The 103,753-nt window shown below is 55.4% G+C and overlaps 1 protein-coding gene across 3 annotated transcripts; it reads right to left on the bottom strand.

Annotated features, from left to right (window-relative positions):
• Positions 1–9,005: 9,005 nt before the first annotated feature.
• Positions 9,006–99,948, bottom strand: PHF21B (PHD finger protein 21B). 3 transcript variants are annotated; one of them, XM_064590496.1, is made up of 13 exons: positions 98,680–99,948; positions 97,707–97,772; positions 32,923–33,015; positions 29,949–30,299; positions 27,406–27,546; positions 19,772–19,823; positions 18,497–18,573; positions 17,984–18,038; positions 17,232–17,254; positions 14,993–15,151; positions 13,498–13,573; positions 13,060–13,163; positions 9,006–11,039 (listed from the first exon to the last, which is right to left on the bottom strand). In XM_064590496.1, the coding sequence occupies exons 1-13, from the start codon at positions 98,731–98,733 to the stop codon at positions 10,821–10,823; spliced, it is 1,470 nt and encodes a 489-aa protein (XP_064446566.1). In that variant the 5' UTR covers positions 98,734–99,948; the 3' UTR covers positions 9,006–10,820. The 3 variants fall into 3 exon arrangements, with proteins under 3 accessions (XP_064446566.1, XP_064446567.1, XP_064446568.1); XM_064590497.1 differs by lacking the exon at positions 98,680–99,948 and adding an exon at positions 97,959–98,383; XM_064590498.1 differs by lacking the exons at positions 17,232–17,254; positions 17,984–18,038.
• Between the last annotated feature and the right edge of the window lie 3,805 nt (positions 99,949–103,753).

Raw genomic sequence — 103,753 nt, 5'->3', positions numbered from 1 at the left:
AAAACTTTTTTTAGGTCAAAGAAAACTAAAGGATTCTTTTCGTTGGCAGACCTGCACTACAGAAGAAATACCAAAGGAAATTCTTCAAGGTGATAGGAAATGAGAACAGATTGGAACCTGGATATTTTGGAAATGATCGAGATCATTGGAAATGGTAAATATCTGGATTATATAAAGGAATACTTTTCCCTCTTAATTTTAAAGAGATAAGCAGGGCTTTTTAAGGCAAAAGTTATAAAATCGTCTTACAGGTTTTATGATATATGTAGATATAAAACATACCACAGCTGTAGCATTGGGTCCAACAGAGCGGGGATGCGTGGGTTCAGGGTTTCTACCTTTTACATGGAGTAGGACAGAAGTCATCCCAAGTAAACTAAAAAGGTATGGTTGTATGTTATGATCCCGAGAACAGCTACTAAAAAATGATGCAAAAAGATTTAAAAATAGGTAAGTTGCAAGTGAATTCCAAAAACATTCAAAAATCCAAAAGAAGGCAAGAAAGGATAAACATGAGAACAAAAAGACAAACAGGAAAAAAATAATAAAGTGGGAAACCTAAATCCAACCCTATCAGTAATTATCTTCTAATGTTAATGTACTAAACTCCACAGTTAAGAGGCAGGGCAAATATTGTCAAAATGAATATGAAAGCAAGACATAACCGTGTGCACTTTATCAAAATAGGTTGAAAGCAAACAGAAGCAAAGACCTACCATGCACACAGTGATCATCGGAAGTCCAAGGTATCTATATTAATAATATATAAAATAGAATTTGTTTTTATTTTTTAAGGAACTTGCGTTGGTTTACTTTTTTGTTCATTTTTCCATTAAGTTTTTATTTTAATTACAGTATAGTTAACATATAGTGTTGTATTAGTTTCAGGTGTACAATATAGTGATTACCCAGTGCCCTCATGGTAAGTGTATGCTTTAATCCCCATCCCCTATTTCACCCAACCCCCCACCCACCTAAAACAGACTTTAAAACAGAGTATTACTAGATCTAGATGGCCTTTTTATAATGACAAAATGATCAGTTTATTTAGAAGACATGGCTGTCATAAGTGGGAATGCATCTAATAATAGAACTTTAGATACATGGAGGAAGAAATCCCACAATAGATTTAAGGGATAAACAGGCATTTCCATATTCATAGCTGGAGATTTTGGCATCCTATCTCAGCAGCTGAAAGACCAGCTCAATAAAAAGTTGGTAAAGTGATAGATAATCTGAGCAGCACTACCTGTCACCTTGACCTGCATGATACTTACACAGTACTGCACCCAACAACAGAATACACACTCCTCTCACGTGCACACGTTATGATCACCAATATAGACCAGAGTCTGGGGCATAAAATAAGTTCCAGTAAATTCAAAAGAATTGAAATCATGTGAATACGACAATGGGATCAAGGTAGTAATAAAAATCCTAAGTAAGTATCATATGATCTCACTGATAGGAGGAATTTGAGAAACAATACAGAGGATCATAGGGAAAGGGAGGGAAAAATGAAACAAGGCGAAGCCAGAGAGGGAGACAAACCATAAGAGACTCTTAATCTCAGGAAAGAAACTGAGGGTTGCTGGAGTGGAGGGGGGTGGGAGGGATGGGGTGGCTGGGTGATAGACATTGGGGGTGGGGTATGTGCTATGGTGAGCACTGTGAATTATGTAAGACTGATGAATCACAGACCTGTACCTCTGAAACAAATAATACATTATATGTTAAAAAAAAAAATTTTTTTTTAAATCCTATCTAGGGAAAACCTAGATATATGAAAAAAATGTTTAAAAGAAAGGGAGCCACACTTCTAAATAGTTCTTGTGTCAAAACATCATGATGGAAGTGAGAAGATAATTTGAACTGAAGACTGATGCAAAATATCAACATTTGGGAAACGAAATAGTAGTTGGAGGAAAATCTAAATGCTTATATTAAAAATAAAAAGTCTAAAATCAACACCTAATGTTCTAACTTAAACTATATATAAATATATACACTGTGTGTATATATTATATATATTGTGTGTGTATATATGTGTGTGTATGTGTATGTGTGTGTATGTGTATTTGACCCCAACCATGGTCACAGTTGATTGTCCAGGGGGTGCTTCTCACTGTAATGAGCCAATCTGATATACATGTATATCAAAGTAACCCATTCAGTAAAAGGAATAAAATAATAACAGAAATAAAAAAAAACAAAATTTAAAAAGAAAATTAAAGCCAAAAAAGTTAACTTTTTTGAAAAGAGAAATTCAAGAACTTTGAAAAGAGAAATTCAAGAACCCCTTGCTAGGCACATTAAAATAAAAGAAACTCCAAATTAAGAATGAAAAGGCAATTATCACTTTGGAGTCTACAGATAGTAAAATAAGTAAAAATGCTATGAACAGTTTTATGCCAAAAATTCAATGTAGATGAGATGACAGATTCCTTGAATAATTCAACTTAACTGAACCTGACCAAAAAAAAAAAAAAAATGGAATATAAGATTCTAGTAGCCTTGTATAATATTTACATGGAAACCAAAAATACCTCCCCACAAATAAAACTCCTGGCCCTGATGTCTTAACTGGTGAATTCTAACAAATATAAAGATGCTCTTTCAAAAAATAGAGAATACTTTCCAACTTGTTTAATACCATAATCTGACAAAGACATTGCAAAGAAAAATATCTATAGATCCATATCCCTCATAAACAAATACAAAAATACTTAGCAAATATTAGTGAATCCAGTAAAGCAATATGAAAGGATACTACACAATGACCCAGTAGAGTCTATTTAAGGAATTCAAAGTTGGCTTAACATTTAAAGATTACTATAACTCACTGTATTTACTGAATAAAGGAGAAAGCTCACATGGTTTTAAAGAAATGTAGTTATAAGCATTTGATAGAATTTAATCTTCCAGGATTTTTAAAAAGATTTATTTATTTTAGTGGGGGTAGGGAGCAGAGGGAGAGAGAAACTCTGCAGAATCCACATTGAGTGTAGAGCCCTACAAAAGGCTTGATCCTATGACTCTGAGATCAGTATCTGCACCAAAACCAAGAGCTGGATGCTTAACTGACTGCACCACCCACACACTCCTATCTTTCAGGATTTTATTTTTATTATATGCAAACTAAGAACTACTTTTATCTACTAAATAATATACTTCATGGTCAAACTATTGACACTTCCTCTCTGGAATCAGAAACACAGGGATTCTTAGTCTCACTACTTTCGTTCAAATTCTCTTGGAGGTCCTGGCTATTGAAATAAGGCAAGAAAAAATAACAGGCACGAAGATTGGAAACCGGAATAAGACCGTCTCTGCAGGGGACATAATTGTTTATGCAGAAAGCCAAATAGAATCTACAAAACAGCTGCTGTAACTAATGGATTTAGCAAGGTTTCAGAATATAAGACATATCAGGGTTCGATCAGGGAAACAAACCACACAATAATTTGACAAGTTAGCATAAACATCACTAAGTATAAGAGGGCAGGGCTGCATGAGAGTAGCCAAGGAAGGTACAGCTTGGGAGGACTCCCCCTCCCTGTGGCTGAGATTCGAACTCCTTTGGAGAAAGTGTGGTCATAGCCCTGTGGTTGGTAACATGAGCTGGCTTGCCTGGACAGAGCCGGCCCACAGTCACTCGGCACGCAGGGAACACCCCTGTGGGTTGCAGGTGAGCCGAGGCTGGTGGAGAATCATACAGAGGGAATTGGAGCTTCAGTTACAAGTTTAAAGAAAAAGAAAGAAGGCTCCGAGGTATTCCAGGCTCACATGGACTTTGAGAGCCAGATGCTTCTTTCCTGACGTGCCAGTGAGGTTCCTGGGGAGCTCTCTGACTGCACGGTCTGCCTTGTGTGGCCCCTCCTTTCACGAATCCATGGAGCTGGGGTGCGCCCAGCAATCTTGAGTTTCAGCCAGTTCCCCAGGTGATTCCAATGCTCACTCGAGTTGGAGAAATGCTCCTCTAGAATGACATTAAAGACATACCTTCTGTCCAAATTTTGGGTAATTTTTTGGTCCCCCCAAAAGGCTGGTCTAATTGTGGTTTTGTGTTATTTGGCCAGATTCAACTGCATCCATGCAGGAAGAGGTGTTGATTATCACATGTAAGCCTCCTTGTGAAATCGGTGCAATTTAGAGCCATCCGCTCCCGGTCAACGGCTAAATGCAGACAGCTTGTGTCTGGAGATTAGGTAAGGAATCTAGTGCTGCATTTGCAAACACAGCACCTTTGGCCAGTCCTGGGCACGAGCGTACTTCGGCACCACACTCCCGTATCTCTGTCATAAGCACCCACGTGCACACACGCCTTTGCACGCAAACACACGCACACACAGCAGTGTGCTGGTGGGTGGGTTTTTTTTTTTTTTTTTTTTTTTAGATTTTATTTATTTATCTGAGACAGAGAGAATGAGAGAGACAGAGAGCACATGAGAGGGGGGAGGGTCAGAGGGAGAAGCAGACTCCCCGCTGAGCAGGGAGCCCGATGCGGGACTCGATCCAGGGACTCCAGGATCATGACCCGAGCCGAAGGCAGTCGCTCAACCAACTGAGCCACCCAGGCGCCGGTGCTGGTGGGTGTTTAACTACTGGCTCTCTAGGAATGTCAGGCCCTGGTGTGTAGCGTTTGCCCATTTCCGCGGTGTCAGTGTTCCCGCCGCGGACGGTTTCAAGCTACCGACACGAAGTCACCGGACACGGATTCGGGAGGAGATGCGTACTGGTGGTGACCCTTCCTGGCCAGGCTTCCCTTCCAGTTCTGGGCAGGGCCCCACCTGGGGAGACGGTGAGGACCGCTCGGGCTGACCTAACCCTGGGTGAGGGAGGAAGCTGGGAGTAGAAGCGGAGCCGCCCGCGCCCTCCTGCCGCCGCCTTCCCTTCCACGGCCCCATTTTCTTACAGCGCAGGGAACCGCCTGCTGCCACTGGAACAAACTGATCTCTGTCCCCTGACCTCAAAATGGACCTGCTTGGAGCTGCACTGTCCTATAAGTGGGTGGGAGTCCCTCTGCTCTGTCTGCAGCCCAGGGATCCTCGGGGGTGGGTGTCGGGGCCTCACCATATGGAAGGTGGCCAGTGCAGGTAACCGCGGCCAGCCCCCTCCGTGGCCTGGTGTGGGATCCTCCCGGCGGTCCTGTACCGGGGGAGAGACCCCTTTCCAGCCAGCTGCCCGAGGTTTGGCTCTGCGGGTGGTCTCACTCTCTCTGGTCTCAGACTTCTCCCCGGGATGAGCCCCAGCCCCGTGCAGACACGCTGTCACCAGAACCCACCCGGCAACACCACCCAGAAACTGTAGCATTGTTTGGGGAGCCTCGGGGGATTCTGAGAGCTGGGGTCGGGGGCAAAGCCGAGCTTAGTTTAAGAAGCGCCCTTCCCGGGCGCCTGGGTGGCTCAGATGGTTAAGCGTCTGCCTTCGGCTCAGGTCATGATCCCGGGGTCCTGGGATCGAGTCCCGCGTCGGGCTCCCTGCTCGGCGGGGAGCCTGCTTCTCCCTCTGCTTCTCTCTCTCTCTCTCATGAATAATAAATAAATAAATCTTAAAAAAAAAAAAGAAAAAGAAGAAGCGCCCTTCCCGCACTGGGGGACACACAGGGTGGGCAGGGGCTGGGTTCCGTGCCGGCCTGTGTGCTCAGCAGTGCTTAGTTGGCTTTATCTGTCCCCTTGCAGCTGTGCATAGCGTCACCTGGGTCGCCATCCGCGGCCCCAGACTGGCGAGGTGGCTGGGTCAGGAGCGTGCGTGCGTGCGGCTGGGCAGGGCGGCCTGCAGCGGTCCACCTGTGCCCCGAGAGGTGCCCGGGCTGCAGCGGGCGGAGTAGCAGAAGTGCTGGGAGCGCAGGCACAGGGCCACAGCCCAGGCGGAAGCCGCCTGCTGGCTGCGTGACCTTCTCGAACAGGCAGAGAATTCATCCTGTTGTTTAAACCGCGTGGTCTGTGGTGCTTTGTTATGGCAGCTTCTGGAAACAAAGTGCCCCCGGGGGAGCCCTCTGGGAAGTGGTGAATCCTCATCACCATAGCTGATGACCAGCCCCGGGGAGTCTCCCACCCCTGAGCTTGCTTGGGGGGTACCGCAGAGCTAGGATGGGCCCTGTTCCCCGGGGCCAGGTCAGATGGAGCCGGGGAATCGGAAGGCGCTGGGGACCCCTGTTGAACCCCAAGTTTTCCAGCATGTGGGCACAGGGCCACCTGGGCGCCAGGAGGGACTATAGGTGTCCACACGCTTTGGGGCCCCCCTTTTTTTTTAAGATTTTATTTTACTTTTTTATTTGACAGAGAGAGGGAACACAAGCAGGGGGAGCAGCAGAGGGAGAGGGCGAAGCAGGCTTCCCGCTGAGCAGGGAGCCCGATGCGGGGCTCGATCCCAGGACCCTGGGATCACGACCTGAGCCGAAGGCAGACGCTTAACGACTGAGCCACCCAGGCGCCCTGGGGCCCCATTTCTAATGGCAGAGCTAATCCATGGAGGGGCTTCCCCAGGAGGGAGGGAGTTCTCATCGCAGGGGGCGGGGGCGCATCCAGATTTGCAAGGAACTCCTGCTCTGTGTTGGGGCGCTGGAGCTCCCCAGGCCCCTGCCTCTCTTGATGGGAGCCGGGCAGGCTGTCCTGGAACCCCCTGGGGATTAGAGGACAAGGATATGGTAGAGTCTGGGTTCAACCCCTCTGTAGCAGCAGGGTCCCTGGAGATCCCACCCCTCCCCAGGCTCAGCTTCCTCACCCCCCTGCCCCCACCCTCACTGGGCAAGTGGACCTGGCAGCTGCACTGGGAACAGGGAAGCCGTGGGCTAGGACCCCGAGCTGGGATGCAGGCAGCCGCAAGGCCCGGCAGCTCCGTCTCTCAAAGCCTCCTTCCTGTATTCCATGAGTCTTTACTGAGCACCTACTTCCTGTGTGCCAGGTGTTCTTCTAGATGCTGGGAATTGGTGAGTAAAACTGACCAAGTTCCCTGCCTTCGTGAAGCAGGCAAAACCAAAAAGGTAAGTCACAGAAAGTTGTTAGTCTGAGGAATCAGGGGCGCCTGCGTGGCTCAGTCGTTAATCATCTGCCTTTGGCTCAGGTCATGATCCCAGGGTCCCGGGATCGAGCCCCGCATCGGGCTCCCTGCTCCGCGGGAAGCCTGCTTCTCCCTCCCCCACTCCCCCTGCTTGTGTTCCCTCTCTCTGCTGTGTCTCTCTCTCTGTCAAAGAAACAAAATCTTTAAAAAAAAGAAAAAGTCTGAGGAATCAAACAACAAGGAAGGAGAGGAGATGCTAAGTCTTAAGGAGGGTGGCTGGGGACAGCTGCACCTTGAGGGGACTGTGGTCAAATTCCCAAGCAAGTGGGGAAGCCAGTGCAAGAGACAGCAGGGCATGCCTGGTACAGACATAGCCGTGCAAAGGCCCTGTGGCAGGAGCATGCCAAGTGGGTTCCAGGTAGAGCAGGGAGGCCGTGCGGCTGGAACAGAGTGAGGAAAGTGAAGAGAGGCAGGAAGGGAAGTCAAAGGGCCAGAGAATGCAGTGACTGCAGCCTTGGAGGACTTGTTGCTGGCAAGACGGGCAGTGACAGCAGGGGTTTAGCAGAGGCATTGTCATGCTGGCGGCAGAGGGATGGGGGAGGAGCACGTGTTAAGGCCACAGCTGCAGTCATCCAGGTGAGGTGGCGGGCTGAGACCAAGGTGATGCTGGTGTGGGTGGTGACACATGGCCACCCTCTGCTTATATTCTGAGCGCGCTGCCGATGAGCAGGTGTGGAGGGTGAGATCGCTGGGCTGCTGGCCCATGTATTAAGAAGATGGAATCTCCCAGAGATGGGACAGGTGCAGGAGGGCTGGCCTGGCGGAGACAGACGCTTTCTGATGCCCAACGGGCAGAGGCCCAGCCCTGGAGAGAACAGCTAGGGAACAGTCAGCATAGAGACAGAGAACCAGGAGGCTGGACAAGGTCAGCCTAGGAATTCAGGAGGAGAGGAGAGGTCAGAGCACAGACCCAGGGAAGAGACAAACTGGAACAACCAGGTGAATGGGGGTCCTGGGAGTGTCCTTCAGCTGGAGGGCATGATCAGCGTGTCCCCCACTAGATCTGGCCACAGGGAGGTCACTACTGACCTTGAATTGGGCAGCTCCAGGGGAATCATGGGGAGAGGGGCAGCCTGGCTGGAGAGGGACCCGAAAGGGTGGGAGGAAATTAGGAGACTGAGAACGACGGGAATCCGAAGGGAATCTTGAGTCCTCTGAGGCAGGGTGGGGGCGGGGGGGGCTCCTCATGTGTCCCCGGGGCTGAGACTGGGCCGGCTCTCAAGGAGGCAGAGGGGCGCTGGAGGAGTCAGCCGGGGGTCAGGCAGAGGCGCCTTGAACTCTAGGCCCCACCCAAACTATGTGATTCTGGGCCCACTTGGAAATAGGACAGGACTGTCAGAGACCCCGCCGGCTGGGCCATGCAGCCCTGCCCACCCCGCCCGTCTCTGGGTGCATCCCTCAGTCCCCGAGCTCCAGTGGGCCATCCCTTCGTATTTGACCCCACCGTTGGCCACATCTGGTGGTCCAGAGGTGTGCTCGCCACCTGACTGGGCCGACTGGAGGCCTCTGAAGTGTCTGGAGCCAGGACGCAGGGGGTCTGGCTCCCCAGTTTGGCTGCTCTCTTGAAAGGCCAAGGACGAAGACCCAGGTGGGTAGGTTGTGGGAGCTCATGTGCAACAGAAAAAGCAGGTGCTGTTGATGGGCTGAGCGAAGCAGGAATAAGTGAGGGAGCAGTGGCCACACCGCAGAGCGCCTGGCCGGGTGGGTTCCTGTTGCTCCTGATCATCCACTGGGTCCCAACAGTTGCATCTGCCACCGCGGGGTGGGGGTGGGGGGATCAGCACGTCGGGGCGCCCATGAGCTCTCTCCTCCCTCCCTCCCTCCCATCAGGGGCAGGACCCTGATTTTCCACCTCTCCAATTTCCGCCTCCCTGCCCCTCGTGCTCCCAGAGGCCTCTCTGCTGAAGGCAAAGCAAACCACACGGCTTTGAAATCATCAATCGAGTTTAATACATCATACAGAAGGAAAACTACATTGGCATATTTAAGACAAACACTTTTTCTCTATCCTCACTATCCACTGGACGGTCCTCCTTGGTCCAAAACACTAAGTCTTCAAGACACGTCGGCAGCTACCCCTCCCGGGTCCAACCTTCCATATCCTCCCATTACATTTTTTTTTTAAATTTAATTCAATTCAATCCATCCAAGAAGAAAAACAAACAAGAAGGAACCTGAAGACATTTACATCGCAAGCCACGCGGTAATGCATAATTGGCATCTAGAGTAACCAATATAGAAGACGTGTGTCTCACAGTTCACTTTGTTCATCAATAAAAGAATATAAAAATCTTGTTCAACCCAGTGTTAAGTGTATTAAAATAGATCTGTATCGTACAGCACAGTTTCTCCCGGAGTCGAGAAAATGACAGGAGGGACCATGGCAGTCTGTGGGATCCTGGCCAGCCTCCCTGCTCTGCACCTGTCTGCGTGCGTGTGTGTCTGGGGCACCATGTGATATGCTGGGTGGGAGCCCGGTGGCTTCCGGATGCTTATCCTGTTGTGCTACGTCCCTCAGGACTGGAGAAGCTGGTGGGTGGACATCCCGCCCCGGGGCGCGGGAGCCCTTGTGTGACGCGTGCGCGCCCTCAGCTCTCACGAACGCAAGGAGACAGCAAGAAGAGGGACTCTTGCATCTCCCAAGGCCAAACCCTCCCGAGGCCACTGCCCCCTCTCCCTCCCCACCCTCGCCCCCCCTTCTGAAAGAACCCTCTGGATCTCTCCAGTTTGGCAGTCCCCCAGGAGGGGTTTTCGCATTCGTACCTTGCAGCAGAGACCACTGTAAGCAGGAAAAGAAGTCAGCAAGCATCCCTGCTTCACATTAAATATCTTACAATAAAAACGCCATACAAAAATGTAAAGTTATTTTTGGCATAAGTGTCTGTACTGGCAAGAAAAGAGGAATGGAATACTTTATCGGCTCTTCGAAAGGAGAAAAGAAAAGGCTTCAGTCATAAGTTGAATGATTCAACCCCGAAGAGAAAACCCGCCAAAGGCCTCCCCTGCATGCTTGCAGCTCCATCTTGCCCAAAAACTCCATGAGAAAAATACATCGATGGCAAAATGAGTCCAGAAGGTCGGCAAAGGGCAGGAGGCGTACAGAGCGGGCGCTCCGAAGACTCGGGGGGCACGGGGAGGCCCTGGCAGGTGGAGACTGCAGAGTCCCTCCCCGAGGGACCCACCTCGTAGTTTCTTTCAAGTTCAACGGCTGTGACTCTTAATGCTAATAATACTGACAGACAGGGGCCCGTGTTCTGGGAAGGGGCTGGAGCATCCCGGCCTCGAGCCCCGGGGCCCCTGAGCGGGAGGGGCGTGGAGTCCTACCTAGATTCGCTACCCACTGCTCGTCCCAACTACCGCTACTACTCAGCTAGGTCTTCGGGTTCTTGGCTCCCCTCCCAACCTCTGCCCTTCTCTCTCCCGGGAGCAGCACGAGGCCGAGGAGACAGCTGTGCCTGGAAGCCGGAGGCTGGGCAGCCCCCCAACAGCCAGGGGCTGACTGTGCGCCCGGCCGTCAGGCGCCCCCCTGCTTTTCTTGGTGTCCCATCTAAATGTGGAGGGAGAGGACTCCATCCCCACCCGTCCTGGCTCTAGGACTTCCACCCAGTTCCTTCTCCCTTCTTTCCTCTGTCTCTCTCGGTCAGGTTTTATTTTCATCTGAAATTCATAGTGTTTATGAATTAAGGCGGACAGAACCCTCAGGTCTGCTGAGCAGGGTCCCAGGAACCTTCCGTGGGTGTGAAGCGGCTCCCGCAGGGTCAGTTGTGCCCCTGGGGGTGCTGGAGGGCGGAGCGCATGGCTGCCGCTGGGGGCTTGGTCCAGGGCCCGGCCAGCAGTGGGGTGGGGCTGGTGGTCGTCATGGTGACCTGCAGCATCTGCTCGCCCTGTATCAGTCTCAGGAGGGCCCGCAGGCGGTCCAAGGATGACTGGGTGCCCCTCTGCCGGGCCAGCAGGCTCGTCTTAAGCTCTAGGCATTTCTGTCGGGGGGAGAGAGGGGCGAGGTCTCAGAATCCCACCGCGGGCATCCTGGGGCTGCCACCCGCTCAGCCCTCCCACAGCTCCTCCCCTCTTTCGGGCAGAGGCCTGAAAGCAACCAGCGCAAGGGCCTTCCAAACACCAGGCAGCCGCAAAAAATGGAATTGCAGCCAGACACACAGGAGAAGTTTGTTTTAGAGTTCAGGGCCAGAAATGGCGTGCCTGGGTGGGAGTGTGGAACATTCTTCCTCCCGGCCATGACGCTACCTCGATGATCAGGTCATTTCTCCTCCTGCTGAGGAAGCTGGGAGCCAGTTCTGGCTCAACCACTGCAGCTGCTGAAGACCTGCAGATGGCCAGCCAGCTCTCCACTCTGTCTGCTGCCTGCCATGCTCCTGTCTTCCGGTTGGCTTTACCCGTGTCATGGCAGGGCAGGCAGCAGTCGGGATGGGGCCCAAGCTGGAGTGTAAGCTACTTGCCGCTCAGGGAACTGATCACTTATCCTCCCTGACGCTGCACCCAAACCCTGACACAGGAATAATCACAGAGCCTCCTCTTGGGTTATTCTGAGGATTGAATGAGATACTATGTGTAAAGAGTTTCACTAGGGCCTGGCATTGCCCTTACCATCATCATCACCACCACCATCATCACCATCACCACCATCACCATCAGCACCATCAGCACCACCACCATCATGACCATCACCACCATTGTCATCACCGCCATCATGACCACCACCACCATCATCACCATTATCATGATCATCACCACCAACATTGTCATCACTATCATCATGACCATCACCACCACCATCATCACCACCACCATCATCACCACCACCATCATCACCATCACCATCACCACCATTGTCATCACCACCATCATGACCACCACCACCATCATCACCATTATCATCATGATCATCACCACCATCAACATTGTCATCACCACCATCATCACCATCATCACCATTGTCATCACTACCATCATGACCATCACCACCATCACCACCATCATCACAACCATCATGACCATCACCACCATCACCATCATGACCATCATCACCACCATCACCACTATCATCATGACCATCACCACCATCATGACCATTATCATCACAACCATCATGACCATCACCACCATCACCACTATCATCATGACCATCACCACCATCAACATTGCCACCACCACCATCATGACTCATCACCACCATCACCATTATCATCACAACCATCATGACCATCACCACCACCACCATCATCACCACCATCACCACTATCATCATGACCATCACCACCATCATCACCATCACCACCACCATTGTCATCACCACCATCATGACCATCACCACCATCACCGCTGTCATCACTACCATCATGACCATCACCACCATCATGACCATCACCACCATCATGACCATCACCACCACCACCACCATCACCATTATCATCACAACCATCATGACCATCACCACCACCACCATCATCACCATCACCACCACCACCATTGTCATCACTACCATCATGACCATCACCACCACCACCATTGTCTTCACCACCATCATGACCATCACCACCATCACCACCACCATCATCACCATCACCACCATTATCATCACAACCATCATGACCATCACCATCAGCACCATCATCACCATCACCGCCATCATCACCATCATCACCACCATCACTACAACCACCACCATCACCACCAGTCTTGTTTACCACCACATTACAGAAGAGAAATCATTATGTTCACTTTACACAAGAAGAAACTGAAGTTCAGAGATAGGGCTTTGCCAAAGACGAAGAGCTAGGTAGGGGCAGAGCTAGAGGCTCAATTGCTTGATAACTATTTGTTGAATAGATCACAGAGCTGCATTCTCTACCTCCTGGCTCACTGAGTGATGTTGGTGAGTCTGTCTTCTCCTGTAGCCTCAGTAACAGGACAGTGAAGCTTTAGACTTACATCTTGGGGCTCTAAGGTCCCGCATTCTCCTGCCCCCCACTGCCAGCGCACCTTCACTGCCGAGGCCAGGCGCCGGTCCCGCTCCTCCAGCTGCTGGTGCTCACTCTGTAGCTCGCTGCCTCTCTGTAGCAGCTTCTGCTTCTCTTCTTCCTTGACTAGCAAAGAGAAGGTCAGGTAAGCAAGCAAGGTGAGCAAAAAGCCTGGGCCGTGCACGGGCGGGAAAAGCAGAAAGAACCCGAGGTCTATGCCTCTAGGCCATTCGGGCCACATCCTCCTGCAGAAGCCATTGGCCCTGGCCGCATACACAGGGGCTAGAAATGCCATCCCCCCACAGTAACTGCCTTGTGCACAGGACCAGTCCCAGTGTCCCTCTTTGCAGAGCTCTGGCTGGGAACAGCTTCAGGTGGGCCCAGAGTGAGTCCCGAGGACGGGGGTGGGGATGGAGAGAAGGGAGGAGGTGCCCTCCTCCACTCCCCGAGGCTGTCTTACCCGTCTTGTGGGTGACGTAGGAGTGCACAATGGCCAGCATCCCGGTCCAGGGCACGCCATCGTCTTTCTTTAAGGCCTAGAGGGCAGATGGGTTGATGAGCAAGCGGGCAGGCCAGAACATGCCATGGCCTGGCCGTGCAACCCTGGACGGGGCGGGGGGCGGCGGACACAAGCTCTCTGAGCGGGAGGTCCCTCAACCGTGATGGGATGGGGGCTGCCCCTGGCTCACGGTCTGGCTCAGAGTTCCTTGAGAGCAGGAACTGCTTCTTGCCAGGGCCCCACTCGGTGCTGGTGTGGAGGAGGCCCCAATTCTTGACTGAATGCATCCATGAATGACCACCTGCCTTCTTCCCTTGTCCTGGGGACCCGAGAGCAGCTCCACCGAGGGCCCAGGGAGTCCCCACCATCATGCTGAACACAATCCTGTGCCCTCTCTGTCTTCCCTCGAAGAGCTGTGAGCCTCAGGCAGTCACAGCTGGTGGCCCCCACAGGAGACCGTGACATAGGGCCCCCTGTATCCACCCTCTCCCTAGGTCCCCGGGATGACGCGAACCCATGAGAATCAGTGTTTTCTGAAATAAAGATGATTCCCCTATGATTTTACAAGTAACACATATGCATTATATAGAAAAACATCCTTCACAAAAAAGGACTGTTACTTCCCACGTGATTCTAACACTTGGAAGTATGTCCTCCACGGTTTTTATTCTACCTGCAGCTTTTCTCAGGGGCTGATGATTAAACCATACAGCCACTATAAAGCCTGGTGTTTTCTTTTTTAAAAACTTAATTCCACATAGAGAACAAGCCCTAAAGAATCACAAACTCTTTGTAAAGATCATTTTCAATGACCACATAACATCACCTTGCGTGCACATGCCGGAATTTATTTCACTGCCTCCTACTGCTGCAAGGTAGCTCTATCTCTTCCTTTATAAATACGGGGCGAGGGGCTTCTTCGTGCACAGAACTTTATCGGTATTTGGATTCTTTCTTGAGACCACATTCCCCAAAGCTAGATTCTGCATTAAAAAGATATATACATTTTTTAAGGCTCTTGATAAGATTCTGCAATGCGGAGAGTGTCTGCCTCCCCGCATCATCACCAGAAGGGAGTGTTACTGTTTTTTCGAACCTGCTAGGTTTTCATTTGTGTGGCGGCAAGGAGAAGGAACACGTTAGCTAGCACTGTTTTTGCGGTTTGCATTGCTAGTCCTGGTCTCCCCAGGCGGAATCTGGAGTTCAGAGGGGGAGTCACTGGGTCAGGTGCTGCACGGGGACACCTCTGCTCAGTCGTCACCAGTGGGCCTCCACGGGCAGTGTCTGAGATCTCAGGCCACTATGGGGGTGCTCCTGGCATCTAGTGGGCAGAGGCTGGGGCGCTGCCGAGACCCTACAGTGCACGGGCCCAGCCCAGCAGATTATCCAGCCTCAGGTGCCATGCCGGGGGAGGGTCCTTCGGTGCAGGGAGAGTGGGCAGCACAGCCTCCCATACCTTCTGCTGGCACTTGGGGCACCGCCACATGCCCTTGGGCGCCGTCTTGAGGGGCGGGTCCAGGCAGCTGAGGTGGTAGGCCCCCGGGCAGGTGCCGCAAGGCTGCAGGTTGGCCCCTCGCTTGCAGGCAGTACAGTGCTCAGCGTGGGTGATCTCACTCTGGAAGAGAAGGGAGGGCGGGAGGCGGGTCAGTGGGGCTGGGAGGGGGCTGGGGGCCCCCCGGGCAGCTGCCGTCCTGAACTGCTTGTGACCCACTGTTTCTCAGCAGCTCCAAGAGAGAGAGGGACAAGCCTTGAACCGGGAGGACGAGCAGCTGCCTGTCACGTGGACTCTAGGGCACCACCTGGGCCATGTTGACTAGGGACACGGCCACTGAGTCGGAGTCAGGCGGGGTGTGGCCCTGGCACCCTGATTCATCCCGGCTGAGACCTGGACACCAGGTGTGGGTAGCGGGGCAGGCGGTCCTGCTGTGGCTTAGGAGACCGTCCCCCTGGGCCCCCAATGTCCCACAGACCAATATCCTGGGGGGGGGGGCAGGCAAGTCCTCACAAAGCCTCTCCCCAGTGCGTTTTTCGCGCATGGCCTTGGGAGGTACGCGGCCACGGTCCTCCCCAGTGCTCTTGACAACACCTCGGTCTAACCTGGCCTCTCCCAACGTCCCGGGTGGGTTACTGTGCTCTTCTGTTTCCACATCTGTAATGTGGGCTAGTGACGCCTGCCCCACAGGATGCTGGGAGGACTCAACAGGACACGGCGCACAAAACACAATCCATGTAGGAGCCTGGTAAGGGGCGGCTTCCTCTTTCCCTGGGATAAAGGAACTTCAAACGTCCCTTCCAGAGTCACCCACATTTGGTGGTTCAGCCTCTGCTTACACGGCTGTGGGGACAGGGAGCTCACTACCTCCCCGGCCAGCCTGCTGCACTGTGGACAGCCCTGACAGAGAGAGGAGCCTTTCATAACGCCACGCCTCCCGTGACCTGCAAAGTCGGAACGGTTTTCCACCACCCGCTAGAAAATCTTCTCCACCCACGTGGCAGCGGTGCCTTCTGACTTCATGGCTGTGAAGGACCGGAGGACTCTCATCTGGAATGGCCCACGCCACGAGGACCCTGGACCCCAGGCTGCCCCTGACGGAGGGGGCAGCAGACAGAGATGAGGCCTCAGAGACTCGCTGTCACCTCTCGTTTCAGTGCAGGAGCTCAGGGAAGGCGAGCCACGCGCCCGGGGTGGCTCAGTAAGCTGCAGGGGGACGCGGGACCAGCAGCGGGGTCTCCCGCCTCGAAGCCACGGCCCCCCAGGACTGGGGCCTGCGGGAGCGGAGCTCAGGCTCCAGGCACGTCCTGTGTCCACGCTGGTTGGGCACAGGCGTCTGTGGACAAGCCACCAGCACCAGTCTGTGACACTACACGGTTCTGGCGGCAAAAAGCCCGGTATCACCAGAGTGCAGACCTGTCACCTGCTGCTGCTTAGTGGCCCGACTGTTACAGGCATGTAGGGGCTACAAATTCTCCTAGCATTAGATCCAAAACTTAGTTAAAAAAGGAGGTCACAGGGCGCCTGGGTGGCTCAGTCGGTTGAACATCTGCCTTCAGCTCAGGTCATGATCTCAGGGTCCTGGGATCAAGCCCCGCATCGGGCTCCCCGTTCAGTGCTGAGTCTGCTTCTCCCTCTCCCTCTACCACTCCCCCTGCTTGTGCTCTCTCTCTCTGTCAAATAAATAAAATCTTAAAAAAAACCATAAGGTCATGACCAGCTTGTGTCCTGGGAAGCAGGGACGCACTGTGTGCTCGGGGAATCGGGGTCTCAGAAGATCACAGAAAGGGGAGTCCTGAGGGGTGAGACCCTGGGGATTACCGGGTCTAGACCCTCGCAAGGCGGGCAACGGGGACCTGAGAGAGGCAGCTCCCCCTGGGGTCACACAGCAGGGCCGAGGAGAGCCCCGTAGAGCCCGGCCGGCAGCCAGCATCAGCTGCCTGCACCTGGGCCTTCTTGGGTCCCAGGGTCCCTGCGTCCTCAGCCGTGGGTGGAGAGAGCTCGTGTTTGAGCAGCCTGTGGGCTGACCCTGTGGGGACGCCCGACTCTGCCAGGCAGGCTGGACAACGGCCTGGCTGGGGTTGCAAAGCTCTCGGTATCGAGCACGGAGCCCGAAGGCCCTCCGCTCGCTCCGCTTGCCCCTGCCTGGAGCGCCCACGCCTGCACCCGCCCCGCCCAGGTGTGCCGGCGAGGGGACACCTACCTTCCAGCAGGGGTCCTCATTGGCTAGCACGGGGAAGAAGGGTGGAGAACATGTTAGTGGGCGTTGAGGAACACCAATCAGGACCGGAGGCCACGAGGCCCGGTGGGGCAGGGGTTCCCACCCCAGGGCAGGACAGGAGCATCACAGGCCCCTGGACACCGTGTTCTCACCGGGGCACGGCGGAAGCAAGGGTCTCTGCCCTGGTCGGGGCCGGGACCCACCATGGGGCGGGCAGTGGGCTGCCCTGCGGGGGAGCCATCATTCCAGGGACCTCTCAGAGTGACTTATTTTCAACTGTGGTTTTTGGGGTTTTTTGTTTTTTTGTTTGTCCATAACCCACTCTCCTTCCAGTAAGTGATGCCAAACCACACATTTAATGATCACAAAACATGGTTTTCCTTTTAGTCGCTGGCTCAGAGCAGTCCGCAGATGATACCGGCCAGAGGGAAGACGCGAGCATTTACCACGTGCCGTCACATCCAGGCCTCGCGTCATCGTCCCGGCTCGGAGGCCCGGTTCTGACACCTGTCAGAGGGCAGCAGGCTCCGCCAGCCCACCTCCTCCTCAGAGAGGGTATCGGGGCGAAGGAGGCCGTGGTGTGGAGGGCCCGGGAGCCGGAGTGCACCATCCACCAGAAAGCAACTCTGCCCCGCTGTGGACGGGCCGGCCAGCCCCACGCAGGCCAAGAGCGGAGGGCCACCCACGCCGCCTCGGCCTCAGGCCCCAGGGCAGCCACGGCCGCGGACACCTACCTCTCGCTGTGAGGAACAGGGGGGTGTTGAGATAGTTGGACGCCAGCCGTTTCCTCTGCAGGGGACCGAAAACAAAACAAAAGCAGCTCACGTGGAGCCCTCCTCGCTGACACTGCTCCTGCCCGGGACGCAGCCGGGACAGGCTCCCCACCCAGGGCTCCGGAGGTCGCAACGGGACGGACGCGCAGGGCAGGGGAGCGGCCGGTGAGTCAGCAAAGGCTCTGCCCTGAGGGAAGCACGGCCTCCACCCCTGAGCGAGCTCAGGAAATCAAGGAGGAAGTGAGGGGTATAAAGATGGACCCTTCGGGAGAGTTCTCCGAGCAGGGGCTGGGGGTATAAGCAGAGGGCAGGGGCGGCCAATGACATTCTGATCTCCCGCGTCTGTTTCCCAACTGACTCTGAACTCAGGAGGGGAAGCAGGACATCATTTATTGTCGTGCCCTGAACTCCAGTGCCCAGAGGGGCAGGGGAGGGAGGCAGCCGCAGGGCAGGTGCGCGAGGGCGGGGCCTCACCTCCGTCTCCAGGAGGCCACTATACGCAGGATTAGCTGTGCTTCTTCTCTTCCGCTCTTGGCGTTTGCTCTGGATTTCTGGAAAGGCACAGACACAGCCGCTACTGGATCCTTCCTGGCCTGGGAACCCCGAACTCTTCCTCTGCAAGCCCCGGGCGTCCCTGTCCCCTCCTGCCCTACGGCTTCTGTCTGCCCAGCATCCCCGCCCCAGAGTGGCCCCCCGAATTGCTCCCTCCGAGGCAGATGGATGGGCTGGCTTCGGGCTGGAGGGTGGCAGGTACCCGCTCTCAGCACGGGGTCCCCCCTGTGCCATGATCCACCCCAGGGACGTGTCTCGTGGGATGTCCGCCGGCCAGGCACTGGCCCGGCCCAGCTGCACGGTGAGGCTCAGGGCTCCCACAGGAACCCATCCACCTGCCGCTCAGGTAGGCTCTGCCCACATGAAGCCTCCAGCACGAACCCTTCTGGGGCCCCCAGTGTGGTGTGCTTCACGTAGTAACAGTGACCACCCCATAGGAATGGTCCCCGCCTTTCCTTCCTTCTGTTTTGCCTGCCAGGTGGAACCTGGGACCTGTTTCTCTGAATACAGCTGTTTCGACATTTTTTCCTAACTTGTCTTTTGGACCCCCAATTTTTCCTTTTAAATCTTTGCAGTATCATTCATGTGTTTCCCATAAGGCACCCCAGACCCTCTGTGGAAGACAGGGTCCAAATACATAAATATTTAGGGTATCAGGGTTAGAGAATTTTTACAAGGAGGGCTATTTATAAAAATCCTAACAGTCACGACAGCATCAGGAAAGCTTTTTCATCCCAGTCCTCATGACAACGCTGCAAAATTTCAAGGTGCAGTCTTCCTCGTGTTACAGAAGAGGAGACTGAGGTTCAGAGTGGAGGGAGCTTGCCCAAGGTCACCCAGCTCGAAGAAGCATGACCAGGACTCCAATGCAGACCTTCGGACATGACCAGGAGGGCCCAAGCCTGAGTGGTTAGCAAGTGGCAGGACTGGGCAGTCTGGCTCCAGCATCCACTCCCCTGGGCTGCGTGCAACGTGGGAGCAGGGGACCCACACGATTCCTTTGCCGAAACGAGAAAGTGGGTCTGTGCAGACAGCCATGGAGCCAGGGAGAGCAGTGGGGCTTTCTTGGTCTTTGTGCTGACAAGCCTTGGCACTTGGGACAGACCTCCCAGAAGGCGGTTCACTCATGTGTGCGGCCCTCCCACCAGCCAGCACCCCACGGCCACCACCCCAGCCTGCCACCATGCAGGTCCTTACCTTCCAAGTGTTCCGTTGTGACCAGGCCTAGAGCTACCATGAAGGCGATTTTCTGAGGGAAGGAAACAGAGAAGCGTTAACACAGCCTTCCCCATTCGCTGATTCAGTAAACATTGGCTGAGCACCGCCGTGATGGGGCTGGCTTCTCTGTTTCGGGTTTCCCTCGTTTTTACCTACTGTCCGTTCTCTGTCCCAGGACCCCATCCAGGATCCCACACTGCATCTAGTTGCTGTGTCTCCTTAGCTCCTCTGGGCTGTGCCAGATTCTCAGGCTTTCCTTGTTGATGGTGACCTTGACCATTTATTTGGAGTTTGGGCTGGTCAGGCAGGACGCCCTTCAGTTGGGACTGGTCTGATGGTTTTCTCATGATTAGACTGGGTTATGGGCTTGGGGGCGGGAGACTACAGAGGTGAGGTGCCCTTCCTGTATCCGGGGTACGTGTTATCAGCGCGACTTCTCACTCGGCCGCTGCCCTCGATCACCTGGCTGGGGCGCCGCCAGGCTCAGCCTTCTCCACGGCAAAACCCTTCTCTTTCTGCCATCCACACTGTCCTCGTCGGGAGGAAGTGGCTGTGCACCACTCACACTTCAGGAGGTGGGAATGATGCTTTTTTTGGCCATTTAAACGAAAAAAACTTGTATGTAGTAGAAATTACCAGTGTTTTCTTTTTCATTGTTCGGGTTTTTGAATCTTAGCTACAGACTCAAGTTATAAAGCAAATTGCTTATGTTCGATTGTAGTACCTATAATTTCACTCTTTACATTTATTTTCTTCTTATTATTATTTTTAAGTAGACTCCCCGCCCAACGTGGGGCTCAGACTCACGACTCTGAGACCTGGAGTCCCATGCACCACCGACTGAGCCCCTCACTGTTCACATTCAAATTTTGGGTCCATTTGGAATTTACCCTGGTGTAGATGGTGTGAAGGATGGATTCCTTTTATTTCGTATGGCTTCTACTCGTTTGTTCTAATCCCACCTATTGAAAATTCCATCGTTCCACTTTTCACTGGTTTAAGGAGCCCCTTTAATCATATACTGAATGATCAGGGGTCTACATGGTCTCTTTCTGTGCCTCCTATCCCGTTCCTCCAGCGTTTCCTTGGCTCTTCTTGCTTATGTTTTCACGTGAAACTTAGAAGCCATGAAGGAGACTGAGGTCTATTTACTGGGATGTAAAAGTTTCCTTTCCAGAACCATGGTGCACCTCTCTGTTCTTCTGCCTTTAGGGGTTTCAAACTTCCCCTCCAGTGGGTATCGACTGTTAGTGTGCTTATCCTAGATTTTTATTTTTCTTTGAATTTTTTTTATAGTTTTTTAAAAAGATTTTATTTATTTATTTGACACAGAGAGACACAGCGAGAGAGGGAACATAAGCCCGGGGGAGTGGGAGAGGGAGAAGCAGGCTTCCCGCGGAGCAGGGAGCCCGACATGGGGCTCGATCCCAGGAGTCATGACCTGAGCTGAAGGCAGATGTGCAACCAGCTGAGCCACCCGGGTGCCGCTAGGTTTTTCTTTTCTTTTTTTTTTTTTTAAAGAAAGAGAGAGAGAGATACCTCTAGAGAGAGAGGCAGAGGGAGAGAGAACCTCAAGCAGACTCCCTGCTGAGCATGGATATGACACAGGGCTCGATCTCTTGACCCCAAGATCATGACCTGATGAAATCAAGAGTCTGGACGCTCAACTGACTGAGCCACCCCAGTGCCCCTATTCCTAAATATTTAATCTGTTTGTTGCTACTGTAAGTAGGGGTATCAGTAAGGCTTCTAGCAGGATGTTCTGCGTTTCTGTGACGATTATCAATGGCTTGCACTCATATTAACCCTGCCGTGCCAGATTCTGTCTGCAGTAGTTTTGTTTTATTTTTTAATTGATTCTCTTGGGTTTTCTACACCATTTCAAATAGTGACTGCCCACTGTTTCTTTGCTTTTTTTTTTTTTTTTTTTACTTCTACGCTGTTAAAAATAGTTCTCCTCCTCAATCTGTCAGCTTTCTGTGATCTTCTTTGAGTCACTGAAAACCTCAGCTACTACAGAGGAGACTGGCCGAGAGCTCACGCTGCCTCCCACCTTCTCCCGCACTCTCCCTGCGGAGTTAGAGGTGAAGCCTTTGGATGTTGTTGGAGAACTTAGTATCTACGTTCTCAGCCGACGCGGCGGGGAGCCAGGCCCACGGAGCCGCATTTCCAGAGTTCTTGGGCAGATTTAAACCCTCCTATGTGCAGCCTTTCAGTTTGAAGGCCAGCTGGGCTGGACATAAAATCCTCGGCTCCTCCCTTCTTTCCTCAGGATGGTGTGGATAATGCTCTACTGTATTCTGGGCTTGAATCCTGCATGGAAAAGCCAGAAGCCGGCTGTTTTCCCTGCAGAGTGACGTGATCGCTTCTGCCTGGATGACTTCTGGATGCTTCTGTGCTGGGTTATGTGTCAGTATTGATCCTTCTCCCCTGGTGCACACGTTCATTTTCCCTGGTGCCCAGTACCGGGGACACAGCCCATTAACATGCACACAGTCTCCTTTGGTTTCAGTAAACATTTCTCGAATCATATTAAAAAAATCAGGAAGTACAACCACACTATGAAAAGCGGGGCCCATTAATTCTATCCTGGAAGGTGCGTGCTCACATGAATGCAAGACTAACAAAATGGTTAACGTGCCCACAGAGGGGATTCTGGGGCCCGGCAGATTCGGCCGATAGCTGTCCAGGCTGCAGTTTGGGGTCACCTGGCTTCAGCATTGTTTCTGAGCCCCGGGGCTGACTGCATGGTGGCAGGGACTCTCGGGGCCCCCCCCAGTACTGGCATCTGCCTCGCTGACCCCACCTGGAAAGACTAGGCTGAGCAAATACCAGCAACGTGGAGACCAAGCTCCCCCTTCCTGCCACCCCTTCTTCCACAGGAGATAACCTGAGCCCACATTCACTTGAGGAAAAGAAATGGGACCCAACTGCCTACACAGTAGAGTCAAACCCACATCACCGCGGGCAATGCGAAGCATCACCTCTTCTACTTGGCTCCGTAATTCTGGGATCCGTTCCAGAAGCCTCAGCTTACACATCGGCTGTGTCCTCTTTGCTGGTCTTTGTCGGGATCACTCTTGACTATTTAAAAACTCATTCTTCCTTTTTTATTGTGTGTACTTTGCTCGCTTGCTCCCGCCTCCTCTGTGCCTGTGTCCCCTGTCCTCGGCTGTGTCTAGGGCCCCCTGAGCTCATCCACTTACAGATTTATTTCTGGGAATGATTCCAGCTCACGCTTTGTTCTCTCTGGTATGGTGGCCACTCAGCCATCTCCTCCCCTAAGCCTTGTAACTTATTCCTTGGTGGTGACTATTTTACTGTTCTCTCTCTTTGAATTCATAGTAAGGTGTTGATTTTTTTTTTAATCTAATGAATATTATCTTCTGGTAAAAAAATTCTTCTCTTTTCCCTATTTTTCCTTAGGGTGGCTTTGCAATGATGTTATGCCCCATGCCTCCTTTTATTAAAGGTCATTGAAGGAGCTGAACGTCCCTGGACCAGCTCTGTGCAGAGGATGGTGGGAAGCAGTTCAAAAGCATCTGCCCAGTGAACTGACTTCATTCCACATATATTATAAATTATTGCTTCTTTGTATCTCTGTGCTATATCCGTGGGTGTATTCTTTTTTTTTTTTTTTTTTTTGGTGGCATGGGTAGAACAGAGGAAGAGGGAAAGAGAAAACCTTAAGCAGACTCCACGCCCAACGCACAGACTGATGTGGGACTCGATCTCATGACCCTCAGATCATGACCTGAGCTGTAATCAAGAGCTGGATGCTTAACCTAATGAGCCACCCAGGCGCCCCTGTGGTGGTGTATTCTAAAGCACTAATAATGCCTGTTCATTCTGTCTAGTACCTTTTTAAATTTCAACCAATTACCATGTTTTTCATTCCCAGATTTTCAATTATTATGTTCACCTGATCTTACTTTATTTTTCATATTTTTTGCTTCCTTATTCCTTATTGAATTCAAGTGGATGTTACTCCTTTCTGAAAAAAACTTGCCTGATATCCTAAACGTACTTATGTGTCAGTCGTTGCTAGAGTATGCCACAAAATTAACTTCCTCTTGAATCAACTCAAGTTCCAGATGCTGACTCTGACTGCCATCCTTAGGGGTTGCTGCATGGATTCCGGAATTCTGTCCACAGGGTCATTTTGGGTATAACTCCTTTTTCTCTTCATTCTGCATTTTTATTTTCTCTGCCTCCTGCTCACACCTCCCTTTGGGCAGGACTGCCATCACCCTGGCCTTGCCCCTCACCCTGGGGGCAGCTGTGGCCCCAAGCTCAGATTGGCGCCTTTCTTTCTCGGAGAACTTCTGGGACCTCTGGCCACGTGTGAGCCATGCCCTTCCTGGTCACCCTCACTCGACTCTGTCTCTGGAGCCCGGTGGCCTGGGCATCGGTCCTGCTCACTGCTTGTGTTTCTGGGACACAGCAATGCATAGCTGCATCTCTGTGGTCTCTTCCTGTCGCCAGCTAGACCCCAGCACTTGACTTTGACTCCGCCTCCGTCTTTTTTTTTTTTAAAGATTTTATTTATTTGACAGAGAGAGACTCAGCAAGAGAGGGAACACAAGCAGGGGGAGTGGGAGAGGGAGAAGCAGGCTTCCCGCGGAGCAGGGAGCCCGATGCGGGGCTCGATCCCAGGACCCTGGGATCATGACCTGAGCCAAAGGCAGACGCTTAACTGACTGAGCACCCAGGCGCCCCAACTCCGCCTCCGTCTTACATTCTTCCTGAAGCTCTTCTTTCAGACTTACCTCTTAACTCAGGCAAATGAAACCCGAAACCACCCCTCGGGGGATGGCCCCTGCCCAGACCCCTCGGACCATCTGAACTAAACCCGGCTTGTGCTTGCACAGATGGGCCATGGAGCAACAGGACTCCACTACAGAACTAAAATCATTACAGTGCTAAAATCTCTGCTCACGGAGGGACCTCGCCTGCGTTTACATAACACACAATGTAGGTACAGGTGTGTGTCCCTAACGCGCGTGCGCGACCTTATGCCCACCTCTACGAAGGATGACAAGGCTTCCTCATCTAAATATTCATCCTAACCCTAATCAAAAGGTACCCATTCACCCCATCTTGGGGAGTCACAGCGTTGGAAGCGATTCCCTGCGGTCTCCTTATTTGCTGCAAATAACGTTTACGTTGTGCGATCACTCCGCGTGGCGTATCTGACTCGCCAAGAAGCGAACTCACGTTCGTTCGGTTACGTTCCTACATTTTATCTGCTGTTCTTGTGCGTTTGCAGTGGAGCGCTACATCAGAAGCCCGCCCGGGCCGCTCTTGATGGGTTTCAAGAAGGGGGGCGACTCGGTTATTTCTGAATTTTAGAAAGATCCTTCTAGCTGCCGGGAGAATACAGAGGGGGGAGCCCATCCAGGGGCAGGGAGGGATGGGGCAGGAATGGGGGCCACGGTAACAGGGGTGGCGTGGAGGGAAGGAGCATCTGTGCACACAAGTCTTGCCCAGAGAGGTGGCTGGGCCTGGGGTTGCAGTCAGCGCTCATATGGGGCTGGGACCCTTGCTCTGGATACCCCCCTGCAAGGCACATGCTGGTCTCAGCGTGGCCAGTCTCAGTCAGATGCTGCCCGAGGCCAGGATAATGGGTGGCACAGAAAGGGCCACAGTTCTGTCCTAAAGAAGGCCACGAGCCTTCAAACAGGGAAGAGCGGGCAGAGCCTTGGAGTGGTCCTGGGGTGCTGGTAAACCGGAGGTTCCTTTCCACCACCAGGCTGGCCCGCCACGGGCAGCTTGAGCTGCCAGCTGCAGGCGCTCAGGGCTTGCTCACGCAGCCCCGGGAGCCACCGATTGTCACCAGCCACCCCAGCGCTCCAACGGGCTCATCTGATGAAGTTTCTGGGGCAGCTGCCGCTCTGGCCTCAAGTGCTCCTAACCTGGGCTCTTCGTGAACACGTTCCAAAGGGCGCCACAAAGCCCCGCGTCTGCACCACACAATGCTCCCAGACCTCTTTAAAAAGAAAGTTTAATAAGGATTTTTACACCAGGACATGTTGTAATTACAAGTTCTATTTAAGTCATTACACGTATTTACACTAATTATGTAGTTAAACGTAATTATACTAATTGTATAAACGCACAATAACTGGCTCTGATATACTTCGAGAGAACACAGAGAATCCACCCAGAAAACCTGCGAGGACGCAATGGGTGCAACGCAACCCCACGGGAGGACAGAGGGGTGCGTGTGGGAGCCTCAGGCTGCGAGCCGGCCCGGGGCTCACCATGCATACAGCAGGTGCTCCCACGGCACCAAGGAATGGAACTGAGTGCCTCTTGAAACAAACAGGGCCCGGGGCTACAGACCAGACTTGGTTCCATCTCAGCCTCAGCGAGTAGTGGACTCTGACTCTCTGCAGGCTTTTTGGACACCTCAAAGGACAATAATCAAGTCACTCTCCTGCTCAAAGATATTCTGTGGTTCCCCACTGCCCAGGGAATAAAGTTCCACCTTGGCGGCCTGCATGCAATGCAGGTCCTCCAGGATGAGGCTCCAGCGTCCCTCTAACCCTGTGCTCAGAATTTCTCAGGCATCCATGATGCCTGCGATCCAAGTAGACCAGCCGACTCTCCTGGCCTGCCAAGTGCCTTCCCACCTTCCATGCGTCGGCCTAGGCAGCGCCCTCTGCACCACACGCCATCCCACCCCACCCCCCTGCCTCTGCCCCTCTGTTGAAGTCCCACCTGCTCCCCCAGGCCCTGCTGATCCCACCCCTCCTCTGCCAAGCCTTCCCCAGTCCTTCTGGGTGCAAACATGCTCTCTCCTTCTCCCTGCACCTCCCACAGCTCTGGATTTGTAATTCTCTGCTGACGCTTGAGATTTTTTTAGCCGAAGTTGAAGTCTTAGTGGTTTTGCCAAGAGCAGTGAGGTCCCCTAGGGCTAGGACTCCATCTGCCCCAGCTCGGCGTCCCGACCCTCGGCACAGAGCCAACTCTAAGATATGTCTGATGAATAATGAATGGATGAAAGACTGACTTCTTTCGATACTGACAGCATGTTGATAAAAAGAATCCTAAGGAGCTCTAGGAGCCCTGAGGGGCCTCTTCTGCCCACCGAGGTGAGGTAGTCAGGGAAGGCTGCCGGGAGGAGAGGATGTCTGAAGTGAATCTTATAGGATGAATGAGAATTGGCAGCTGTGTGGGAAAAGGCCCCAAGTGTTGACTGTGGCCCGGGATGGCAGAGGACACAAGCAGTAACATAAGAGGGGTCACCTGCTGGGACCAGAAGTTAACAAAGAGTGACTTTGCATTAGCTGCTGGCCTCTTACGCCCCCACAGAGCAGGTGGTTCTGTGTTAGCCACGGATTAGGATGGCGCCATGAGGGGGATGATGGGGGATGGGACTAATGTGCAATTTCTGGAAGGTTCTACCCATCACCCTGCTAGAGCACTGGCTGCACGAGATGCAAAGCCAGGCTCCCTGGTTCTAGAATCCGTGCTAACCCCTGCCCCACACCACCACGTGGGCAAAGTAGACCAGGACGAGGCCCCCGGGCAAGTCCCCACCAGGAGCTCCCACTGCACAGGGCGGCTCCCCGCCTCCTACGGTGACCCCCAGAGTCCAGCCACCCTACCTCGGGGTTCTCCTGGCTCAGGGGCCGGTCCTCCTTCTTCTTTTTGGTCGCCTGAGCTCCCTGAGATGGTTCCTCCGTGGGCGGCTGTGACTCTGCCGTGCTCTCAGGCTGCGTCTGCACTTGAGGCTGGATGATGATGACCTGGAAGGTGTGGCAGAGGGGTGGGGGTGAGGGGTAGCAACTGCGGAGGGGGAGGGGAGCCAGGGGGGCCAGAGCGGCGAGGGGCCTGGGAAGTTGGGATTACAGAGGAACGAGGAAGACTGCACCCAGCTCTCTGGTCCATGGGGCGCCTGCACCCAGGGTGTGTGCCTCCGGACAGCCCCTTACACCGTGAGGGCTGCCTGAGTACGAGCCTGGTTTAGGAACCAGAAGAGCCTGGGTTCAATCCTGTGCTACCACGTCACAGCTGTGTGGCCTCAGGGAGGTCACTTTGCCTCTCTGAGCCTCAGCTTCCTTGCCATCCTACCTCCAGGGAGGTGGTGAAGATTCGGGAAGCAAAGACTCAAAAGACATTGGTTTCTTTATCTCCAGCTCAAGTGCAGGGAAACTGAGGTCAAGAGGGCTCAGATTTGCCACCTGAGCTCATCAGGGGTTTCTCTGAGTGCACTGCCCAGCCTGTCCCCTCCCCAGCCTGTCCCTTGGGCCCCCAGGACACTATGTCCGAGGCTTTCAAACCTGGTCTGGGGCAGGGTAGGGGTGGAGAAGGGGAAGGTGGGTTCTGGACCCTGCTCAGCAAGGCCCAGAGTGGCCCTACTTCAGCCAGCTGCCATCGGGGTTCACGGCTACCATTTGGTTTGATTGAAGGGTCTGAGGCTGAGAAGTCTGAAAGCAATTTACGAAGCCCAGCCCCTCCCTGGGTGGGAGTCCCCTCCATCTGTGGCTCAACTACTTTATTAATTTTTTGGATGGGATACTGGGAAAGAATCATTATCTTTCACAGATCCAGGGGAAGGAATTCACCAGGAGCAGTCAGCCAGGGTCTCGACCAAGCCAGGAATAACCTGAACTTGTATTTTTCCCCCTAAGAACGTGACTGTCTTGTGAATTTGACGCTCCTAAACAGGAAGAAAAAATGCATCTGTTTTTCTGCTGGCTTAAGGGAGGGCTCTTTGTTCTCCTTTGTATCATAATTTTAAAACCCCAGAATTCTCTGGATGAAAAAAAAAATGCCCCTCTTTATATTCATGGGAAGAAAAACATTAAGATACCCAGTAGAAAACAGGGCAAAAAACATTCTCAAACGAGTCACACAGAAGGAGACAGAATTCTTGAAAAGTATGGGGGAAATATTCAAGCTTCATAATAACCAAAGGAATTCAACTTTCAACAGCGAGCATCTGTTTGCACCGATTAAATGAGCAAAAAGTGTTTAAAATGACAGTACTGAATGCTGGTGAGCTTGCAGTGAAAAGGGTACACACATCCCACAAAGGCATCCCACAAACACCTGGGAAGCACCGCCTGGGGACCGGGTGTGGTCCTGAGGAACACGTCTCCCCATCCGACCACATCCTGTGATGACTGAGCATCCCCGGGGCTCCCGTCCACAGGCGGGAGGGCCCAGAAGCATAACGCTCCCAGACATATGCTATGTGCAGTAAAATCCAGGTGCACGAAAGTGGAGCACCAGTTTTCAGGCTGGAAATTAGGAGGGACGCTGGCCCCAGATAAGAGCGGGGCAGGGCGCCTGGGTGGCTCAGTTGGTTGAGCGACTGCCTTCGGCTCAGGTCATGATCCTGGAGTCCCGGGATCGAGTCCCGCGTCGGGCTCCCTGCTCAGCAGGGGGTCTCCTTCTCCCTCTGCCCTCTTCCCTCTCGTGCTCTCTGTCTCTCATTCTCTCTCTCTCTCAAAAAAAAAAAAAAAAAAAAAGTACAAGAGCGGGGCAGCCTGGCAGGTCCCAAACTGGGCACAGAGGAAAGGAGGCTGAAGAGGTGAAGCGGTACCTTTCACGCAGCCCTGCAGCCCCAAAGGCCTCAAACCTCCCAATCCCCAAGGAGCTCGGAGGGGGACAGAGAGAGGACCTCAGTTTCAGTTTTAAATCTCGGCAAGAAATCACAGATTTTCCATTCCGGCACCGGGCATCCCCCAAAGTCCTCAACCACTCAACTATACCAGCCAGAGATCGACCACCAGGACGGGCCTCTTCTGGGAATTCATCCAGCCACACATCTTACTGGTTAATTCATGATTCCAAAGAGGGAAGTAATTCACCCATTGACCACTCATTCTTTTTCCACCGCTATCAATCCATCCAGCCACGTGTTCGCTCAATCGTGCACCCATCCATCCGCACCGCGTCCTTCGCGCGCTGATCCATTCACTTCCCCTCCCGCTCATACCGCCAGCCCTCCTCCCGTGGGGTCGCTCGCTTGCGGGGTCATTCCTCCGCAGCCCATCCCCTCCAGCGCGGACGCACTCTCGTGACCGCTCATTCACGCCTCGCTTCGCACCCCATTCATTCGAGGGGCTCCTGGGTCCTCCCGCCAACCGCTCACTCGCTCTGCTCGGGCAACCGCCTCCAGCGTGAGCGGGCACACACCCACCTTCTTGTCGGCGCTGATGAGGAGGGGCTGGACCTTGATGCTGTTGCTGACCACAGGCACGGCAGTGCTGGGGGCCACGGCGGCGGCATTGCTGGGGGCGGTGGTGAGGATGGCGTAGGCCACCCCGGCACTGCTCAGGGGAGAGGCGATGGCGGCGGGCTCAGCGAGGGCCTGGGGCTGGCTGCCGGGAGCTGGCACATGGCTCACGGTGTTGTTGGCGGTGGGGAGGGCTGGGCTGGGGTTCTTGATACTGACCACGGTGGCCTTCTGGAAGGTTGGGGGCTGCTTGGGTGGCCGGTCCCGGCCCGGGGCGACGGGGAGGCTGTCTGGAATCAGAGTCTTTGGCCTAACCTGGGGAGGGAGGGACAGGTGCATGGTCAGACAGATGCCCGAGCAGGTGGATGGGGCGGCCCTGAACACAGCGGGGACTGGAGCACTGACGTGGCCGGGCTCTGAGACCTCCCATGTTAGACGTGAGGGGACAGCAGTGGAGAGGCCCTGGGGCTCAACTCCGGGCCCGAGCCCCTTCCAGCCGAACTCAGATAAGACGGTGAAGAACAGGGAAGGAGGGGTGGGAAAGCGGCACGTGGACCAATCAGGTCCCTCTGACGTCAGAAGTCCGCAGAGCGCTGTCGCTGGGGCAGGGACCGGGAGGGCCGTGGGGGCTCCTGGCCCCGCTCAGTCGGCTTCCTGACCTGGAGGGGGCTGCCGCTGCGCTCCCTGTGAAAGCCATCATGCCGTAGGCAGGAGATGCCACAGGTCACCCTCTGAGAGGCCCACACACAGGGAGTTAAGGCAGGTGCAGGTGGCTAGGACGTGGTTCTGGCCAGGGCTCCGGACGGCTCGTCTGCGGCCCATCCTGCCCCTCCGGGGCCCGTGCGGTCTCGGGCACGCCCCTCATCTGTGCGCTGGGGGTGGGGAGAATGCACAAAGTGACGCGTGCATCCCAACTGTCAGCTGGCAGCTACATCCCAGCATTCCTGCAACCAGAAATGGGCCTCACGCCAACCCCGTGAGACCTGCGCTAGCGCCACCTTCTTAGGGACCAGGAGGCAGGAGAGGATGCACCCTCTCTTACCTTATTTGAGCCCCACTGTGACTGCATTGTGAAGTAGGTATTTGGCCTATTCTACAGATGAGCAAATCGAGGTCTGGAGAGGAAGGGACTTAGCCCAGGAGAAAAACGACGCCCCAGACGTCACTGCTGGGGGAGCGGAACTCGCACTCAGGACTTCCAGAAGCCTGCTTCGGTACCCAGCACCCCCACCATGGTCAGTGACCCTCGTGGAGGGAGGGGCTCCGGGTGGCTCCCACGGGGCTCTGTGACCTCGCGCAGGTCACCTCAGTGCCGCGTGCCCCTCAGTCAAGCTGGTATCATGTCTGTCTTCTCCTCCCCAGCGTCCGCCGCGGAGCAGGCCTCAATTCTAGTGATTCTAGTGTCCTTCCCTGGGCCCCGCCAAGTGGGCCCTCCACCACGAGGGCCTCCCCCCATCAGGGGACCCGCCAAGTCGTATGATCTTGGCACGTGGGGTCAGGATCAGAGCCTGACACCAACACCAATACTGAACGTGGGAACCTCAGATGGCCACCAGCTTGGGGACTGCTGCGCTCTGCCTCTGCGGAGGACGGGTGGGGGCAGATGGGGCGAGTGGTGGTTAATGAGGATCCCCCGCTACGAGGTCAAGGGAAGCCGTTTTGTGCTGTCGGCAGCATCCCCCCCTGCTGCCCCCGGTCACTCTGGTTCACACTGGCCGGGCAATACCATGTAAGCCCAGCTCTGCATGTGGGGGAGCCGTGCCCAGACCGCAGGGGCTGGGCTCTGAGCATGGGGGCCTCCAACCCAGAAAAAACCTATTCGGGGGACCCCAGAGCTCATGACTTTCAGCCGGTGCCACTTGGAGACGAGACCCAGGCCGGGCCTCCTCCCACAGGGGCCTACGGAGCGCTGTCGCTGGGGCAGGGACCGGGAGGGCCGCAGGGGCTCCTGGCCTACCCCATCCTCTACACTCTCCTTTCTCCGGGCCTGTTGGGATTCAGCACAGGTGGGCGCTCAGGAAAGGTTGTCACCAGGACAAGAGCTACCCTTCATCATCCTCGAGCGAGGGGCATCCTTCGGGCACTGTCCTCCCCCCGAGCCACCAGGGCATGCACAAGACTTGCTCGAGGCTGAGCACTGGTTAACCACTAGCAGGCATGGCCAAAAAGGCGCTGTGCCATTGGATCCGGCCTCGCGGCCACCAAGCACACACCTGCATCAGCCCCTCTGCAGGAGGGAAGCCTTGGTCAGGTTAAGAGGCCAGGTGAGCTGTCCGAAGTGCAGAGCCCAGTCAAGGATGCTGTGGACCGAAGCCAGGGCGCCTGGCTTAGCATCTTGCTGCCTCCCCGAATGAATCGTCTTATGCAGAGTTTCTCGCACTGTCTTGACCCATGGTTTAAAATCTTTATTACCTCATGACCCAGTCCAGAAACAAGCTATTCAAGAAACCACATTTAAGGTGCATCTTGATATTTTCTGTCCTACTCTAGTTTAGCTTCGCTTATTGCATTAAAGAAAAAAAAGGGGGGGGCGCCTGGGTGGCTCAGTCGTTAAGCGTCTGCCTTCGGCTCAGGTCATGATCCCGGCGTCCTGGGATCGAGCCCCGCGTCGGGCTCCCTGCTCGGCGGGAAGCCTGCTTCTCCCTCTCCCACTCCCCCTGCTGTGTTCCTGCTCTCGCTATCTCTCTCTCTGTCAAATAAATAAAATCTTAAAAAAAAAACCCTGGTCCAGACCCACTAAAATGATTTTGCAATTCCTCATCATAAAAACTGGGTCTTGTCGGAGGTCTGCCTCCTCCCGACAGGCAGACGAGGCAGGAGGGGGAAGGGGCATGCCCAAGCGGGTCCTTGCCCAGCGCAGTGCCGGCCTAAAACCTCAGTGCTTGAGGGGCTGGGGATGAACAGACAGACCCCCCGGGGCCCACCACGAGCTGCTTACCTGAGGTAGCACCGCCACTCCTTGCCCGGCCAACCTCTGCAAGGAGCTGACCTGAGGACCCGTGACAGGCACTGCAGTGATGGCTCCCAAAGCCTGAAAGACAGGAGGGGGCACTGAGCCGGGACCGGGGACACCGCGCTGAGGTCACCGGGGCCGCCCAGCAGGTGCGCGGCTCTCACCACCTGGCGGAGCAGGGGGACAGCAAACTCGGCTCTTCCCTTTCTCCATCAGGAGTTCACAACCACAAAAGTATGTTTTCATCACGCAAGACATTTTGGATACCAGAGAAAGAAACAGGATGGCATCGTCCAGAAGACAGTCCTCGGCTTCCTTTTTTACAAGTAAGGTTTTTTTATATTGATACCCATCTACTAAAAGCCAACAAAAATCAACATTAATCCATACTTTGCACAATTATTTTTATAAACAACAAAATGAATCCAAGACCTAAAGGTAAAGCCTAAAACTAGAAAACTAGGAAAAAACCACAGGAGAAAAATCTGTGGGACCCTTGGTTAGGCAAAGAGCCTTAGATATAACACCAAAACCTGATCCATAGAAGAACAGTTTAACATACTGGACTACAAAAGAATTTAAAAGCTCCTGAAGCTTAAGTGTGAACAGAGTGAAAAGCCCCAGACTGAGAACACACACTTGCAAGTCACCTCTCTGATAAAAGACTGGCATCTGGACTATATAGAAGAACTCTCAAAATGCCATCATCAGAGGGGCGCCTGGGTGGCTCAGTTGGTTAAGTGTCTGCCTTAGGCTCAGGTCATGGTCCCAGGATCCTGGGTTAGAGTCCCGCATCTGGTTCTCTGCTCAGCAGGAGCCTGTTTCTCCCTCTCTCTCTGCACCCCCCCCCCCACAAGCTTGTGCTCCCTCCCTCCCTCGCTCAAATGAATAAATTAAAAAAAACAACAACACCACAATCATCAGAGAACAATCCAATTAAATAAAGGAACACAAGATTTGAACAGATACTTCACTAAAGAAGATAGGCAAATGGCAAATAAGCACATGAAAAGATGCTAAGCAGCATTAGTTGTTAGGGAAATGCAAATTAAAACCACAATGAGCTACCGGGCCACCCGCCAACTGGATGGCTGCATTTGAAAAGATGGACCAAATCAGGAGCTGGTGATCCTATAGGGCAGCTCATCCACTGCTCCTGGGAACATAAAATGGGACAAGAACACTGCAAAACAGCTTGGCCCTTTCTCTTGAAGTTCAACATAGATTTAGTGCTATGGACTGAATGCTTATGTCCCCCTACCCCAATTCCTGTGTTGAAACTCTAAGGCCCAGGGTGACGGGGTGTGGACAAGGAGCCCTGACAGGTGATGGGTCATGGGGGCGTGTTTCCTCTCTCTCTCTCCCTCTCTCTCCCTCTCTCTCCCTCTCTCTCTCTCTCTCTCTCTCTCTCTCTCTCGCAGCAGGAGGATGGAGCAAGAATAAGAAGGTACCTGCTGTGCTCTCCTTGTGTCTCCCTAAAATCACATGTTGGGGGTGCCTGGGTGGCTCAGTTGTTAAGCGTCTGCCTTCCGCTCAGGTCATGATCCCAGGGTCCTGGGATAGATAGCCCCACATCGGGCTCCCGGCTCAGCGAGAAGTCTGCTTCTCCCTCTCCCTCCGCCTCTCCCTCTGCTCATGCTCTCTCTCTCTCTCTGTATCTCTGTGTCTCAAATGAATAAATAAAGTCTTAAAAAAAAAAAAAATCACATGTTGGAATCCAGGCTCTCGACGTGGGGGTGTTAGGAGGTGCACAAGTTAGGAGTGTGGAGTCTTATGAATGGAATGGTATTAGTATCTTGTAAAGAAAGGCTCCAGAGGGACCACGAGCCCTGACCCGATGGGAGCCCTGACCCCATGTGAGGACGCAGCGAGAAGTCCCCCAGCCGGAGAGGGCCCTCGTCCGTGCACAGCGGCGCAGTGATCTGGGCCTCGCAGCCTCCAGAACGGCGAGCAGTGAAGGTCTGTGGGTGCTCTGCTGTCCCGACTCGCCCGGGAATGCCGGCCGCAGCTCTGCCCACAGCGGCCCGGCTCGGGAACAGGCCCACGGCCGAATGGCCAGTGCTCTCTGCACCCAGAGGACTATCGCTCAGCGATCAAAAGGAAGGGGCAGCTGATACACACAACCACAGGGAGGCACCTCGGAACGGTATGGCTGAATGAAAGGAGCCAGGCACCAAAAATAAAAATAAATTTAAAAAAGAGGAGGACATACTGTATGATGCCATTTCTATAAAATTCCAGAAACAGTAAACTCATCTCCAGGACCAGGAAACAGGTCAGAGGTTATGTGGAGATGAGGGGATGGGAGGAAGGGATGATGAAAGACACCGGGCACTTTGAAGGGGGAAGGATGTGTTCACCATCTTGATTCTGGTGCTGGTTTCGTCCGTCCCCGGAGGACACGGCGGAGGGTCCACGAACCACAGAGCTGCTACTCCTGATTGTGGGACGGCTCCTCCCGCCTCTTGAATTTGCCACCTGCCCCGCGTAGGTTCACATCCTTAAGACAGCTGCGTGCCTCTCTGCGCAGAGCCAAATCCCCCACATTTAACTGGAAATCCACTGTGGACAATTGTCAGAACAGAGCTTTACGTGCAAAGCAGAGAGCATTAAAGACAGACGTGGTCCATTTGTGAGGAAGGTTCTCGATCCATCTCACCATCTTCCATCTCTCGTCAGCACGGTTCGGTAAGCGGTGCTAGAAGAACATCCCAAGCACGCCCGATGCCCACATTTTAAAAGATTCTGCCCCACCTTCTGCAAGGGAATGAGTGTACAAGGTTCTGCCCTCCCCAGCCCAGGCCTGCAGGCAATCAGCAACACCATTGGATCCCTGCGCCGGCCCAGGCGGGGACAGGTGGGGGCAGGCACGGAGCCCCATCTGATTAACAAGCTTCCAGGGGATTCTGCCAACCTGGAGACCACGGGCTGAGAGGAAGCCAGCCTGTCCCTTCGCAGGTTCTGCATCAGAGACCCACACAGGTGCTTGATGTCACCAATGAGTGAAGCTGTGTGGTCCCCGGACTGCAGGGATTCCTGCGTAGATGGGGGCCGGCCAGAAGATCCTAGGGCCGCAGAAATACATGCCCAACACCTATGGGAGCCAGAGAACAGGCGTCAACCGACTTTCCCTGGGAATTCCCTGCTGGCTTAGATGCCTCCATACAAGCCCTCCGGATGCCGCCAGCCTGTGGGGAGGGGCTGGGCAGCCCTTCGAGATGAGGGGTGTGCACCCCCTGAGTGTGCGTCCAGTCTTCATGCGTCTTTGAGCCCATCAGCATACAGGTGTGAGGGCTGCCATGTGTGTCTACTTTGGGGGTGTTCCTATGCACCAGCCATTCGTTTCTCTGGGTGTCCACTTTGGTGCATGTGTCTCTGTTCCGGGCACTTTCCTGATTCTCTGTCCATGTGCCTTGTGGGCTCGAAGCCTTCTTCCTGGTCGGCACTTGGCTCTCTCTCATGCGTTGTCGGACTTCCGTCCATGTGCCTTAGGAATTTACTGTCCAGGAGGGGAAGGGCGGGGACCCAGAGAGACTCAGGTGGATGGAAGCTGCTGGAGGCAGAGACCCTGAGGTCGGGGCGGGTGGGGGTGGGGAGGGAAGGACAGGGGGAGCTTCGCTGACCTCATTCTCCACACTCAGTTACCAAGAAAGAGACACAATGTGCCACAGGGCAGTGACCGGACGCCTGCAGGCCGCCCACAGAACAAACAGCATTCACCTGCTTACTCCATCAGCGAGAATACCCCAACAGTCAGGGGCGCCTGACTGTGCTACAGTGTGTCGGGGTCCCTCTGTGCCAGGGCATCGGGAGGAGCCCCGAAGACGGGATGGCTCCCGGGTCAAAGCCCGAAGTCCCGGGCTTTTAGGAGGAGTCTGCTGCCAATGGGGCTGCCAAGCCGGGTCCCCCACCTCCCGCTTCCGGGGACGGTGGGTTTCGTCCCAGGACACCCAAGTCACCTGCCACCACCGCTCACTCCCCATCTGCGCGAGGCAGGCTTCGGGGGGGCCCCTCCAAGCCCCAGCTACTTGCTTCTCTCTGAGGCCTGCCCCAGAGTGTGTGCGTCCACGTCCTTATAAAGCTTTAATTAACAAGCTGAAAAGGCATTTTATTTGGCAGGGGCTGACCTTCCTGCTCCGTGTCAGAATTTACTGATACCAGCAGAGACAATCATCTTGGTGGCTCCTTCACGAGGACCACGTAGTTTATAGCCACACTTTCGTCAAGATAAATGAGCTCCTTATGACTACGCTTACAGCTTTAAGCATCTTAATAGGAAGAAAAAGGGTCATAAAAGTCAAAGATAACTTCAAATTTTTCCTGCATCGGCGGAGTCCCTGGGGCAGCCTCGGAGAAGCTCAGGTGTCAGGTGTCACTGCCCGTCCATGTGCTGGGGACAGACCGGCTCTGACACCAGCAGCATGGGGTCCCCTGGCTCTCTGTGCCCAGTCTCCTCATCTGCAACAGGAAGAGATCCCGCTGCACGGGGCACGCGAGCGGCAGAGGGAGTGGGTGCCGTGGGGTCCGCATGCTGAGCACTGGGTGGTGGGGCAGGGGAGGGTCCATCCCCTCCAGCCTGCCCAGAATTAGGGAGGGACAGGACTTGTGGCATCAGCCTGTCCGGGTACCAATCCTAGCATGGCCCGTTTCTTGTTGGGCAAACCTGGGGAAGCCTCATCCGCATCCCCTGACTCTGAGATGGGATGTGCGTACTTGGCTCCACCCTCCATCAGAGTAGAACACCCGGGGGCCCAGCCGGGCGAGTAAGTAGTAAAGAAAACCAGCACTACTGTGACTCGGGCTTCCAGCCTGCGCTCCCGTCAGCGGTGTTTCCTTCTGTGTCAGAGGACAGACAGCGGAGCAGGTCTGCCTGCTGGGCTCCCCCGAACCCCAGGCTGGGGTGAGCCACGGGGCCACACCCCTACTGGGTGGAGGTGCTTTCAACCTGCCTTGTGGCGGGTCCCGCGACTGTGGCCAAGACCCCCCTGGTGGCCTCCCTGGACCGCTGGGCAGCACCGGACGCCCCACCCCCACCGGGACCCCCTTGACTCCCTCGGTCGTTCAGCAAACGTCCTGGAGCACCCACTGGGTAGCTGGCCGGCAAGCTGCTTGGCCCCAGGAACTGGGTGGCGGGCCCGGCCTCACAACGGCTGCTCCCATCCCAGCCCCTGACCTGATGGATCAGAACCGGCTTGCACCTCTCTGCTCCCCTGCGGGACTGCAGCTCCCGGAGTCGCCAGCCCAGGTCCTGGCCCGAGCAGGAGCCTGGTGAAGGTGTGTGATGTCTGTCATCAAACAAGGAGGGTCTCAGGCCTCCAGCGTCCAACCCGGGGACCCTTCCCGCGGTGCTCAGGAAGCTGCCGAGGGACAGAGGGCTCTTCCTTCACACCTGCAAACACGGGCGGCAGACCTGAACCCGCTCTCCACACACGTGCAAACCTGCTCCCCGACCTCCGGGCCTTGGTTCTGGTTCCTGCGCCCAGAACGACTCCAGACCTCACAGAGCTGCCCTCTCAGTGGGACCAAGGGGGTTTCTGAGGTGGCCCCATCCAGGCCATGTCAATGTGTTCCCGAAGCAGACAGAAACCCAGCGGTGGGGGCTGGCCCACCTCCAGGATGGGAGGGCATCTCCCTTGCAGCACCTCGAGCCAGGCCCTGTCCTGCCCGGCTCCAGCCCACCTGACCCCGCAGGTCAGCCCCGAACGCTCAACGATGGGAAGAGTGACTGTCACACCTTCTACCACATCCGGGCACCGTCCATGGACAAGTGTCCACCTGTGCTTTCCTCACGGCCCCCCAGCAGGGGCCTGGCCCGCGGACAGCCGGGAGGGAGACCGGCAGCCACGGCCAGCAGCACAAAAGCACCAGAACTGATGGAGAATTCAGTGCCGCCAGCTCGCAGGGCCTCGGTGGCCGTCTGCCTCCCCCATGCACGCCACAACCCCCAGGACAGGCGGCAAGTCAGTGGAACTCAGTGTCCAGACCCCTCCTCTTTCCTCTCCCTTGACGCAGGAATGGTGCAAGGAGGCGTGGGCACGGGGTCACAGTGAGCCCCTCCCCCAGGCCGCTTTAGGGACAGGATGGCAGGGAGGAGGACGGACAGCCAGCATGAGTACTGGCCGGGTGGCGGGGTTGGGTGCCCATGGTGTGGTCAGTGACCAGAACAGAAAGTGACCCTGTAAAGGGGACCGAGACAAGGCCAGGTCACAGGCTGACCCTTAATGACCTTGGAATTCATCACAGGAACGGTGGCCTCTCAGAAGGAGGCTACATCACCGAGAGACAAGTGTTTCTAAAGTGCGTGACTGTCCCTCTCCTTATTTGACCCTATGTGTTCCGAAGGGGGGAACGGGCACAGTGGGGCTGTGGTTCACTGGGCACCTGGGTCAGTGAACGGCAGAGCCGGGGTCCGGATGGGGCCCCCTCCATAGCCCTGCGCCCCGTGGTGGCGGGGCTCTGGCCAGCACTGCGGACCCAGAAGATGGGAGCTGCCCCGGAGCCCTCCTGCCTGTATCCGGGCACGTCCCCTGTGACCTTCACTCACCTCGTCTGGGAGGGCGCTGTCCAGGAGGGGACACAGGTCTGAGACCCTCTCTGCTGGTCCGGAGTGCCCGAGCACAGCTTTGAGGACAGCAGGGAAGGGCACGTTCCTGTTTCTCAGGCCTCTCCAGCAGCTGGGAAAGTGCTGAGCTCACCGGAGCTGGGCCTCCTGCTTCCTGCCCCCCACGTGGCTCCACCTGCCCCCAGCTGGGTGACAAAGTGGGGCAGCCGCCCTGGGCCTCCAGAGCCACCCAACAGCCCCCGGGAAGGTGGCCTGGCCTCCTGTCCCTCCACGCGAGCCATGTGGTTGTGTGGCTTCTCCGGTTGTGATTTTCGTCCCATCTTCAGAGAATGGCCGCGAAGTGGGGCAAACATAACAAGGAAACGCCAACGTCGGGAAGTGCCAATAAATATTAATACAACAGAAGCACCACTTTTGCTGTTGTGTGAAACCAGTTTATTACTCACCGATGACATCCGCCTGCCGCCTTTACTGCTGCGGGGAAGGACTCAGGTAGCTCCGCGTGCGGCCAGCGAGCTCCCGCTTGGCCCGGCCACGACCACCCACCCAGCCGGGTGCCCCCACGCCGGCTCCCGCTGACCCCAAGCTCGTCCACGCGGGACCATCGGGGGCCACTGGGGGTTCGGGTGAAACCCAGGGAAATGCACACCTGTTTTTGCTGTCCCGTCCAGGGAGTCCCTGCTCCTCCCAGACCACGTCGTCTGTGTCTTCACCTGTGACCGGGCACCCACCCAGAGCCATGGTCCCCAGTCAGGGCCAGCCAACCTGCATGCAAATATCATTCCCTTGCTGGCCTGGGTCCTGACGAGTGTCCCTCTCACCTCCTGTCTGAAGCAGGGGAAGCGGGAACCGCCCTCCCTGCTCAAAGGACCCGAGAGGAGCAGAGGAGGCGTGAATCATTCCAAGGGCTCCTCCATTCACAAATCTGCGTCAAGGACCAACCGAGGCAAGAAGGAAGAGAGGGAGAGGCCAGGGGGTTGCCCGATGAAGCGAAGACACTCATGCCCAGGTCTGCAGGTCCCCTTCCGGACACATACCCCAGGGCCACGCGTGCCGGGGACACAGACGGGAGTGGCTGCAGGACAGCACCTGCCTCGGGGAAAACGAACTGTGCATCGGCAGGGGATGGGTCAGCTATAATGTCTTTACGATGGAGAGAACATTCCGGCTCCCAGCAGCCAGAGTGATAAGCCAGATGAACACATGTCACCACTGAGCGTGGGGACACGCCCCGGGCAACACCCCCAAGTGCTGCTCGACACCGGACACCGTTCACGTCTAGCAAGCACTGCCCGACTGTGGTTTGCGGATGTATAATAAAAACGCAAAACCGATTTATGATTGTGGTTGCCCTCGGGGAGGGGAAGGGAAGGGAGGGGAGGGATGGAGGGAGGGGGCGTGGAGGACACCTCCTTCTGCCTGTTTTACCTCTTCACAAAACGATCAGAGCAAATGTGACAAAATGCCTGTTTATTCATTTGGGCAGAAAACATACGGAGATTTATCAAAGTTCCCTTCGTGTATCTGTAATTAAAAAATAAGCATAAAAGGAGGCAGAGAGGGCTCTGTACAGAGAGGAAGTGGGAAGCCTTCCTGGAGGAGGTGGTGTCTGAGCTGGGCCTTGAAGGATGGACCAGAATATTCAAGTGGGCAGCCAGGTAAGTGCATGGTAATTAGGAGGGACAGGTGGGTGGTAGGAGGGGCGAGGGCACCAGAAACAGGGGCATCAAGGGGCTCTAAGCATGGGGGACTGGACCACAAAGCCAAAGGTGGGTAGTGAAGGAGGAGTAGAAGGTCAGGCAGGGCCCTGAATGCCACATCCAGGAGCTTGGCCATCCCCTGTGGGTGATGGGGAGCCATCGGTCTTTGTAGGCTCTTGGATGGTATAGCCAGGAAGGAAGCGGGCTCTTGTGTGGAGGTCGGACCTGAGGCCAGGTGGTAAGGTATGGACTGTGAGCCATGGCAGAGCCCTCTGGGGCAGACAAGAGGCTGTAGGTGGTTCTCATCTCTTCTGACATGATGGATTGCTGGCTGGCCGCTTCCCTAAATGGGCAGAACTCCTGAGCAGCCCACAGCGGTGCGGAGGCCTGTTTAGCTCTCCCCCCAGGACTGGCTGTGTTGTGAGGTTTTTGCCCAGGGGCACCCACACCTGCCGACCCTGCCCTGGGCATCCTGCTCTCTCCTGGGGTCTGGGAGGTGGTCGGTCCCCAGGGCGGAACAGCTCCAGGGAGACGGGCGCTACGCCCAAGGGGGCTCTCAGGAGACTAATGCTGGGTCTTTACAACAAGAACGCTCTTCCGAAACCAGCTTCTCCAAACCCCGCAGGGAGACGTTTTCTGAAGCTCAGACCCAGGGATGCTGCACACAATGCACCTCCGAGCAAACCCATTTACTGAGTGCGCCGTGGGGGGAACCGTACTGGGTCCCGGTGACCCTGACCGAGCGGGCCAGCCGAGGCAGGCTGCCCAGGGCCACTTAACCAATGCAGAGGTCCTTCCAGGGGAGGCCGTTCTTAATCGGAAAGCCCCAGAAAACACAAGCGGCTACTCGGCGCTGACATTTAAAACCCCCCTCTCAGCAGTCCGTGTTGCAAAGTGGTTGCATTAACTTGAAAGGGTGTAATTTTATGCTATTTAGCAGGAAATATACACTCTAAATGGCATTGTGGACTGAGGACTGGGGGCTGTGATCTTGAGGGTAAGCCAAAAAAAAGCCGGCCACAAGTCCCTGGCAACCACAGGTGGGGGCGGGGGCGGGGGCGTGCTGGAAGCTTCCTCACGGCAGACAGCCTTGGGAAGCCGCGCCCGCGCTGCAGTTGGGGCTGTCCGTGGGACCAGCTAAAGCAGCCGCGTCACACCCACAAAACTGGGAAAGAAGTGCCATTTCTGAGAGAGCACCAGACTCAGAAGCGCAGAAGCCAGCCAGGACCCCGGCCCAGGACCACCTGCCTGGCCCGCCGGGTGGCCCTGTTCCCTGAAGGGAGCTGCTGGAATGGAAGCCCCTGGCTAGAAGGCCCGAGAGCAGGCTGCCCCCCGACACACACTACAGGGGTCCCCTCAGGGAGGAGCCCGGCCCCCGTGAAGATGTGGCCTTACAGCCCTGGAGAGGGCCTGGTTTTGGCCTGTGGCACAGAAGACCCAGGGACAACGGCTGGAGCCTCGCGGCCATGGGGAAGAGCCCGGGGCTACTTTTCCTTCCTCTCATCAGTCTCCCGGACCCTGCCGTAATGGAGAACATGCAGTAGGGAAGGCGGGAGGTGGGAGGTGGGGAGGGGGGGACAAGGGCCCCAGGCCAGAGGGAAGCATGGAATGGTTGGTGCCTGCCCTTCCCCGGGGCCTTGGTCCCCACAGACCACCTGTCCCCTGGCCTCAGGCCCCCTGCTTTCTGGGACATGGAGCATTTGTGTCTGCTCCTTGGTAGGAGGCCTGGGAGCAACTACCTGGGCCCTCGGATCTGGAGGCCATCTTCAAACAAATCACAGTGACCGCCGAATGCAATCGATGGGGGTGCTTCCAATGGGGAGTGTTCTCCCCACTGGCCTGCAGACCTCGGGAAAATAATAATTTCCACACGCGATTGGCGGACGCACACTCCTTCCTCATCCTGCCACCTCTGACAGCCCGGAATCTAATTTAGGGGAGGCCCATCTGCACAGAGCCCCGGGCTAGTGCTCCTCCACCTCTCCGAGAATGAGCCCGCCCTGGGCAGTGACCCAGACACTCTTGCCTTCCAAAAGAGGGCCCCAAGGTGCAAAACAGAGACACAGTCTACATACTGCAGTGAATGGTGTAGAGCTCAGCATGCAACTCCGTGGATTATGACCAATATCTACACCCAAGTAACCCAGACCAAGATACAGAACCTTCCAGCAACCCAGGGGCTCCTGAGTCCCCCTCAAAGCAGGACCATGCATTTCCACCAGGGTTCTAGCTGGGGAAGCAGCATCCCGTGTGGACAGGTGTAAACAAGGCAAGGTTCCCACCCAGTCTGTGGGGGTACAGGCTCTAAGCAGGTGCTGGGCTAGGATGTTAACTCAGAACTGGAGGTGCCAGCCAGTGAGCCTGTCCCCACTCGGCGCCCACTCAGCCCCCACTCAGCCAGCACAGACAGAGGTGGATGGGAGGTTCCTGCCCACAGGGAAGGGAGGGCATGGGGGTTGACGTTGATACAGCACCTCTGTGCGCCACAATTCTGGGAGATGAGTATCAGGACCCCGATGGATATATAGATGACCAAAATGTAGGGAGTGAAGTGACCTGCCCCAGGTGGCAGCTGGTGAGAGACAGTTGGGAGAGGACCTGGCGTGGACCCTGGGAGGGGACCCTGGCCCTCAGGCTTCAAGTTCACAGTCCCCCCACCACCCTGTCCCTACCCCTCCCTCTCTTCCTCCTGACCCTGTCCTGCAGGATGAGACCAGGCTGTGGACGGCAGGGGGAGGACACACAGAGAGAGGAGCTCAGCGTCCCCCAAGGGCTCAGCATGGCCATCTCAGACACACAGGGGGACTGGGGAAGACAGAGGAACGCAGTGCCTGGCACATAGGAGGTGCTTAATAAAGGCACAAGCCAAACCCCTTCCCCCTCAGAGGTACGTCCCAGCACCAGCCTGTCCAGAGCAGGGCAGAGTGGAACTGTGACACTTGGTGGCCGCACCTGGGAGGTGACAGCCATGGTGGGGATTCTAGCATGGGGCCCTGTGTGGTGGGAAGGGAGGGGTCCCAGGGTCTCTCATGCCAAATGGAAACAATCTTGGTGCCGCCTCCCCCTCAGAGTGACTCAAGACTCAAGACTCACCAGCATCTAGGGGAGATGGTCAGGCAGAGCGCTAGAAGATATCTTCTGAACTTGACATTGATGAGCCCAGCCTCAGGCAGAACATGTGGTGGGAGCGGTGACAGCCTGGCCACAGAGCATTCCACGTGCCAGGTGCCACAACAGCCCCTGCAGCGCCATCGCAAGGCCAGCCCTGGGCCGGCACGCTCATTTGGCAGGAAAGAAACCCCCCGTGTGATCCTCACTCTTTCCCGGACAGGTTTCTGGATGCCAGATCCACTGTACGCTGAGCGGGCTCTACCAGGTCACGTCTGGGGACTGCCCCCAGCCTCGCCGAGACACGCCGCAGGTAAGCGCGAGCACGCAGGAGGAGGAAGGCTGGCCACAGCCCACCAGAACCCCACTCTGGCCTCCCCACCTCCCCAGGATGATCCATCGCCTTAGGGGATGGGGGTGGGTTTGTCAGGAGGCCCCAAGCACAGGGTCACACAGAGGGAGATTCAGCATGATTGTCCATCCTCTCAGCAAGCTCAGCTGGGGCTGAGGCTCCCTTACGCCATTCCCTCCGGGTACCGTTCAGCCCAAAGGACTTTTCTCGGGAGCCCAAGCGTCTCCTGCGAGGCTGCAGGCAACAGGAAGGGGCCAAAGCCATCTCCGGGCACTTCTGTGCCACACAGATGTCTAACCTTCACACCCCACAGGATGGAGGCCTGGCAGCAGCTTTGAGACTTCATGGGGGCAAATGCCTCAGGCAAGAGCCTCTTCTTATATGAGAACATGAACCGACGGGGGCACCTAGGTGGTGCAATCGGTTAAGAGATTCATGACCTGATTCTGGCTCAGGTCATGACCTCAGGGTCGTGAGATCGAGTCCCACGTGGGGCTCCACACTGAGTGTGGAGCCTGCTTAAGATTCTCTCTCTCTCCCTCTGCCCCTCTCCCTGCTTGCGCGCTCTCTCTCACTCTCTCTCAAAATAAATAAAATCTTTAAAAAAAAAAAAGAGCGAGAGAACAGGAACCAACAGTTGCTGAGTGTTTTAAGCTGCCAGGCTAACTTTCAACGGAAATGACCTCATAGAATCTCACTAAACTTCCCTTTTACAAGGAGGGAAACTGAGTCCTGGAAGAAATAATTCTGACAGCCCTGAAAGAGAAAGAGAAGGGAACCAACAGCAAATGCATCCAGTCTTTACACGGCAGCCTGAGTCCTGCACTAGTCTGACATGACCGTACGACCTAGGTTTACTGTTCACCCACCGCTGCCGGGCACCACGCCGGGTGTTTTATACGCGCTCTCTCAGCTACTCCTCCCACTGCTCTGTGAGGCATAGACGACGGCCCGTTTTACAGAGGAGAAAACCGAGGCCCCAAAACTCGACTCTGTGCCGGAAGAGTTCTTGCCAACCAGCTTTCCTACGGGGCTCCTCCCTTCACCCCTGGGTGAATGGTTGAGCAGACTTTGGGGTCCTTTCCTCTGAAATGCATGCCCCTCCTGGATGTACCCTGGTCAGGCTCCGCCAGTGTCCCCAGGAATGGTGGTCTGCAAGGCCCACCCCCCAGCCCACTCCACAGGAAGTACAGGGATGAGAGAACAGCAGGAGATCGGGCCAGCGGACTCGGGGACACGCTCTTCAAGCTTCCACGCCTTTGCACGCACAAGTGTTGGCACACGCGCACATGCACGCACACGCGGTGCCCCCTGCCTGGAATGCCCTTCCCGGTTCCCATGCCAGGCCATCGGCCCTTCTTCACCCTCACTCAACGACAGCGGGTGATGCCACCCACAGCCCACGCTGCAGAAGGAAGCTCCCCCGGCCCCGCCCTGAACTCAGTGGGTGGGTGGTGGGCTGGGACACATGACTCAACCTGGCCAATCACAGCCCTGGATTACCTGGCGATTATTATTGGCCTAGAGGATGGGCACGTGACCCAGCGACCAATCAGAGTCCCTTCCTGGGACCGCTTCTTCAATAAGGAAAGAGCAGCTGCCGTGTCGGGGCTGCGGGTAGTCGTGGTCCTTGCTCAGGGACTGCAGGCCGTTCGCCCCCCGCCCCGCCCAAACCTGGGACCCCAGAGTATCACGGCTGGGCTGGCTCACGTTGCCACCCCGGGCTGTCATCCTCACCTCGTGAGTCCTGGGGAGAACACGGCCTAGGAGCCACGCAGCCTTATGCTTCTCCAAAAATGCCACGCCGACCAAATGTCCACACGTGTAAGCTGCCAGTGATGGTTCCGAGGAGTCATGGTGACCAGTCCGGCTGTCACTCCTGCCCCTGCCCTCACCCCCGAGCTCCCGGGTGACTCGCCCGGAGCTGCAGGAAAGTGGCCCGGAGACTTGGACGCAAACCCCATCCCTGCCGCCGATGGGCCGAAACCCCTGCACAACTCACGCAAACTCCCTGGGCCTCAAGTTTTCTCATTTGCAAAACAGGGACACTTAACTGGTCCACACTGGGCTGCTCGGACTGTCCAAAGAGAAGCACGTGACACATACCCAGACCCTAGGATCCCTGAAAAAAAGGGAGACATGAGAGGGAGGACAACACGGCCTCAGGCAGCTGTGACTTTGGGGAGGCCACCCAAGCAACGGGAGCCTCAGCTGCTCTGCAAAACGGGGATGCTGATATCGGCTTCAGGGGGCAGTGAAGGATCAGTGATGCTCTGCTCTAGAGGGTGTGGCCCTGCCCCGTCTCCTCCCCGGTCAAGGACGCCCAGGCCTCAAGCAGAGCCTGCGCTGAGGGGGACCCAGTGACGTGGGGTGCGGTGCATGGTGACGGTGTGACCATGGCCTGCTGCCCTCGGGAGACACTCAACATTCTGTTCTCTCTGCTGTGGTAGTTTTAGAAGAAACAGCACTTCTGGCTGGAAATGAATAATGGGTTGAAAATAAGTTTTAGATTTTGAGTTAAAAGTACTAAGGGGGGGGGGAATCCTTATAGGCTAAATATAGGGGAGAACACCTCTCAGGAGTGAAGAAGCATGCTGCCGTCTTCCCTGCTGAGATGCACGGGCCAGAGTCTCCGCCAGGACAGCGGTGGCCCACTTCGTCACCCCACCCTGCCCCCGGAGGGCTCCTCCCGGCAGAGTCTTTGGGGACAGGGAAGGTGCTAGCAGCCAACCCGGTTGGAGGCTGCTCCCTGCAGGGGCCTCCGCTGTGCCAACCATGCTCCAGGGCATGGCACCCCACTTCTCAATACTCGGATGGTCCCTTGTCCCCCCACAACCCTTCCATCCCAGGTCCCTGAGACGTCCTACCAAGAAGTAAGCCCCAAGAGAAGAGCAACGTCAGGGAGAAGCTCCACAGGCACGTCCTGTCCACCACAATCTAGAGATGAGTCCCATTTCACAGAGGAGGAAACCAAGGCACACAGAGGCAGAGTGGCTTGTTCAAATCACACAGCGAGTCCGAGGCAGAGCTGGGATCTGGACTCAGCTCTCCGCAGCTCCAAAGCCACCTCTGAGTGCTGGACCGACTGCCAGCCACCTGCTGCTGGTGAGCAGGTGAAATGTGGCCCATGTCACCTGAGATTCGCTGTCAGTTTAAGATACCCATGGGATTTCAAAGGCTTAGTATGAAAAAGGTAAAACATCTCACTGATATTTGAAAAAATTAGTTACATGTCAAAATGATAATGTTTTGGTTATCCTGGTTACTAGGCTTCTAGGAGATACGAGATCACACACGTGGTTCCCATTATACTTCTAGTGGATAGAGCTGTTCTATGGGATTGTTCAAGTTCAAGACAAAAGCCATGGATGTCCACTTCTAACACAGAAGCAAAAGCATAAATGACCTTGTGCTCCATGGTAACAAGAGGACACACTCAGAATGAAAACCATACTTTTCCACGGGACTAGAGACAAGTGGTGGATACAAGGGAACCTTGAAAGACCAAGTTCCAGGGAGGAAGGATGTGCAGGGAGGGGAACATCCGCTCTTGGGGTGGGCACCCGGTCTGAGCACAGGTGCACAGAGGGGCAAGGCTGCCGAGGACCGAGGCACCGACGCACGACACTGGGAAGTCAGCCGAGCGTGCCGGGGCAGCCGGGGAGTGGGAGATGGGGCGACAGCGTTTGAGTTTGGCGATTTCTTATGAAATTAAACACAGCTGTGCCCTAGGTGCTGGCAATTTCACTCCTAGGTACGGACACGAGAAATGAAAACATGTCCTCAGAACGACGTGCACACAAATGTTCAGAGCAGCTTTTTTCGCAATTGCCAGAATGTGGGACCAACTCACATGTCCATCAATTGGGGAATGGGCAAACCAGTGGTGGCAGATCCACACCATGGGTTGTCACTCGGCCACACCCGGGAGTCAACGGCAGGTACACCTGTAGCGTGAAGGGGGCTCAACAACAGCGCTGAGCGAACAAAACAAGACAGGAGGCCACTTACTGAATGGGCATGATGCTCAGGAACGGGCAGACGCATCAGGCGAGGGCAATCAGAAGGGGCGGGGGGAGACTCAGCGGGCAGGTGCACCAGGGAGCTTTCTGAGGTGCTGGGAATGTTCTGGATCTTGACGGGGGTGTGAGTTACTCGGGTGTACGCCACTGTCCAAACTCGTTACGCGGTACAATTAAGATCTGAATTTCAATGTATGTAAATTATACTTCAAAGGAGAAAGCTGTACGTCTAAAACAGGGCAAGGGCTGCAGCTCCAAACCCCTAGAGAGCAAGGAAGAGGGGGGCAGCTGGGGTGCAGGACCCCCTTAACCCCATTTTGGAGGCTTCATAGCTGTGTTTGGACTGGAATCAATGTTTGTAGTTACATCAGTGAGGGCCTAAAAAGCAAGGTGCCGTCTCCAGGAAGGAACCTGCGCCCTGCGAACAGGATCAGGAACAGGTCAGAGGGAATCTCTAGGAGCCGTTCATATAGATAAAACACACACTGGCCTCACTGATTACCAACGGAGTTTTGAAGACTTCTGATCCCACATCTCTGATCAGCATGGGAAGCAACTGAAGCTGCAGAGACAGGGGGCTTCCCCCCGACCCCACAGTGGCTCTGGGCTGGGTGCATGTGGCCCCTGCAGCGAGCGGACCCACAGGCCGGGCCCTGACCCACGGGGGCGTCCCGCCTTCCCCCAGACCTCCGAGCGGCTCAGATGGGGCTGGTGCACAGAACTCAGTGGGGCCCAGAGGGGAAGGTGATGGAGACGCTGGGGCAGCATTTCACAATGGGGACACAGAGGGATGTCCAGGAGACTAGGAGATGACAGGGCCAGGGGACTCACTGAGATGCAGTGGGGGCTGAGGCTGGGGAGACTGGGGAGGCGGACAGAGACTTGGGGGGATGTGAGCGGGGCCGTCACAGTACAGCTCAGGGATGCAAGATGGGCTACAGGTAGTACCACTGGAGGCAGGGGCGGGGGGTGGGGGTGGGGATACATGTGACATGAGCAAGAAGCCACGGAGATCTGCTGGGGCTCTGGGAGGGTTTAAGCAGGAGACTGACTTGAGTCATAGAAACCCAGCAAGCCCAGAGTTAGGCAGTGGGGACAAAGACATGAAGAAGATGAAGTCCCTGTCCTCAAGAAACTGACAGCCAGGGTTACAGGGTAGGGATGGTGGGCAAGCCACTGCCCCTGAGCCTCAGCTTCCCCATGTATAAAAGGGAACAGTTAAGGGCGCCTGGGTGGCTCAGTCGTTAAGCGTCTGCCTTCGGCTCAGGTCATGATCCCAGGGTCCTGGGATCAAGTCCCACATCGGGCTCCCTGCTTGGCGGGAAGCCTGCTTCTCCCTCTCCCACTCCCCCTGCTTGTGTTCCTGCTCTCGCTGTCTCTCTCTGTGTCAAATAAATAAAATCTTTAAAAACAAAAGACAAAAAAAAAAAGGGAACAGTTAAGGTAAGAGATAGATGTGCTTAAAACACCACGGACCCCTGCCAGGCACGGAGTGTTCAGATCAGTAGGAAATCATCCACTCCTGCTCTTGGCAAGGGGGCTCCATCTGGGCAGGCTTGCTCCTCACCCTCTGGTCAACTTAATTATTTCCACACCCGAAACCCAAAACCCAGCCCCGAATTGCACCGTGAGCCTTGCACGGAACCTGCACACATCTGCCCCGGCCACAGTTCTAATCCTCGGCATTAACATTTCTCATCCGCCCACCCGCCGTGTGACTTCAGAGGCGTGTGGTCCAGCGCTGCGTCCTCAGTTAATAAGCCCGAATAATGAGGCTGCGCTGAGCGGCAGAGTCCAACAGGATGGAGGGATATTTTAATTTCAGGTTTTCGGGTCACACGTTACGTGGGACTACCAGAAGGAGTAGGGAGGAGGCCGAGGTGCAGCCCAGGTCAGTGGGCTGCCTGAAGATGGTGTGGACGAGGCTGGGGTGCCAGGGCTCGGCTCTCTGGGTGGAGTGAGGACGGAACCTTCTGTCACACCGTTCCTGCACACACCTGGGGCCCAGGACACACCGTGTGGACAGAGGGAGCCCATCCTGTCGGTCCTCACTGAGGGCCCCAGGGTGAAAGGAGGGTTCCCCTTGGCCAGAGACCCCTGAGTGTACCCAAGTCTGTCCCTGGTGCAGAAGTGGGGTGCCCTGGAGTCCCCCAAAGTGCTGAGAGTAAAATGAGGACTAAGCAGTGTTCAAGGAGGGAGAGGGTTGGGCAGGAGACCCAGGCAAGGACAGATGGACCCCCACGCACAGCCTCAGGGCTAGGGGGCACAGAGCAGCCCGGGACCCCCCATGGAGGAGCTGGTTCAGCAGTGGCCACAGCAGACCCATGGAGGCTTCCTTGCCTCGGGGTCCCAGGCCTCCCCCCACCACCGGGATCTCCCCCTCCAGCTCGCTAGCTCCAGCCAGGCCGGACTAACCAGTGCCGCCTCCCCCAGGGTTTGGGACGCAGGTGGACTCGAGGTCTACGGTGGGCAGAAGGGGGCAAGCATGGGGTTGGGGGCAGGGGCACCCCAACCCAGCCTGCAAAGCACGGGCAGTGGCCAACTAATTGTCGTGTTATGGAATTTAATTTCTAATTAATATACCAACTTTGAAACATTCCAGCTTGTTCAAGTTTTAAAGGTTCGACAAATATTTGTTGAATAATAGAGAGATTAAGAGAATGATGACAACACTCCCAGTATGTACCGACCCCTGCCGTGTGTCACGCAGCCCCGACTGGACTTCATCCTTCAGGAACCCCGAGTGCTCACAAGTACTGCTCCTTTCATGCAAGGAAACCGAGGTTCAGAGGGTTGAGTGACTTGCCCTAGGTCACCCAGCTTCCAGGCCCTCCTGGGCCCCCACCGCCAAGCCTCCCCCGCCTCCCAGGGGCTGCGCAGCGCAGGGCACGTGCCTAGGGCCCAGGAGTGGGTAAGGCAGCCCCTCTGGGGCCCCTCAGGCCCTGCTCCTGCACCTCCACTCCCTCAGCTCTGGTCTCACCTCCCCTGCTGAGAATAAGCAGGCCCTCTCTGTCCCCCTCCCCCACCCCGGCTGCATTTTGTTCCAGGCTCACAGAAGCTGGGGTGAATCAGAAGCAGCTCCCATCCTCCCGGGGCCCATAGTTCAGTGGGGTACAGACCCCTCTGCCCTCAGTCTGTGGGGGCAGAGGGAGCATGTCACCTTCCCAGAGGAGGTGAGTGAGCTGGACCAGGAATGAGGGCACAGCAGGGGCAAAGCCTGGCTAGGAGGGGGTGCCCTTGGAGGGCTAGGGCACAGCAAGTCTGGGGCATGAGGCCCAGGACCCGCACCTGCGCCAGCAACGCCTGAGGGCACATCCCCCTTCTCCCAGCTGGACTCAGGAAAGAGGCAGCTGACCCAGGGCCTGGCTCATTTCAAACCTGGCCACGGGGGTGGGGGACACACAGTCAGGCCCCCAGGCAGTATTCCATGGGCCGCAGATGGACCCCGTGGGCTTCCTGAGCCATGGCAGGACCTGGGGGGGGGCACCCTAAGCCCCAGTATCCTGAAACACAGACCCCAGGGGCCAGAGAACAGCTACCAGAATACCAGGCACATTGGCCACGCTGGCCTAGGCCCCTGATGGGCATGGCTGAGTCCCCATCACACTTAAATGACCTGCCCAAGCCGGGAGGTAGAGGGGGCCGGGTCAGAACCAGGCAGCCTGGCCACAGAGACTGTGCATGCTCAAGACTATTCTAAGAGGCACAGGGCCCAGAGATTGAAGGGCAAAGGCTCAGGGTCACAGCAGGGCACCCACAGCTCGAGCAAGGCCTGGCTGCTGAGCTGAGACCCAAAGGACGCAGGGAAGCCACATGGAGGGCAGGACCACCCACGCATCCCAGGAAGTCGCAGTACATCTCTGGAAAACACCCAGGAGGTGGGTGTGCAGGGGCCTGGTTCAGGTCCAGCAAACCCCCTTTGGCCCAGCTGGACCTCAGTTTCCCCATTTGCATGATGGGAGCGGGGCTGCAGTGGCTGATCCCCAAGGTCCAGCGTGGTGGGTCTGACTCAGAGAGGAAGGAAGAATCTGAGAACCTTAGGACACAAGCCCAAGGCAGAGGCCCCTAGAAGGGGTGGGGCAGAGGGCCCAGGAGCCACAGCCCAGGCCTGCCAAAGCCAGAGGAAAGATCCGGAGCAAGCTTCTGTTCAGTGAGGCCCTGGCCACACAGCAGCTGGGCCCTCATACTCACCCCATCCCTCCACCTCTCCTTCCCCCACAGGTGCAATCCTGCCCGCAGACCTCCATCCCAGCATGCTCTCTGCCTGGACACCGGGGCTGAACCAGACAGGTCCCTGTGTCTGTCCCCCAGCAGTGCACAGTGAGGGGGTAGGGGGGCACCTCCACCCAGAAGTATACCTGGGTTGACTGCAACAGTAGCATGAGAATCCCTAGAACAGATTAAGCCCGGGCTCTTGGCAGGACAGACAGACGTACACTCCCGTTTTGTTTCACGCAGGACCAGGTCTGTGCAAGCACCTGGGGATGTATTCGGGGAGGTTCAGGACTTGGATGCTAAGAGGAAGTGTGTGGGGCTCTGGGAAAGGCGCCACTAGAGGTCAGGAGGCCTGGCTCCCCAGCAGGCTGGTGTGTGCCTCTATTTCCTCCCCGGGACGCAGCCAGCTCCCGTGTTCCTGCAGCACCCCCTCCCCCTCCACCGCCCCGTGCTGTCTGCAGTCCCCGGCATGCACCATGTGATCACTGTGCCCACTCCAAGCCCCCTTCTTTGGAAACCTAACATTCAATCAGGTGATGGGGTTCGGTCCCCATGTGCAGGGGACACAGGTGACAGTGGCCATCTGGGGCGGCGAGAGGCTCAGCACTGGGTTCCTCATCCAGGCCGGCCGCGCACCTGCTCCGAGAAGGCTCCCGGGCGCCAAGGACATCCGCCCCATGCATTCCAGCCCACGTCTCAGCACCTGGGGGGCCAGCTCTGTCTCACGTGGATGCAAAACCCTCAGAGCCCAGCGCACAGTAGGTGCTCGAGAAAATGTCTTCGGCCCTTTGGCCTTCACAGCTCCAGAAGATGGTACACTTGAACCTGAGAGAAGGAAGAGCACTGGGCTTGGAGTCAGGAAACTCGGCTTCACCCAGCTGCCAGTCCTCTGCCTCCTTACTCGCCATTCACCATCCGTCGCATGCTGAGCCCCGTGAGCCTCAGTTTCTGATCTGCGAAATGGGAATTATAGTGCCACCCGCTGGTCAGACTCAAGTGGGACACGGGTTGGGGGGATGGCTTGTACACTGTGGAGGGGCGGTTGTCCTTCTGCAGCATTGGGCAGCTCCCACCTACCCCTTGCATAATTAGGCTGTTAAAACTTTTTTTTGTATTTTTTTTTAAGATTTATTTATTTGAGAGAGAACACACACAAGCTGGGGGGGGGGGTGCAGAGGGAGAGGGAGAATCTCCAGCAGATTCCCTCCCTGCTGAGCGCAGAGCCCAATGTGGGGCTCTATTTCACGACCCTGAGATCATGACCTGAGCTGAAACCAAGAGTCGGACGCTCAACAGGCTGAGCCCCCCAGGTGCCCCCAGGCAGTTAAATGTACTCTGTGCAGAAGCTGAAAACCACATCCCTTCAAGAGAAGGTGAGGGAGGAAACAAGCTTCATTCCCGTGTGCATCTCATTTCCAGGTTTGGTGGCGTGAGGCACGGACTCCTAGGGGCTGAGCGCTCACACCGGAAGGGCCACGACTCCAGCCCACCTGCCATGTGCCTCTCACGTCCACTTCCTCCTGTTCTTCCTCCCCCGTCACTTAAAGGCCCTGACCAAAGCTGGGCCACCGATAGCACGCTTGGACAGGGACAAGCTGGGGACTCCAAGGCAGTCAACAGCAGAGCCGGGAAGTGCACTGACCGTCACAGAAGACAGACGCCCTGCCAAACCCAGCCCGCCAACCAGCAAGCTGACGCGACACTGGGCTCGGCTCGGCTGGCACACGCTGGTTCCACCATCCGGAGCCATGCGGCACAGAACAGCAGGACCTTGAATGCGGACGTGTGCTCCTGATGAGTGAGCGAAAGACGCCGGAAACGACAAATGCCTCGCACAGCCCACCCCACGGGTGTGCTCTAAAATGAAAAAATAGAGCCGCGGACACGGGAGGAGGGACGTGGGGGAAAGGGGGCATCCAGGCTCCGCAGGCAGGCAGAGAGCAGGGCTCTGGCGTGGCACTCACTTGGTCAGAGGTCCGCCTGAGCCTCAGTCTCCTCCATCGCCTGGGGAGGGAGACCCTTACCTCACAGGATCACAGGAGACTCATGCATGAGGGGCCCACAGCAGGTCTAGACGGTGGTTAGTATCAGCCCACTCCCCTCCCCTCCCCTGCTTTAATTTCCTGTAAATTGCTGGTGATGACGCTTACATAACATAAGGAGGGAGGAGGGAAAGCCCTCGTGCATGTGGGGTGCTGCAGAAACACTGGGTTTTATTAAGCTCTGGTTCACGTGGAAATTATTTTACAATTTTTAAGCAGTCTCCACCCCCAACGTGGGGTCTGAACTCACAACTCAGAGATCAAGAGTCAGTGCTCTACTGACTGAGCCAGCCAGGCTCCTCCCTATTTTATGCTGTTTCTGACTCAGGTCCCTCCAGGTCCTCTGTGAAATGGGGCAACTTAACTCTGGCCAAATGACCCACATGAGGTCTGGGGGCTTCCCAGGCAGACGCAAGCCTTGAATCTCAGCTCCTCCCTCCCCCGAGTAGGGAGACAGAGTTCAATGGCTCCGTGAGTGAATGTGGCAGTCCCCAGGCCAGCAGCCAGCAGCCTGGGGCTTGTCTTCTGCTCCTGCCCCTGGGCCCCTGGGCAGGCTTGAGGTGGGGGGACAGGCAGCAATGGGGGCGTCCTGGGATCCCCTCATCTCCTAGCTCCTGACGAGGCTCCCCCCAAATACGGATGGCAGGATGGGGGCAGTAAGCAGTCCCTGCTATCTCAACCTCAGCAGGCAGCCATGGGCATGCACCAGGTGGGGCAGCCTGGACACACCAGAATCTTGGGGCTCCATGGAGGGCTGATGGTCCCACTGGGAGCAGAGCCCTCCGGGTCTCAGCAACAAGATGGGGAAGATGCGGCAACCTCTCTGGAGGGTGGACTCAGAGTCACCTGCGCTGTGCCCTCTGCTGGGATCCCTCTCTCCCTCCCCCGGCCCAAGTCACTCATTTGTTCATTCCACGAGGGGCTCCCCTTAGTCAGCCCACATAAAAGTTGAGCGGTGCGTGCTCAACCCTACTGACCTAGCTCCTCCCATTCCAGAGCTCCTAGGGTTTCTTCTACTGCAGACCAGGGAGGGCAGGGGGTGGGTGGGCCTGGCTCAGCCCTGAGCTGCCCCTTCCCTGCTCCCAGCACACTGGAGCCAGAGGAGAAAGTCTCCAGTGCACCTTCCACGCAGACACAGAAGACCCCGGCCAGGGCAGAGACGCTCTCAGGACCTGATCCTGCACCTGGGACAGAAGGCACTTGCCAGTCTGAGTGTGGCTTCCCAGCTTGTTATGTTTGAAGCAGAAGTTCAACCCATTTGGAAAGTCAAACTGGAAATGTAACCTGCAACCATTCCGAAGGTCTTTGCAGCTCCTGTGAGCACCCCTCCATTATCCCTCAGTCTCGCACAAACCCAACAGGTCACAGGCTCCATAGGGTTTTCCTGCTGTGATCACTTCTCATTCCCCATGTTCTCTTTCACTTTATTTTTCCTGTTCTAATTCATTAATTAGTCTCTCTGTTCATGACATCATCCCAGCCCGGCATGGATCTTTTAACACAGCCAACATCTCTGAGTGTTTCCTCTTCTACCGCTTATGGTAGGGAGCCAAGAGGGGGCTCCCTGTTTACATGGAGACCCCCTCCCACCGGAAGGCCCCCAGCCCTCCTCCTGAGACCCGCAGCTTTCAGGTGTGTGGGTCTGGGGCCTGCAGCTGCGAGCCCTATTTGATTTGGAACCAAGGCTGTGAAGGTGCCCCCTCTCCCATCAGCTGGGGCAGCCCCCGGAGCCTCCCTCTCTGCATCCTGCATGCCCTCGCGGGGGTCAGGCTGAGTCCTCCAGCTCTCAGGGAACCTCCTCCAGCTCAGGACCCCACTGCTGTGGGGTGTGACCCCCAGCGCTCCTTGGCCCATGAAGGGGTCCATGTGTATGGGTCACAGCCCACTGCAGTGGGGTCCTGAGCTGGGAGAGGCCCCTGAGTGCAGTGAGCAGCTATAGTTCCTTTTTTTTTTTTTTTTCCAAATCCACTCAGAAAATACTTTTGCAAGCACCCAGTGCTTGTCCAATACTTTCCAGCCCCCTGAAGGAATCCATGGCCACCAGGACACATGGCTCCCTCCCTCCTCTGGGCTCACAACACATCTTTATCTCAGACACGCTAGGCGACTTTTATCTGAGCCCCTTCCTGAATTCTCTCTCGTCGGGGTGCCCACATCGGGAAGGCACAGGGTGGCCATCTGCCCCTCCCCCAGCCCAGCTTCTGTGGCCAGGACCACCTTGTGCCAACCCAGCCAACCTGAGCCACGGGAGATGGATTTCTGCGTGAAGACCTGCCTCGACTTTACCATCTTCCACCCCATCTCCCCCTGCTTCTCTGCGAACGTCCATCTGGCCTCCCTTGTGCAATGCAGGTCTACAGAATAACTGAGAAGTAAGTATCCACATCGTGGAATCTGGCTCTGAAGAATGGGGCAAATCTTGACAGATGGCACAGGGCTCTCCCTACAGGGAGAGGAGAAGGGAAGTCCAAGGCAAGGAGGTGTGAGACGGGGGGCAAATGGGGACAGCAGTGCTGTGGGGTGGTCAGGATGGAGCTACCAGCCCAGCAGCCGCGGGCAAGCCAAGCCCAGAGCGACCACGGTGCGGTCACCGCCCAGCCATCCAGCGGGGGGCAGGCCCGAGTGGGCAAAGGTGACAGTCCCGGGTCAGGAGCACTGGCCATGGGCTCAGAATCCCGGTCACCACTCCTGTGTGACCTTGACCTCAGGGAGGTCCCTGAACCTCTGTGGGCTTCAGTTCCACATCTGGGTGATCACGACGATGCTCAAGGTCACTGCTTGTGACCGTTAAGTGGGCTGATCCAGGAACGGTGCTCAGAACGGAGCGTGCCCCCGCGGTCAGCGCTCAGCTCTACTTGTTAACTTGCAGCCAAGGAGAGTGACCGAAGTTCGTGCAGTTACATGATAACTACGTGATCAGCCCCGCCCATGCTGGGCAGACATCGTGCTGCTTGGGGCTTGGCATCCCCTCCGTCGCCAGGGAGCCCAGCCATCAGCCTGCAAGGAAGGGCACTGGGCATCTCAGCCCTCAGGGCATGAAGCCGAGGCTCCCAGTCCCCACAGACTGGCCTCCAGTGGGAGATCCCGGCTTCCCCCAGGGGAACAAAGTGAAGGCAGGTCTCCAGGAAGGAAGACGGGGTTTCAATCCTACCTGGGAGAGGAGGTACGGCTGCTGGGGTTGGGCCCCCGCCACTCGGGCTCCAGATTTACCGGGCAGAGGCCTGAGCGTCCGGACTTGCTCACCCGGACGAGTACATCATTTCCTCATCACTCAGCTCTTAACGGGGATGACAGCCGGGATTAAATAGTAAGTCATCTCCAGCCCCATTACGGCCGCAGCAAGATGGCTCCATATTAAATCTAACCGTCAATGAAATCGTCAATATTTAATTTACTCATTGCAGGTGGCAATTCAGCCCTCGTGACACTATTGTGTAATGGCAGAAATATTGGGATTTATCACACATTATGGCGCTCAGAATTGCTGGGCTTTCTCCACGAGGCAGCCACTGCCCCCGAGAATGAGGGGGGGGTGGAGACCTCGGGGGACCTCCCAGCACTGGTCCGGGAGCACGGAGGCCCATGGGAGCTTTCCCCCTGGGACCACGGCTGTGTCCACCTGGGGCAGTGGTTCCCATTGCTGGAATCCACTGGCCCCCCCGAAAACTGGAAACAGGCAGAGGGAAGGGATGAGTGGTCCCTCCAGGTCCCCTGATCTCCCTCACCTGGTGTCACTAAGAGCTGGGGCAGGGGAAGGGCTCTGGGAGAGCAGCATCCCACACACTTTGGGGCATTCTAGAGGGTCAGCCCATGCCCTCCCTCCGCCATTGCTCCCATGGTGGTCCCACAGCCACGGCTTCCTGAGCACACCCCTCCTCTCTGAGATCACCACCGCCCCATCCACATGACCTTCCACCCTCGCTCCCTGCAACCCCACATGCCCATCCCCAAGGACGCTTCCTGTTGGCCATGGCCACCGCCTGGCCTGGCCCTTGACCTTCTGCAGAGGGACATTTCCCCACGCCAGGTTGAGAACACAGCACTTTCATGGGTCAAGCACTGGACTGTGTACCTTACAGGGATTAACTGTCTTTGGAAAGTTTCTTTTCCCTGATTCTGTGCATGAAAAACTTTATGAAGGTACAAGAGCAGGTTCACCTAGTCGGCGGTTAGCCTGGGAAGGGCTGGTGCAAGAGGTCCCGTGTTTCAGGCTGCTCCTCCTCCAGGACGGTTTCCAAATTCATTTTATTTGTATTTAAATAATGCACTTCCCTAATCAATAGTCAGCCTTCCCACAGAACTGCTTCTTCTCTCTGCTCCGACGTTTCATTCGTTTGGCTTCCTATGATCCTCTTGCTCATTTTTCCAGAATTCCCTGATTGAATTATAAGTCATTTTTCTGTACAACCAACCAGGTGTCAATTCCTTTTTTTTTTTTCTTTTTCTGGAAGCTTCCATCTCCTGCTCCAACCTAAATGTGTTTCTCTCGAGGCTACTGGGCCCCTCTCCTGCACTTAGATCCCATTTTTCTGGGTTTAATTCCTTGATTTTGGTAGAGCACCGCACCTCGGGAGTTTACTGAAAAAGGCAACATGCCAGGCCCTGGCCTGTCCTTCACAGAGTTCTAGCTTGGAGATCATGGCCCCTCGGCATTTGAGCAAGCTGCCTGGCTGATCCTTCTGTGACCCTGTAGTCCGGCCCCCTGCGTTCAAACCCCATGTTCTGGAATCTTATGGTCTTGTGCTACCGTGAGGATCCCTATTTTGTGCTAAGAACTCTGAGGGCTGGAAAGGTATCAATCACGGGCGCCTGGGTGGCTCAGTCAGTTGGGCGACTGCCTTCGGCTCGGGTCATGATCCCGGAGTCCCGGGATCGAGTCCCGCGTCGGGCTCCCTGCTCGGCAGGGAGTCTGCTTCTCCCTCTGCCTCTACCCCTTCTTGTGCTCTCACTCTCTCTCAAATAAATAAAATCTTAAAAAAAAAAAAACCTCCATCCTATTGGTTCTGCTTCTCTGGGGAACCTAGTACAAGCTGGATCACGGGCTCTGTGTCTTGCTCGCAGGGCATACCTGATGTTGATGGAACATGAATGGGCGAAAGGCCGCCTGTTTCTCCTACAACAGTGGTGGGAGTGGGGGAACAGAGGAAGCCCTCCCCTACTCTCCATGTGGCCGGAGGACACCGGCCTCCCAGGAACACCTCATTAGCACTGCTACTTTGTTCCAAGCACCTAGGTGAGGACTATAAAACTACTCATGACTCCCCAGAGCTGTGGTGTGTCTGATGGCCACAGATATCAGCTCGTCCATTCTCATTTGGTTCTCAGCAACCCTGAAGCAGACACTTTGCAGAGGAGGACCCTGAGCTGTCTGGGGGCGCAGGGGTTCACCCTGGCTCTCACCTCGTAACAGAATAAGGTCTTGGCTCCGAGCTGAGCGTGCCGCGCAGGGGGACACTCCACCAGTGAGCCGCGGCCTGCCGGCCCCCTCGTCCTGAGTGATCGAGAAGGGAACTCTCCCGGGAGCCTAGGCACAGGGGCTGTTTTCAGGCTAGCTGTCAGTGGGGAGGGAGCGAGACCACACGCTGGCAAGCAGAGCGTGGGCGTCACACTGGCCCGTCCTGCAGGACACGCTCGTGCCGAGGACGGAGCCGGCTCTCTCTGCTCCAGGACCAACAGATCTGTTTTGCTTTTACCCAGAAAGTAGCTGCTACGGGGACTTCTCCAGAGAGCTGGGTTCTGAGGATCCAAGATGGCCCGCCCCACGCGGTGTCGCCAAGCCTCTGCTGGCCCTCGATACCCTTGTCATGATCATCGCCACCATCATCCTGAGTGGAAAGTACTGCTCAGCTACAGAATGAAGAGAACAGAGGTGCTTTCTAGGCTGCAAGGAAGCGTTCAGACACGAACCGAAGACTTCATTTTAACTCCAAGAACCTTCGAGAATCTTTCCCTGACCTAAACCCGGCGGGGGGGCGCCTGCTGATGCCCCTGCAGGCCTGGCCCCTGGGGCAGAGCCAGAAAACAGCAGGGCAAACACCACCAGACTTCAGAGAAGGGGGCCACGAGGCATTTTTAAATACCAATTTTGTGGACACAGACCACTGAATCCCTCGTAATGAAGAAAAGCCTGGAGAACAGAGGGCACTCAGAAGTTACCCTTTGGAAGGGCTTCGGCTCCAGAGCCAGACGGCACCCTGGCCCTGTCCAGCTGTGTGTGGTGGGGGAAAGGGTCCCGCAAGCCCCAGCTTCCCTTCCACACAAGGGGACCCATGAGAATGGGCCAACATGCTCGTTACTATTACTACCGATCTGGGTCCTGGCCTCTGTTCCACCTGGGTGGAGGTTTACCATTAGTCCTCAAAACACAGAGCCCAGAGCACACTAGACAGACTGGTCACTCTTCTGACCCAGCTCTGAGAGAGGGCAGGAGCTCGTGTGGCCTACCTCGGGGTCCCCCATTCCCGGCCTACCTCACCCCCAGGTCCCACTGGGCTCCCGCACCCCTGGACCCGACCCCTCCCACTCGGAGCTCAGGCCTGACCCCTGGGCAGTCCCTCCGCACCCCGACCTCCAGCAATAAGACGATGCCCCCCCACTTCACAGGAGGAGAGTCTCACTCACTGCACTCTGCATGTAAACCAACAGATTATGCTAATTTCAGCTACAATGATTAATAACTACATTTTAAAGGGAGATCCCTCCCAGGGTGAGGTCTTTGGGGGAAAGTTCTTGCCTGCAGCAAATGTTCTAATGTGACTTTAGACAAGCAACAGTTCTCCTCCGTTTATTTATTTGGGTGAGCGGATAAAGGTCTGAGCCACCAACAGCCTGAATGGGCAAGACCTGCTTCCTGGGCTCCTGGAGACTTGCGCCAAGCACTGGGCCTGAAGCTGTCCCTCGGGAGGGTCCTCGGAGTGGAGGGTGTGGCCCAAACCTGCTCTCACTGCTTTTGGCTGTGTGAGCCTGGGCAGGCACCCTAACCTCTCTGATCCTTAGCTTCCTGTGCACGTGCTAGAGAGATGATGACTGGGAAGCGAAACGCCCTGTGGTCTCCCAGCTGGGCTGCCTGCCTGTGGTGTGGGTGACCCAGCCACTCGGAGTCTCAGCCTTGGACTCCCTCAGCCTGAACCACCAGCCTGGGGATGGGCTTTGCTGGCTGTCCCCACCCGGGCCACCACTGTGCGGAGCACCTGCTCTCGGTCCACTGGCCCCGCCCAGCCTCAGGCTCACAGCTCTCTGTACAAGGCTGGCCACTCTCCTCCTCCCTCGAGATCCCCTCCCGTCGGGATCCTGTGGCCTGGCACCACGGCCCTGGACAGCACACTCCCTCCCGTGCCCCCATCCTCACCACGGTAGCCACCGCTGCCCGGGGTCTCCAGTGCCACGTGTCCCTGCCCTTCTGGGGGTGGGGGAGGCGAACAGGAGGCTCAGTGGAGCTCAGCACCTGTTCCAGCCAGGACCTCAGTGCCGCCCCCCGCTCCTCTTCACGCCACAGGTCCTGCTTCTTCTGGCTTTTTCCACTCCCTGTGGTCCTGCTTGGTCTTGGCCTGACAAGTCCCCATCTATCCTTAAAGATGCAGTACAGAGTCTCCTCCCCAACTCCCTTCCTGGCACCCTGGGCCCGGTCCATGCCCGACTCTGGGGCTCCTCTCCATCTCAGAGCCATGCTGCGGGCAGCATGTCCGGCTCTGCCGCCTCCAGACAAGAGCCCAGTGGCCCTGCCTGCCCTGGGAGCCAGCGGGCAGGGTCTCAGGCCCGGCAAGGCCAGCAGAGGGTGACAGGGAACACTTCAGAGCCACTGCCCATGCTCAGCGGAGATGCAGCAGGGCGGCGAGGGGGCTGCTGGGCCCCGGAGTAGTGTGGCCCTGGCTAGGCTCCTGGAGGCAGCCCCTCCACCACAGCCCTGCTCAGCTCCGACTCGGTCCCGTGGGAGCTGAGGGCTACCCTGCCCGACAGCTGCAGTGGGTGGATGAGCCAACCCAGGAGCCTGGGCCCAAGCACCAGCCATTTACCCACAGGCGCCCTGAGCAGAATACCAAGGCCTTCCTTCACTCGGACCACCCACCCCACAGGGACCCACGCCCCGCGCACAGAAGGCGGTCCCATCCAAAACTCCAAAGGCCAAAGGCCTCAATTCCTCGTGCCCGCTCACCCACCCATCACGAAGGCAGGGCTGTGTCTCCACGTGGAATGAAGAGATGCAGAAGGCAGAGGGCTGGCTCGGGATGATTCTAGGCAGCCACTCATATCCGTCTTGCTGGCCCTTCACGCATATCCTTCCCACTGTCCCTTCAGCCTGGACAGCCCTCTTCTCCCACTAGCCGCATCAAAGACCCAACTCCTCCGAACCCCACCCCATCCAAAGCCTGCCAGTCACCCCAGGCTTCCCTGCACCCCTCCACCCACTGAAGGCAAGAGTGCCTGTCTCCTCCTGCTGGGGTTAGGAGCTGCCCGGACAGGGCTCAGAGCTGGAAACCTGCCGGCCCAGTGAGCACCCTTCTGGAAAAACGAGAGGCAAAAAAGTCCAAGCCCGTGCGTCCGACCTGCGCTCTCCGCTGGCGTACCCGGGCCACCGGCTTTCCAGCACATGCAGAGATGTGAGTTGAAGAGCGGGCCCAGAGCCCCGAGCACGCCCAGCCTGGCCCTTGGCAGCCCTCACGTGGCCTCAGAGAAACCTCAGAAGCTCGGTATTTCAGCTCCTTTCCCAGAGAAGCCTGAGCCTCGGGGAGAGGCACTCACTCGCCCATGGCCTCGCAACCTGACTGGCCGGGCAGAAGAAGCAGCGGGCCCACCCGGCCCCATGCCCGGCCAGCCTCGCCGGAAGCTCTGGGTCATGCTGCACTGAAGACGTGGGGGGGTCGGGCCCGGCCACTGTCCGCAGGGAGTCCCCAGGCAGGTGGGGGGACAAGAGGTCCAAGGCCATTCTGTCCCGGGGGCCCCAAGCTGAGGTCAGCAGGAAGGAGTTGGCTCTGCCAGGCTCCGTGTGAGCGTCGAGGACACAGCATAGGAGTGCTGGTACGTACCCACCGTAACCACAGCAAGGTGGTAAAGGCGACCGGATGACGGAGGCGCCGGAGGCACCGGCTGCAAGGGCCGGGGAGGGACGCCAGAAGTTCCTCAACGGACTCCCCGGGCCCCAGTGCCCTCGCCTCCCCTGAGCACATTCATACAGTTCCCTGTGTGCATAGGAGAAAAGCCCCAGCCCAGAGGTGAGCGCGTCCCAGTGCCCTCCCGAGGACACGCGATTCCCTGTGGAGGGCCGTGTGTGGCTGAATCGGGAACTTTTTCTGGCCACTGAGTCCCCTACAATGGGAGCATCCCCTTGCTCGGGGGGACCAGCCATCGACACACCGTGCACAGGGACCAGCAGGACAGGGGGCTGGGGCCACCGCCCAAGCAGCAAAAGGGCCGGCTCCTGAATACTTTTAAATTCTAATTTTAAAAAAAATAACCTTTTAATTGTAGAATAGTTTCCAATATACAGGAAAGTTGCCAAGACAGTACGGAGTCCCAGCTGAGTTACATTCTCGGGGGTTGGACTGGGGTCGCGGGGTTGGGAGGAAGCCCACAGGGGCAGCGCCCTCTCATCCCTGTCAGCCTCACTGACCCCCACGGTGTCGGCCATGGTCGCGGGGCTGCGACCCGTCAGTCAGTCTTCTCCACCGTGAAGCCCCCCTCTCCCCGTCCACGCTGCCCTCTGAGAGAAGTCCGTGTGCACGGCGCACGCCGAGGAGGGTCCTGCCCCGGCTCCTCCAGGGCGGAGTTTCTTCCTACTTTATTTGGAATTCTTCTGCGTGGGAGTCTTGTCTCTTCTTTAATTGCCTATTTCTACCAGTACGGACTAGTTGAGCTTACTTTATACTTGGGATTATAACCCAATACTATGTTTTGGGGCTCCAACTGTCCCAGCTGTGGCCATGGGGTGCTCTGAGTTGGCCTCTGTCATAGTCCCACTGTTGTGATTTTGTTGTTTCTTTCCAGCACGACAAGATGCTCAGCTCCTGGAGACCCTTCATCCATTGCAGCGGAGGACACACACCCTCGATGGCCAGAGCCACCCCTCGTGTCCTGGCGCTGACACAGGGGCAGAGTGATGCGGGCTCCATGTGGTGCCAAGGCTGCAGGGCCCCCGCTCCTATCAGTTAGCAGGAGATCCCCCAGACAAAGGGTGTTCCCATCACAAATGACACCCCGCAACCAGCAACTACTAACCACCAGGGGTCCCTGCCCCTCACGTTCCCCCACTGCCCGCGGCGCCCACTCCTGGTCAGAGGCCGGCAAGGTGCAGGAGCTGAGGAGTCAGGAGGATCTGGGGCTCAACAGAAAAACGGAGCTGCTTGAGGATAACAGATTAGGTGTGAGAGGCTGAAAACCCAGCTCGTGCTTAAGAATAAAGTCTAACCTTTGTTGAAGACTTGCTATTTTAGGCATGGCCACAAGTGCAGAATTTCTACTATCTCACTTGGTCCTTGCCACAGTCCCACAGAAGTTTTACTGTCCCCATTTTACAGATGAGGAAATGGGAGGCACAGAGAGGTTAAGTAACCGGCCCAAGGACACCCAGCTACCAAGTGCTGGAGCAGAGATTGAAACCCTGGAAAGCCTTCAGGGCCACTGCTCTGTTGTCCTCACGCCCTCGGGCAGCACCACCCTCTCATGAAAGGCCCAGAGACCACAGCCCCACCCCAGTATTTGCCACCTGGGGACACCAGAGCCCAGAGAGGCTGCATGGCCAGCCCAAGGCCACACGGCTAGCTCATCAGAGAGCTGGGAAGACATCCCTGCCTCCCAGCCCAGTATGCCTACTTCCAGAAAGATTACAACATCCTGAGATGGCAAACGTGCTGGCAAGTCCTGACCCTCCCCTGCCCAAGCCCATGGGCAATGTGATTCCGTGGTGTTGCCCCAGCCCTTCTAGCTGGGCTGACCATGCAACCTGCTCTGCTGGGAAGGCCAGGGGAATCCTGTTTTTGCAGGATACCCTCCAGCAATTCCAGGTCCATCCTACAAAGCCACAGGGCTGACGCTCATCAACCAGAGCCGTAATGCCAAAGGCACAGCTGTGCCAGGTGAGGGTGGGGCTGGGCAGGGGCGGGGGGGACGCTGCTCATCCCCTCTGCACCCAGCTAGTGCATCACCAGCACCGCTCCCTGCAGATCTGCTGCTGCACGGTCACCCCGCAGGCCAGCTCACTATGTCACCAAGGCTGGCGTGCCCCCAGCCACACCTGCAGGCTTACCCCTCCGCCCCGGGCAGGGCGGGGCGAGCCATCTCTCGCTGCACCTGCCACAGCAGCAGCTTCCGGGCCTGACTCTCTAACCCCCCCAGAGCTGTGAGCTCAGCGAGCAAAGCTGGGCCAGGGCACCTGGGTGGCCACAGCTCCCTTGGCCACTCTGATGCAACCCATCCTCAGACCAGCTCTGAGGAATGATGGTCTCGGCACACGTCCAAATAGCATTCTGGAACTTGAGGCCCCTGCATCTGGGTCCTGAAACCCCTTCCTGCCCCCAGGGCCTGATTGGACACAGAGGAGCTTCTAATACACCTCAGGGCATCTCCTCATTCGTGGCTGGACGCAGCAAGTCACCATCAGTGACCCCCCCCCACCACCACCACTAGGTGCCGACAAAGCCTGTTCAGTGGGGAGGCCCTTGATGTCCCCACCTGTACCTCTCGCCTGGCGAGATTACTCTGTCCCCCTTGAGTTTTCTGCCACATTCCAGACGATGACAGAAGGCTCTCGTGCCTGGTAAGCAGCCCTGCTCGGCAGGCCGTCAGGCTCTTTTAGGAGCCCACCAGGGCCAGAAGCAGAGGCGGGGTGCCCCAGGCTGACGCTCCAGAGTCAGGAGGATGGGCGGAACGGGCTTTACTTTCCCACTCTGCGCCTGGTAGACTTCGGTGGAAGTGAAGCAATTGTGTGCATCCACCCACCATGTCCCCAGGTCCCTGCAGACATCTGGAGGCCCCCGCATGGCTCTGATGGACTCCAGGCAGCCCGGACAGGGCCTGGCCCTGAGGTGGCTCTACCCTCCCGCTGCTGTTCCATCCCCTGGAGAATGAAGACCTGCTAGGACGTCCATGTCAGGATCCCCAACCCTGCAGCCCAGATGCTCCCAGTGGACACTGTCCTCCGCGGAGAGCCCCCTGAGGGCACGCTGCAAATCACAGACCTGGCACCCCACCCGGCTCAGTGCACAGTGGGGCAGGCAACATGTGCCCACGGCTTCTGACAAACAAGTGAGAATAAGGGAGCCCTTTAGGGAGGCCATGCAGCTCTGTACCCGAGTCCCCGGCTTGGGGTGGGAAGTGGGGGTGGTCATGTGGGCTACCCACACCGCCAGCACCGAACGCTTTAAAGTGAGCAAAGAGTCCACGTTTGCACAGATTCACCAGCTCCCCTAATGGATGACATGGCTGGGTCTTGGGGGAGCCCTCACAGCAGAAAGCATTAATGAGAGATAAAGGCTTGGCTTTGAAATTCAAATTCCTTCACGTTCTTCATCCACTTTTTCCGAGATGACTATGATTTCAGACTGGTTTTTCCAGAGCTAATCACTTTGATGTTGTTAATGAAAATATGAAAGGTGATTAAGGGGGACTCTTTCTCTTTTTTCTTTTTCTTTTTTTAACTTTGGGAGAATGTACAATGCGTTATGGATTTGGGCATTTCGGCCGACTGTGCATTTTCATCATTGTGGTAAGGGGGTGGGGGCAAAGAAGCCCAGAAGTCATGGCTGAGACAGCTTCCCGAGAGGATGGGGTGCATGGAGGAAGCTGGTGGGTGCTCTCTCGGCACGAACTGCTGAGTCCAGACTCCTCTGTGAGGGTCAGCTCAGGGGTGCTCCTGGCAGAGCGAGGCACAGGGCCAGCACCCACAGACCCTCAGTCGGTCAACAAACACTGAAGGAGCACTCTCCATGCCTGGGCCGAGTGGAGCTGACCTTGTCCTGGGACCAGTTCGATCCCAGCCTTTTCTCTCCGCAGAGAAGTGTGCACCAGAGCTGTGCGTGTCTGCCCCCCAGACAGGTGTTTGCTGCCAGGCTCAGCCTTGGCACAGGCCTGGTACCTGGTAAGCTGAGAGAGGGAGGCCGGAGGCTGCCTGGAGACAAGCAGCTACACAATCACAGCCCCCTGTGAGCAGAAGCCGCTGGCCAGGAACTGGCAGAACACTTAGAAGGTAACTTCAAAGACCACTGGCGACTGAATGTGGACAAACTCGAGAGTTAAAATCTCCTAAGGGCTCAGTCTAGTCTAAGGGGGCCCCTCAGATTCTTGTGGGTTTACCTCCAGGAACCCCATCAGGTTCTCGCAGTAAATACCAGAAAAAAATCCCCTCGTGCTTGACTGAGAAGAGGGGCAAAGTAACCACTGTGAAATACAATGAACATATATTAATCACCTACTGTTTTCCCAGCTTTGGCGAGGCACCAAGAGCTGTGCAACCAGCTGAGGAAGACCGAGCCCAGCACTGTGAAGTCAGGGAAGACTTCTTGGAGGAGGAGGTGCCAAGTCAGTTCTTAAAGGATTGGCAGGAATAAACCAGGAGCAGAGGCAAGAAAAGACAGCATGGAATTAACAGAAACAATACTAACTCCATATGTTTTGGACACCAGTGAGCCATCCAAGTCTAGAACCTGGGGGGTGGGGTTGTGTCCTGAGACCCCTGGACTAGGTTAAGCCCTCGTCCTTGCTTAGGACCACTAACAACTTTGGGCTGGGGCCACAGCAGTTATGACAACAGTGCCACTCTCGGCCCTGGAGTGTTGGTGTGTGAGGTCGTAATGGGCTTGAGGACAGAACGGTCCGCATAAACATGCCCCGATGTGTGATACACGCTTACACATTCACAGACACAGCCCACATACTCAAATGAGCTGGCGCTCCACAGCACCAAGTCCTATGTCTGTGCAGCTCACGGCGAGTTTTCACACTAGACAAATGCACTGTGCCAACAGCAGATCACTTCTGGGACCCTGCCACCGCCTCATGGGCTCTCACAGGCATGGCCTGATGCTGCACAGCCTATGTTGAATCAAGCCAGAAATCAGAGGAGAAAGAAAGATCGCTCTTCAAACAGCAGGTATCCTTCTACCACGCTGGGTTTACAGTTCAAATCAGAGCTGCCGAATGCGAATATGATTTAGATTTAATAAGATCAGGGTAGTATATGGAGATACAGATGCCAACCAATTCGTTCCAATTAATGGTGTAACGTTCTTGCTGTTACCGAAAGTTTAGATCCTATAATACTGCTCAGTGCCCAATCGCTGAATAAATAAATCAAAAAGAAATGTGATTTAACAAATGAGTGGTGTTGTGCTGAAAACAAAGGGCCTAGAATTTAAAGTTGAGAGAATCCTGGTATCTTCCCTCAGCCTTTGCCTTTCCTCCAGCACAGAGCCTTTTCCTCTCTTCTCACACCTCTCCTCCACCTGCTCCCCCATCCCCCCTGTATCCCTACACTCAGCTGAGGGCCTTGCTTCTCATTTCACTGAGAAAAGAGAACAGAGCAAAGGACTTTCCAGAAGCCACCACCTCCATCTCACTACCCTCCCCAAGTGCATCAAGCCACCTCCTCTCCAGGGCCTGAGCGCCAAGGGTCCAAGCTCCTGGCCGAGATCCCTCTGCTCCCTCCACCTGCTTCACCACTAAGACAAACCCAAGGCAATGCCTGCACCTGCCTGGCCTCACTCCTCCTCTGGCCGCCTTGAGGCTGGTCCTGAGCAGAAGTGCAGGTGGTGGATGGGCAGGTGCCCACAGAGCCACAGTGGAGCTCCTGTCCACTCCCCATCCCCTACCAGCCAGCCTAGAAGCATATGCAGAGCCTGGTTACACGAGTCACCACTCATGGTGGTGACTGGGAAGTCCCTCACAAGTCACATGGTTCCAACCAGCAGGACTGATCTGGCACCTCCTGCCCTGGCCTGCCCATCCCAGCCCCTTGACCACCCTTCAGTCCTTTCCCATTCAACAGTACAAAGGGTTTTCTAACCAGGATGGCCGTTTCTGGAGCACAGAGCCCATGCTGGGTGCCATGGCAGTAGCTTCCCTCACTTGATGCTCCCTGAGGAAGGGAGCCCCTCCAGCCTCCTAAGAGACTTGCCCAAGGCCACACAACTAACAACTGCAAGAAGCAGGATTCCAACCCTGTATCTCCAGGCTCGTCATCATGCCCCACCGGGCTAGAAAGCTGCTGGCGCTGTCCGTGGTGCTGAACCCACGGGGGCCCAGCGGTCCTACCACCCGGGACACCAGGGTTCCACCTGGCCTTGCCCAGGAGAGGGCGCTAAGCGGTTTCGCTGCATTTCCAGAATTTATCTGGGTTAAAAACAAAACTTTTAAAATGCGGCCTTTACACCGCCTTAGGGGGAGAAAAAAAAGCTGACTTAGGACTTACATTTCACAATTTACACATCTGGCATTATGCCATTTTGACCATTCGGTCTTCCAAAGGTTACACAACTTTGCTCCTGGGAAGCTGGAAATGCCCTGTCCCCGGAGGCTGTATGGCCAAGGACAGCCCTGTCCCCGTCTGCCTTCTCTAAAGCACATAATCTCACCGTGCACGAGGCAGGATCCTCCACACCTGCAGGTTCACTTTTTAAATGTACTCGTGTTATTACTAGGTAATGAAGACACACCAGAAATGATAAAATGTGTATCGCTTAAAGAATAACAAACCACTGGGGCACCTGGGTGGTTCAGTCCTTAAGCATCTGCCTTCAGCTCAGGTCATGATCCCAGAGTCCTGGGATCGAGCCCCACATCAGGCTCCCTGCTCGGCGGAAAGCCTGCTTCTCCCTCTACCACTCCCCCTGCTTGTGTTCCCTCTCTCACTGTCTCTCTCTCTCTGTCAAATAAATAAAATCTTTAAAAAGAAAAAAAAAATAACAAGCCATCTGTGTACCCGGTACCCAGCTTAACAAAGTAAAACGAATACTAGCTTTGAAATACCCCTAGCGCCCTCCCCACTCCCGCCCATGTACAGGTAACAATGATTTTGTACTTACCACTCCCTGAATTTTCAATTTTTGTATTAAAATAGATGTATCAAAAGGTAAGTTTTGTTTTGCATGTTTTTGAACTTTATATAGATGGACTCATACCGAAGTGCTCTGCAACATCCATTCTGGACTCAACTCCACATTCCTAAGACTCACTGCTGTTGCATGTGGCCCGGCTGATCCTCCTCCTCACTGCCCCATGGCGCATGCGTGTACTTACTGACCCATCGAGGGTCAGCACACGTCTGTTTGTTTTGTTTGGACTGCTAGGAATGTGCTGAAGTCCGGTTCACCTGCGTCAGACTTTCTCTGAGACACACATCCAGAAGTAGGACTTCTGGTTATAGGATGTGTGTATCTATCTTTAGGTTTACTGGATGACTCCAAATTGTCTTCCAAATCCCCCAATTTCTGGCCCTCGAGCACTGCGTAGGAGGTTGGGCTGGTCTGTGTACTCACCGGCCCTGGGCACCATCAGCATCCTCAAGGAGGAATCAATCTCTATGGTTTTCATGGGCATTATTTCCTGGACATGGGTAGGGCTGAGCATCTTTTTGGCACCCCTGGGTGCTGGGTTCCAGCTTCTGTCAAAAGGCTCTGGACCATGGGTGCATTTCAAGGGACCAGATACATGTCCCTTAGGGGACTGGACAGGCTGATGTGCTGTGCGGGGTCTGCCCAGAGCCCCCGAGTGAGGCCCCCGAGTGAGGCAGGCCCAGGGTCCTCACCTCACAAGAGAGCCCGTGTTCCCACTACCCAGCTCAATGCTTTCTTGATGCCTGCCCCCCGCCGATAATAATAGTCCCTAAACTCTAATCACACTTAGAGTTCAGAAAGCATTTTCTCGAGCTGTATGCCTCTCCAGCTCCCCCAGACAGCACACCACCCAGGCTCGGGTGGCTCTAGGCCAACAGCCCCCGTGGGCAGACCATGCCTGTCTCACCCTGCTGCACCTGCCATGCCTGCTCCAGGCCTGGAACAGATCCGGAACCCAGAGGATCCTCCTGACGGTAGGGGCTGGGGGGGATGGGAAGGAGTTGCCGTCTGGGGCCACCTCTCCAAGCAGGCCTGGCAGATGCCACCGCTGAGGCCAAGTCCACCTTGAGGCCAGGGAGGCTGCTGTGGTCTCTAACGAGCACAAGAGCCACTGGCGGCGACCAAGGCAGGTGGGGCTGCCTCCTCCCGCATGACGGAGGCACACTGCCCCTTCCTGCAGCCCCTGGAGGGTAGCCAGAGGCGGAAACTTGATATGGTCGCACATGGGCTCACTTTTCTTTTACTTCTTCCTCACTCTTGCCCAAAGGATTACACCTCCTGCACTGGGTCTTCACCATGCCCCTGGGGCCTGAGCGGGGTGGGGAGGGGTGCCCCTCTCCCCTCCTCACTCCTGCACTCCCTCCATCCCAGAGGCAACTCAGTATCCATGATCATCTCCAATACCAGTTCTGTGTTTTCAGAAACTTTATCTCCCTAAAGCCTCTGATATGTGCTCTGTTTACAGGGTTCAGGCTTTCAAAATATACCTCTTAGCAATTTGCAGTTTTAAAAAATTCAGGTGAAATTCACATAACATAAAAATAACTATTTTAGGGGCGCCTGGGTGGCTCAGTTGGTTAAGCGACTGCCTTCGGCTCAGGTCATGATCCTGGAGTCCCTGGATCGAGTCCCGCATCAGGCTCCCTGCTCAGCAAGGAGTCTGCTTCTCCCTCTCCCGCTCCCCCCTCTTGTGCTCTTTCTCTCTCTCACTCTCTCTCTCAAATAAATAAATAAAATCTTTAAAAAAAATAACTATTTAAAAGTGAACAATTCATCGGCATTCAATATGCTCACAAAGTCGGGCAACCCCCACACCCACCTAGCTCCAAAACGTTCTCTTCTCCCCACAAGAAGCACTTGGCTTTTTTCTGCAGGATGCTGTCAGGTCTGGGGCCCCCACCGGAAGTTGGGGAACTCCTGCCCCACCCCACATCCTAGGTCAAAGTCACTGACAACATGGGGTGGAGGGTAAACTAACTTGTCAAGATGTGGGCACGTGGTCCCGGTGTCTCCGAAGTCTACGCCCAGCACCTTCCCAGTGTTCCCACGTGCCCACCATGCGTTGGCCAATGTAACCACGGGCATCTTCTGCAGCCTGGGCTGGGCCTGCAACACTGCATGGCCCCGCTCTCAGGGAGAGAGCCCACAGGGAACCCCAAGGGAATGGGGCGCTCGGGGTTGGGCCACGATAAAGTCGTGTAGAGAGAGGAGTAGGGTATGAAGGAATCCGCTGCTCTTGTTACCGATGGTGCCAAAGCAAAGCAGCCTGGAAGGTTCCGGTTCCCCAAAAGTAAGGCCAACTGCCCCCCACAAACATTTTACACAACGCAAGTGGGCCCAGCACACATGTCTCTGTGAAGTGACTAATTAGCTGCGACTCAGACGTGTGGACGACGGGGCCGGGGTCCTGTTTCTCCAGGGAGCCGAGTCCCTTCACAAGGGTAAAGTGCCCTCCTAGTCTAACCCGGGACCAGGAAGCAACAACTGTCACCCTGCACTGCCACCCAGAGTCATCAGCACAGCTAATTACCACTAATTGTAATATCGTTTCTGTCTTGCTGCTAATACATTTAGACTTGCTAATCAAATCAAACCATTCCACCTTGCCATGCTGCTTCCAAATACACATTTCTGCAAAGCGAGAAATAAATAAATAACTCCCAAGCTTTGTTCTCTCTTCTCTGCAGCCGCCGTCTGCAGCGACATGGGGTGGGCTGGGGGGGTCCATTTATCTGTCTCTGGGACCCAAGGCATAGAGGAAATCTGATGAGGAACTGGCCCTTACAACCCAAAGCTTCCAAAGAGACAGGGAGAGAGAGGGCTAAGAGATACCCAGGGGCTGGGAGAGAAGGAGGGGAGGAGGTGAGCCGGAGCAGAGGGAGCAAAGGAGGTAAGACACTGTCCTAACAGCCTGCACGATCTGTGAAGCCCTTTTCCTGTCACCTCCGCCCTCTAAGGGATGCTGTCTCCTGTGGCCCCTGGCTGGGACCCCCTCAGACCTCTGAGTTCCCCCTTTAACCCACCAAGACAGGGTGTCCTGACGTGTCCCCAGACCTGGCTATGAGCTTGTTGTAGAGGGCAGGGGCCCCGTGCACTTGGTCTGTTTTTCCAGCACTTGCCCAAGGTCAGGCACACAGCAGGTGCTCAGGAAACGCCACCCGCCTCCCCAATAAACACGTGAACAAACAGAACAACAGCTAGGGTAGTATTACTCTCCTGTCTGCAGATGAGGAAACCAAGGTGCTAAGAGACACTAAGTAAGCTGCCCAGCACCTGTAATCAGCAGAGCAGTTCCTAAGAACCAGTCCTGGGTAGGTCTGGTCCTGAACCTGTGCTCCTTCAGGAAGTGGGACAGGGGAGGTGGCACCGGATCCTCTGTGGCCCTAAACAATAGCCACCCAGGGACCAATAAGGAACTGTGAAGGGCTACAGGGCTCTGTGCTCAAGGACACATTGGAGTGATTCTGAGAACTCTGGAATGGAAACCGACAAAAGGTTGACTGTGAATGCAAGCTAACATAAATGCACCTGTTACTAGCAATGCTGCTGTACTCACCCCTAGACATCCCCTCCGCTGCTGAGAAAGGGGCTTACGTTACTCTGGGGGCAGGGTGGGCAAGGGAATCACAGAGCTGGGGCCCCCGGTGGCTCCTTCCGCCTTGGCCATGGCCAATTCCCGATGACCCCGCCAGCCTCCCGAGGCCAGCAGTGTGGTAGCGTGGAAGGTTCACGCCTGGCCTCGATCAAGTTGCTTCCCCACCCTCAGCACCAGAGTTTTTGTCCAGAGGAGGGGATCGCTGCCTGGCTGGCCCCCCCAGTCATGTGTTTTCATCAGCTTCCGTTTATCTCACGGCGCAAGTTAAGCGAGTGAACGAACCAACAATATGACCCCAACAACTGATGCGTGGGTTAAAATTTCCAGGGCTGGTCAGGGGCAGGGAAAGTGGGGAGGACAGACGGCTGAGACTAAGCACTGACCACAGCCTCGGAGCAGGCACGTGCTCGCTGTCACCTTCCACCAGCCATCTGTGAGGCCAACATTAGTAAACCCATTTCACAGATGCGGAGCTGGAGGTGTGGAAAGTCAGCCAACTACTATAAAGAGGAGGCAGGGCTGCCAGCTGGGACTGGGTGAACCCAGACCTGGGGACAGGCAGCTGAGCTGCTCCTCCAGCAAATCCCCCCGCCCACCTGGCATCTAGCGGCCACTGCTTCTGCCTGAGGACTATCCGCAAGGCTCACAGGCATAACTAAAAAATGAGAAGCACATCTCGCATCAAATGAGGCTGTCGATTTTAATTAATTTCAGACTTTGTGTTTTCTGGCAATTATTTGTAACAAGGTTTACAGAGGGCATTTAAAATTAATTGTGATTTTTATCTAGAAATCAATACTTATTTTTTAAGTAGCTCATTAGGGCTGAGTATGTATTACAGGAGCATCAGGCCCCGTGTCAGGAAGGAGGCACCTGGGGCTAAGAGGAAAAGTCAGCAAGGGAAGATGTCTAAACTGATGACGAGATCAAAGCCAGCAGAATTATGAAATGAAGCTCTAGTAGATAAAACAAACTCTGATTTGGATTGAGCAAAGGCAAAGTCACCTAAAATGGGAAAAGAGAGCTTCTCAGCCTCAGTCGGTGGCTCTCAGGAAGTCCAGCCGTCCAAGCCACTTGGCGTGGGCAGCTCCCCAACTGGGGCAGAGCCTGCAGCGGCCGCACACGACATGACAGAGGGGCCCTGTGGGGAGACCGGAGGAAGACAAAGCTACAAGAGCTGGGGCGTGTGATGTGGGACCCCAGCCTCTCCCCAACACCATGCCAAGGGGCAAGTAATGGAAGCTGTGTTGCTGATCCTTTGCACTTTCTGTGTTTGTTTTTTAAATAAATTTTTAAGGAAAGAGGTTTTAAAATCCATCCTAAGAAAGGTGCAAGTGGAAATATCTAAATACCAATGACATAAAAGTGAAAACAGTCTAACATCGCAAACCATTCTCACTGACAGTCCTCTTTCCTCCTCTACCCCTTTACATAAAATTGAGTGCAATCCTCTAGTTATAATAAAACCATGAACAGTTGCACAGGCTTCGATAGCTTATAAAGATATGGCTACTTCCATTTTATAAGCAGGGAAACTGAGGTTCACGAAGTTTCCATACCTTATTCAAGAGTGCAAGGTGAGTACTCTGAGGACCCAGGGCTGGGCCCCACTTCCATGCCCTAATCTGCTCAACCTTTCCCTGACGGTAGCAAGGCAGGACACCCATCAGCACTATCATCTTGACAAAAATCCCCATCACCCCCCATCACCACTCTCATCACCATTATCACAATAGTCGCCACCATCGTCTTCATCATTTTCATCACCACCACATCACCGCTATTACAGAAATTACCACCATCACCTTCATTATCATCATCACCATCACCACCACCATCATCATCACGATCATCACCATCACCACCACCATCATCACCACCATCACCATCACCACCATTATCACTATCACCATCACTACCGTCATCATCATCACCATCACCATCACTATCACCATCACCACCATCATTACCATCACTACCATCACCATCACCACCATCACCATCATCACCATCACTATCACCACCATCACTACCGTCATCATCATCACCATCACCATCACCATCATCATCACGATCATCACCATCACCACCACCACCACCATCATCATCACCATCACCATTATCATTACCGTACCATCACCACCATCACCTTCATCATCTTCACCATCACCATCACCATTATCACAACAGTCACCATCATCATCTTCATCATTCTCATCACCAGGTCGTCACCACCACCATATCACAGAATCACCATCATCACCACCACCACCTCATCACCATCACCATCATCACCACCATCACCTTCATCACTACCATCAATTTCATCATCACCACCACCATCACCATGATCACAGTCATCTCCACCACCATCACCACCACTACCACCATCATCATCATCACTATCATCACCATGATCACAATTATCACCATCACCACCATTATTATATCATCACCATCATCACCATTACCACCACCAGCATCACCACCATCACCATTATCATTACCGTACCATCACCACCACCACCTTCATCATCATCACCATCACCATCACCATGATCACAACAGTCACCATCATCATCTTCATCATTCTCATCACCAGGTCATCACCACCACCACATCACCAGGATCACCATCATCACCACCACCACCTTCATCACTACCATCAATTTCATCATCACCACCACCATCACCATGATCACAGTCATCTCCACCACCATCACCACCACTACCACCATCATCATCACCATCACTATCATCACCATGATCACAATTATCACCACCATCACCACCATTATTATATCATCACCATCATCACCACTACCACCACCAGCATCACCACCATCATCACAAAAGAGGAAAAGGACTGAAGAAGCATGCTGTCCACACCTTTCTATTTGTCAAGTGGCCAGAGGAAGGGTTATCCTCACTTAGAGGCCTGGTTCTCACACTTCAGGGGCTCCAGAATCTCATAGGGGAGCATGTCACACATACTTCTGGGCTCAGTGGTGGAGCTTCTGGTTCCGCAAGTATGGAGGAGCACCAAGTACCTGCTGGCAGATGGAGTTCCCAGGAGATTCAGATGCAGACAGACAGTCAAGGGGCCAGGATCTAGGTGACCCTGAACAAAGGTCCAATCAGGGCCTGAGTTTTTGCAAAGCATGAAAACACTGTAGGGGAGAGGAAAGGGTCATCCGAGAGTTAAAAAACTCTATGTTAAGTATGAGAAGTAGCAATTATGTCAGTGAATGACATGTATGCTTATTTTTATTTAAATCTCTCTCCATAATCCATCAATTAAATTTGTAGGGTGGTAGGATTGCTTATCTTGTTCTTTTTCATTTAAAGTTTTAATTTTCAAGGGGTGCCTGGCTAGCTCAGTCGGTGGAGTGTGCAACTCTTGATCTCGGGGTTGTGGGTTCTGGCCCCACGTTGGGTGTAGAGAAGACTTAAATAAATAACTAAATCTTTTTTTTAAAAAGTTGGAGCTTTCAAGAAAGATCACATATTATTTTCTATTCTTGGGACTTCCTTCCAGAGCCTCAGCATTACCCACTGGCAGCCAACGGAACCACAGGCTTGGTCAGAAGAGGGACAGCTCACAAGGAGACCTACTAAGTGACACCAGGTGTCCCAAAAGTAACTGCAAAACCACAGAATAGACTTGCCCCGGAAAATGCTATCTGAACCTCACAGTCTTTAAAAATAATGTTGGTGGGGTGCCTGGGTGGCTCAGTTGGTTAAGCGACTGCCTTCGGCTCAGGTCATGATCCTGGAGTCCCTGGATCGAGTCCCGCATCGGGCTCCCTGCTCGGCAGGGAGTCTGCTTCTCCCTCTGACCCTCCTCCCTCTCATGCTCTCTGTCTCTCATTCTCTCTGTCTCAAATAAATAAATAAAATCTTTAAAAAAAAATAAAAAAAAAAAAAAAAAAAAAAAAAAAATAATGTTGGTAACATTTCATGTTTTATGTCATCTTGTTCTTGACTCTGGGGGGGTTCCCAGGAGGGCCTACAAGGTGCATGAGGGACTTTGTTGCTTGGCTGTTGACTTCGGTCATGTTAGAACTATTTCCAAAGTTTTTTGTTTCCACTTTACACACACACAGCATGCTGTCTGTAGGGACGCACTGTAACAGCAAAAACATTTCTATCCCATTTACAGTCTATAAGGCACATGCGCATCCACTATGCACTGATTAAAATTTCACTGTCGTGCACCAACGTGTCAGACACAGACAACGCCCCTCATGGTCTTGGTTTTACTGAGGAGTCTGATCGGCCCCAGAGAAGCAAAGCCAAGACTGGCCGCACTGGCCCCTGATGCCAGCAGTGTTTCCTGCAGTGTATGGTGGGGACAAGATTTCTCCACTGGGGCTTATGGTGATGACAGGTCAGGTAGCTCGGAAAACACTCCCACCCTCGCGGTAGTGGCTCCATCATCCCTGATGTCATCCTCAGCATCCTCACCATCCCCAGGGACCCTGTATCACCATCCTCACCATCCCCGGTATCAGCATGGCCATCACCATCCTCACCACCAACCCCCCACCACCACCACGGTGACCGTCAGTACCACCCCCGTGATCTGACCCAAATGAATCCATAGGTGCCTCCCTCGAGGGTGGGGAGATGATCTTGACCTTGGGGGATGAGCAGGATCTTGCTACAGAGAAAAGGGCAATCCACAGGTATTTTGTGTGTCTGAGACATGGTCAACAGCTCCGTGTGGGGAGATGAGGCTGAAGACGTGATCTGAGGTCAGACAACGAGAGGCTTGTCATCAAAGAATTTCTGAATCTTCTTCAAGTCATTGGTCTCCACACCGTGTTCCCTGGAGTCCCAGGTGGCCCCCACTGGCCAGCGGCCCTGCGGCAGGGGCAGAGGGCAGTCCAGCCCCAGCCCTGCTCCGTGCAGAGCAGCCCCTCCGAGGACTCGCACCCATGTGAGCTCTGGAGCTCTGTTATGGGCTGTAAATGGAGGCTTCAGGATGGCCAATACCTTACTCAAGGTCACAAGACTTACAGAGGTCAGAGATGGGATCTGAGGGTTGAACCCATGGAGAGCTGTTCAGAGTCAGGGTCCAGAGCCAGAAGTGTCCCCATCCTCCGATCGCCCAGAGCACCGACGGCTGCCGTCTCTGGCCACCACACCACACCCCAGGCTGCTCCACAGCTGTTGTTGGGGTGACGTGGAGCTCCTGGAGGGCAGTTAGCTCATAATTCCATGGAGCGCCACCCCCAGCACCGCATCATCAATTGGTCCACGGGTCACAAAGGTCTCCCCCAGGGGTGGATGGAGGGATGGAAGAATGGGATCAGGAGGCACTGGAACCGATTCAGGGGGCCCCAGATCTGAACCAAAAACCAAACCCTCCCTGTCAAATCCCTCCTTTCTTCCTCCAACAGCATATGCATGACGAATACTGAGCCAGGGGTTGTCATGCGAGGAGTCAGCCCTCTACAAGTGCATTTTGGCTCAGCCACTGGGGGACTTGGTGCACCTCGTGGGACAGGGCAGCGAGAGTGCCCACCAGCCAAGTGATCTCGAATCTGGGGCTGCATGCCATGTCCTTCTACCCCCAGGTCTCCGGGAGCCACACAGCCCAGGGAGAGGGGAGACCTGGGTGCCAATCTGAGCACCACCATCTAGAAGGTGGGTGACCGGGGAAAGTCACTGACCTCTCGGGGCTCAGTTTCTTCATCTGTAAAATGGGGATACGAGTGCCTGCTGGGGTCAAGTAGATGCTTCTGGACTCCTGGCGCTGCCCCTCACTCACCATGGGCCTCAGGCAGGTCACTTATCTCTCTGGCCCTTAATTTCCTCATCTGCAAAATGGGGAGAGTCACACCGTGATGCTTCCCAAAGGGAACTGAGCGCTCCGTCCCTGGAGGGGCCGTGGTCAGCGGAGGTTGAGGCACAGCGCCCGTGACAAGCGGACGCAGACGCTGACGGAGCGTCCTCTTGCCGGCTCTGCCTCCCCCCGGAGGCTGCGTCTTGTTTGCAGCCACAAGCCGCCCTCTGCCGCGTGGCCGGGACCCAGCGACCTGCGAGGGATGGATTGGGGGGGAGGGGTGTCAAGGCCATAAAAGCACCTACGGGGGAGAAGAAGACTTTTAGGGACGATGACCGTGACACCAACCCCAGCCACCTCCCCTCCACAGGCCGGTCACGCGCCCCGGCCAGAGCACGCGAGGGTACACATGAACACCGACGGAACGGCAGATGTTTACTGTAGGCCCCAGAGGAAAAACTTAATTAAAAAAGACCTTAAAATGCGCGCAGCCCCTGGGTTGCAAGAGGATTCCTTTACAAACTGCAGAGAGCTGTGTCCCCTGCCGGCCAGGCCAGCCTGTCCGCCGTGCGCCGCCCTGCCTCCCGCAGCAACGCCCCCCCAAGTAATCCCAGAGCCGCCCACACAAAATGGGGCCCAGGGCAGTGGGGTGTCATGGAGCCACTGCCTGAAGGACACACGGGTTACACCTGGCCCGACGGGCGAGCTGGACTTGGGAGCTGGGAGAGCACACATATGCACGGGCCCAGGGAGCAAGCTGGGGAAGGCTTCCATAGGAGCAAGACATGGACCCAGGTCTGTGGGCTCCAGAGGCCGCCCTCTTCCAGCCCCTCCCCTGCCTCTTATCCTAGGCCCCGCAGCTCACAGGGAAGCGGTGTGCAGAGGGGCCACGGGAGCAGGAGCCTGTCTGGCAGCCAGCTGCCCAACTGGCTGGGACGACACCCCTGTCCCCTGTCCTGTACCCTCAGGGCCTCTCCACTGGCAAGGGGGGGTCACGTGGCATGCTTTGGCCAATGGAACGGGGGCAAGAGCAACACGGGACACAGCCCAAGGGCTGGAGGCCCCAAAAGGAAAGTGCTGAGCAAGAGCAGAGACCTGGGGCCTGACCAACAGAGCCTCACAGGCTCCAAGCGTCCCCGGGGCACAGCCCATGCCACTCGGGGCAGCCAGAACCGTGTGGGAACACAGTGGGTCTTTCCACTGCAGCATGAAACAGCAGCCCCTTCCGGACCCGCTTTGTGAGGGGACAATTCCGGATTCTGTTTACCTACCAACTAGCCGCTGACACATGGCAGCCCTGCGGAATCTTCCGACACAGTGTACGGTAACAGGGGGCGAAATAAAAGGAGCAGAACGGTGGTCCATGGCGGCCTCTTTCTTCGCTACTTTGTGCCTTCAGGCGGCAAGAGCTGGAGCATGACAGGGCTCCCTGCAGAGCCCTGGCCAGGGGGACTGACCCCGGGAGGGAGCCCCTCGGCGTGGTCTTAGGGGCCAACAGACCTGAGCCCCCCAGCTGGCGCTCGGGAGCCGGGGAGATGGCCACCCCACAGCCCTTCCCACCAGCCACGCCTTCCAGTCCTGCTCCACCATGGGCAGCAGCAGAGCAAGGGTGATGACTGACCGCGTCCCCCCCTGAGCCCCAGAAGCCTCGGAAGGCACAGGGATCGCTGTCAAGTGTAACCCGCACACGAGGAACGACGCCTCCGCATGGGGAGGCGTGGGAGGGTTCCAGGGTTCTCCCCCAGCTCCGTCCGAGCCTGGCTCTGGGCCGCTCACCACACCCCCTACTGAAGGGCTCCTGCGTCACTCCCTGTTCCCGTAAACAGGGATCACAGCTTTGTTCCAAGGAGTGACACGGCACTATGGCGTGGAAGACGGCTGGCATACAGTAGGCGCAAAATAAGTGGTGGTGGGGGGGATGGGGAAGACAGTGGACACTCCAGCCCACCCACGTGGCCCCAGCAGCCCCATGCGCAGCCCTCCGAGTCTCCCGATTTCCCCTCATGTTTGCATTTTGCTCTTGCAATGACCCTGCGAAGTGCACAGTGACCTCTCATCCCCACTTTACAGATGCAGAGAATGACGCAGAAAGATCAAAGCCTGATACAGCAGGGACTCCAGTTCCTCACTCAGTCCCACGGGAACCCCCTTCCACCCACCACTCCCTGAGATGCCGAGGAGCACAGGGCATCAGGTACAGGGGAGACCCATGTGAACCCCAAATGCCACACACACGTGCAGTGTCCCCAGCCCCTGGGACGGCTGGCGGGCAGAGTGACACACAGACGTGCAGGTGCTTGAGTTCGCACCCGGGGAACAACTGAGTTCACGTGCAGCTCCAGAGCTAAGCCCGTGGATGAGTAACTGTGCCCCTCCGAGCCTCGGTTTCCTCGCCTGGCAGATGGGAGCGAGAGCAGGAGTCGAGGTCGTTGGAAGCAGTCCGGGTAGCAGGGGGCCTGTCACAGGGCAATATGGCTCCACCCTCCAGCCTGTGACGACAGTTCTCGAGCAGACCAGAGAGGATGTGGCCTCCCAGTCATCCAGGAGAGCCGACCACAGCCACGGGACAGCAAACCCAAACCAACACGTGGCAATTTGCAGTTTACAGATGGGCTCTGCATAGTGAATTTCATCCCCACCACGGGCCTTGGACACAGCGTCCTTCCTCACAGCCATTTCACAGATGTGAAAGTTGAGGCCCGTGGAGACATGTGCCTGGAACAAATTCCCTAAAGCTCCTGGGAGGTAGGAGCCCGGAGGAGGAGAGCCTCGGACTCCAGCCAGCGCCCTCCGCCTTCCTATAAGACAAGTGGGAGCTTCCATGTCGCCCAGCAGGGGCGCGTTCCTGCTCACCATCTACTGTGTTCTAGAGCACCTCTCCCTACTAGTGAATGAGAACCAATCAGGGCGAAACCATCGCCTGGCTGGTTTTCATGTCAAACTCTCCACTTCTGGTGACCACCAGCTATGATAAATGACACACCCCAGGTTTTCTGGGGATGGTCCTGATGTCCAATATTCACACCAACTGCTGGGTAACACATTGAGAAAATACGGCCACCCTCTTGCTCATGATGGAGCACCGTTTCGGCAGCTCCTCTCTCAGCTCCCAACTGTAAGGAAAGGTTGGGAAAGGCAAAAACACAGTGGGGACCCAAGGCATTCCTGGCATTGGGCTAACATCAAGGGGCCACCATCGATTCTGATCCCCCAACCCTCAGTGTGATTACCTACAACTGGCAGGTGCACTGGGTTGAATAGTCACCCCCAAATTCATGTCCACCCAAAATGTCAGAGTGTGACCTTATGTGGAACTAGGATGTCTGCAGATGTGATCAGTTAAGCTGAGGTCACACTGGGTTAGGGCAGGCCCTAAATCCAACAACTGGGATCCTTATGGGAAGAGGAGAGGATGGAGACACAGGGATGATGGCCACATGAAGCCAGAGGCAGAGACTGGAGGGAGGCAGTCACAAACCCAGGAGCACCAGGAGCCCCCAAGAGCTAGAAGAGGCAGAAGGGATCCTCCTCTCGAGCCTCAGGAGGGAGCACAGCCCTGCCCACACCTTGATTTCAGACTGCTCAGTCCGGACTGGGAGACAGTGAATTTATGTCGTTGTGAGCCCCCCGCTTGTGGTCATCTGCCCCAAGACACTCATGCAGCCGCCAACAAAGTTAAGCTCGGAGAAGGTCAGTAACCGGCTGAGCTCCCTAGGCTTCCGAGCAGCGGAGCCAGGCCCAGTGTCCCAGTCCTCCTTCAGCTCCTGCAGCGCCCTCCCCACCATGTCCACTTCATCTAGAACACTCCTCCATCCCCGCTTACAGGCTGCTGATTACCATGAAAGATTTGCAAACGTCCCCACTTCCACCACATCCAAATTAGTCATTACAGGAAAGAAATCCAGATAAAAATACCCAAACCCGGGGAGCGCCCGGGAGAGAATCAGCACATCCACGAACGGCCCGCAGCACCAGCATCTGGACTCGCAGGCAGCCCAGCTGCGGGAGGCCGCCCACCTTCCAGGCCCGGGCCAGGGTCCCCTCCGTGCCAGTTCCAGCCAGCCTGCAAGGTCCCCACTCCTGGTGCCATGTTTGCCTTCTTCATCAACCAAACAAAGCAGGAGAGACGCACACAGAGCCTTGGGAAAGCGGGTCGGTACATTCTTCCCGCCGTTGCCAAAGAGCGCCGGGCGCGGGGGCAGCGGGGGAGGGGACAAGTTACCGTGCACGCATCCAGCTGCATCAGGATGTAATAAAATGTGTTGCTAAGATACAAGTACCAAAGAAGTTCATTAAAGGACACTTTAAGCCAAGCTGCCAGACTCTTCTCCCTTTAAAGGCTACTTATTTGGTCCTGTCCCTCGTGTTTATAATTAGATCGACAATATGAGAGCGGCGGTCCCCATTCGAGCCCACTCAGCAGAACTTGTTAATAAAATAACTTCAACAAGGCGCCGACTTCGGCCGGGGCGGCTGCAGGCCCGTTTTATTTACAGAAATATCTTTGAGTTCCACTTACCTACCTAGAGAGCTGAATGTTCCCGAAGAACCTCAACGGCCCTCCAGCCGGGCAATCGACCGCTTTCCCCTGACAGGGGCTGCGGGGAGGGGGTTGTCTCTAGAGCCCAGAACCACCGACTCTGAGGGCTCACTCTCTGACGCTCGTGTCTTAGCACCTGAAGGTTATAGAAGCTGAGTGCTCAGTCCGTGGACGCCACGTGAGATGCGGACTGGGGGAGATAGGGGCAGGACGTTACTAGATCCCAACCCAGTGCGACGGAGCTATGCAAGGGCACTGGCCTGGAGGAAGGACACCAGCCCACCTCAGCTAGGCCTGGATGATGAAGAGGAAGGAAGTGGGGCTCGGGGAAGGAACTTGGAGAGGCGATCAGAGGACGCACCGCGAAGGACACAGCTTGGATCTGGCTTCAGCGGTGTCCCCCTGGGCCAGCAGCATTTAGAAAAGGCTTTAATGCATGCACTACCCAAATCCACACCTCACAAGATCTCACAGATGCAGCACTTTCTGGTTTCTCCTGAAGTATCAAAGGAGAAGGCTGCATGGGGCCCAGGCCACGGGGTGACGGGTGACGGGTGGTGCCAGGCCATGTTGCCCCCACCCCACTGCAGGGCATGGTCTCTCCAGAGGGCCTGGCCCTCAGCAGGACCACGCACTGGCCCACGGGGTCAAAGTTTGCAATTCTGCATAAGTGAGCACATCTCAGATTGTAATTAGGCAGTTACAGAATCCTTGATGAGCCTTAGCATTTCTGAACAGGATCTCAGCGTACGGAGAACCAGCCTGGTCTCCCATCCAATTGCCGTTGGTTGCTGTTTCCCCTTGGCTAATTAGATGCTGGTTTGGTGGACAAAGGATTCAGAACAACCAGTTCTATCCTGGGACAGCTCATCAGGGAATTTCTCCAGACTTGGAAGTTAAAATTGCCCATCCGGTAGCTTCCAGCCTCTATTCAAAATTCTGCGCCATGGAAGGGCTGCTCCCTCTTATACATTATAGCCAGTTGACGATTTAAGGGCAGGGGTCAGTCGTGCTGGAGAGGACAGCTCCCCTGCCCCGTCCCATCAGCTCCCCGACCTCCCTCACATTCACGTGTCACTCTCTCCCAGCCACACTGGCCTCCACTGGAAATGCCAGGCGCGCCCCGCCTCAGGGCCTTTGCACAGGCTGTTACCTCTGGATGGAATACTCTTCCTGCAGAGAGCCACGAGGCTCACTTCTCCAGCCTCCACAGGCCTTCGCTCCACAACTGCCTTCTCAAGGAAGGGCTTACGTCACAGAGAGCTCTGTCACCCTGTTCCCTTCCAGCCCCCTCCCTACACTTAACACCCCAGGTCCCCCAGGTCCCGGCTCCTGCTTTAGATGCAGGCCATAGGTGGCTCCTCGCAACCTCCCTGTGACGTGCCCACCGGCTGGTGCTGCAACCATGGCCACATTCAGGACCTCTCTGATCTCTGCCCACGATGATGCCCGCAACTGTCGTGTCACCTGTCAAGCCAGGACGAGCCCCTGGAGGGGCCTTCTTGAGCACGTGCCCCCTTGGCAGTGGCAGCTGGGAGGAGGCTGGCGACGTGGGCAAAGAAAACTCTGCATTCAGTGGGGCTGTCAAATGGTAGTTTAAGAAATAATTCTGGCATTTATCTGTGGTGCGTTTATTACCACTGAGACGAGACGCATTAATCACAGAGAAGAGTTGGTATCACTGATTGTAGGAAATGCTGCTTGTCACTTTGTAACCTGCATCTCACGTTAAATTCTGGATCACAGTCTCTAATATGTATATATTTTTAATTGCATTTTCAAGTTCATTTACATGTACAGATTGGCTTTCCGCCTGAATGACATCAAAGAGAAACACATCTCCCTCTCTTTCTCTCTCTCCCCTGCCCCATCCCTGCCTTTTTCTCTTTTGTGGGGCAAAAAACTTCTCCCCAGATGGATTACAGTATCACCCAGGGGCAGCCTGCTGGCACCCCCCAGGGAGACCCCAATGGACCTCTCCCAACAGGTGTTTCAGGTAACTTTTTGCTGATTCCACGCAAGAGCTGAAAAGGCAGTCGTGATTTCCCCTAAAGATGACTGCTCCCCTCATATTACAATCTCTTAGCACCTTTTCCGTTTAGGAGGGTGACTCTCCCCATGCAAGCCCACAGTCAGTCTCTGAAGGCAGGAGTGCACGCGGGCAAGCTGGGTCACAAACACCCCTGCAGGGACTCTTTCTGAAGCAGCTTTTTGAAACTTACCTGCACCTAGAGAGTTGCAATCTGGTTCAGTGAGTCTCATAAAATGGGCAATTCCAGAATGTTCTGGGTCCTGCCAACGTTGCCAGTCCCCTATTTGTGCCAATCAGGGGGTCAACTGCTCTTAAAGTCTAAGGATGGCTCTGAAAACCGCCCCCCCCGGGTGTTGCCCTGGGGTCCATTCTTGGCGGTCCTGTTGTCATAGAGGACATCCTGTGCAAGACCGCAGCACGTCACACAGCGAACCCCCACCAGGATGCTTCCCAAAAACACCCTCCGATGAATGAAATGTAACTATTTGAACAAAAACGACAGGCAATTCTCGCACAACTGTGGTGTGTGATCAGGAAGACTGGTGTCCCCCAGGGCTCCATTCTGGTTCCTGGGTGCCATCCCCATCCCCTGCGCAGGGCCTCAGTTTCCCACGGGTGACATGGGGCTTGGCAGAGGCGCCCCACAATGCTCCCCCTCCCGTGGCTCTCCCATCTTGTGCTTTGAGCCGTCATGCCAAGTCTGGGGGGACACCCACCCTCAATTTCCACCAAATCCCAAATTCATGACTCAGTCCCAGCAGGGGCCACACCAATCCGTGGACACAACAGCAACCCAGGGGTTTCTGTCCCGACTGAAAGCCATCTACTTCTCCAGGGCAGTAACCTCTCTGGGTGCTGCCCGCTTTCTGCGTCGCCCACTATGGCTGATAAAGTGATTCTGCGAACCGCTCCCTCTAACCCCACTGCCCTGCTGCATGCTGGGAATTACGCCAGGCACTTGGTCCGCACATCCTCACTAATCCTCAGGACAACCTGGCCTGGGAAACAGCATTATCCCCACTTTGAGATAAAGATCCAGCCACCTGCCCCTCCTGTTTTAAGTACTTGGAGGCTGAGGAGCCACTCAGCCTTGGACAAAAAAACAACCCCAAATATCCCCCAAGGAAACACTTCTTTCTGCTGTTTTAAAACGACTGACACAGATGCCAAGCAAAAAGAAAAAAAAAGTAAAGTGCGGCCCAGCTGAGACCGCACGGGATGCCCGCTGTCGGCAGGCGGAGACTGAAACCAGAACGGAGCTGGATCAGCAGTTTCTCACCACGCTCTGGAAACTGCTACCACAGAACAATAAGTAACCACCAATAAAAAAAAAAAAAAAATCTTAAGGAAGCATGTTTGTTCCTTTGGAAAACAGAGGCCATTTCAAAATGAGAAGATGCCTCCACACTGCAGTGTGAAATAACACTAAAAACAAGAAGAATCCCAGTAGCAGAGCCAGAGGGGGCCAAGGGAGGGCCAGCAAAGCAGAGGGGGAGGGCACGGACCCAGGGGCTCTTCACCTGAGGATGGGGAGGAGAGTGTGCTCTGGGGCCAGTCCAAACCTCAGCTTCCATGCTGCAGAGACCCCTCCCTGCACCCAGCCTGCCGCCCATTCCCCACCCTGGTGCCCCATGCAGAGACTGGATGCAGACCCAAGGTCTCCACCAAAGTTCTATGACCTTGTACTCCAGAGTAAAGGTCCCACTCATCATCACGGACCAGCTACCTCGAATTCACCAGGCCTTGTCCCTGACACGCTAATTCCACTTAACTTTTATCTTAATGCATGTCCTGGACCCTTTTCTAACTCGTGGCATGAAGTGCTATCATCCCCGCCCCCTTGCCCCCCCCCCCCACTCCAGCAGAGGGGCGAGGACCATGAGGCCCAGAACTGGATTACAGCCCCTCCACTCACTGCTTGTGTCATGTCAACAAGCCCCTCGATCTTTCTGGGCTTCAGCCTGTCCTCAATAAAATAGAAATTAGGAGTAGGCTTTCTCCAAAGCGTTATGTGAACAGTGAATGGGTTGGTCCAAGAGAGGCCGAGGAGGGGCTTGGCTCAGGCTAGCCTTGAACAAGGAAGCTGGGACTGAGGATGGAGAATCAGAAGATGACCACCAGGTCCCACCTGCTGAGGACCCGGGGCTTAATGCATTGTCCTGTAGAACCCTCTGAGCGCCTCTCTCATGTCATTTCTTGAGCACTTACCGCATGCCACTCTCTGCTACCTGATTTGCAAGGGGCTCTGATTCCCATTTTACAGCCACTGAATGTGGGACAGACACAGGAGGATGGCGCTGGGTCTACAACTCCTCTCTGTCCAGTTATAAAGCCTGTGCTGAACCTCTTTGTTACATGCCTCTCGGAGACAGAAGTTAAAAACCTTCTTGGCGGCCCTCTTCTGGTAGAGAAATCAAATCCAGAGTCCTAGTTCCTTAAACAATGTACATTCCAAACAGCGTAGCCATGCTGCACCCTCCTCCGGAAACCTGCCTCTTCCCCTGAAGTCCCCCCGTGTCTGGGATAAGGGCCTCCTTGAGTCCCCCGCGTGTCACCATGCCAAAATGCTGCTCGGCGGCAAGAGCCCATGTGGCTGGAGAAGGCAGGCGCTTGCTCGGACCCAGCGGCCAGCTCCGGTGGGCAACCAGGCAGCGGCGTGTTTCGTATGGGCTCATCCAAGTGATGTGAAAACGGGAGCACGCCCGTGACTCGCTTCCCGGACAGACAAAGGTATCGGAGGAAAAACTTGCTAAATCACAGGGCTAATCATCATAGCCAGCAGCTCTAATGAGGCATCGTGGGATTACCAAAGTTATTATCAGAGTCATCTCATTGAAAAAATTCAAAGCTAATTGAAATCAATTGTACAGCTCCGTCAGCAGCTGTTTTAAGAGGCTAAATATCAAAGCGAACCCTGGACTAGCTGGAGAAGAAGGTTCTATCACGAGCCACGGGGCAACAGGACACCCTCACTTGGAAAAGGACGTGGGGAAGAGTCCTGAGCAGCAATGCAAAGGTGGTGGCACCTCAGGCGCAGGGCGGGGCTCAGCAGGTGTCTTCTGTGGTCACGGATGCAGGGACCACAATTCCCTTCAATCTACCCCTTCGCTTCCTGGTTGAGATAGGTCCTATTACTACACCCACTTTACGGAGAGGAAGCTCAAGGCAGCAAAATGACTTGTCCAAGGCTACCCGGCCAGATGTGGGGAGCTGGGATAGGAACTGCGGTGTGTGACGTTAGGGTCTCTGCTCTTGTGGCTACATCACGTTTGACTCTACAACAGAAGACACCGTCTCAGCAGTCCCAAGCTGTTTGACCTTGGGAAGCTGCCCTTCTCCGATCTGTCCAGCAGGAAAGATTCCCCTGCCCGGCCTGCCCCCAAGTCATGGGATTAGCCTGACAATCAAAAAGACAGCATCAAAGAGGTGATGGAACAGACAGACCCGTCGAAGAGTATGGTGCTGCAGACAGCCGAGGCATGCGTCTCTGTGCAACTTGTCTCTCTGCTTCTCTACAGGTGGAAGCGTCACCTCCTTGGAGCGATCCCCCAAGCACCCCATCAGAGCACACCCTCCCACCTGCTGCCCAAGTGAGCCCGGTGGTTGAACAGCTCATGCAGACGCCTCACTGAGCTTCAATTCAAGGGATAGGAAACGGTGGATACACCTGTCTCCCCAGCTATATGTGAAAATGTTTGCAGAGACCGGTGAAAGCATTTTGTAAGTGTAAAAAGCCTTACAAAATGAGACGTCACTGTTGCTAATACCACACCACCCGCCATCACGTCCATATGTCCAGTACTCGGTGGATGCTCATTCAATGCTTGTGGAATTCAACCAAGTTCTTCCCAAGACAGATGTGCACAACAGGATGTCAAGTGTAAAAAGCAAGCTGAGACATGGTATGCTTGGTGCCTGCACTGCGCGTGTTTATCTGTGTTACAGGTGTCTGTGTGCGCACAGAACATGCCCTGCTCTCATCCCCAAGCAAGGACGGGGTGGAAAGAAGGGGGCTTGTGTTTTCGCACCTTCAGATTCGTACTATGAACCTTTTTCCAAGCAAGCATGTGTTGCTTTTACAATAAAAACTTTTTTTGAAAGCAGAATTCTTCTTTATCTCCTCATTGTTAAGAGAAATAATAAAAAGAACATTGGGGGCGCCTGGGTGGCTCAGTGGTTAAGCGTCTGCCTTCAGCTCAGGTCATGATCCCAGGGTCCTGGGATGGAGCCCCGCATCGGGCTCCCTGCTCCGCGGGAAGCCTGCTTCTCCCTCTCCCACTCCCCCTGCTTGTGTTCCCTCTCTCGCTGTGTCTCTCTCTGTCAAATAAATAAATAAAATCTTAAAAAAAAAAAAAAAAAGAACATTGATCACCGTCTTCCTTAGTTAAGATTTTTCTTCAGGAGAATGGTAATTATTTTCTTAGTTCAAAAACAAATCCTCTCATTTTCAGTACGTAATCCTGAAAAGTTATTAACTGACTTATATTATGTACGTATTACACGCACTTCATATATATACTTATTGGTACATATTGACACATTTGTTACTTATTTCATTTATCATATACTTTATAGTCAAAATAAAAGCAGTAATACAGACATAACTGATAAATACGTATATATGTATATGTACATACACACACTTACATTTTTTTATTTTTTATTTTTTATTTATTTATTTATTTTTTTTTTTTGCACACTTACATTTTTTTAAACCAACTGACCAGAGTTGCTAACTAGGTTTCTAGAAGCTCCACCCCTCAGCTCTAAGCTCTGGTGAAGGTAGGAGGAAGAGGATCACCAAGTGGTGCCCCTGTCCTCACAGCCTGTTAGTTCTGGTCACCCAGGGCTACGGGGCCAGCAGCCTCCCAGCCTCCTCCCCCATGTCATGCACAGGTCCCATCGTCCATACGAGAGCCTCCCTATTCAGGGGACAAACATCTAAAGAGCTCATATGGCCTGGCTGGGCCAAGCAGGGAGGGAGTTCAGGGCTCCTTTTTTCTCCTCCCTTCCCACCTGCTCCCAGCACCATTCCTGCCCCTTCTTGATCTGTGAGCACTTTCCAAGCCTACGGTGTAAAATCCAGGCCTTCCATCCAGGCGAGTGATGCCTTCCTTGCTCTGGCCCCAGCTCGCCTTCTCTGATGTCCCTCTTCTGCTCTCTCCCATGGTCTTACTGCCAGAAAGCTCACAGCACCTGCAGGTTTCTTCAGGCCATTGTCCCTTAGCGGGCTCAGCCACCAGTTTCTCCCATCCACAACCCCAGGTGTCCTCGAGGACCCCTCCCCCAACCCCCTCCAGGAAGCTATCCTCAGTCTCCAGGCCAGGAACAACACTGGTGTTCCCACAGTGTGATTTTCCCAGCACTTTTCCGGAAACATGGTTATCTATGCCTTACTCTTTGGTGAGGTTTCCAAGGGCAGGGAATTGTGGGTCTTACTCATTTCTATGTCTGCTCATTTCGAACATATGAGAACCTGCCACTTATTGCGTGCCTACTATAGGCTAGGGATTTGGCGAGGACCATTTGGTAAATCACTGCTAATCCTCATGCCCATCTTGTGACAAGGTCATCCACTCGCTCAACAAATGTGCATTCAGTCCCTACAAAGCACTGCCTTGAGAATATAGGGGCAGAGGTAAAATAGATGGAGCCACCGCCCTTCACGGAGCTTACAGTCTAGCACAAAGCAGACAGGAAAAGATCCCAGAGAGACAATAGCCAGCACTCTCTAGAGGCAAGGAAATGCTCAAGGTGCCAGAGAAGCTGCCGGAAGCAACCATAGAGACAGCGCTGCCATGTGCAGGAGGGAGATGGAGAGTGCCCTGAGCGGAGACCAAGCAGAACCAAGCAGAGAGTGCCCTGAAGCGGAGACCAAGCAGGGCAAGCAGAACATACCAGAAGGGGCAAGAGGAGATACAGTACGTTATTCATGTGGCCAAGAGAAGGAAACAACCCAAATGCCCGTCAACTGGTGAACAGCCAAGCAAACTGTGGTCTACCTGTACAATGGAATATTATTCGGACACAAAAAGGAATGAAGGGCCACCACCTGCTACCACTGGGATGAGCCTTGAAAACATGATGCTCAGTGAAAGAAGCTGGTCATAAACAGAGCACATCGTGTGATTCCATTCACAGGAAAGCCAAAATAGGCAACTCTCTAGAGACAGAAGGCAGATCAGTGGTTGCTTAGGGCTGGGCGGGGGTGGGCAGCGAGTGAGAGCCAGGGGGTTTCTTTCTGAGGAATGAAAATGTTCTAAAATTGATGGTGGTGACAGTCGCAAATCTCTGTGAATATACACAAAAAACCCATTTAATTGTGCATTTTAAACGGATGAATGATAGGATAGGTCAACTGTACTTCAATAAAGCTGTTCTGGGTTTTGTTGGTGGGGGGGGGTTTTGTTTGTTTGTTTGTTTTTACAGGGGATGCAGTGAGGAGGCTACTGCAATCTTCCAACTAAGAGGTGATGGAGGAGGGGCCCGAGTGGTGGGGGGGGGGGTGTAGAGGAAGAGGGATTCCAGGAACAGGGTTCAGGTGAGGGTGGGAGGGACATGGGCTGTTGGGGGGTAAGGGTGGTGGTGGGCAAGCCAGGGCTGGGGGTTGCTGTCCTAGTCCATACTCTTCCCTGCAGGGGATAGAACGTGGAACTTTGGGACACTTTTCTCTTTAGCACATAATGATGCTATCAGAAGCATGACAACTTCCACTCAAAGTCAGGAAGATGAAAATTTACCCTCCTGGATAGGGACAGCCTTGAAGGAAAGCCTGGAAAATGGCATGTCCTTTTACCAAAGGACTGCAAACAATCGGGAGCTTTCGGAATAAAACCCAGCCTGCAATTTCCTTTGGTGGATACTTCCAAGGCAAAGTCCCTCTGGTGTCCACCACGGCTAGTGAATCACAGTGAAGACATGATTCAGCGCCCGGGTGCATGCCACATACATAATACCTTTCAAGAAGACATATTTTTATGGCTGCACTTAAGGACAGCCCCTCGGAATCCAGAGTCCATCAAATCGATGGATCGAGCGGCACAAGAGGCCCCAAGTTCACCTCTGGGGGGGTCTCTCTCTCACAAGGCCACACCAGCCCGGGCTGCAGTTAACACAGAAGGCTCTTCTCCCTCTGTGGTGAAGCTGAACTTCATGAAGTTCAGGTCTGGAAATGCCCACTACATGTGACACCTAAATGTCGTGCTGAGAACTCCAAAGAGGGAAGGAAAACAAACAAACAAACAAACGAACAAAAAAACACAGTATTCATGATGGGTCTGTTATTTACACGGAAGTGCTTGTTGCTTGACAATTTAGATAAAAATGTTACTGCCTCTCTGCATGTGCTGCAAATTCATGGCGTAAAACCACTGGAGCAACTAATGGAGTCTTCACACATCACATGTCGTTAAAGACGAGGGGTCCGTCCTCCACTGGAATTCAAAACCTGGCAGCCAGGCGCAGCCACACCTGGGAATGCAGCCTGGCCAAAACTCAGCTCTGACCAACTCCCCACACCTCCTTTTTCTTTTTTTTTAAAGGAAAAAATATGAACTCCGTTTTCAAACAGTGAGGTCCTATGGAAGCTGGTTTCCTGTTTATCCCCTAGTCCACCAATGGTGGGAGACACTGGAGAGTTATACAGGATTTGTATCTCTCTACTTCTGACCGGCAACCAACCTATTTACTTCTGCGAGTCCTTGATAAACATCTTTAAACACTTGTCCATGTTTCTAGAAATCACTGAAAAAATTCCAGTGTCAAGGGTGTGAATGGGAAAGTGATGGCTGGGCACCAAAAGATATTACTCAGCTGCTATTGTATTTCTAACAGATGCGGATAATGGGGTCATCCGTTCGCTTTACTATCTAGTTCACCATCCACGTATGCACTTTTAATTGAAACTTAACCTTTACATCCCACATTCCAAGCAGGAGCAGCACAAAAACACATCTCTGGAAGTGTAAATGGTATGAATTTCTTCCCGAGCAAATCTATAAATGAGCACTACCTTTAATTTTATGTTGAGTCAAAAACAAACTCTAAAATACTGGCCTTTTCATACCTGCTCCCACATTTCTGCTACTCCAGGGCAGGCTCCGAGGTGACCAAGCAGAGCCCCCGCTGCTCCTCTTCCAGACCGTGGGTGCAGCCCAGAATCACCTCCAAAGAGCCTGTTCATGGACCTTTCCCCAGCCGAGCTGCCAATCACCACCAAACTCTCCCAAGGAGGGAGAGACGAGTAAATGTTAAGTCTACCCAACTCATTTCATAGGTGACCTCTGAAAGATTTCACCGCGGAGCTCGGGAGAGACAAGGCAGCTTTATTAGCATGCTGCACCACGGCCCCGGCCCCCTCCCCTCCCTCTTTTATGAGCCCTTGTTATATAAAATGCCACAAAGGGAAGAGGAAAAACAACAGACAGTTCCAAACACAAGTTCCGATGGCCAGGCCCAAGGCTGGCTGCTTACCATATGTTATATTTAGTCATTTAAAAGAGAAACATTTTTAAAAGGCCAGAGAACAAAAGTTTTCCTTGTTCCCTTTCTTTCTGAACACACACTCAACACACACAAAAAGATGGAGGTACATTCCATTCGCAAGCATCTCTCCTTCCCCGAGTTCAAATTTAAAGGCAAAGACAGCCTGGAGTAGGAAAGCTCCTTCCCCGAAGCTGCACTGGAGCCTCCAAACACAATTTCAAATGTTTCTCTCAGCCTCATCGAAATTCCGGCATGACAGATAATAAATAGCTACTCATTTACTATCATCATAAAATTTTAAACAGCCTTGAAACAGTTGCTACAACACAGAAGAAATGATCAAACCCAAGCCCTGAAAAGCCACTCTAAATAGTAAAACTATTGCCATGTAGAAGCACACATAAAGACATTGTTGCAATAAATGCTGTGGATTACTGGATTCTCTCCCTCTCCCTCCCTCCCTCTCTCTCTTAAATCTTCCACTCAGAGCATAAGAGTCAACAACTTGTCGTTCTACCCAGTGAAAAAGGGCTTAGCATCCCTCGCTATCACACTGTACCGGATTTGGTGATGCGGTTTTTTTTTTCTAAAAAAAATAATAATAATAATAAAGTATCTGATTTGATTCTACACAGCGATTAAACATCTTTGTGCTCAGCGAAGGGTCTTCCAACCCCTCCCCCTCCAAAAATGGCATCAAAGCAATCAAAATGGTAATGCCGGGCCTGGGTCCCCTCCCCCCGCGAACTCCCCGACTTTGCCGGGGCCGCGCGCCGGACCCCCCTCCGGCGGGAATGGAAGCTTCCACGCCTGGACGGGGGCGCGGGCCGGGCGGGCGGGCGGGCGCGCGCGGCCGGGGGGGGGGGGGGGGGGGCCGCGGCACCGACAGAAAGGGGTTAATGCATTCGTCGCAACCCTCCCGTCCAGCCGGGCGCCCCCGACCAGGCGCGGACCCGCGGGGACAGCCATCTTTCTTTCCGCAGTCCCCGGCCCCCTCCTCTTCCGCACGCCCCCTCCCACCACTTTTCAACTTTAAAGACTCGAAATTTACACCCGGCCTCCGAGTTCTCCCGCTCCGCGGTCGCCGCCACCCCCGCCGCTCTCGTCCCTGTCTCTCCCTCCACCGAAAACCCCTCCGGGGAGGGGGCATCGGATCCGCGGCCAGGAGTTGGGGGAGGACGGAGGGGGCCACCGCGGCGGCCGCAGCGGGGGCGGGGGCGGGGGCGGGGGCGGTGCTGTCCAAGTTTGGTGCTGGCGGCGGCGGCCGGCATTCCGAAGGAAGCGCGATCGATGGCCAGGGGGCGCGGCGGGGCGGGGGCGGGCCCGCGGAGGGGAGGGGCCGCGGGGAGGGGCGCCGGCGCCCCCGCCCCCGCCAGCCTCGGAGCCCCGGGAGCGCCATTGGCTGCGCCGCTCAAAGTTCTCGGCTCCGGGCGGCGCGGGGAAGGGGCGGGAGCGCGTGTGCGGGGAGCGGGGCGCGCAGGGGGAGGAGCGGAGGGGGAGGGGCGCGAGCGGCGGGGAGGGAGGGGGCGGGGGCGCGCGGCCGGCCGCGCTCTGGCGGCGGCATCTGTTCGTGGTGCTGAAACCCCGAGCGCTGAGCTCAGCGTAACTAAGTCACAATGGACAACTTTTCCTCCCCGGAGGGGCCGGGAGGGGGGTCGGCGGCCGTGCCCCCCACCGCGAGGCGCTCGTCGGGTGTCCCAATCCACGCCTGCAGGCCAGAGACCAAAGTTGGGGCAGAACTGGGGGGTCCTGGGGGCGCCTTTCTTTTGTTCCCCGGGAGCTGGCGTCAGGTTCCGAGAATAAAAAGTGATGCTGGAGAAGTGGAGGGGAGGGGGGAGCCCAGAGGAACGATTCTTTAAATCAGATTTGCAATGGAATCCAGAAATCGCTTCCAAGGAGTTTGGTGTCCAGGCCCGAAATACCGCCCCCCGCCACCCCCACCCTCACACCGGCGTGAAGTGGGGGACACCAAGCCGGGAGAAATCGCCACATTCCAAAAACATGTCCACCAACTCAAAATGGACGCCGGGCTGCTCGCCGCCTTTTAAGTGCAGCTTCTCTCTTTCGGCCACTGCGGGAGCCTTGCTCTCCCCCCTCGGCCTCCAAGAACCCGGCTCTTTCTTCCAGAAAAAGGGGGGGCCGGGTAACTTTGAGGGCTGCAGACTCCTTTGGGAGTCTGAGCGTGCGGCGCCGAGGCCGGCACTTTTTAGGGTGCTGCCAAAGTGCCGGGCGACCCCTCCTCCCACCGCGGGCGGAGTTGGGGGGCGCAGGCTCCAGCTCGCTTACTTGTGTGTCGTTGAGCGCGGCGATCCGCGGCTGCCTTTCGTGGAGCTGCTTCTTGAGGTCGCCGTTCTGCGGAAACACGGAGGAGCGGGCTCAGGCCGGCCGCCCCGGGGGGTCGAGTGCGCCCGGGGCCCCGCGGGCCGCAGCCCCCCCCCCCGGCAGCTCGCGGGCCGGGCTGTCCGCAGCGCGCCCCAAGTTCCCCGGGCTGCGTCCCGCACGCGCGGCGGCCGGGCAGTGCCGCGCGGGGCCGCTTACCTGTGGCTGCCGCCTCATCGGGGCAGCTCGCGGGGCGGGGCGGGGGCCGCGGCCACCCGGCGGCGCGCCCCGAGCCGTGCAAGTTTGCAGGCAGGGGTGCGTGTGCGAGTGAGTGTGAGTGTGACTGTGTGCCGGGGGAGGGGGGAGGAACAAAGAGCCAAGTAAACACGGCGAGTCCGTGTCGAGCAAAGCTCATAAATATTCAAGTCGCGTCCTAATCTCCCCAACACACACACGCGCACGCCGCAATTCCGCTCGGGCTCCGGCCGCCACGCCGCTGCCAGCCCGAGCAACAATCGCCAAAACTACTTTTGCAAACTGTGCGGGGCTGCACGGGGGTGGGGGCCGGGTGGGGGTCGGCCCACACTCTCACACAAACACCCCGGGGCAGGCTCACGAAGGGGCCCCCTCCTGGCACCCTCAGTCCTGCAGACCCTGCGTGGAGAAAGAGAAGATGCGGGGCTCAGGTCCCGCGGGCTCCGGACCCCACCCCCCCAAACTGTGCAGGACTGCAAGAGAGGAGGGAGGAGGAGGAGCCCGGGGGGCGGGGGGCCGGGCACGTAAAAACTCCCCCCAGCCCCGGGGCAGCCTCGAGGAGGAGCCCTTTCCGGGCACCTTCAGCCGTGCAGACCTTGCGACGACGAGGAAGAGGACGCCGGGCTCGGGTCCCTGAAGCCCCCCCCCAGCCCCCCACTCCTGGCCTGGGGCCCGGGTCGCCTACCTGGTGGCGCGCGAGTTCCACGGCGAGCGCCTCGGGCCGGCTCTGCAGCTCCATCCCGGCAACTTGGGCAGCACTTTGCGCTCACTTTGGCCCCGGCTCCCGGGAAGTTGCGCGACTCCACGGGGGCGGGAGCGGGCGGGGCGGGCCGGGCCTCCGGGGAGGGAGGGGGCACAGGAGCCCCCTCCCCCAAGGCCGAACGGGAGGGAGGGAGGGGGGTCTGGCGAGGGGGAAGAAAGGCGGCTGGGCGCCGCGGCGCCGAGCCCGCGGCCGCTCCAACTCCTCAGGCTGCCCGGCAAGTTGCGCCGGGTCCCCGGGCCGCCCGCGCTGGCCGGCGCATGGCCCCCAGGCGCCGGGAGCCCCGCGCAGCCCCGCGCAGCCCCGCGCGCGTCCGCCCCGGCGCCACCGCCGCCCGCGCGAGCCGCCGGCCGGCAGGGACTATATTTCCTCCGGCGCGCGCCTGGATCTCGTTGGGCCTCGGCAAAGTTGTGCCTCGGCGCGATGCTGATTCGGCAGTGCCCGGATGGAGCGGGCCGGGGCGGCGGGGGGCGGGGCCGGAGCCCGCCGCCCGCCCCGCCCCGCCCCGCCCGCGCGTGCGCACTGCAGCCCCGCCGCGGCCCGGTGCCCGACCCGAGAACAAAAGTGGCGGGGCGGAGGGGCGCAGCCTCGCGGGGCCGCGGTCGGGGCTGCCGGCCGCGGGGCCGTTCCGGCCGGACGCCCCTCCACCTCTGCGCCCCCGCGCCCGGCCAGACGCGAGGAAACCGGGCCGCGCTGCCCAAGGCCGGGGCTGGGGAGACTTTCCGGTGGGAGGGGAAAAAATGTCCATTTTCTTCCGTTTCTTTTCTGTTCTGGCTCTCGCTGCTCCCTCTCTTCCTCTACTCCCTCTTCCTGCCTCGGGCAGCCTCCCTCTGCTACTTTATTTACACTGCCTGCCGTGCCCTCCCGCCGCCCTGCACACCGGCGCGGCTTCTCGGGAGATTGCGTTGGTCCTGCCGCCAGATTCCCCCACCGCCTGATGGCCACCGTGTTGTTTCAACAGTATGAAAATTGATCTCTTGACTCTTCCTTTAGTAATCCCTTTTTTTTTTTTACACTCACAATTAAACTCTCAACAGATGTCACTGGACTTTTTAAGGCTGTTGTTAAAAATCGTAAACACGCCCGGTCAATGTGACATGAAACAGTTACAAGTACAGCTTGCCGAGGTCGTATTCCAAAACTCCCAGCCCACGGCGAGGTTAATGTCTCCGAGTCGATATTACCATGGTGGAGTTACCATCCTCATCGATTATCGGCCGAGTGCTTTGTGCCCTCTCCATAGCATCCTGGTATGTTTGGAAGACGCTGGGGGCGGGGGGTGGGGGACGGTGCAGTCGTCTTTCAAAGGAAACGTTTAAACCAATAAATCAGTATAACTTCATATTCCTGCACAGCACAAGATACAACGCAGGCGCACACGATCCACAGATGCCCCGCTCCGACATATGCCCACCCGCCACACGGCACTTCTGTCAGAAGTTGTTGGAATGTTTTTTCAGGTCAGGACCCCAGTGTGGCTCTGGCCTCCGTTTGGGCTTTTGCCACAAGTGACTTACGTGTTTGTCCCTTGGGCACCCAGATACCAGGGGCCTCTCATCTCTGACCCCAGTACCAGCCTTTAGAAAAAACTCGGTAACGGATCCCTGGTTAATCTGTGAGCTTTGTTATCCCACGCAAAACTAACACATGTTCTAAGTGGTAATGATCCATTTGGTCTAGCACCAACCAGGGACAAGCATGGTTCACCGAATGCAAAACAAAAGGGCTGACACTGGGCATCCTGAAGAGGCTCTGGCTCCTTCCACTCTGGGTTCAGCCCAACTCAGGATGGCATCCTCCCTCCTCAGTGCTTTCGCTGGCCTGGACACCAGCCTGGTAAAGTGGACCGCCCTGCGGGGAACAGTGGTCCGAGAGCCAGGGAGAGCTGTTGTGTGAGAGCCTTCCTGCTGTCATCTCTGTAAATGTCCCTGGCTTTTTGGTAAAAATTCATAATAATCTCGTTGGCCAGGTATGTCATTAAATCAACAGAGAGGACTCTCAGGTCATCTGTGACCCTCTCACGCTCAAAATGCTGGCTGGAGGAGACTGCTTTCTGCTGTGGAGACTTCGAAGTGCTGTCTGCAAGTTTCTGTTCATTAATTCAGGGCACAGTGATGCTCTTCTGCTTGGCCCTCTGTTGTTTTTGTAGCTACCTAATTCCTGAGCAAGCAACAAAGGCCCAGGGCTGGGGCACTCTCTGACAGTGAGGGAGCTGAAGCTGAAGTTCTCACGAGCAAACTTGCAGAGTCTGGTGTTGTCACTGCGGAGACACTGTTCTCTGACTCTGTCCTGCTCTCCCGGCCGCCCTCCCTTTGCCCATGCTGTGCCCTCCATGTGGAGTGTCTTTTCCCTCACAACCTACCTTTTTAAAAATCCTCTTCATCTTCCCGTGTTCACCTCAAATACCCCCTTTTCTGGGAAACTTCCTTTAGTTTCTACACATGAATTCTTCACTCCTCCCCCGGGAGACCCACCATGCGGAGCTCTTTAGCATGGGGCGCATTCTGTACCATAATAAAGGTGATTGTTTTCTTCCCCATGGGCGCCCGAGCCAACTCTGAGTCTGGTCTGGGAGCAGAGCCCAGCATCAGTATGTTGATGGATGGTCCCGTATGCCTGGAACAAAGTAGGTGCTTAATAGAGGAGCAGGTGAGTGAGGGGTGGGTGGATAAATGGATGGATAGATGCTAAGAGAAATACAATCCGTTTCTGGAAAGGTGGGCCAAAATAATGGCCATAGGAGTGAGCAGTGTCTACAACCCATCCCAGAATCCATTATTTCTCTTCACCTGCATTGTGATCAAGTGGACAGGGGGCCTGGATTAGAGCTTGAATACCTGAGTTTGAGACTGGGCCCACCCCTTAACAGCCTCATGACCTTGGGCAAGTCACTCCACATCTCCCAGCCTCCGTTTCTTCAGATGTCAAAGGGGAATGGGAATTATCCAACCAACCATAGGTACCCCCAGATCCACTCAGGTCCTCGCAGCCTCAGACCTTGGCTACTTGCTCTGTGGGGAGCCCCAGTCACAGTTCATCGCTGTGACCAGTCAGAGGTGAGGGCCAGCCTGCAGCATGGTCTCCTGCACACGGCTGCCACAACGGGGGTGGGGCAGCTCTGGCACCTTGTCCAACCCTGTGAACCGTGGGGGCCTGGCTGCTCCCTGCCTCCCCTGCTGGTTTCGGAGTGAAGCTTTGCACCTTGGACGTGGATCTGGCCCCCATGATGACCGACAAAGGCCGGAGTAACACAAACTTGGAAGTCCAGGGGAGTTGGCTAGTACCTCATCAAATGAACTTAAAGCAACCAGAAACAGGATTCAGGAAGGAGCCAGCAAATCAATATCACTCCCTTCCTTGGCTGGTTGGATGCTCTGGGTTGGATCCACTTTGTGTGAAGCGGTAGGCTTTGCAAGAATCCATCACCTTGACATTGCTTTCCTTCTTTCCCTCGCTTTCCCCTCATCTTGCTGCCCTAGGATTGCACCCCAAAAATAGACTTTAAGGTTTGTTTTGCCTCTGTTTTCAAAGGACCCCCCGCTAAGAAGGGGGAGAGCTACAGGGTTCTGGTGAGGATTAATGAGATCACATCTAAGAAAGCCCTTAGTACACTGGAAAGAACAGAAAATGTTGGTGATAATTCTCAGACTAAAGAACTGGTCTTCAGTTTCTCCCCTGCATGAAAGGTTCCTATAAAAAGCCAAGGTGAATCTTGAAAGCAGCTCAGTAAGCATTTAATATGCACCCACATTGTACAGGGCCCTACACTAGGCGCTATGTGATAGACATCCGATTAGACGGATCCCTGGCTCTTGGGGGGACTCTGGTGTGGTGAGGTTCCAAGAGAGAAAACACAGACATAAGAAATGATAATCCCAGGGGCCCTGCATTAAAAATAGCACAGAATGAGGGGAATGGGGGAGTGGGGGAGGGAAGGGTTAATTCTGGGAAGGGTGGTCAGAAAGGGGCTGTCAAGAAGTCATTTGAGCAGTGCCTTGAAAGGGTAAGAACAGCATTTGTTCTGGGTTTTACCATTCATGAAGCATTCTCCATATCTGTGATCTCATTGACCCTCAGAGGAGTTCCAGGATGTAGGTTGGGCACCCCCAGTTTTGAAGGTTGAAGGACCAATGCGGAGCGCCCTAGCTTCACTGGGAGGGATGCACAGACTGAGGCAGAGGAGACCCGGGCTCTTCCACTTAGGAGCTGCGTGATCCTGGGCAAGTTGGCTGAGGACAGATTGGTTTGCAATGACAGGGAAGGGTACTGTAGCAGAGGAAGCAGCATAAGCCAAGGTCCTGAGGCAGAGACCTCGGAGGCCTCTAAAATTCTTACCCTTTCAAGGCTCTGCTGTAACGGTGGAGAGAAGTAGGGCGGAAAAGATCGTGGGACCAGACCACATGGGTTTCAATGTGGCACGCCGGCGGGGGGACCCGCCCAAGGTTTCTGCACAGTTCCGGTCAGCTCTGTGCACTGACATGACTGCATGGTGATGCGAAGGATGCAGGACAAGGTGGGGGGCAGCTGGGAGGTGAAGGCCAAGATCCAGGACAGAGGTGCCCACACCTGGCCTGAAGGAGAAGACAAGGAGAGAGGGCCACCACGGGCCCCCGCCGAGATGAAGCGTGGGGAGTAGCAGGAAGGGACTCGAATGTCTGGTGCGGGGCACACCCATGTGAGTGAGGTCTCGGGGAGGGTACAAATTTGACTTTTCATTAGTGATCCTGTTGTAGGCACCATTTATTGAGAGCTTTCCCTCTGCCCTCTGCAGAAGGCACCCTTTATTTCATGTGATCCTGTGGAGGGGAGTACAACTATCCCCACTTTCCAGATGAGTACACTGACACTCAAAGTGGTTCTGGAACCTTCCCAAGCTGCATAGCTATGGAGGTGGTATCCACGCACATCAGAGGCCTACGACAGTTCCGTTTGTGATTACTGTCCTGGGTAATATTTAAGAGTGTCCTTTTTTACTCTCCAGTGTGTCCCAGCCTGGAGG

Source organism: Mirounga angustirostris, unplaced genomic scaffold (assembly GCF_029215605.1).
Source record: "Mirounga angustirostris isolate CCGP_5_RB_7025 unplaced genomic scaffold, mMirAng1.0.hap1 SCAF_5, whole genome shotgun sequence".
Lineage (NCBI taxonomy): Eukaryota > Metazoa > Chordata > Mammalia > Carnivora > Phocidae > Mirounga > Mirounga angustirostris.
Note: the sequence above shows the minus strand (reverse complement) of the source record. Positions and strands in the feature narration are given on the sequence as shown.

Excerpts from the sequence above, each read along its gene's own strand:
- PHF21B (XM_064590496.1), bottom strand. The coding sequence starts at position 98,733 with ATGGAGCTGCAGAGCCGGCCCGAGGCGCTCGCCGTGGAACTCGCGCGC. Across the intron at positions 15,152-17,231 it reads ATGAGGACCCCTGCTGGAAG|AGTGAGATCACCCACGCTGA; the intron begins GTAGGTGTCCCC and ends CTTCTCTTCCAG. Across the intron at positions 13,574-14,992 it reads GCCCCAAGTGCCAGCAGAAG|GCCTTAAAGAAAGACGATGG; the intron begins GTATGGGAGGCT and ends TCTGCCCTCTAG.